The 117743-nt window shown below is 42.4% G+C and overlaps 3 protein-coding genes across 4 annotated transcripts; 2 read left to right on the top strand and 1 right to left on the bottom strand.

Annotated features, from left to right (window-relative positions):
* Positions 1 to 12331: 12331 nt before the first annotated feature.
* On the top strand, positions 12332 to 21494 carry micos10 (mitochondrial contact site and cristae organizing system subunit 10). The gene is made up of 4 exons (XM_060936978.1): positions 12332 to 12479; positions 14740 to 14787; positions 14884 to 14993; positions 21275 to 21494. Exons 1-4 carry the CDS (start codon positions 12416 to 12418, stop codon positions 21281 to 21283), a joined length of 231 nt encoding a protein of 76 aa, XP_060792961.1. The 5' UTR covers positions 12332 to 12415; the 3' UTR covers positions 21284 to 21494.
* A 3707-nt stretch (positions 21495 to 25201) lies between these two features.
* On the top strand, positions 25202 to 30552 carry htr6 (5-hydroxytryptamine (serotonin) receptor 6). Its single transcript, XM_060936683.1, has 3 exons — positions 25202 to 26104; positions 29539 to 29673; positions 30196 to 30552. The coding sequence occupies exons 1-3, from the start codon at positions 25202 to 25204 to the stop codon at positions 30550 to 30552; spliced, it is 1395 nt and encodes a 464-aa protein (XP_060792666.1).
* Positions 30553 to 32678: 2126 nt separating this feature from the next.
* tmco4 (transmembrane and coiled-coil domains 4) lies at positions 32679 to 89707 on the bottom strand. Of its 2 annotated transcripts, none has more exons than XM_060938348.1 (14): positions 89417 to 89707; positions 64457 to 64607; positions 59825 to 59999; positions 59708 to 59735; positions 59491 to 59620; positions 56559 to 56656; positions 55730 to 55873; positions 54977 to 55096; positions 54576 to 54740; positions 50479 to 50615; positions 50255 to 50339; positions 50000 to 50117; positions 49753 to 49870; positions 32679 to 33533 (listed from the first exon to the last, which is right to left on the bottom strand). In XM_060938348.1, exons 1-14 carry the CDS (start codon positions 89454 to 89456, stop codon positions 32889 to 32891), a joined length of 2154 nt encoding a protein of 717 aa, XP_060794331.1. In that variant the 5' UTR covers positions 89457 to 89707; the 3' UTR covers positions 32679 to 32888. The 2 variants fall into 2 exon arrangements, with proteins under 2 accessions (XP_060794331.1, XP_060794330.1); XM_060938347.1 differs by lacking the exon at positions 89417 to 89707 and adding an exon at positions 81147 to 82195.
* Positions 89708 to 117743: the final 28036 nt, after the last annotated feature.

Genomic DNA, 117743 nt, shown 5'->3' with positions numbered 1-117743 from the left:
TGATTGAGGAGTTAATGGATGAGAAAAATTTAGTTTGTCTGAATGATGGTAAAGGTACTAGGTTTGATATTAGAACTGGGAAAGAGTCAGTACTAGATCTGACAATTTTATCTAGCAGACTGGCATCAAAATCTCATCTCATTATCTGTAGCCGCTTTATCCTTCTACAGGGTTGCAGGCAAGCTGGAGCCTATCCCAGCTGACTACGGGCGAAAGGCGGGGTACACCCTGGACAAGTCGCCAGGTCATCACAGGGCTGACACATAGACACAGACAACCATTCACACTCACATTCACACCTACGGTCAATTTAGAGTCACCAGTTAACCTAACCTGCATGTCTTTGGACTGTGGGGGAAACCGGAGCACCCGGAGGAAACCCACGCGGACACGGGGAGAACATGCAAACTCCACACAGAAAGGCCCTCACCAGCCACGGGGCTCGAACCTGGACCTTCTTGCTGTGAGGTGACAGCGCTAACCACTACACCACCATGCCGCCCTGGCATCAAAATGTGAGTGGGAAGTACATGGAGGAAGTACTATGGGAAGTGATCACTACCCAATTATATGTAAGCTAGACGTTGATGTAAGGATGAGTACAGACGACAGTCATGGGAGGTGGATTTTTAAAAAGGCAAACTGGGAGAAATTTATGGAAACTAGTGATTTGCACATTAGTTCAGTCCAGTTAACAGATGATGTAGAAAGGAATGAAATAGAGGTGCGTCAGAGTATTTATATGGCTTCAGTGACTGAAGCTCAGGAAAATTTATAAAAAGAGCAGTTCCATGGTGGAATGCTGAGTGTGAAGAGGTTGTGAGGGATAGGAACAGAGCCTTCAGGAGGTTAAAAAGAACGCATAACTTTCAGCACCTAATTCAGTATAAGAAGTCTCAGGCAGTAGTTAAAAGGAGGATAAGACAGAGGAAAAGAATATATTGGAGAGAGTATTGTAGTTCAATTGGAAGTAATGTTAGTATTAACGATGTATGGGGAATGATTAAAAAAATGGAGGGTAATAGGAGGGAGTGGAATTATCCTGTTCTTACAGATGGAGTTCAGTTGGCTATATCAAACCTGGAAAAAGCAGAAATGATGGTTAATACTCTGAGTAAGATACATAGTTTTATTAATTTATCTGAAGAAGAAAGAAGGGGAAGGGAACAAACAAGGAGTATTTATGCTGGGGTTATACAAAAGAAAGGAAAATTAGAGGATAAATATAATGTTCCATTTACAATAAGAGAGTTAAGAAATGCCCTGGACGGGTGTAAGAACTCAGCTCCTGGGAAAGATGAAGTGTGCTATATTATGTTAAGACATTTAAGTGATAAGGGAATTGAGGTTGTTTTAAAAATGTTTAATAAAGTTTGGGAGCAAGGAAAGATTCCTGCAGGATGGAAGGAGGCTGTTATTGTTTCAATTAGAAAACCAGGAAAAGATGCTAGTAATCCGGCAAATTATAGGCCTATAGCTTTAACTTCGCACTTGGGTAAATTGATGGAAAGAATGGTTAACTGTAGGTTAATGCACTTTATTGAAGAAAGGGGTTTGATGGTGAGCTGTCCGAGTGGTTTTAGGAAGGGGAGAAGTACTGTTGACTCAATCATATGTCTTGAGGATGAAATAAGGAAAGCACAAGTGAAGAAAGAAACTGTTGTGGCAGTGTTTTTAGATGTAGAAAAGGCCTATGATATGCTTTGGGTGGAGGGACTTTTAATTAAAATGCATTTATTAGGGATTGGGGGAAACATGTTTAATTGGGTAATGGACTTTTTAATTAATAGAAGCATCCAGGTGAAAATAGGGAAAGATATGTCAAGAAGATGTTTGGTTGAAAATGGAACTCCACAGGGAAGTGTTATTAGTCCATTGTTATTTAATATAATGATTAATGATATTTTTTTCTAATGTTCAGCCAGGGATAGGGAGATCTCTATTTGCTGATGATGGTAGCTTGTGGAAAAGGGGGGGAAAATGTGAAGTACACCCTGAAGAAGGTTCAGGAAGCTTTAATCTTAGTAGAAGACTGGGGTAAGAGATGGGGTTTTAGATTCTCTATTGAAAAGACTAAAGTAATGTTTTTTACTAGAAAGAAGGTACCTGAAAATATGCAACTACAGCTGTATGGTAGACCATTGGAAAGGGTTAAGAGTTTCAAATTTCTTGGTGTTATTTTTGATGTAAGACTTACCTGGAGAGATCTCATCTCATCTCATTATCTCTAGCCGCTTTATCCTTCTACAGGGTCGCAGGCAAGCTGGAGCCCATCCCAGCTGACTACGGGCGAAAGGCGGGGTACACCCTGGACAAGTCGCCAGGTCATCACAGGGCTGACACATAGACACAGACAACCATTCACACTCACATTCACACCTACGGTCAATTTAGAGTCACCAGTTAACCTAACCTGCATGTCTTTGGACTGTGGGGGAAACCGGAGCACCCGGAGGAAACCCACGCGGACACGGGGAGAACATGCAAACTCCACACAGAAAGGCCCTCGCCGGCCCCGGGGCTCGAACCCAGGACCTTCTTGCTGTGAGGTGACAGCGCTAACCACTACACCACCGTGCTGCCCCCTGGAGAGATCATATTTCAAAAATAATAGACAAAAGTAAAAGAGTCATGAACTTAATGAGATGTCTTGCTGGAACAGAATGGGGAGCAGATGTAGCATCCTTGAAGCAGATTTATGTTTATTTAATTAGGTCAAGAATTGACTATGGGTGTTTAGTGTATGGGTCTGCAGCCAAATCCGTTTTAGCTGGATTAGATGTAGTTCAAGCTAAGGCGTTGAGAATATGCACTGGAGCTGTACGATCTTCTCCAGTGTGTTCGCTACAAGTGGAAACAGGTGAAATGCCACTTGGTTTAAGAAGAAGGCAGCTTCAAGCTAATTATTGGGTCAATTTGATGGGTCAGAGATGTGATCACGTGTAAAATGTGTAATTGAACCATCATGGGAGAGGGAGATACAGAGTCAGATACAGATACAGAGTCAGAAAGTACTGATATGTAGTGACTCTGTGTCAGCTATTAGGTGCATTGGAAAAGGTTCGTCAAAAAGCAGACAGGATCTCATCTCATTATCTCTAGCCGCTTTATCCTGTTCTACAGGGTCGCAGGCAAGCTGGAGCCTATCCCAGCTGACTATGGGCGAAAGGCGGGGTACACCCTGGACAAGTCGCCAGGTCATCACAGGGCTGACACATAGACACAGACAACCATTCACACTCACATTCACACCTACGGTCAATTTAGAGTCACCAGTTAACCTAACCTGCATGTCTTTGGACTGTGGGGGAAACCGGAGCACCCGGAGGAAACCCACACGGACACGGGGAGAACATGCAAACTCCACACAGAAAGGCCCTCGCCGGCCACGGGGCTCGAACCCGGACCTTCTTGCTGTGAGGCGACAGCGCTAACCACTACACCACCGTGCCGCCCAGACAGGATCTCATTTATGAGATTTTACTGATAATTAGTGAGGTGAAAAGAAGAGGGATAGAGGTGTCGTTTATATGGGTCCCAGCTCATGTAGGTGTCACATCTAATGAAAAAGTGGATAAATTAGCCAAGAAAGCTTGTCAAAGAGAGTCCATAGATGTAAATATAAAGTTATCAAAATCAGAGGGCAAAAGTATTGTGTGGCAAGAAGCAATTTTAAAATGGCAACAGAGTTGGCAACAAGAAACAAAGGGAAGGCATCTACTCTCAATTTCTAGTAGAGTAACTGACTCAGTTGGTTATAAAAGAGGGAATAATCGTAAGGAGGAAGTTATTTTTGCAAGGTTGAGAATTGGGCATACATTTTTAAATAGCACTTTGTTTTTATTGGGAAAACATCAGAATGGTCTGTGTTATTGTCAGGAACCTGAGACTGTTCATCATGTCATACTCTTTTGCAAAAATTATGACAGTCAAAGACAGGAACTGCTCGCACAGTTGCGTGGACTTGGTTTAGAAGAGGTGACGTTGAAAAGCATTTTAGAAATAGGATCAAGTGAAAAGGGAAGACGATTTTTCTTAAAGTTTTTATTGGATACTGGTCTATATAGTAGAATATAGTGTAATTGGGCCTTAATTAGGCATCAATCCTGCAGATGGCAGCAATGCAACTATTTGGATGCCGGTTGCCATAAAACTCCAAAGAAGAAGAAGAAGAACATTGCATATGCTGGCTGTCCTGCATTGGTCCTGAAAGACCAAGTAAAATGGGTCGTTCAAGACACTGTTCTGATGAAAAGCGGCTTTTAATCAAGAAATGGATAAAAGAGGGGAAAACCTACAAAGAAGTGCAGAAACTTATAGGCTGTTCAGCTAAAATGATATCAAATGCTTTAAAATGGCAGCCAAAACCAGAAAGACGAGGAAGAAAAAGAAAAACAACTTCTCGAATGGATCGGAGAATAACCAAACTGGCAAAGGCTCAGCCAATGATCAGCTCCAGGAGGATCAAAGAAGATCTAAACTTGCCTGTGAGTACTGGTACAATCAGACGACGTCTATGTGAAGCCAATCTACCAGCAAGAAGCCCCCGCAAAGTCCCATTGTTAAAGAAAAGACGTGCTGAAGCGGCTACAATTTGCCAAAGAACACATTGACTGGCCTGAAAAGAAATGGCGTAATATTTTGTGGACAGATGAAAGTAAGATTGTTCTTTTTGGGTCTAAGGGTCACAGACAGTTTGTCAGACGTCCTGCAAACACAGAATTCAAGCCACAGTACACAGTGAAGACTGTTAAGCATGGTGGTGCAAGCATCATGATATGGGGATGTTTTTCATACTACGGTGTTGGTCCTATTTACCGCATACCAGGGATCATGGATCAGTTTGAGTACATCAGGATACTGGAAGAAGTCATGTTGCCATATGCTGAAGAGGAAATGCCTTTGAAGTGGGTGTTTCAACAAGACAATGACCCCAAACACACCAGCAAGTGAGCAAAATCATGGTTCCAGACAAACAGGATCCAACTAATGGAGTGGCCAGCACAATCCCCGGACCTCAATCCCATAGAAAACTTGTGGGCTGACATAAAAAATGCTGTTCATGAGGCAAAAGCAAGAAATGCAGAGGAATTGTGGAACGTAGTACAATTCACCTGGGCTGCAATACCTGTTGACCGTTGCCAGAAGTTGGTTGACTCCATGCACCACAGATGTGAAGCAGTTATCAGAAACCATGGTTGTGCAACAAAATATTAGTTTAGGATACTCAGCAAAGTTGAATTTTCAAGAATTTCTTAGTTTGTATGGTACATTTTTGAGTTTCCAAAGAAAGATGTCAACACTGCTATTTTTTTGAACATTACATTTCTTGACTTTCTGTGAAATATTATGAAATGTAATTACTTTTTCCAATTTTCTTGCTTGGAAATAGAATGTGCAGTATGCCCAATGCATTTGTGTTCATTAAAGTACAATTTATTTGAAGAATTTTGACATTTACTCGCCTTTTTAAAGACACTGCTATTATTTTGAGCACAACTGTATGTATGCTTGAAAAATGAAGTTTGCAAAATAAGTGTACATACTAAAAAAAAATGTATGTAATTTATAAGTATGTATACTGAATAAATAATTAAAATGGTTCAAAATAGGTAAAGTAAGCAAAATCCTGAATGCTTCTAATCCGGTGGTGGTTTGATATCAGTAAGATTATACATTTAAGTCATCATCATAAAAACAAATCTGTAGGACACTAGATAGGTTGAAGGATTTATTATATATAAATTGTACTACGATTTAAGAAGGGAATAAGAGTACGCAACAGTTAATCTTATATTGAAATGTCTAAACATGGCATGCAATAAATAAACTAAAAACTAATTAAGACATCTTAAATATGCAAGCAGGTACATGCTTTCCTACAACCCCGATTCCAAAAAAGTTGGGACAAAGTACAAACTGTAAATAAAAATGGAATGCAATGATGTGGAAGTTTCAAAATTCCATATTTTATTCAGAATAGAACATAGATGACATATCAAATGTTTAAACTGAGAAAATGTATCATTTAAAGAGAAAAATTAGGTGATTTTAAATTTCATGACAACACCACATCTCAAAAAAGTTGGGACAAGGCCATGTTTCCCACTGTGAGACATCCCCTTTTCTCTTTACAACAGTCTGTAAACGTCTGGGGACTGAGGAGACAAGTTGCTCAAGTTTAGGGATAGGAATGTTAACCCATTCTTGTCTAATGTAGGATTCTAGTTGCTCAACTGTCTTAGGTCTTTTTTGTTGTATCTTCCGTTTTATGATGCGCCAAATGTTTTCTATGGGTGAAAGATCTGGACTGCAGGCTGGCCAGTTCAGTACCTGGACCCTTCTTCTACGCAGCCATGATGCTGTAATTGATGCAGTATGTGGTTTGGCATTGTCATGTTGGAAAATGCAAGGTCTTCCCCGAAAGAGCCGTCGTCTGGATGGGAGCATACTGTATGTTGCTCTAGAACCTGGATATACCTTTCAGCATTGATGGTGTCTTTCCAGATGTGTAAGCTGCCCATGCCACACGCACTAATGCAACCCCATACCATCAGAGATGCAGGCTTCTGAACTGAGCGCTAATAACAACTCGGGTCGTCCTTCTCCTCTTTAGTCCGAATGAGACGGCGTCCCCGATTTCCATAAAGAACTTCAAATTTTGATTCATCTGACCACAGAACAGTTTTCCACTTTGCCACAGTCCATTTTAAATGAGCCTTGCCCCAGAGAAGACGTCTGCACTTCTGGATCATGTTTAGATACGGCTTCTTCTTTGAACTATAGAGTTTTAGCTGGCAACGGCGGATGGCACGGTGAATTGTGTTCACAGATGATGTTCTCTGGAAATATTCCTGAGCTCATTTTGTGATTTCCAATACAGAAGCATGCCTGTATGTGATGCAGTGCCGTCTAAGGGCCCGAAGATCACGGGCACCCAGTATGGTTTTCCAACCTTGACCCTTACGCATAGAGATTCTTCCAGATTCTCTGAATCTTTTGATGATATTATGCACTGTAGATGATGATATGTTCAAACTCTTTGCAATTTTACACTGTCGAACTCCTTTCTGATATTGCTCCACTATTTGTCGGCGCAGAATTAGGGGGATTGGTGATCCTCTTCCCATCTTTACTTCTGAGAGCTGCTGCCACTCCAAGATGCTCTTTTTATACCCAGTCATGTTAATGACCTATTGCCAATTGACCTAATGAGTTGCAATTTGGTCCTCCTGCTGTTCCTTTTTTGTACCTTTAACTTTTCCAGCCTCTTATTGCCCCGTCCCAACTTTTTTGAGATGTGTTGCTGTCATGAAATTTCAAATGAGCCAATATTTGGCATGAAATTTCAAAATGTCTCACTTTCGACATTTGATATGTTGTCTATGTTCTATTGTGAATACAATATCAGTTTTTGAGATTTGTAAATTATTGCATTCCATTTTTATTTACAATTTGTACTTTGTCCCAACTTTTTTGGAATCGGGGTTGTGTATTATTCTGACAATCCTGTAAGTCACAGTCACTGTTGGTGGGAGATTTTTTTATGTACATACTGTACACCAAGTCAAATACGTCGAAAGTCATTATGCCCCAACTTCAGAACAAAAGCATGATGACTACATGGTGACTGGCAGGGATGGTGCTGGAGTGATAGAGTGAAAGAAAAAAGATTTGGGACCGATGGAGTTTTAGCTTTTCTTGCTGAATGGGTCCAGCATAAATTTGTTCCGTAATTCGGTGGGATGTTAGTGAATGATCGGTAATAGTCAGCTAATATATCCTCATAAAGAAGTTTGTGAGAAGTTGCTGAGGTAGAGAGCTCATAATAACCGGCTACTGACAAATGGGAGGGATTAATAAGTTTGTCATATTTTTATATTTCAGACAGTTTATATTGAGTAATTCATGTGATCACTTTGGTTCTTTTAGGTACACTATACGGCTAAAAATTTGTGAACACCTGACCATCACATCCATATGAACATCTCATTCCAGATTTACAAAGTTCCCCATTGCTGTTACTATAACCTTTACTCTTCTGGGACAGCTTTCCATTAGAGTTTGGAGAGTGGCTGTGGAGGTTTTCCCATTCAGGCACTGATATCGGATATATACATTCACCAGCCACTTTATTAGGAACACCCATACACCTGCTGTTTTAGGCAGCTATCTAATCAGCCGATCCCTTGACAACAGCACAATGCATAAAATCATGCAGATACAAATCAAGAGCTTGAGTTAATGTTCACTTCAAACATCAGAATGAGAAAAACTGTGATCTCAAAGTGTGACTTTCACTGTGGCATGGGTGTTGGTGCCAGATGGACTTGAGTTTGAGTATTTCAGAAACTGCTGATCTCCTGGAGTTTTCACACACACACACACACACACACACACACACACACACACACACACACACACACACACACACACACCAGTCTCTAGAGTTTATACAGAATGGTGCAAAAAAAAAATTGAGTGAGCGACAGTTCTGTGGGTGGAAATTCCTTGTTGATAAGAGAGGTCAGAGGAAAATGGTCAGATTGGTTTGAGCTGCCAGAAAGGATATAGCAACTCTTTACAACTGTGGTGAGCAGAAAAGCATCTCAGCATGCAACAACAGAAGACTACTGGCAGCCAAGAACAGGAATCTTAGAATCAAGAGCAAGTTCCTATTAAAGTGGCCGGTGAGTGTATTTTTTGGGGGGAGGTCCCATGATGAGCTACTTATCAAGTCCATCCATCCATCCATCCATCCATCCATCCATCCATCCATCCATTATCTCTAGCCGCTTATCCTGTCCTACAGGGTCGCAGGCAAGCTGGAGCCTATCCCGGCTGACTATGGGCGAGAGGCAGGGTACATCCTGGACAAGTCGGCAGATCATCACAGGGCTGACACATAGAGACACACAACCATTCAGACATCTTCACATTCACACCTACGGTCAATTTAGAGCCACCAATTAGCCTTTGGGCTGTGGGGGAAACCGGAGCACCCGGAGGAAACCCACGCAGACACGGGGAGAACATGCAAACTCCACACAGAAAGGCCCTCGCCGGCTGCTGGGCTTGAACCCAGAACCTTCTTGCTGTGAGGCGACAGTGCTAACCACTACACCACCGTGCCGCCCACTTATCAAGAAAGAAAGAAAGAAAGCACAACTTTATTCATCACACACTTGTGAAATTTCCTCTCTGCATTTAACCCATCTGAAGCAGTGAACACACACACACCCAGAGCAGTGGGCAGCCATGCTAACAGCGCCCGGGGAGCAGTTGGGAGTTAGGTGCCTCGCTCAAGGGCACCTCAGCCCAAAGCCGTCCCATATTAACCTAACCGCATGTCTTTAAACTGTGGGGGAAATCGGAGCACAGGAGGAAACCCATGCGGACACTGGGAGAACATGCAAACTCGGCACAGAAAGGCCCTCGTCGGCTGCTGGGTTCGAACCTGGAACCTCCTTGCTGTGAGGCGACCGTGCCGCCCACTTATCAAGTCAAATGCCAGTAAAGAATTAAGTACAACTGAGATTTCCAATGCAAGAATGACCTTAAAGACAATTCATGACTACAACAGCATTGTCATCTCATCTCATCTCATCTCATCTCATTATCTCTAGCCGCTTTATCCTGTTCTACAGGGTCGCAGGCAAGCTGGAGCCTATCCCAGCTGACTACGGGCGAAAGGCGGGGTACACCCTGGACAAGTCGCCAGTTCATCACAGGGCTGACACATAGACACAGACAACCATTCACACTCACATTCACACCTACGGTCAATTTAGAGTCACCAGTTAACCTAACCTGCATGTCTTTGGACTGTGGGGGAAACCGGAGCACCCGGAGGAAACCCACGCGGACACGGGGAGAACATGCAAACTCCGCACAGAAAAGCCCACTGGGTTTGAACCCGGACCTTCTTGCTGTGAGACGACAGTGCTAACCACTACACCACCAAACAGCATTGTATGGTTTATACAACCCCGATTCCAAAAAAGTCGGGACAAAGTACAAATTGTAAATTAAAATGGAATGCAATAATTTACAAATCTCAAAAACTGATATTGTATTCACAATAGAACATAGACAACATAGCACATGTTGAAAGTGAGACATTTTGAAATTTCATGCCAAATATTGGCTCATTTGAAATTTCATGACAGCAACACATCTCAAAAAAGTTGGGACAGGGGCAATAAGAGGCTGGAAAAGTTAAAGGTACAAAAAAGGAACAGCTGGAGGACCAAATTGCAACTCATTAGGTCAATTGGCAATAGGTCATTAACATGACTGGGTATAAAAAGAGCATCTTGGAGTGGCAGCGACTCTCAGAAGTAAAGATGGGAAGAGGATCACCAATCCCCCTAATTCTGCGCCGACAAATAGTGGAGCAATATCAGAAAGGAGTTCAACAGTGTAAAATTGCAAAGAGTTTGAACATATCATCATCTACAGTGCATAATATCATCAAAAGATTCAGAGAATCTGGAAGAATCTCTGTGCGTAAGGGTCAAGGCAGGAAAACCATACTTGGTGCCCGTGATCTTCGGGCCCTTAGACGGCACTGCATCACATACAGGCATGCTTCTGTATTGGAAATCACAAAATGGGCTCAGGAATATTTCCAGAGAACATCATCTGTGAACACAATTCACCGTGCCATCCGCCGTTGCCAGCTAAAACCCTATAGTTCAAAGAAGAAGCCGTATCTAAACATGATCCAGAAGTGCAGATGTCTTCTCTGGGGCAAGGCTCATTTAAAATGGACTGTGGCAAAGTCAAAAACTGTTCTGTGGTCAGACGAATCAAAATTTGAAGTTCTTTATGGAAATCAGGGACGACATGTCATTCGAACTAAAGAGGAGAAGGACGACCCGAGTTGTTATCAGCGCTCAGTTCAGAAGCCTGCATCTCTGATGGTATGGGGTTGCATTAGTGCGTGTGGCATGGGCAGCTTACACATCTGGAAAGACACCATCAATGCTGAAAGGTATATCCAGGTTCTAGAGCAACATATTCTCCCATCCAGACGACGTCTCTTTCAGGGAAGACCTTGCATTTTCCAACATGACAATGCCAAACCACATACTGCATCAATTACAGCATCATGGCTGCGTAGAAGAAGGGTCCGGGTACTGAACTGGCCAGCCTGCAGTCCAGATCTTTCACCCATAGAAAACATTTGGCGCATCATAAAATGGAAGATACGACAAAAAAGACCTAAGACAGTTAAGCAACTAGAATCCTACATTAGACAAGAATGGGTTAACATTCCTATCCCTAAACTTGAGCAACTTGTCTCCTCAGTCCCCAGACGTTTACAGACTGTTGTAAAGAAAAAAGGGGATGTCTCACAGTGGTAAACATGGCCTTGTCCCAACTTTTTTGAGATGTGTTGTCATGAAATTTAAAAACACCTAATTTTTCTCTTTAAATGATACGTTTTCTCATCTCATCTCATCTCATCTCATCTCATCTCATTATCTCTAGCCGCTTTATCCTTCTACAGGGTCGCAGGCAAGCTGGAGCCTATCCCAGCTGACTACGGGCGAAAGGCGGGGTACACCCTGGACAAGTCGCCAGGTCATCACAGGGCTGACACATAGACACAGACAACCATTCACACTCACATTCACACCTACGGTCAATTTAGAGTCACCAGTTAACCTAACCTGCATGTCTTTGGACTGTGGGGGAAACCGGAGCACCCGGAGGAAACCCACGCGGACACGGGGAGAACATGCAAACTCCAGACAGAAAGGCCCACTGGGTTTGAACCCAGAACCTTCTTGCTGTGAGGCGACAGCGCTAACCGCTACACCACCGAACAGCATTGTATATTATATTATATTATATTATATTATATTATGGGGCGGCACGGTGGTGTAGTGGTTAGCGCTGTCGCCTCACAGCAAGAAGGTCCTGGGTTCGAGCCCCGTGGCCGGCGAGGGCCTTTCTGTGTGGAGTTTGCATGTTCTCCCCGTGTCTGCGTGGGTTTCCTCCGGGTGCTCCGGTTTCCCCCACAGTCCAAAGACATGCAGGTTAGGTTAACTGGTGACTCTAAATTGACCGTAGGTGTGAATGTGAGTGTGAATGGTTGTCTGTGTCTATGTGTCAGCCCTGTGATGACCTGGCGACTTGTCCAGGGTGTACCCCGCCTTTCGCCCGTAGTCAGCTGGGATAGGCTCCAGCTTGCCTGTGACCCTGTAGAACAGGATAAAGCGGCTAGAGATAATGAGATGAGATGAGATGAGATATTATATTATAAGCGCCTTTCCCTTGCCTGCCCAGCAGGTGGCAGTAGTGTTGTACTGTATACGTGACCTCGCACTCAGAAGAAAAAATGACAGCTTAGCCTTCTGATTCAAAAGACTGTTTGACCTCAGTTGCTAATATTATCAAATTCAGTATGTCTGAGAAGGAACTGGGGCAGAAATGGGACCGCTGCCTTGCAGACTGCGCTGTTAAAGTTGGTAAGCGTGTCATATAATCATTATAAACCAGCTTTCATTAGTTAAAGATAGTTAGCTGCAGTCAGGCTGATGCTAGCTGCTTAGCTGAGGTGTGAAGCTTCTCTGCTGTGGGACTCGATTCATGTGTGTGAGGACGGAAAGTGTTTAAAATCAAGGTGACATTTCATGTGTTCACTGTAGTGACTCTGTGGTCTGTTTTGGTTGTGAATATACTGTAATTATTTTCGCTATCTAGTCACTACTAATAAACAGTCCCACTGTGACAAACAAATACCCTTTTCGAGTTATATGAGACTATTTTAAATAAAGTGTCTGTTTTGCATGTAAACCATACTTGGCAACTTTTCAAAATTCTCCTGAGGGAGAAAAAGTGCCTGAATGACATTTTCAATTGGACGATGTGTGGTTGAAATGATTGATTTAAAAACAGTGGATCCCAATTAATTGCAAGCCATTTGAAATTTATACAATTAAAGAGTTTTTGAATAGTTGATATTGTTCTGTCAATTACTCTAGGTTATGGGATTCATGTATCAGGCATGAGAGAGCTCAGAGTGAAAAACCTGAAATAATACTCTTCTAGAATTTTAATAATGAAAGAGAAGTCTTAAATCAGATTTTCTCATCTCATTATCTCTAGCCGCTTTATCCTGTTCTACAGGGTCGCAGGCAAGCCGGAGCCTATCCCAGCTGACTACGGGCGAAAGGCGGGGTACACCCCGGACAAGTCGCCAGGTCATCACAGGGCTGACACATAGACACAGACAACCATTCACACTCACATTCACACCTACGCTCAATTTAGAGTCACCAGTTAACCTAACCTGCATGTCTTTGGACTGTGGGGGAAACCGGAGCACCCGGAGGAAACCCACGCGGACACGGGGAGAACATGCAAACTCCGCACAGAAAGGCCCTCGCTGGCCACGGGGCTCGAACCCGGACCTTCTTGCTGTGAGGCGACAGCGCTAACCACTACACCACCGTGCCACCGCCGCCGCCCATATCATATATCATATATATATATATATATATATATATATATATATATATATATTTTAAATAAATACTACCATGGGCGGTGTAGTGGTTAGCACTGTCGCCTCACAGCAAGAAGGTTCTGGGTTTGAACCCAGTAGCCAACGAGGGCCTTTCTGTGTGGAGTTTGCATGTTCTCCCCGTGTCTGCGTGGGTTTCCTCCGGGTGCTCCGGTTTCCCTCACAGTCCAAAGACATGCGGTTAGGTTAATACCGGACGGCCTTGGGCTGAGGTGCCCTTGAGCGAGGCACCTTACTCCCAACTGCTCCCCGGGCGCTGTTAGCATGGCTGCCCACTGCTCTGGGTATGTGTGTGTGCTCATTGCTCACGTGTGGGTTCACTGCTTCAGATGGGTTAAATGCAGAGAGGAAGTTTCACAAGTGTGTGATGAATAAAGTTGTGCTTTCTTTTCTTTCTTTACCATACTATCAAAATATACTCCACAAAGAAATTCGCTCGAATGCAAAACTTTAGTCCTACCAAAATACACTCACTAGTAATCTTTCACAATCACTTTCCAGATAATTCACTTGTAAACTTTTTCACTTAAAACTTAAATTCAAAATAGCACTAAGACACGACCACACTATTCAAATACACTCACCAAACAAATTCTCTGTCATGCAAAATTTCACTAAACACTTTAGAAGTTGTACAGTTTGTTTCTGAAACGGTATGGAAGACTAGTTTAATTTCACACTCAAATGTCCATTATATTCTGATTTAAGGTATCTCTACCTTAAAATGTGTAACTGGCTGGTCGAACATTTGCTTATCCATGGAAATTCGTTCTCCCATGCAACCTGGTATTGGGTTTAGTGGCCATGATGAATGACTGCTTGTAAAAAATGTCGGACAGCCTGGGCGAATCCTACATTATGGAATTGACTGTCGTTCTGTTTGTTGATTGGTTAAAAATCAGTTGACGTCAGCAGTGTTTCTCATACGATTCTGATTGGACATAATCGGGAGTATTTTTAATTTGGCGGTAGGGATTTCCCAAAACTGGGAGATTATCCAGTTTTTAACAAATACAATCGGGAGGCAGGAGACGGAGGCTAAAATCGGGAGCCTCCCGCCGAAATCGGGAGGGTTGGCAAGTATGGTAAACCTGTGTGTGTGATTTTTATATATATATATATATATATATATATATATATATATATATATATATATATATATATAATATAACACTTTTTTTTTTTTCCCCCCTTCCCTGCAGGTGCTGGTATTGGTTTAGGTATCGTCTTCTCTGTGGTCTTCTTCAAACGTGAGTGTTTGTTTCTGTGTGATAATTATTAATTAACCTGTGTTAGTTATAGTAGTAATGATGATCACTGTGACAGCATGTGAACTGTGATTACAGGTAGGACAATGCCAATCGCATTTGGCACCGGAGTAGGACTGGGCATGGCTTATTCCAACTGCCAGAATGACCTGAGGTCTCAATATCTCCTACACAGCAGTGTTACTAAGGTCAGTATGTCACCAGAGGATAGTGGTGGTGATGATGAGAGAAGTTCCATCTCATCCGTTATCCGTAGCCGCTTTAGCCTGTTCTACAGGGTCACAGGCAAGCTGGAGCCTATCCCAGCTGACTACGGGCGAGAGGCGGGGTCATCACAGGGCTGACGCAGAGACACAAACAACCATTCACACCTACGGTCGATTTAGAGCCACCAATTAGCCTAACCTGCATAACTGTGGGGGGGAACCGGAGCACCTGGAGGAAACCCACACGGAGATCATACAAACTCCACACAGAAAGGCTCTCGTCGGCCACAGGGCTCGAACCCAGGACCTTCTTGCTGTGAGGCGACAGTGCTAACCACTACGCCGCCAATGAGAGAAGTTATTTTAGCTAAATCAGACCCAAAAAGGCTCTAGATGTCACCTCATGACATTGCAGCAAATTTGCATAGTCATTGTGTCATCATTTACAAATGATATCATGTATTACCGTACATGGAGTAGGAAGAATAAAATCACATTTTATGAGAATTAAACAGTATTGTATTGTTTAATATCAGCACCGCTGTGATTCGGTGTAGGGCGAGTCAAGCCATGGAGGTATTTCTACTCGCCTGTCACTTAAAGGAGTGCTGTATTGGTTTGGAGTTTTCTTTATACTCTCCTTGTCTTTAGTTTTTCCTATCAAAGCTCAGCTCTTGTGCTGTACCAACTGTCTGACTCATGATTATGTTCTTCTTTCAGTTTGACCTCAGGTGACTAAAGACTAATGAAGCCTCAGTCAGTTTGCGTTCACACATATAATACCATTTGCCGTGTGAAATCAAGACTTTTTTCTTGATTTCTGTTTGGTCCAAATTTTAAAAGATCCTTAAAATGAATAAATAGTAGTAGTAGTAGTAAGGCAAGGCAAGTTTATTTATATAGCACATTTCATACACAGTGGCAGTTCAATGTGCTTTACAGAAGTAAAAGCAAAACAGTAGAAAATAAAATTACGTAAAATAAATGGGGAAGAAGAGAGAAAAAAATAATTAAACAATAGTAGAAATAAAATGAAGTAAAAGTTCAGTTAAAAAAAAACCCAGCAGAATAAAATAGAATAAAAGTTAAGTAAAGTTTAAAACATGCAGAGACTGTAAAAGTTAAGAAAGTTTAAAACGTAAAAATGACAATATTAATCAGTTAGCAGAAAGCATCTGAGAACAGCTTGGTCTTTAGTCTAGATTTGAAGCTGCCAACAGCAGGAGCATTTTTGATGTCCTCTGGCAGTTGGTTCCATAGCTGTACTGCATAGTAGCTAAAAGCTGCTTCACCACACTTTGTTTTAGCAACAGGTTTTAATAGTAAATTTTTCTGCTGCGATCTGGTAGATCTGATTGGGTTAGGCCGCCGCAACATATCAGAGAGGTAATTGGGCCCTGTACCATTTAGAGATTTGTACACCAGCAGCAATACCGTACTTTAAAGTCAATCCTGTAGCTTACTGGAAGCCAGTGAAGGGACCTTAGAATTGGAGTAATGTGCTCTGTTCTTTTTGTTCGTGTGAGAACCCTAGCCGCTGCATTTTGAATCACCTGAAGTCGTTTGATGGTCTTTTTTTTTGGCAGGCCTGTGAAAAGGCCATTGCAGTAATCAACCCTACTAGAGATGAAGGCATGTATCAGTTTTTCCAGATCATTTTTTGACATAAGTCCTCTTAGTTTGGAAATGTTTTTTAGGTGATAAAATGCCGATTTAGTGATTGCTTTCATGTGACTGTCAAAGTTTAGCTCGCTGTCAATTAAAACACCAAGATTTTTAACCATATATTTTGTTTTAATCCCCTTTGTGTCAAGAATAGTGGTAATCCTGAGTCTTTCATCTTTTTTCTCAAATAGAATTACTTCTGTTTTATCTGTGTTCAGCTGAAGAAAATTTTGTGACATTCGGTTGTTGATTTGGTCGATACACTGGTAGAGACGTTCAAGGGGGGCATAATCATTAGGTGATAGAGCAAAATAAATTTGGGTGTCGTCTGCATAGCAGTGATACAAAATTGAGTTGTTCTTGATAATTTGTCCAAGTGGGAGCATATAAAGGTTGAATACCGTATTTTTCGGACTATAAGTCGCACTTTTTTTCATGGTTCGGCTGGCCATGCGACTTATACTCCGGTGCGACGTATATATGTTTTGTTTTTTTTTTCACCGCGGAATAACTGGAGCTGATGCTGAGTCTGACGACAGCCACGCAGAAGAAGAGGAAACGGCGCTTCATCTGCCGCTGGAGTTGGCAGAGTTGTTCAGAAGCGACACCGAGGATGAGGAATTCAATGGATTTGCTGATTTGGAGTGAAATCATCAGCTTGATAAACTTGATTGACCTGTGTTTTATTATTAATGATAGGCCTATAGTTATTTAAATAAGTTATGTAGTGATTTTAGGCAGTGCTTAATTTGTGAAGTGGGAGGTCCCAGAACGCAGGAGGTGGGTGGGTCCGGCGACTCAAAAAAAAAAAAAAGGCGGGGGATGGTTTACTATAACTTTACGCACATGCGCTTATTGTGTGTGTAAAATAATAATAATAATAATAATAGACATTATGATCTTAGAAAACGCTTTAGTGACAAACAGTTACAGACAGTAATATTTCGTGATTAATATAAAATATTAATTTTTATTAGTCTATATATTAAATTATATATTACATTTATCTTCTAAAATAACAGACTGTACTCATCACAACCGGTTTATTTCACCATTGGAGATCAGATCACACAAGACATGAGTTAAATGACTCATTTTAAGGATTTAAGTAGGGGATTTAAAAGCGGTTGTTGTTTTTTTTTTTTCCACTAGACGGTTGTTTTTACTACCGTACCTGTCTTTGGAGATGATATACCTATAGCCTACTTGACCTCTGATTTGATGAAATAAAATTCGACAAAAATGAAGAATGACACTCCTCGATGATGACTACAGCTTTAATAACACAGATGAAAGAGCCATGGGGCGATAATAAGCCCTACCGGTAAAAATATTCTAAAAGCAAACTGATTAATGCATCAGTAATAGGCTACTAATATTAGTTATAATAATAATATAGGCTGTTAGTAATAACGATAGTGATAGTATTAAAGATAGTAGTAGATATTTAAAATAATCAGACTAGGCTACTTACAGGGTAAAGGGCGCGTTATCACTGCTCAGCTGGTCGTTTTTTAAAGAAACAATGCAGTCGCGCAGTAACCACGTGCTGCTTATCAGATAGAATCACAGATTCTATGGATAGAATAACCCTTCAAAAAAGTGCGACTTATAGTCCAGTGCGACGTATATATGTTTTTTTCGTCTTCATAATGCATTTTTTGGCTGATGCGACTTAAACTCCGGAGCGACGTATAGTCCGGAAAATACGGTAGTAATGGTCCAAGGATCGACCCCTGGGGGACACCACAGGTCAAGGACATTGATGTTGAGGTACAATTTCCCATGGTAACAAAGAAGCTTCTATCTTTTAAGTATGATTTTAACCAATTGATAACTTTACCAGTCAACCCAACCCAGTGTTCAAGTCGATATAGCAGTATGTTGTGATCAACAGTATCAAAAGCTGCACTGAGGTCCAGTAACACCAGAACCGATGTTTTGCCTGCATCAGTATTAAGACGTATGTCATTTATAACTTTAATCAGCGCTGTTTCAGTGCTGTGATTGGCACGAAATCCTGACTGAAAGTTATCAAAACAGCTAGTAGTAGTAATAAGAGCCTTAATTTTGGAGTCTTAAACTGTCCAGTTTGGGTGAGCCTGTTCTTAAGATTTCGCTTCAGATCTCTGTTCTTGGTTGACAGGAGCGTAACCCGTTGTGGGATTCTGCTGTTGTAGTCTATCCACCTCAAGGTTCAGCATCTTTTGCATTCTGAGATGCTTTTCTGTTCACCGTGGTTGCAAAAAGTGATGATTAGCTCAAACAGCCGACAAGCTTATGGCATCATGTGTTGTCTGTCCGACGCTATCTACATTTCACGAAAATCGCTTCTTCTCTCTCAATTCTTCACTGATTTTTATTCTTTTTGGCAGGAAGGTACAGTAGGTCTGCCTGGAGTGCATATGGCTTCTACCCAAATTTGCGTAATTGCAATTAATAACTAGAAAAGCACTCGGAGAGCGCAGACCTCCGCCAAGAATCCTTTAAAAAAATCCGGGATCCAGACGGTGATCCGGATCACTGCCAAAATTTAATGGATTGTTACTTGTGCCCAGTCACACCTCTGGAAAAATTTCAGAGCAATCCGTTCACTACTTTTTCCGTAATGTTGCTAACAGACAAACCAACAAACAAACCAACGCTACCGAAAACATAACCTCCTTGGGAGAGGTAATGACGATATGGAGCAATTAAGCCCTAATGAGCAGTTTCCGCACAAATTGCTGCTTCTCCCTCAATTCTTCACTGATTTTGATTCTTTCTGGCATGAAGGTAGGGGTACCTAGGGTGCATATAAGTTCTACCCAATTATTCTTAATGAAGTTATTGGACTAATTAAGCCTTTATGAGCAGTTCAACAAAAATCACTTCTCGGTCAATTCCTCGCTGTTTTGGATCCTTTCTGGCAAATAGGTCGGTATTCCTAGGGTGGATATAGCTTGTGTGTGTGTGTGTATATATATATATATATATATATATATATATATATATATATATAGCGTGCAACATTTATTGCGCAAGGTGGCCCACTTTAGATCGCTCCTTCTGGACTAGACTGGGCCGGAGTGAGTTATGCCGTCATTGACGGTCTCGTTTGAGTTACCCATCAGCTCAAACCTGCTGGGCCATTCTTCTCTGACCTCTCTCATCAACAAGCTGGTTCCACCCATGGGACTGCTACTCACTGGATGTTTTGTGTTTCTTGCACCATTCTGTAAAAACTGCTGCGTGCGAAAGTCCAGAGATCAGCCATTTCTGAAATACTCAACCAAGCCTATTTGGCACCAACAGCCATCCCATGGTGAAAGACAAAGATCACACTTTTTTTTCCCCATTCCAATGTCTGATGTGAACGCTAACTGAAGCTCCTGACCTGTATCTGCATGATTGTGCTGATGCAACATAATTGTCTGATTGGATAATTGCATGAATGTTCAGGAGCACATTATTAATTAATTACTGAGTGTAGACCCTGGACAGGAATACAGTGAAGCTGTGATTTACTGTTGACTGATTTACAACATTTCTGGACATGGCTCGGAGAGGTGAATTAGAGGTCTGCATGGGACAGAATTTTCAGTCCCGCTCCTGCAAAGAATTATGATTTTCAGTCTCGCTCCCGCCCGCAAATCCCGCATGATGCAGACATTCGCGTTATTTCTCACGAAAGTTCTTGTCATTGGCTTGGGGAATTAAACATGCTGAGCTTAGCTGAGCTCTCCACTGACCGATCCTTCACCTAGCGCACGTAGCGAGGGTGCGCGTTGCCAGGCGGCATGCGCAGCTGAGGCTTTACAGAGATGCTCAGAACCTTTTGGCACTTATCACAACAAGCAAAGGGCAGCTGATTTCCCTCTGCGTCGTACACGAGTGAGAATGACTTCCAAATGTCTGATTTCAGGACTCTTGACTTTTTAACGGTAAATGTACCTCTTTTTAAAGCAGCACTTACTTCTGAAGCACTGTGAGCTTCACTAGAGGAGCTCTGCTCTTCTGCCATGATCGGAGATCTCAAACACGGAAGAGCGGAAAGGAATTGGAAACGTACGTGAGATTAGACCACATCCGCAAATTTAGGCATCTTAAAATGTTTTTATTAATGCCAAATAAAATATCCAGCACAAATTGTATATGATAGACATAAATTAATAATTTATAAATTTTATTTTAAACACGTTTTTAGTTAGCGGGACTGCAGCTTATCACCTCTCGCGCCCGCAATGAGCTTTCAAAATTTGTCCCGTGCCGCACTGCTTTGCGTCGGGTCCCGCGGGACTCCCGCGGGAGTGCAGGGCTCCGAGGTGAATCAAATGAATGAAACCTTTCATGATTCAAATAATTTAAATTGGTAGTCTGGAAGCATAGATTCAATACAGTGAGTCATGTTGTGCAGACCGAGTGACCTGATATTTTTATATTTATTTTTGAATAAACACAACGCTGTAATTTTGCCCCATTTGGGAGCACAACGCTGAAGCAGTCTTGCATAAGACCTGTTATTTCAGTGTGTTCATTATCCATGTGTTTTGACAGGATAACGTAGGCTTATATGATTTTATTATAACGACCGACCATTTTGTTCTGTTTTGTTGCAGGAGCAGTAGCACCAGACCAGTGCAGGATTTCATCTGTTTTGTTGAGACACAACTGACAAATGTCTTTCTGCAGATTTCTCCTCACCATCCAACAACTCTGTGCCTGAACCGCGCAGTCTGTCTTCATTTAATCATGTTATTATGATATCGGTGGAAAATGTAGATTTGGGAATGAATATGCCATGAAGGTCGTGCATTTATAAAACACTGTTTTATGAAATGATCTCTGTGTCCTCTTTAATATATTTGAAAACTTTTAAATCGTCTTGAATAATTTTTTTTTTTGGAATGGTTATAAGTATTCAGCTGTTTCTGGTCTCTATATTAAAGTGTTAACCTGTGAAGCTCCTCTTTATTATAACACACCAATTATGTTGCATGTAATTGCACATTTAATTTGGATTCATTAGACAGAATTTTCTGATTACATCAAACTAAAACTAATTACTAGTTTAAAAAAAATAGTATAATAGAACATGGTGGTTTTTTTTTTGGGGGGGGGGGGGGGGTTGTTAACAGCCAAAAGGATTTTTTTTTCTACAAAATTTGATCTTTGCATGCCTTAGGGTCTAATTACAGTGTCTTGCAGTCTTGCAAAAGTATTCTTCCTCCTTGGTGTTTGTCCTGTTTTTTTGCATTACAAGCTAGAATTAAAATGGATTGGTGGATGGTTAGCACAACTTGATTTACACATCATGCCTACCACTTTTTAAAGGTGCAATTTTTTTTTTTTTTTATTTAATTATTGTTTGTCTCACAGTTAAGATGGAGGGGAAAAAAAACAGAACTCTGGAGTGTGCATACATATTCACCCCCTCAAAGTCAATACTTTGTAGAGCCACCTTTTGCTGCAATTACAGCTGCACGTCTCTTGGGGTCTGTCTCTATTAGCTTAGCACATCTAGCCACTGGGATTTTTGCCCATTCCTCAAGGCAAAACTGCTCCAACTCCTTCAAGTTAGATGGGTTGCGTTGGTGTTCAGCAATCTTCAAATTATACCACAGATTCTCAATTGGATTGCGGTCTGGGCTTTGACTAGGCTGTTCCAAGACATTTGAATGTTTCCCTTTAAACCACTCCAGTATAGCTTTAGCAGTATGTTTAAGGTCATTGTCCTGCTAGACCTTGAACCTTCGTCCCGGTCTCAAACCTCTGGCCGACTCAAACAGGTTTTCCTCCAGAATCACCCTGTATTTAGTGCCATCCATCTTTCCTTCAGTCCTGACCAGCTTTCCTGTCCCTGCAGATGAAAAATATCCCCACAGCATGATGATGCTGCCACCACCACCATGCTTCACTGTAGGAATGGTGTTCTCAGGATGTTGGGTTTGTGCCACACGTGGCATTTCCCATGATGGCCAAAAAGCACAATTTTAGTCTCATTTGACCAGAGAATCTTCTTTCATATGTTTGGGGAGTCTGCTATATGCTGTTGGGCAAACTCCAAATGTGTTTTCTTAAGCAATGGCTTTTTTTCTGGCTACTCTTCCATAAAGCCCCACTCTGTAGAGTGTATGGCTTAAAGTGGTCCTACGTACAGATACTCCCATCTCCGCTGTGGATTTTTGCAGCTCCTTCAGTGTTCTCTTTGTTGCATCTCTGATTAATGCCCTCCTTGCCCGGTCTGTGAGTTTTGGTGGGCGGGGCCTTCTCTTGTCAGGTTTGTAGTGGTGCCATATTCTTCCCATTTTGCTATAATGGATTTAATGGTGCTCCGTGGGATATTCAAAATTTGGGATATTTTTTATAACCCAACCCTGATCTATACTTCTCCACAACTTTGTCTCTGACCTGTTTGGAGGCTCCTTGGTTTTCATGTTGCTTGTTTAGTAGTATTGCAGAGTCAAGGTCCTTCCAGAACAGGTTGATTTATACAGACATCATGTGACACTTTGATTGCACACAGGTGGATCTTAATCAACTAATTATGTGACTTATGAAGTTAATTGTTTGGATCTGCTCTTATTTAGGGGTTTCATATGAAAGGGGGTGAATACCTACGGTATGCACACTCCAGGTTTTTGTTTTTTCGTCTTAATTACTGTTTGTCACAATAAAACAATTTGCACCTTTTAAAGTGGTAGGTATGTTGTGTAAATCAAACGGTGCGAACCCCCCCCCCAAAATCCATTTTAATTTCAACTTGTAACACGACAAAGCAGGACCAACGCCAAGGGGAATTAATACTTTTGCAAGACACTGTATATTGAGGCACTTTAGACTTCTGCTTAGGTCAGTTCAGTTATCTAATTGCTTACTGTTTCCCACGCTGCTAATTCATACATGTCAACCTTTGGTCAATCAAACCTGTATAACCAACCTCCAAAATCCATATTTCCCTTATAAAATCCTTATAAGATGCAAATTAAAATAATTTACCTAAAATTTTAATGATAATTAACAATGATATATCCAAGTTACTTTTTATTCAATATTAATAACAATAAACCTTCAGAATGAATACAAAGCTCCAATGTTTGACAAAAACACAAAGTGTCACTCTAATGTTCTGAATTGTACTCCATGACAGCTTTTTTAGCACTCTGCACCAATACCTCACGAGGCTGCATGTCACAGCAAGTGTCTGTGTTGATCTTGCCGGAGTGCCCATTCAGAATCTTTTCAGTCGCTAGTGAAAGTCGCTCAGGTGGAAATACGCGTTTCAAACAAAATGTTACTTCCCGGTTGGCGGGATTCTTGCAATGCGCTGTGCGCATGATCAGAAGTGGAACGAAGTCTCGCTACCACAAGATAACGCGCAATTTCATAAGACTCTTTACTGGCTGTCTGTGCTTTCTGTGGTGTACAGTACGTTTGTAAATGTTATGCGCTCTTTTATCATCGTGGGAATTGATTATAGCTCTAAATAAATATTGAAGTTTTTTTAAAGAATCCGTATAACTTTATTTGTACGCCCGTATACTACGTTTATTGAATCAAATCCGTATAAAATACGGACATTCCGTATAGGTTGACATGTACAGTATGCTAATTTATTATACCAGAAACATTCAGCTGCTCAATTTAAAGATAACAGAAAGGCTGGAAAAATGCATCATAATGTGACTTGAAAAAATAAAAGAAACAAGGCTCTTGCGATGTACATGAAAACCAACAAAGCTCTGCATAACCCACCGTTTCTAAATTATTCTTTCGTCTTAAAAAAGCCCCTCTTCATTAATTTGGCATTAGCGCTGACTGTGAAAGTGCATAAGGATGCATTAAGTGTGATGCTCAGGCACGTTCTGTCCTTGGTGGCAGCATGCTCAGTTAGGAGAAACACTGGAGTGGAAGACACAGGAATTAAGAGCGTGAAGGAGAAAAAAAAAGTGTATTAAAACACACCAACCTGGAATATACCTGCAGACGATTCCAGACACACACAAACGTACATCAGTAACAAGGCACTTTTACCAATAAATTGCATATCTTTTTTTTAACCATTTTAATGACCAAAAAAGTGCTACTTATATAAAAACACTGGATGCTTGTGCTCTTACAATGCTCCATCTTTCTCTCTTACACATTCTCACAGTGAAGCCCACCTCTTGCTTGCCCTCCTCCAATGTGTGTCATCATGACACGCTGCTTTGAAACACACTCGACAAGCACGGGATTACTCACACTGGTGCTGAGCTTGGAGGAAGCCAGACATAGACATGGCAATGTGCAATTTTACCACGCCGCTTTCCTCCGAACTGAATTCTTCAGCTTCTGAACGCAACATCGGGAAACTGATCTAACCATGCTAGAGAGAGACCAGAGGAGAGTCCTACAAATTCAGGATGCTATTTCTGCTCACCTGAGAGGCATGTGACTGGCAGACTTTCTGACCCAGGTGCTTTGGAAATATTTGTTTTGGCACTTGATCTCCATGTGGCTGAAAGACAACAGATGAGACCAGGTGCCACAGGTGGGTTTGTATGATGAGCGGCTCCGCTTTTCCGTTGGCAGAAGCTGTGGATCATAACAGGAGCAGCATCCATACCAATGATGTTTGGAGCATCAGTGGAAGTGGTCCATGGCTCTTGGCGGTCATTATGTCCCTTATTATTCTGGTGACAGCTTGTGGGAATATCCTGTTGGTAGCACTGGTGTTCGCCCACCGTTCACTACGCTGCACGTCAAACTGTTTCCTCGTGTCCCTCTTTCTATCTGACTTGATGGTAGCTCTGGTGGTGATGCCACCTGCAATGTTGAATGTTCTCTGCGGCACCTGGGTTCTTTCTCCTGGGTTCTGCCCTGTCTGGCTTTGCTTTGATGTCATGTGCTGCAGCGCCTCCATCCTGAACTTGTGTGTGATCAGCCTGGACCGCTATCTCCTAATTATCTCTCCATTACGCTACAAACAGCGCATGACCCCTCCCCGGGCTTTGCTACTTGTGGGTGGTGCTTGGGGATTGGCAGCGCTAACTTCTTTCCTGCCAATAAAGATGGACTGGCACAGTCTAGGCCGTACACAGGATCACTCAGGGCATGGGATAATTAACACCACAGTCCCATGGTTGAGCTCTTACTACCCAGCTTCATACTTCCAGCTCTCCAACTCAGGCATGCTGTCTTTACAATGCCGTCTACGAGTCACTCTGCCTTTTGCCTTGGTTGCCACTTTCCTCACTTTCTTCCTTCCATCGACAGCCATTTGTTTCACTTACTGTCGTATCTTGCTGGCCGCAAGGAGGCAGGCCCGTCAAGTAGAAGCTCTCACGTATCCTCCATACCCACAACATTCACCCGGAGAACCATCCTGTCCTCCGTCACTTGGACACGCTGCTCAAGAAGTAGACGACTACAGCCACCAGGATCCTCCAGTGATGCGCCAGGCTCCGGTGAGACCATAAATCAGGCAATTAAGCAAGTGAGAGCAGGGAAGCTTGGCATGGAAACAGGTGAATGAAGGCAAAATGAAAAAATAAAAAAGGTAAAACTGAACATTTTTTTGTGACTTATGCAACCATATTCATTTGCTGTAGCCTTGCTTATTTGCTCTTTTATTGTACTTTCCAGTACATAAAAGTACTGATGGACGTCCTTCATCGAAAACACAAACTATGCAGCAGGGCCTTGAAAGGGCTTTTAAAAAATAAAGATGAAGTAATGCAAAGAATATTTTCATAACGTGCTTGAAAAACTCAGAATACAGTGGTGCTTGAAAGTTTGTGAACCCTTTAGAATTTTCTATATTTCTGCATAAATATGACCTAAAACAGGCATCACCAAATGGCGGACCTCGGTCCGGATCCGGACCCAGTGATGGTTCTGTCCAGACCCGTGACCCGTAAATTCACGAAATTAAGTAATTTTCATGGAGCATTATTTTGGACGGTCATGGCTATTGACAGCGGGCGCTGCTACTCCAGTTAATACGACAATAGCTTCACTCAGTTGAGCCAATAAAATCGTTAGTTTACCCAGCGCGCCACAGCAGAGCAACAAGCAGAGAGGAAGAGAGTTAAGTTCAGAGACAACCGACCGAGACAACATGGCTTGCTCCAAAAGGCGGCGGAAAGTAGACAAGGAAAATTGTTTTAAAAGATGAATGGACGGAGAAATATATGTTCATTCTTCCGGCGAGCAGTTCAAAATCAGCGTGCCTCATATGCTCCGAAAACGTGGCATTAATTAAAAGCGGCAACGTGAAGCGCCACTACGAAACAAAGCACAGCTCTTTTGAGCAAAGTTATCCCCTGAAGTCCGAGCTGAGGGCACGCAAAATAACCCAACTGCAAGCACAGTATGACAGGTCTACCCGACTCATCGCACATACATTTACAGCCCAGCAACGTGCAAACGAATGTTCCTTAAAAGTAGCGTGGATTTTGGGGCAACATAAAAAAAAAAACATTTAGTGATGGGACAGTTGCGAAGGAGTGCTTAAACGCCGTTGCTGAGACATTATTTGAGGCTCAACAATGAACACCTACATATCTGCATGAGAATGGCACTAACTCCATTCCAACCAAGCTTTAAATTACTGGCAGGTCAGCCACATGCCCATTTTTCTCATTAAGAAAAGTAAAAGAAGAAGAATTAAAAGAGAAAAGTTCAAAGAAAAACGTTCTGTTTGCATTCCCCCCCAAAAAGCCACTTGTTTTCTGAAGATGTGGACTTTTTTTTTCCTTGAAAAGTAGGCCCTCATTTTTTTAGGCTGGGACCTCCTTATTTTAAGAACAAAGAAGAGAAAATGTTAAGTCAACGCTCTGTTTGCACTTTTTAGTTAATGCTTTCTGAGTTGAATTTTTTACTTGAAGTGTAGGCCTTCAATTCTTCAGGTTGGGACCTCTTTAATTTAAGAGAAAAAGGAGTTATTCCACTCTGTTTGTGCTTTTTTATTTATTTTATTCTGAGGTTTCTGTTTTCTTTAATCTGAAATAAAGCCCTTGAATTTATTTTCCTGGGACGACTTTTATTTATGGTAAAAGAGATAGTTGTGCACTCAGTTCATTTCCTGCATTGGAAATTAACAATAAATATTGTTGAAACCATATGAAAATGTGGACATAGGGGAAGGCTATAAGACACAAGCTGGACTTCGGTTCGGACCTTCTACTTGGACAAAATTTAATAACTGGACCTCAGTGACTTTTAATTGAAGACCCCTGACCTAAAACATCATCAGATTTTCACACAAGTCCTAAAAGTAGATAAAGAGAACCCAGTTAAACAAACAAGACAAAATTATTATACTTGGTCATTTATTTATTGAAGAAAATGATCCAATATTACATATCTGTGAGTGGCAAAAGTATGTGAACCTCTAGGATTAGCAGTTAATTTGAAGGTGAAATTAGAGTCAGGTGTTTTCAATCAATGGGATGACAATCAGGTGTGAGTGGCCACCCTGTTTTATTTAAAGAACAGGGATCTATCAAAGTCTGATCTTTACAACACATGTTTGTGGAAGTGTATCATGGCACGAACAAAGGAGATTTCTGAGGACCTCAGAAAAAGCGTTGTTGATGCTCATCAGGCTGGAAAAGGTTACAAAACCATCTCTAAAGAGTTTGGACTCCACCAATCCACAGTCAGACAGATTGTGTACAAATGGAGGAAATTCAAGACCATTGTTACCCTCCCCAGGAGTGGTCGACCAACAAAGATCACTCCAAGAGCAAGGCGTGTAATAGTTGGCAAGGTCACAAAGGACCCCAGGGTAACTTCTAAGCAACTGAAGGCCTCTCTCACATTGGCTAATGTTAATATTCATGAGTCCACCATCAGGAGAACACTGAACAACAATGGTGTGCATGGCAGGGTTGCAAGGAGAAAGCCACTGCTCTCCAAAAAGAACATTGCTGTTCATCTGCAGTTTGCTAAAGATCATGTGGATAAGCCAGAAGGCTATTGGAAAAAAGTTTTGTGGACGGATGAGACCAAAATAGAACTTTTTGGTTTAAATGAGAAGCATTATGTTTGGAGAAAGGAAAACACTGCATTCCAGCATAAGAACCTTATCCCATCTGTGAAACAGGGTGGTAGTATCATGGTTTGGGCCTGTTTTGCTGCATCTAGGCCAGGACGGCTTGCCATCATTGATGGAACAATGAATTCTGAATTATACCAGCGAATTCTAAAGGAAAACGTCAGGACATCTGTCCATGAACTGAATCTCAAGAGAAGGTGGGTCATGCAGCAAGACAACGACCCTAAGCACACAAGTCGTTCTACCAAAGAGTGGTTAAAGAAGAATAAAGTTAATGTTTTGGAATGGCCAAGTCAAAGTCCTGACCTTAATCCAATGGAAATGTTGTGGAAGGACCTGAAGCGAGCAGTTCATGTGAGGAAACCCACCAACATCCCAGAGTTGAAGCTGTTCTGTACGGAGGAACGGGCTAAAATTCCTCCAAGCCGGTGTGCAGGACTGATCAACAGTTACCGGAAACGTTTAATTGCAGTTATTGCTGCACAAGGGGATCACACCAGATACTGAAAGCAAAGGTTCATATACTTTTGCCACTCACAGATATGTAATATTGGATCATTTTCCTCAATAAATAAATGACCAAGTATAATATTTTTGTCTCATTTGTTTAACTGGGTTCTCTTTATCTACTTTTAGGACTGGTGTGAAAATCTGATGTTTTAGGTCATATTTATGCAGAAATATAGAAAATTCTAAAGGGTTCACAAACTTTCAAGCACCACTGTATATAAAATAATTTTCCGAGAAATGGGGACATAATCACTACCGATTTAGAGAACATGCCTCAGTTCAGAAAAAACACATTAAATCAAGTTTGTCTGTATGACTTCCCTCTCCCAGCTGTCAGTGAACAGTGAACGGCGTCTAGCTCACAGGCAGGGGAAGAAGGCGCTGAAGGCTAGTCTGACACTGGGAGTGCTGTTGGGACTCTTCTTCAGTGCATGGCTGCCCTTCTTCATCACCAATATGGCACAGGTAGGCATTCCCAAGTCCTCCTTCATTTAAAAATTGTGTTGACATTTGCTCCATGTCTGATTTTTGACCCTTTTTAGACCTTTGCTTGAAAGGCACACAATTTTTCTAATTATGCTCAATTACACACATCAACGCCAGCTCATAAACAGTGCATGATGGTCTGATGTTTGAAAAACAAATCAACTCCCCGATTTAAATTCCCGAATTAGACCCGTTTTGCATTCACGAATCCACCAGCTCACGCCCCCATCTGCATCGACACTCTTCGCCCACAGAAAACACCCCCAGCATGGAGTGTTTTTGGGTCCCGTCTGTCTCTTTCCCTCGTTCACACTCAATATGGTGTGTGAAGATCTCTTTCTCTCTCTCTCACACACACACTTTTCTACCCTTTTCATTTTCTCTCAAGCCTCCTCTTCACCTTTTCTAGACATCAGTGACCTTTTCCATTCTTCTAAGACTGTTCTATATATTGACCCCCTTCTTGCTCCTCAGAGTGACCTTTGTGTGTTGTTTCTTTAGGCAGTATGTGAGTGCGTACCTCCTTCTCTGTTTGATGCTATTACTTGGCTTGGCTATTGTAACAGCACCATGAATCCTATTATCTACCCGCTGTTCATGCGGGATTTTAAGAGGGCCCTGGGGCGACTGTTGCCATGCTGCTGTTCCTCTAACGTCCCCAGACGTCCATCTCCTCCACTTTCCCTTTCTCTGCGCAATTCAGGAGAGCCTCAGTTACAGATAGAGCCACCCTCGACTGCTTCCGACCCACCACAGCCTCCTGCTACAGCCACAGACGCTGTAAACCTGCTTGATGCTGAACACGCTGGGATTCACCTGCCTTTACTTTTGCCCAACCAGGTAGATACACTGGACTGAGGGTGCCACTGCTGATAGACTGAGCAAGGGGGAAAAAAAAAAAAAAAGACTGATGACATCCTGTGGACATATGAACACATACAGGTACAGCTTACACACTTCATGAATTAAGACATGAAAGAAAACATGGCGGTAAGCTTTACCATCCTATTAAGGCCGCATGTTGAAATCATCTCACTTGCTGAAGCCGTGTGGAGGCGGTGTTAAGAGAACCAAACCAAGACAGCATCACGATGTGCGGATGAGCATGCACATAATCTGGGATGTATTTAAAACAGAATTACACGGTCAGCAATGAATCTATTGCTACCAGAATTGTCGTCATAACCACAACAACAGACAGAAGATAAGATGAGAGTCAAACAAATGATTTAATAGCCACTACAATGTCAAGTGCTTGTTGGTTACGCCACAAGTTTTTTTTTTTTTAAATTAACACATACTGATTTTCAGGAAATGACAGACAATTTAGACTAAATCTGCATGAAGATATGCAAATTAGTGAACACAAAGAAAACATCTTCAACCTCTATGATTGGTTAGAATGTTCACAGGATAAAAGAAAGGAAAAACGATAGGGCTCATTTTAATGTTTCAGGATTCTTACATAGACAAACAATACATGAGCTGTCTCCAAAATCACTCACTCGTTCACTACTCACTATCTAGGGAATTCTATATAGAGGACTATATAGTGAGCTCATTGGCGAAATGAAAAAACAAACACTTTCGGACCCTACTCCACCGCGCCGTTATTTACATCATTACTGTCGCACAATTAAAACGTGCCAGATCAGTCGGCTGGTGGGTTTTCAAAATAATAAATCCATGCATGTACACTACCGTTCAAAAGTTTGGGGTCACCCAGACAATTTTGTGTTTTCCATGAAAAGTCACACTTTTATTTACCACCATAAGTTGTAAAATGAATAGAAAATATAGTCAAGACATTTTTCTGGCCATTTTGAGCATTTAATCGACCCCACAAATGTGATGCTCCAGAAACTCAATCTGCTCAAAGGAAGGTCAGTTTTATAGCTTCTCTAAAGAGCTCAACTGTTTTCAGCTGTGCTAACATGATTGTACAAGGGTTTTCTAATCATCCATTAGCCTTCTGAGGCAATGAGCAAACACATTGTACCATTAGAACACTGGAGTGAGAGTTGCTGGAAATGGGCCTCTATACACCTATGGAGATATTGCACCAAAAACCAGACATTTGCAGCTAGAATAGTCATTTACCACATTAGCAATGTATAGAGTGGATTTCTGATTAGTTTAAAGTGATCTTCATTGAAAAGAACAGTGCTTTTCTTTCAAAAATAAGGACATTTCAAAGTGACCCCAAACTTTTGAACGGTAGCATATTTTTGTGATAAATCCATATTATACTGAGCGTATTTCCCACATTAATAAATCCAAAGTACTTTGTGTCTGCTGCATCTTTCAGTTCTTTTAAAACAAGGCTGAATACTTTCTTCTTTGCCGCTGCCTTTTATTAAATCAAATTTGAGGCTTTTGATTAATTCCTCGCTCTGCGCTGTAACTTTTATTCTTGTATTTTATGTCTTATTCTATTTTAGATTATTTTCTATTCTCTTCTAATTTTAATTGCACTTTAATGTCCGTTTATAATGTGTTTCTTCCTCCGTTCATTCACCCTGACAGACTACAATATTATTGCCATTTTCGCACCACAACTTATGAAATTGTCTCGTTCCCATTTGTCATAAGGAAAAACAAACTACTGCTATACTCGATCTAAAATACTTCACAGCCCTAATGAAACAGCTTTTCTTTCAGCACGACCGCAATGCACGATGGTATATATTGCTTGGTCAGTGACCATCGGTTGTACACTACTTTTCACGATGCATTGTGGGATACTATGAGTGCACTATATAGAGTGTAATCATTCTCACTATACAGTACATTCGGATAGCACTACAAAATGGCGAACTCACTATATAGTCCACTCTATAGTGAGTAGTGAGTGATTTCGGACACAGGGATGGTGTAAGCCTAATTTCCAGAATAGAGTTTGCACAAAATAAACTGTTTTTACTTCACAGTGTCAGCAGAAATTCACATGAGAATTATTTTAAATTAAATGAGACACGGTTAAGAAGATTCCAGCTTGTTTTATTCCAGTATGCACCCCTGCTTCATTTACTTTAAATGGTTTTATTGCTGTAACACACTTGAATCAACTCTTGAAAGCCTTCATGATTAGGAGTCAAGATGTATCAGGTGTTTCACAGCAAAAAAAAAAAAAAAAAAAAGGCACTACACAGCAGCATGTTGGTACTCTAGTACAAGGACCATGAGGCACTGATTTAACCTTTACTCTCCTCGGAATCCATGTGCGCTGTCGTTGTGTGTTCTGTGACAGGACTATGAAGTGATTGTGTGGGCAGCGTTGCAGAAAAAGGCTGTTTGCCTTTTGCTACTTGATCCTGTGTGGAACATTCAGTTCTTTTAGAGTGGTGTGTGGTTGTAGGTTCAATAGTCCAGTGTTTGGTTTCCCATTCCCAGGAAATACACTCACTCGCTGTGTCACTTTGACTCTCTTCCTCCTGTGTGCACTGACCGTGTGAACCCTCAATGTCCTCGGTGCAAGTAAAAAAACTGCTGTCTTTTTGTTCAGACTTGGAGACACTTAATGATTCTAGTAAGTCAGATATGTCTGGAATATCCCAGCCGTTCTCCTGCGCTCTCCCAGGACTATGTTGTTCTCCTTCAGTCTCTGTGAGTTCATTCTTCACATTAGCCTCCTCATTTTTGTTTGAAGCCTCTATAAGGTTTTCCTCATGTTGTCCATTCTCTTTGTTGGGCTGGGCCTCTGGAGTGTCCAGTTTCCCTTCACTTAACATCACTGACTGAGAATGGCCAGGTGTAGTTCCAGCTCCCTCCTTGGTAGGAACGCCAACTGCTACGAGGATAGTGTCCATCTGACGCATGTAGTCCAAGTGACCTTTGACCTTGGAAAGATAAAATTATATGCTTTAAGAAAGGCTTGGACAAAGGTTAGATTTAGTACGAACTTTGTTACAATTACAGTCCCCTCTGAAAGTATTGGAATGACGAGGCCATTTCTTGATATTTACATATAAAGCTGTTACACAACTTGGTAAAACAGTGCCTTTACTGGCAGACCACCAAAATTTTTAGGTAAGCAAAAGTATTAGAACAAAGAGTCACAATATTTGATTGCATCAAGCAAGCGACCTCCTCACATCGCCAAACTGTTGCAGTATTCCCGGAGCACTGGTATCTCAGTGATTAAGACACTGGACTTCCTGACATACTGATCGGAAGGTTGAGAGTTCAGATCCTAGTACCGCCAAACTGCCACTGCTGGACCCTTGAGGAAGGCCCTCAACTGCTCAGTTGTAGTAAGAAAAAGTAAGTCGCTCTGGATAAGGATGTCTATCAAATGCCATAAAATGTAAACAAACAAACAAACAAACAAGCAAAAAAAGATACTTGTATCCAGACTTGTACTGCAGCTTTTTTTCCAGTTGTTTGTTTTAGGGGTTGCTCCCTTCAGTAGGTCAAATGCGTGCTCAATTGGGTTAAGTTTTGGTAATTAACTTAGGAAGTCCAAAAACCTTCCATTTTTCCCCCCGATGAAATCCTTTGTTGTGTTGGCAGTGTGTTTTGGCTCATTGTCTTGCTCTACGATGAAGATCCTCCCAATTAGACTGGATGCAGTTCTCGGTCAGTTGGCAAACTGAAATGTTTCTGTAGATTTCTGAATTCATTCTGCTGCTACCATCATGAATTACATCACTAATAAGATTAGTGAGCCCATTTTAGAAGCAGCCATGCAACACCAAGCCATAACACTACCTCCACCACGCTTGAGCAATAAACGCCTACGTCAGGGGTCATCAAACTACGGCCCACGGGCCGACTCCGGCCCGCCACCCCCCTTTGACCGGCCCCCAGCCCCTCACCACTTGAACCGGCCCCATGAGGCAATCCCCAAAAGTGGTCATGGCCTATTTTTTTAAATTGCTTTTTGGCAAATAATAGCATGTCTGCATCTTGTATTTTGTTGATTTTATCAATTAAAATTGATATTTAGTTATAAAAGGAACTATTCATATTTTCCGAATTTTCGTCATATGCTCGCGATCAAGCAGTGACGGGCAGCGCACGCGCAGAGAACTGTCAGTGTTCAGGACAGCAAAATGGCTAGCGGTCAGCGAAAAGCTGACAGAGAGTGCAGAGTTTTTAAACAACAGTGGACCACCGATTATTTTTTCGTTCAGTGTAAGGACCGTGCAGTTTATCTTGTATGTAAAGAAAGTGTGTTGGTTTTCAAAGAATATAATCTGCGTCGTCACTACGAAACCCGCCACAAAGAGTATGCTAGTTTGCGAGGACAAACAAGAGAAGACAGGGTTCGGAGGATGAAATGCGGACTGGCTGCACAACAGAATGTATTCCTTCGCCAAACCCAGATCAACCAGGCTGCTGTCCGAGCTAGCTATAAGGTAGCTCACCTACTAGCTACCCATGGAAAGCCGTTTACTGATGAGGACTTTGTTAAAGTATGCATGCTTGCTGTGGGCGAGGAGGTGCGTCCCGATAAGAAGTACAAATCAACAAGTACAAATCCAGCTCACCTACATATACTACTGATTTTGATTCCCATTATTCTGTATTATGCTTTAGTTTTGACCTGTAAATGGCCTACTGCTCATTTCATTTTCACCTTGACCTAAAAAATGTTTACTGAACATGCTCAAATGGATAGGCATAAGAGCTGGCTAGTTGATCTATTGCTCATATTATTATAATTTCACTGTTTTTTTTAAAAATGTATTTATTTTCTAGGCCTATTTATTTGACCTTTATTACCGGTAAGTGCTGCACACAATTATTAATATTATTAATAATATCAACAGGCCTACCTACAATTTATAATTTTCCACTCACCTTTGCCAGTGTCAATCACCTCAACTAGGCAGATGTTTCTTACCTTGACAGCTTTGATGTTATTTTTATTAGAAAATAAATAAATGGAATATCTGTGGTATTTCAAATTAAAACAAAGTGTGAAGACTCGATTACTACTTTTGCAAACCACTAGTAAAGATAAATAAATATGTACCAGGAATCAAGTGTTGATATAGTAGTGTGGGTATAGTAGTGGGGATGGCTGTGCCAGGCTAGTAATCTCTACTACACAATGAGGCCTGCTGGTGGTCATATTTGTCTGGGTCATACAATTCTATGTTATATACAGTGGGGCAAAAAAGTATTTAGTCAGCCACCAATTGTGCAAGTTCTCCCACTTAAAAAGATGAGAGAGGCCTGTAATTTTCATCATAGGTACACTTCAACTATGAGAGACAGAATGGGGGGAAAGAATCCAGGAAATCACATTGTAGGATTTTTAATGAATTAATTGGTAAATTCCTCGGTAAAATAAGTATTTGGTCACCTACAAACAAGCAAGATTTCTGGCTCTCACAGACCTGTAACAACTTCTTTAAGAGGCTCCTCTGTCCTCCACTCGTTACCTGTATTAATGGCACCTGTTTGAACTCGTTATCAGTATAAAAGACACCTGTCCACAACCTCAAACAGTCACACTCCAAACTCCACTATGGCCAAGACCAAAGAGCTGTCAAAGGACACCAGAAACAAATTGTAGACCTGCACCAGACTGGGAAGACTGAATCTGCAATAGGTAAGCAGCTTGGTGTGAAGAAATCAACTGTGGGAGCAATTACTAGAAAATGGAAGACATACAAGACCACTGATAATCTCCCTCGATCTGGGGCTCCACGCAAGATCTCACCCCGTGGGGTCAAAATGATCCCAAGAATGGTGAGCAAAAATCCCAGAACCACATGGGGGGACCTAGTGAATGACCTGCAGAGAGCTGGGACCAAAGTAACAAAGGCTACCATCAGTAACACACTACGCCGCCAGGGACTCAAATCCTGCAGTGCCAGACGTGTCCCCCTGCTTAAGCCAGTACATGTCCGGGCCCGTCTGAAGTTTGCTAGAGAGCATTTGGATGATCCAGAAGAGGATTGGGAGAATGTCATATGGTCAGATGAAACCAAAATAGAACTTTTTGGTAAAAACTCAACTTGTCGTGTTTGGAGGAGGAAGAATGCTGAGTTGCATCCAAAGAACACCATGCCTACTGTGAAGCATGGGGGTGGAAACATCATGCTTTGGGGCTGTTTTTCTGCAAAGGACCAGGACGACTGATCCGTGTAAAGGAAAGAATGAATGGGGCCATGTATCGTGAGATTTTGAGTGAAAACCTCCTTCCATCAGCAAGGGCATTGAAGATGAAACGTGGCTGGGTCTTTCAGCATGACAATGATCCCAAACACACCACCCGGGCAACGAAGGAGTGGCTTCTTAAGAAGCATTTCAAGGTCCTGGAGTGGCCTAGCCAGTCTCCAGATCTCAACCCCATAGAAAATCTTTGGAGGGAGTTGAAAGTCCATGTTGCCCAGCGACAGCCCCCAAACATCACTGCTCTAGAGGAGATCTGCATGGAGGAATGGACCAAAATACCAGCAGTGTGTGAAAACCTTGTGAAGACTTACAGAAAACGTTTGACCTCTGTCATTGCCAACAAAGGGTATATAACAAAGTATTGAGATGAACTTTTGTTATTGACCAAATACTTATTTTCCACCATAATTTGCAAATAAATTCTTTAAAAATCAATGTGATTTTCTGGATTTTTTTTTCCTCATTTTGTCTCTCATAGTTGAAGTGTACCTATGATGAAAATTACAGGCCTCTCTCATCTTTTTAAGTGGGAGAACTTGCACAATTGGTGACTGACTAAATACTTTTTTGCCCCACTGTAGCTGACCCGACCCCGGCCCCCCATCACAGTCAGGAACGACAATGTGGCCCCCAGAGAAAAAAGTTTGGTGACCCCTGGCCTACGTTTTGGATCATGCGCAGATCCTTTCTTTTGTGGTATCAGTTAGTCTTGGTTCCAGAACTTCTGTGGCTCATCTCTGTATTTCTTTGCAAGTTCCAATCTGGTCTTTCGATTCTTCCTGCTGACGAGTGGATTACATCTTGTGGTATGGCCTCTATATGTCTGCTCTCGAAGTCTGCTGTGAATGGTGGATTGTGATACCTTCACAACGGCTTTGGGGAGGTTGTTGGTGATGCCACTGACTGTTGTTTTTAGGGTTTTTTGTTCACAGCTCTGACAATGTTTGTCATCAACTGCTGCTGTTTTCCTTGGCTGATCTATTTCATGTTGACTTCTTAGTACACCAACAGTTTTTCTTTCTTTTTCAGCTCATTCCAGATTTTTGTATCGTCTATGCCCAATGCTTGTATGAAAGCTCTTATTGATTTTCCTTCTTTTCTCAGCTTCAAAATTACATTACATTACAGGCATTTAGCGGACACTCTTATCCAGAGCGATGTACAATATACCCAGAGCAGCCTGGGGAGCAGTTGAGGGTTAAGTGCCTTGCTCAAGGGCACTTCAGTCATTCTTGTTGGTCCAGGGAATCGAACTGGTGACATTTTGGGCCCAAAGCTGCTTCTCTAACTATTAGGCCATGGCAATGAGTAAACATTCAGAGAGTAGATATTCAGAGCTTTTAACTCTTTAATCAATTAATCCACAGGGCTCACCTGGGCAACACCTCTCTGAAGAAACACCTGTCAATCACATTCACAATATTTTGGATCACTTGAAAAAGGGGTTGGTTCAAACAAAAGCTGCCATGTTCTAAGTTGCTTAACATGGCTAGGTGTAAACAAGCTTTTCCCCTAAAGCGTCAATGCGTAGTGGCCCCGCTATGCTTAATTTATTGACTGATATGCTTAGTGACATGCCGCTACCCATTAAACCACTGCCGTGCCGCTTACAATTTAGGCCTACAGTATAAAGCTAGAATGAACATGCATGTGTTTTGTAGCCTTTGAGCAGGTAATCAATACAGTCCATGCAAGCACATGGCCCTGAACTTGAGCTCAGGCCATTATTAAAAAATGTTCTGTTTCCGGTCCACCGGCCGGATGAGTGCTGTTTGTGCGGTTGGAATTTTTTTTTTTAACGCCGGTTTTTCGACATTTTTTTCGGGTTCGTAAATCTAAAATCGAACTTGACATTTACACATTCCCAGGGCTTTCCACTAAGGCTCATACTAGCCAGCCATGACAAATAAGTAGCCAGCCGGGGGGAGTAAACACAAACTCCTGTGCACGCAGTTCCCAGGATTAAATGTATTTTCCACAGACTATTTATTTATTCACTTTACTCAAATACAAAGTAAAATGGCAGTAAATCATCTTTCTTTTCTTGCGTATTGCATCATGAGGCGTTCCTGGCTTGTAAATCTCTTATTTTCGGTGCATGACACATTCACGCAACTGAGCATGCTATGAATTAACAACGACAACGGTCTGCAGTGGTGGCTACACAATTACACACTCAGCGAACATTTCTCCATTTGTGTATGAAAATACACTCCAACCACCCAGTTTGGTTTCATTTACAACCAACGGTGTCTTTTGATGCCAGCACGTAATTGAACGAGAGAAGACTCGTTTACCGGAGACAAAATAAGCGTTCTCTCTGCTCCTGTTCCCTCCGACACACTACTGCCTCCGCCGAGTGCGCACGCACTCTGAACTGAATCAGCTCTGCGCATGCGCCGTGCGGCACAAAAAAATGGCAGCCACCATGAAGGAAGGAGATCCGGAGTTTTCAAACATTTGCTTAAGTGTGAAATCGCAAAATGGTATTCTAGCGAACAACAAAATAGTAAAGATTCAGAAAAACAAATCATTCAGTGATCATTTTAATAGTGTAATTTCATCCGAACTAGGCCTAACGGTCGATTTAGAACTACAAAAAGTCAGTGTGTCGGACATTTTAAGTACCTTTGTAAAAGTTTTGCAAATGTTGCAGTCAGCATTTAAAATGCTAACAAAGTTTTTGTACAAGTTTCAGTTGATTAAACTGTCATTTTATTAAATGTGTCTGCTTTTGTAATAAAAAAAGTACTAAAAGAAAAAGCAAACACAGCATTGCGATTTCTTATCCATCCATATATATATATAAAAAAAAATCCCTCCCTCCCGACTGAATTTTTTTGCTCACCCGGTGGACAGGAAACGGATTTTTTTTAAGGATGGCCTCAGTTCACAACTGATGTCATAGAAGGGTATTCCACGTTGATTGGCTGAGTGTGTGCAGTATCCCACGTTGACTGGATGAGCGATGCGCAATTAATATTAATAGGTAACTTATGCAAAAATGGCAGAACCTTCAAGCTGGGTACAAGTGAACAAAACACAGATGGGTTGCAGCTTAATTAGAGTTTTGCACAAAGGCAACTGCGGAAAACAACTCAGCGACAGTGGCAGACCATAGTTGCGAGACCGCAAAGGCCAGCTCGAGTCTGACAGTGAGAGTATTTAGTCATCCGCACTATTGCCAAAATTTAATGCTCGGTATTTTGAACAACTCGTGCCATATTGCATCACTACTCACTTTGTTTGATGTGAAAGTGGGTATTGTATTGACTTTTTTTTCCCCCGTTTTTAGGGTGGGAATTCAGTAAAATTAGAAGTAAAATATAGCCTTCCCCCCAACATGTTGAACTGGTAAAAATCAGCTCTAGATGATGTCACCAGAAGCCACGAAATAAAGCCTTACATTTCAAAATTTTCCTCCAGGGGAGTATGCCCCAGGACCCCCTTAGCTTATACGGTGCCTATGGCAGCGTACTCTTGGCACCTCGTTGCACTCGGGGGGAGATGGACAACGACTCTTCCGTTTGTTCTAGGGTAAACCCTGGTAAATATCAGGAAATGAAAGCTGAAAAATCTGATCTACCATCTCATTCAGCTTTTTGATCTCTTAAACCCAAATGTCTTCAGTGTATAGCAAAAAAACTAAAGAATTGGCCTTGCTGTTCGAGTACTTTCAGAGGGGACTATATGATTATCATTACCACTGTATTTCATGCACATTAATTGAAAACGTATATAATGTCTCTGGATTCATTTCTGTTTAATGACTGTGAGCTGCACAATACGTCAGTCAGCCTAAGAAAACCCACTGAATGTTACTGCAGCTGAACTCTGGCAAACAACAAAATCTGATTTGGGTTTTCTTTCTAGAACATAATTTGACACCTTAACTTTAAGAAAAGCTTTAAACTTGTCTCAGCTTTCTGCAAAGATGATGTTAATTCGCCTGTGTAACGAACACCGCTGCAAAAGCGGCTATAGTGTACGAATAAAGGCGGGCAAAACAGTTTTCATGGTCACATTTATAATTTTTTTTTATTTATTACATGTCAAAATAAATGCAGAGGAAATAAATAAAACGTTAAATCAGTGTGTCGGTGTCTTTCAGAATGCAGAATCTTTAAATTTAATTTTCCGTTTCACTTTTCGGTAAGCCGACTTTAAGATGCTTTATATCAGAGCACTGCTGATCTGACTGAGGTATTGATTCATTTACTACAACAACAGTTCTGCCGGCTGTAATTCAAATCACAGATTAATATTAATGCACTCATTTTAACAATACACTCATTGTTTCTATAGTAAGCACTCATTAACAGGTGTCTTGGGTGTCAGTGTAACAGTCAGTAAGAGTTTGCACTTTCTAGTTAACATAAGCTGCATTTTCCTTGTCTTAACAACTCATCTCATCTCATTATCTCTAGCCGCTTTATCCTGTTCTACAGGGTCGCAGGCAAGCTGGAGCCTATCCCAGCTGACTACGGGCGAAAGGCGGGGTACACCCTGGACAAGTCGCCAGGTCATCACAGGGCTGACACATAGACACAGACAACCATTCACACTCACATTCACACCTACGGTCAATTTAGAGTCACCAGTTAACCTAACCTGCATGTCTTTGGACTGTGGGGGAAACCGGAGCACCCGGAGGAAACCCACGCGGACATGGGGAGAACATGCAAACTCCACACAGAAAGGCCCTCGCCGGCCACGGGGCTCGAACCCAGGACCTTCTTGCTGTGAGGCGACAGTGCTAACCACTACACCACCGTGCCGCCCTGTCTTATTAACTTCAAGAAAGAAAAAATAAAAAAGATGCTGATGAGGGAATGTATGTTTATAGCTGCTATAACAAACGATAACAGGAACCTGTGTTGTGGACGTGCCACGAAATTAAATATAACTAATGACTTATAATTATAAAGGGTTCAGAGTGTGACGTGTAATTATTTAATCACAAATTACTGTGGGATAAGAGGAATAAAACATTTCCAAATGTGTGGTTACTGGAAAATGATCAATTCTGGGTTATCACGCCACCCCATTGTTAATTATTTACCCAGAACAGCCATGCCCTATTATTTTTCTTCCCTATATAACTGTACTTGTGGTTGAGATATGTACAAAACAGAAACGGAATTCAGTTCAGAAGAAAATATTAAAAGATTTCACCATGTGAAGGGTCTTCTTAGGGCATTACACAGGGACAAAAAAAAAAAAAAAAAAAAATTATATATATATATATACATACACACACTGCAATTTTACTTCTATATATTGTATGTGTGATGCTTTAAGAGAGACCTGCAATATTTTGCCCACCTAGTTTATGGAATCAGATTTGTGCCAAAATTATCAAACTAAAACTTCTTAAATTGCAAACAAAAATATGAATGAGGGAGAATAAAAAACTCACTGAAACAAACAAACAAAAAAAGTAGTCATCTTAAAAGTAAAACTTACAAACAAGTTATTGATGTTTTTTTTTTTTTTTTACAGTTCCCTTTGCTTCTTTCTCACTGATCAGACTGTTGCTCTCACTGCTGACTTTGTGGTTATGCTGCCAGGTCTCTCATTTTTACGGCCATGCCAGAAAAAGAAAAACGGAGCGGGAACACATTTTGTTATGCAGACACCGGTATTTTACTGGGAAATACGCCAGGACATTGAGTAACATTTTCCAATATCCTCACTAGTGAGGAAATCGATGAACTGTTTTGATTAACTTGTGTAGTTTATATTTCTCAATGTGTATAATAAAAAGAAAAAAAAAAATCACACGTTGGCTTGAAGATATGACGTTTATCTTCTCGTGTTGAAAAACTCATTTTTCATGCTAAATACATCCCGGACCTGAGTAACATATTTTCCAATATCTTCACTCGTGAGGATATCGATGATATCACTTCCAATGTTTTCTTGCTGACTTGACGCACGTTGTCAAAACGGCGAATCGGTTCAAAATTAAAATTCCTTTGATTAAAGCTAGAAGGCCTTAGCCTGGCAAGCCAGACTAAATGTGAATATTTAGTCTGGCCTCGCTCGTAGACATTTCCGAAGGGTGTGGGAGGAACAACCCGCTGTCTTTCAAACTGTCTCTGTGCGTATAGGCTAACGCTCTGACCAATCAGCGCAACAGTGACTGTGACGTAGTCAGAGCGACAGAAAGCAGTGGGGGAGGCCTTGAAATAAATAATTTTTCAAAATGCGTATTAATTAATAAACAGGTTCTAGATATTAAGAAGTTTGGAGATAATGACCACAAGTTTGGAGTCTGTACCACATACTTAACATACACTCATTTTTTTTTCCCAAGTGTTTTTCAAGGGTTTGCTTAAACTGGTTTTGAGAGTTTTTATTTAGTGGTGTTTGGTGAAATAATTTCCTTTAAATTTAAAATAACGGGAAAATAAGAAACAATCAAAAAGTAAATGTTTCAAAGCTGTTTATTAATACTTCGTACTGCACAAACTAGCCCCATCCTTTTGGCTATGAGCGGAGCTAGCTGGTAGATCAGACTTTTGCCATAGCCGGTCGGCAAAACAGCGAAAACGTCCTTCTTGAAAAGGAATGAGCGGAGAGCCTCTTCCTGCTCATGTTTCAACGAAAACTCCAAGTCTAATTCTTCTAAAACTGATTCCAAAGCGGAGTCAAACGTGCGCTGTTCACTAGCTGTAGCCATCTTTCCTGTTGTGCTTTCTCCAGCGTCGCGCAGCCTTGTTGTCACTCCTGCAAAAGCCCGCCCAAAGAATCCAAACAAAAACCTTGCGTTGTGATTGGCGGGCATGATTTGATGCCCGGGGTGTTTTGTTTATATGGTGCGAGGCTAGACCCACTCGTAGGCAAAAATATTTTTGGCCGCTAGGCGGGTGGGTCTAGTTTACTAGGCTAAGAAGGCCTTTCAATTTCATAAAATCAGTGAAATTTAGTTCCCTCAGAAATTGTCATTGTGATACACGTTTATTTTTGTAATATCTCAAAAAATAAAATCAGGCCATTCTGTAGCTGGGAAGTTATTTAATTTGAGGGGATTAAAGCAAATAGTGTGCATGAAATCGCTCGCTTCGTGCAGTCAAGCAGACAGAGGAAGTCCGCGTGCGCATGTGCAGGTTTACCTTCTTCTTTTGGGTTTTACAGCAGCTGGCATCCACAGTGTTGCATTACTGCCATCTACAGGTTTACCTTTGACCGTGCACTGACAGTTCCATCATTCTGTCGCTAAACGAACAGCTGATCACACCGAGGTGCTTGCTGACCGCCGATATTTATTAGTTTGGTCCTGCGTTTCCTTTCCTTCGCAATGTAACGTCTTTTCTTATCGCTTTCCGTTACTGTAGTTGGTCTTTCACGTTTCATTTGCACTCATGTCCTCTCTCTCCTGTTTCAGATTTGTATCCCACAATGCCTTGCGCAAACGGGGAAAGCCCACCACGTGATGCAAGACATAGTATCTTGTATTGGATCATGGTGAAGCAGGAAAAAAATAGCAGAGAATTTAGGGCCACGTGGCTCTAAATTCATTAATTGTTCTATTTAAGTCTGTGATTCGAATTCGGTAGCTTTCGGTCCACTAAACAAAAATAATTAGGTGTCAGGGAGAATTCTTTGTATGACCTACACTTAAAATATGAAAGGCAGTCTAGCTTTAACTTGCTTTTTTTGTGGATTTGTCTTTTTAATAAAAAGAATATTACACTGTAGTGCGAAGATATGAAGTTTATCTTCTCATGTTGAAAAACATTTAATTCGTTCGCTTCGTTCACTCGTGAAGAAAAAATGTGAGAGGACAGCACTTATCCCTCCCTCCCTCTGTATCATGGCTGAAGTGCCCTTGAGCAAGGCACCTAACCCCCAACTGCTCCCTGGGCACTGTAGCATAGCTGCCCACTGCTCTGGATGTGCGTGTGTTCACTGCTTCAGATGGGTGAAATGCAGAGGAGAAATTTTGCTGTGCTCGAGTGTTCGTGTGGCCAAATAGAGGCTTCTTCTAAATATACATTCACCACTCGAAGATAAACTCCATGTCTTCGTGCCATAGTGTGATGTCCTCTATGTAATTTGAAAAGCAATATATTTTCATGTTATTACGACATACAAACTTATCACGTTATAACCAGAAACTTTATGACAGCGCTGGCAGTACAACCACAAGGTCAGACGGTAAGAACAAAAGGTCTGATCTGGCTTTGAGACTGTGAAAAAGAAGCAAAGAGAACTGCAAATAAAAGGATATAAATAATTTATTTGCAAGTTGTACATTTGACATTGAAGATGACTCTTTTTTTTTTTTTTTTAAATGCCGTGATTTATCAGAGGGCTCGTTTGCAATATGCAGCCTTTTGCAATAGCACAACTGTAATAATCTCATCCAATATTACAATAACAAGAAATGACACACCAGGCAGGTGTGCAACTCCTCCACACAAAAAACATCACCAATAATATTGATACCTGTGGGTTTCAGACTTCTACATAAAGCTCTTTGCTGTGTTCCTGATACTGTGTGCCCTTTATCCTGCAGTGACTGGCATCTTGCTGCTGATTACTACTCTGCTGCTGATTGATTAAGGATCCGCTGCATCTTTTAATCAAAGTCCAAAGAATGGGATTTATCATCACATAATCCTTTATTTACTTGCAGTCACATGGGTCTTTGTTTAACGTTCTAGTCGATAAGGTAGGCAGGGTGACCTCTCACTACACCGCAGCAGAAAAAGGGCGAAACTGTGTAAAACAAGTACGCCATGTTGTTTTATGTAATGTAAAATAAACTATATTTGAATAGTCCATGTTTATTTAAATGCATTTTCCTGTAAATGTATTCACTGCCTCATTAACCATCATTCTCAACATATGAGCGCATGACTGCTCTGTAACATGAATGTAATTATTTGTGCTTGGCTATACTTTGTGCCTGGATTTTCAAAGTTTTACGTCGTGTCCTTATACATGGATTAAAGCAAAAATATATATATATTTGACTGAAAATTTACGGGGGTGGGGGGGGGGTGTGTGTGTGTGTGTGTTATGGGTGTATATGGGTGGATTTTGATGAAATTCTGAGAATGGTTAACTTAGGCTACGTTCACACTGCAGGCTGAAGTGACTCAAATCCGATCTTTTCGCCCATATGTGACCTGTATCCGATCTTTTATTGACAATATGAACGACACAGATCCGATTTTTTCAAATCCGACCCAGGCCGTTTGGATATGTGGTCCTAATTCCGATTCCTATCCGCTCTTTTCATATGCGACTTCAGTCTGAACCGCCAGGTCGCATTCATCCGACTTACACGTCATCAACAAGCCACAAACGTCACTATTCTGCGCTGAAGTAGGCGGCGGGTCTCTCAAAAAAAGTTACAACAACATGGCGCATGACATCAATGCGAGGGACGCTTCGGGCTGTGAAGGTTCTGAATCTTCTCAATGGAAGGACGCAGAGGTTAGGGAGCTGATTTCCATTTGGGGGGATACAGCTATTCAAGCTAGATTGGATGGGTCATACCGCAACCGGACGGTTTTACTTCCGTAAACACCGGCCATGCTCACTGCGTGTGACGTCGTCGTATCCTGCAATGCGCATGCGGAACACTTTTAGGTCGCTTTTCGTTCATACTGAGGATCACATACAAGTCGCATATATTTGTTAATGTGAACGACCTCACAAAAAAATCGGATTTCACAAAAAAATCGGAATTGAGCATTAAGCCTTGCAGTGTGAACGTAGCGTTAGAACTGATAACTTTATTATCAATTAATTAATGGATTAATATATTCAATTTATTGCACTTTCTTTCCATTGCTTCCGTATATTATTTTTTTGTGGCAAACCACACAAATGCAAGCGCCTGGAATGTTTCGTTTTTTGCACCATAAACTAAATGGCTTTCCGTTTTCACCTATTTCGTACAGCCAAGCCCACCTCCACTTGTTTTTTACACCTTTATCGATGGCAGACACATCAGTGCCTTCTTTCATGCAAAGCGCATCCATGCTGCCGAAACCGAAAGCAGAATGACATGCTCCTCTGTGCTCGACGTCAATATAGAAAAAAGTTTGGATCTTCGCTTAAATTAAAATTATAATTTGACCTTACTTTGTGTTGAATACGACTTCAAAAACAATTCAAGATTTTATTAAGAGAAATATTGTGGCCAACACGAGTGTCAAGTTACCTAAAAGATCGCGTGAAGTTGGCTGCTATCTACTTTGCGTTCGTTCTCATTTTCCTCCATCATTTCATAGGCCAGAAACAGATGTTTTTACGTAATTTAACTTAGTAGGCTATGATTATTATTTAACCGTAGTCTTCTAGACATTTTGACTGTTTGGGGCACTGAACGCTGGTGTAGGATTTTCAGGGAATAAAGTTTAGCGCATGTCGGAACATCATTGCGCTCGCAGCCTCCAACTCCTCAAACGTCCTTTAAATTGTGATATAACGTAGGCTATAAGGCACGGTTCTAACATACCTTACGCATTGGCCTAACGAAAATAATAATTGTTGGGGCGTCTGCTGATTTGTTAGCTATAAATTTAGGTCTAATTACTTCTGACAGTCTGCAAGCATTGCACCGTCGGGTCTTCAAGTCTGGCTGAAGCAGAGGAGCGGGCTTTCCGGGGTTTATTTTTTCGTTTTTTTTTTTAACATGCTCTATTTCTATATGCCCAAGTTTGAACTAAGTCATTTTGGCAAGATTTAATTTAATACAAAACAGAAATGGTCAGACACAAGCACATCAAGCACATGGGAATGTACAGTATTTTGCCAATTTTGACAGCGCATGTTTTTTTAATGCCGCACCGTAGACAGCGAACGTTTAAACATGATCAAACATAGGAAATGAACGACACAAAGCATGGCTCAAAAACAAAAAAAAGTTAAATAAACCCTGCTGATAGTTGATGGTGTTGCAACACATCAGTGTTATAACCCAATCTCTACCCAACCACCCGTCATTTTAATTCTCCTCGGATCAGCACCGACCTCACATTTGGCCTTGGGAGAGTTCAGTTGACGGAAATCCGTCACACGACGGAAAACTTTAATCCGTGCCTTATGTCAATTTACTACAGATCCCAAAACACGTTTAAAAGATTTAATACAGCTGTGATTCAACTAGAGATACAATAATCCCATAATCTAAGGACAGTAAGGTATTAGGCAGAGACCCGTCCACCCGTAAATTTGACGGGCGATTGCCAATTTCAACGGGCAAGTATACACACAGACGGATACTGAAACGGACGATAATGCCGAAAATTTTCGCACATGAATACTCCCACATGTCATCCGATAAATCCAGTTATGTTCCGCTATCATTTACAAATCGTAAGAAAAACAGTTTAATACGAAAAATACTGAAAACTTGAAATGAAAAATCAGAATATTTCATCGCTTCCCTCTTCGCTCGCCGCTAGTGAGGGAATCCTGGTTAGTTTCTTTTCCTCCGCTTAGTAATATGCTTAAATTCAGCGGGTCGTCTCGTCTGATCTGAGGTCGCGTTCGGATGGGGCTTTCGAAAAAGGGAGAGGGGGTCCTCCCCTTCAGGCGGCCCTTCGCCTCTCGTCGTTCCGACCCCCGGCCTCAGCCTGAGCCTCTCGCGCCCGTGGCCGCGACCCCGTCTCGTCCCGGGGCGCGCGCGGGCAGCCAGAGTGGAAGGATCCACCGGCAGCCGCGCGCGTCCGCGGGGGGTGGGCCGAGGCGTTCGCACGGCGTGACGCGGGAGGCGCGTGTCAGGAGGTCGGGGGAGAGAGCCTTGAGAGGCGCGAGGCGCATCTGGGTTTAGGAGGACGGAGGCGCCTAGCAGGCGCCTGTGTGCCTCCAGCCGCGGAGGCGCCCCCCCCCCACACGTGGGGGGGGTCGCCGTCCGATCAATTGGGATAGCGACCCTCAGACAGGCAAGAGGAGAATTTCTTGTCTTCAAGCGACTAGTATACCAGAACAGGTTCTCAACAGATGGTGATGATGAATGGCAGGAAGAGGGTCATTTTGCAAGACCAACTCAGCTCATGATGAAGATATTTGGAGGTCCAAACATGCCAAATCAGCGGCTCTATCCAAGCATGTTTCACCTCATGTCAATGGCAATATGTGTGCTTGCTGGCAATGCAGAGGCTGAGCGAGTCTTTTCTGTTCAGAACAGGATCAAAACCAAGTTGAGAACAAAATTAAGTATAGTTAGGCTGGAGCAGCTTATCAGACAAAGCTACGAAAAGTTAGATCGTCAGGAATTTGACTTTGATGCAGCAGCAGACCGATTCTTGCAGGCCCCTAGACGTCTGTAATCTTTGTGCAAACCAAACTCAGTTCCCGTTCTTTCAAAGTTAATTTTAATTTTTGAGTAGTTTGGTCAAAATATTATGGATGACAGTCAGTGACAGACATTCTGCGATTTAATTTGTGCCACGTAAAATAGAATACTGTTGGGGTTTTTTTTATTCAATACTGTAACTAGATCAAAAGATTATATACAATTCATTGTTGTTTATTTTCTTTTCACTTATGTTACCAAATCAAACACCATACATACATCTGATACATTCAGGAGTGAAACTGAAAAAAATACAAAAGTAAAAATATGCAATATTTCTGATCAAAAATTACACGCCATTTCACCCTGAAAATGTCCTAGAATGCAGGAAATGAAGTCTAAATTTCAAAAATTTTCTGGGGGGGCATGCCCCCAGACCCCCCTAGAGGGACTTCGCGCCTGCGGTGCTCGTCTTCGCGCCTGCAGCGCTCATCAGGATTATATAAAATATTATTTTTGACTGGTAATTTTCCTTTTCTGCCTAATACCCTAAAGGACAGATGCTGAAAGTGTTTATATAGCGCCAACCCATGTTTATTAGAATATTCATGAGAACGAAATGTCCTTCTATGAACCTGGTGATTGTATGTAGGCCATTTACTCACCACAGAAGACAGATCCACATTAATTATGTGGCGATTATTTGAGTTGATTGGTTGTAGCCCTGCCACAGACAGCTGAACAGATGAACTTCGATACACAAATCCAAGAAGCCAATCTCCCCTAAAAGAAAAAACAAAACATCAATTCCAATGTATTCTTGAAATATTATAATACTATTTATAATAATATGAACTAATACTATAAATAAATACTCAATGCATTTATAAACGCAACACGTTTTCTCCTAACCTGCAATAACCATTAACAATCTTCCCAGCAACGACCTTCGACAGACGTGCCCATGTTTTTTCTGATCCGTCCACAGGAGCTCCGAGCAGAACAACATCCTCTATGACACCTTCACTACCTGGCCAGCAATGAGACATGACACGTCTTTCAATGTGCACGAGGAGATAAGGCTTACAACTGCAACAGCCACACACTGCAAATTAATATTTTCAACTTTCCATCATATATGCAAGACCAAAAAAAAAAAAAAAGTACCTTTATCGTTGGCAAGTTCTTCCAAACAGAAATAGATCACTCTAGCTCCAAGGCTAAAACCAATTAGACTGACAGGTCGCTTTCCCTTTGTTCAGACAGAAGAAAAGAGGACACCAAGGATACATCCTAATTAGACCTTCTGTACAACCTGTACAAATCTGAAGAGCTGCACAGGGTCAATTAAAGTAAAGTGAAAAAAAATTTCTATCTAACACCTCACGAACCTGTTGCCTGCTCCGAAGTACTTGGGCTAGGTGCTTTCCCACCTCTGCTGAGCGACTCAGACATACTCCCCATGGGTTATCAATCACGCTCGCCACCGCCAGCAGAGACGCGGGCCAGGTGAGAGCAGTAACGATGCCTGCGTAGGAGGAAGACCAGAAATGCTCAGGCAGGATAGCATGAACTACACTACCGTTCAAAAGTTTGGGGTCACTTTGAAATGTCCTTATTTTTGAAAGAAAAGCACTGTTCTTTTCAATGAAGATCACTTTAAACTAATCAGAAATACACTCTATACATTGCTAATGTGGTAAATGACTATTCTAGCTGCAAATGTCTGGTTTTTGGTGCAATATCTCCATAGGTGTATAGAGGCCCATTTCCAGCAACTCTCACTCCAGTGTTCTAATGGTACAATGTGTTTGCTCATTGCCTCAGAAGGCTAATGGATGATTAGAAAACCCTTGTACAATCATGTTAGCACAGCTGAAAACAGTTGAGCTCTTTAGAGAAGCTATAAAACTGACCTTCCTTTGAGCAGATTGAGTTTCTGGAGCATCACGTTTGTGGGGTCGATTAAATGCTCAAAATGGCCAGAAAAATGTCTTGACTATATTTTCTATTCATTTTACAACTTATGGTGGTAAATAAAAAAGTGTGACTTTTCATGGAAAACACAAAATTGTCTGGGTGACCCCAAACTTTTGAACGGTAGTGTATGTACTTCTAACTCAAATTGAAGGTGACTCTTTACATATAGAACTGTACGAGATCGGACATTTTCTACTCTAAATAATTCTGAAAACGACTCGCTTGTTTATTCCCAAAAGTGAAAAGAGAGAAAATTTCATTCAAAGATTCCATTGCGACAGCAGCACAGGAGCATCGTGGACATGTTGACAGCCGATATCAAATTATAAACTGAACTGACTTACAGTACCAGTCAAAACTTTGGACACACCTAGTAATTGGTTTTTCCGTATTTTGACTCTTTTCTACATTGTACCTACCTGTACCTGTCAAATCCTCCTTCAGCAATCTTGTTGCCACGGAGTCGCGTTGCCAAATTGCTTCTGAATCAATGGGGCGAAACCAGATTTCACTTGCGTCTCTGTCTTTGCTTGTTCAGTCGACACTTTCAGCATCTTAGAAATATGGGTCATGATGGTATGGTTTCTTGGATTTGGCAAACAACATTTTCTTTGTCATCGTGGTATTGGAGCCGCGACGTACATGTCCGATATATTCCAGGTATTGTCCTCTCGCAGCATTTTCAAGTTGTTTTGATTTGGTGATGGCAAGGATGTCTTCATTTCTGTATTTTAGACTGAAGTCCTCTTTTTCCACTCCTTCTGATGTTGGATGTCTAGCCCAACCTCCTTTAACAAGGTTTCTCGGCATCTCCATCCGACAACCGTTTAGTTTTTTCATGTGAGCTTCACCGACGTATAGTGTTCGTATACCATGTATGAGGCGAGATCGTACACATGCCTCAAACGTTTTCATTCTTGTTCCCATATTTATCTTGTGATCTTTAAAGACATTTCTCATTTCATTAAATTTACCTAATGCTTTCGATATACACATTAACAATACTGAAGACATCAAAACTATGAATTAAGATATGGAACATGTATGGTAAACAAAAAACAAAACAAAAGAGTGTTAAAAAGCAAAATATATGTTTCATAGTTTAGATTTTTCAAAGTAGCCGCTGTTTCCCTTGATGCCGCTTTGCACACTATTAGCATTATCTTAACCAGCTTCATGAGGTAGTCACCTGGAATGCTTTTCAATTAACAGGTGCCTCGTCAAAAGTTAATTCGTGTAATTTATTTTTTTCACGGTCCGGTTTCCATCAAATCGTACGCTCTGATTGGCTTGCGAGCAGTCTAGGATCCAACGATCCAGACCCCGGTTACGGACCTTTGGCGACTCGCTCGTTCACAACAACAAACAACATGGTAGCAATTTTTTGTCAACATTTTTGTCGCCTAGATCAGGGAAGTGATCTAGATCAAGTTTTCTTTTCAGAAAATTCCGAGCTGACGTAACTTGTCAAACAGGTATTCGACGAGGTCAGTATTTTCAAGGCCGAGGTCACGATACGGACAGACCTTAAGCTGGTAAATAATATATTTATTTTTTTCTTTACCAAATTCTAACAGAAAATGATTCAGACAGTGCTGGATATTTCTCTGGAAAGACGTGAGCGAGGACGGCTAGTACACATCGCCATTTTTCTTTGTTGCGGGCATGAAAAAGTTGCACAGCAACATGTTTAGTTCTTCGCCAGGTACGTCTTCCACCTTTCGACCTTCATTTAGGTTTCGACAGAACTTCCCAAAGACATTGAGGTCGTAGGTCGTCTTTTTTGTTGTATTTTCTGCCCTTTGCTCCTCAATAAACGTCTGGTTTTGCTCGGCGTTAGCAACACTTACAGGTTTTCGGCTTTCTCCTGAAATGTTTTCTTTTATTTCGTCTTCGTCAGGGTAGAAAAACTCGCTTTTGCTGTGAACACTGTCATTATCGCTATCCATGCTGTAAAATTAATGCTATTATACTGAGAAATGCGAAAATAAAATGTTGTTGTGAACAAGCGAGTCGCCAAAGGTCCGTAACCGGGGTCCGGATCGTAGGATTCCGGACCGCTCGCGAGCCAATCAGAGTGCACGATTTGATGGAAACCGGACTGCGAAAAAAAAAATATTTTTTGCCTTCTTAATGTGTTTGAGATCAAACAAACAGAAAATAATACAAATACAGTAAATAGTCCTATTCCACAACCGTAGTAATCCATATTATATGAAAATCGGCTCAACTAAGTAAAGAGAAATGACATCCATCATTACTTTAAGAAATTAAGTGTCTTTTAATTAATAAAAATAACAAAAAACGATTGAATTTGAAGGTGTCCAAACTTTTGACTGGTACTGTAAGCGTATAACAATCCAACAACGTGATTAAAGCACAGCATTCACTGTGCCAGTGTTGATTGAATTCAGGTAGAATGGAGGCACATTAGGAAAGTTAGATTTACTTTGAAAAATGTTAATTTCTGTAAAAGATAATAAAAATCAGGAGATCTTTAACTGCCAAAAAAGGTAATGATCTGAGGGCATGTAAACACACTATGTTTGTCAAACATAAATAAAGTCTATTTGAATTACCCATAGTCAGTATATAATGCAGTTACAGATTTCAATGCGGCGGCACGATGGTGTAGTGGTTAGCACTGTCGCCTCACAGTAAGAAGGTCCGGGTTCGAGCCCCGGGGCCGGCGAGGGCCTTTCTGTGCGGAGTTTGCATGTTCTCCCCGTGTCCGTGTGGGTTTCCTCCGGGTGCTCCGGTTTCCCCCACAGTCCAAAGACATGCAGGTTAGGTTAACTGGTGACTCTAAATTGACCGTAGGTGTGAATGTGAGTGTGAATGGTTGTCTGTGTCTATGTGTCAGCCCTGTGATGACCTGGCGACTTGTCCAGGGTGTACCCCGCCTTTCGCCCGTAGTCAGCTGGGATAGGCTCCAGCTTGCCTGCGACCCTGTAGAACAGGATAAAGCGGCTACAGATAATGAGATGAGATTTCAATGCATTCATATAATGTTAAAACAGCACCATGCTCAATGGCATAAACAAGTGTTGCCAGGCAAAACAAACCTTGCCCGGTAGCACTTATGATGAATATGAAGGAAGATATCGTGAAAAAACGATTTTGACCGTTTTGGTGACCTTGATTTTGACCTTGTGTGTGAACATACTTGGCCAATAAACATGGTTCTGATTCTCATTCGCACACCATACTGCTCTCAGCCAGTCAGAACACACCGTACTGCTCTCAACCAATCAGAACACATCTGAATGAATATGAAGGAAGATATCGCGAAAGGTCAAAACGATTTTGACCTTTTTGGTGACCTTGACTGGATGACCCTCAAAATGTTGGAGGTTCTAGTATTTGAGACCAATGCCCATCTATCCTGAAAGTTTCATGAAGACTGGTCCAGCCGTTTTCCCGTAATATCATTAACAAACAAACAAACCCCACTGAAAACAATACCTCGCCCCCGGTGGACTCTGTCCCAGGCAAGGTAACAACTCACCTGAGAGCACGGTGTATTTGAGAGCCTCCTGTGCCACAATGCTGACCAGCCCATCCCACAGCGTGTCCAGGACAGAGCCCAGATCCATCAGGTAGCGGGACTCCCACTTCAGACAGTACTGCTCTCCACAGGCATCCAGACTGCGCCATGGAGCCTGAAAAGAACCTACAATAACCAAAAATATGGGTCAGTCCATGACGAAATGTCTTTCCAAATCATTTCTGCACATTTCCAAATGTGTACTGAACAGTACTCAGAAGTGGACAGTTAAAAAACAAAAAACTCAAAGGCTGGCCTACAAATTTCTTATGGAAATATGTTCCAAAGTAATGTCTCTCGGTAACTCATAGGAAGTTTGGTACAGTGGTGTAAATGGTTAATAAGTTGGAATGAGTACTGACTGTATTTGCCACTGCACAGCCATCCTGTTACAGCCACAGTCACGTGAAGGTGTTTCCCGGAGTTCAAAGGAAGGAACTCAAATTCCTCAATTGCACCCACTCGTTTGTTCATCTTATAGCCTAGCAATGAAAATTAAACAAACATCAATGGTGACAAAGTCAAACTCACAAAAGTGCAAAATTAAAGAAAAACACAAGGAGAGCAAGAACCATCCATCCATTATCTGTAGCCGCTTATCCTGTCCTACAGGGTCGCAAGCAAGCTGGAGCCTATCCCAGATGACTATGGGCGAGAGGCGGGGTACACCCTGGACAAGTCTGACACATAGACACAACCAACCATTCACACTCACATTCACACCTACGGTCAATTTAGAGCCGCCAATTATGTCTTTGGACTGTGGGGGAAACCGGAGGAAACCCACACAGACACGGGGAGAACATGCAAACTCCACACAGAAAGGTCCCTGTCGGCTGCGAGGTTCAAACCCGGAACCTTCTTGCTGTGAGGCGACAGCGCTAACCACTACACCACCGTGCCGCCCACAAACTTGTGATTAGATGAACTGGAAGCTCGTAGCTTAGGCTTGCCAGCAAGACAGAACCTTGAACAAAGCTTTTAACCTTCAACTGCTCAAATATACAAGTTTACATTCTCTTCTATTTCATCTGTAAACCATTGTAGCTAAAACTCCTGCCATATAATTAAAAGAAAAGAAATGAAACAGAATAAGGCAATTTACATCAGCTCACCAGTTAATCCAGCTCCTGCAGCACCAAACAGGGAGGCCATAATGGCAATACCAGTGACTGAGCCCAGAACAGCAGCTCCTCCTGCACCCAACACTGCGCCTGCTCCTGCAGCCACTAAAGGTGCAGCCAGGCCCCCTGTTACACCTAACACACAACAAAGCACATAATTATTCCTGTTAAATATCACTCAGATAAAAGGCGCTACAGGAACGGATGGTGCATGCAACATTGCTGACTGGCCATTACTGAGATATGGTCAAGAGTTTGTGGACACTTTCCATCCATCCATCCATGATCTATACTGCTTATCTGTCAGGGTCTAAGGGGAAGCTGGAGCCAATCCCAGCTGACTTCGTATGAGAGGAGGGGCACCCCTAGACAGGTCACCATTTGTGGACACCTTCTGCATTAAATGTCTATTTCTAACTCAAATTTAAGACAAATATTTATGTTTAGAACTGTATTAGATTTGCGTTCTAGAAAATTATAGTTGTTTTGTTAGAGAATAACATTAAATAAATCATGATATGCAATGACTGTGATTCCAGTGCCAAAATAATTGTACAAGTGTACATTATAATTTGATAAAATCTGATAAAAAAATTTTCAGCATTCACAATATATGAAGGCCCTTCACAGAGAAATTTTCTACTATGTACAGTTCTAAAAAATGCTATTTTTCCCCCCAATAGTGAGGGTGCCGCTTTTTAATGGGATGTTCAATAAGCACATGTGTATGATGGTCAGGTGTCTGGTGTCACCATATAGTATACATGCATTATGCAGTGTTGCTTGCATTCAAAGAAATAAGCAAGTTTTTAAAACACACCTAATACTGTACCCCCACCAACGGTGGCAAGACCTATCAGCAAGTAACGCCGCAGTGCACGCCCTCTTTCTTTCTTCCGTCTTCTTGATGACTCTTCTCTGTGCACAAATGAAGAGCAGAGAACTTCAGACAAAATACTAAAACTGAAATGAAACTGCTTGAAAATATAACAAGTGTGATGTAACATAGCTAACAAGAGTGCTCTGAGAGCACAATATCCCCCGCTGGCAACTGTGCCATAACTCTGGTAAAATGCAACTGAATTGAACGAAACTGCAATATGCATATTACTGACATAAAACAAAGAATCCTGCCAAGTTTTGTGAAATTCCTCCAAAAATTGCGAGAGGAGTTAATTTCAGAATGTGAGTACCTTCCTGGGACGGACGGACGGACAGACATCGCCACGACATAATCCCCCTTCGGGCCTTTCGGCCAGCGAAGGATAATAAAAATTGTGAGGGAAGCTGATTTCAGAAAGCAAGCACACCTTGATGAAATTGCCAAAGTACAAGTTTGTTAATAATCGAGGGCATAACTCTGGTAAAATTTGCCCAAATTAACCGAAATTTCAATATGCGTATAACTGTCATATAACAAAGCCTTTTGCCAAGTTTGGTGAAATTCCTCCACAAATTGTGAGAGGAGTCGATTTCAGAAGAACGTACACCCTCATGAAATTGTCAAAGTACAAGTTATTTAATCAAAAGTCAAAACTCTGGTAAAATTTTCACCAACGAAATTAAATTGCAATACGCGTATTACCGTCATATAACAAGGCCTTTTGCCAAGCTTCGAGAAATTTGTCCAAAAATTGTGAGGAGTTGATGTCAGAAGGCAAGCACACCTTCATGAAATTGTGAAAGTACAAGGTTGTTAATCAAGAGCCACAACTCCGATAAAATGTGACCAAATTGAACAAAACAATATGCGTACTACCGACATATAACAAAGCCTATTGCCAAGTTTGGTGAAATTCCTCCACAGATTGTGAGACGAGTTGATTTCAGAAGGAAAACACACTCATGAAATTGTCAAATTATAATTTTGTTAATCAAGGGCTGTAACTCTGATAAAACGTGACCCAATTTAATGAAATTACAATATGCGTATTACCAATATATACCAATGCCTCGTCAAGTTTGGTGAAATTCCTTCAAAAAATTGTGAGAGGAGTTGATTTCAGAAGGTGAGCACCCTTCCCGGGACGGACAGACATCGCCATGACATAATCCCCCTTCGGGCCTTTCAGCCAGCGGGGGACAAAGACTGCATTCATTTAAAATATTATGTATGCTTGCTAGATTGCATGAATGGCGTCATTCATCAAAACACCTACAGATATTTTCTGAAATAGAACAGTGCAGAGACAGCAAGTTTTAAAGTGGTCAGGTTGCTAAAATCATATTAACAGTGAATACCTTTGGAAGTTAGTATACCCTAAAACTGAAGAGTTTAAGAAAAAGTGTACAACAACAACAACAACAACAACAATAATAATAATAATAATAATAATAATAATACAGGGTCATGAGCAAAGCAGATAAACACCAAACCTTGTACTTACTCTCATAATAAATCCAGATCGAAAGCAACATGGCACAAAAATAAAACAAACAGTCATTTACTTGTTATTCATTAAAGTTATACTGCCTTTCAGATTTTTCAAGTGTAGGTCATAAAAAGAATTTTCCCTGACACCCAATTATTTTTGTTCAGTGGACCGAAACCTACTGAATTTAAATCACAGGCTTCCAATTTTATTAGGTTTTTTAAAATAGAACAATTAATGAATTTAGGACTACGTGGCCTTAAATTCTCCGCTATTTTTTCTTGCTTCATCATGACCCAATTCAAGATACTACATCATGCATTACGTGGTGGGCTTTCCCCGTTCGCGCAACGCATTGTGGGATACAAATTTGAAACAGGAGAGAACAATGGAGGATGCGAATGAAACGTGAAAGACCGACTACAGTAATGGAAAGCGAGAAGAAAAGACGTTATGTTGCAAAGGAAAGGAAAAACAGGACCAAACTAATAAATATCGGCGGTCAGCGAGCACCTCGGTGTGATCAGCTGTTCGTTTAGCGACAGAATGATGGAACTGTCAGTGCACGGTCAAAGGTAAACCTGTAGATATCAGTAATGCAACACTGTGGATGCCAGCTGCCGTAAAACCCAAAAGAAGAAGAAAAAAGACAAAGGTAAGCGTGCACATGCGCACACGGATTTCCTCTGTCTGCGCGAAGCGAGCGATTTCATGCACATTATTTGCTAGGGAATCCCCTCATATTAAATAACTTCCCAGCCACAGAATGGCCTGTTATATATATATATATATATATATATATATATATATATATATATATATATATATATGACAGAAATGAACATATAATCACAATGACCAAATTTCAGAGGGAACTAAATTTCACCGATTTCATGAAATCGAAAGGCCGTTTAGTTTTAAGACTGCACATAAACTCTAACTGCTCACTGATCTGAGAGATTCATTAGACAGACATAATTACTGCATGACAATCCACTGAATCATTTTGGCTTTGCTTACAGACAGGCGTGAGTTTTCCACGAGCTCATAAATATTTTCAGATGCGTCTAGTGCATCTTAAAGGGGGAAAAAAAATGTAAGCAATTATCCCCTTATATGATTTTAGACTGGAGCTACAAAACTAATGGAGATAAGAAGTAAGGAAAGTCTGCCACCCAAAATCTGTATGAGGCAAATATCTTTGGTGTTCATTTACATTTGAGGAAAACGCTGTAAGCCTGAACCATTCCCACAAGACAATATCCTTCAAATACATTATGCAAGACAAAAACTCTACTTAGCAATAATGTAAAGCAATAGTGATGTTCAATATTTTAACGAATAGCATATAATATAAATGTAAGTAGGTTTCTCTCTTACTCGCTCTCCTCCCCTCCCTGTCTCAACCGTTCTCCGAGTGTCTCCTCAAAACCTTCGAGCTGCTTAGGACAGACACGGAGTAGGCAGCTGACATGTCGGATCAGGATGCGAGCCCTGGCATCATACTCACCTGGAGCAGGAGAGCAGGAGTGTAATCAAAAGACCGTTTTTCACAACCGGAATCATAAGAGGCAAAAAGATGAAAAGGACCCCTCACCATCTTTGACTGAGAAGGAAACAAGATCCTAAGAGAGAGAATGAAACAGAGCAGAGCAGGTGGTTACAATTCCAACATAAGCACTGCTATGGGCTGATAAACTGTGTATTTACACACCTGTGTAACAGGCAAAGCTCCAGTGCTGAGTAGTGGCTCTGCCTGAAGAATGGACAGGAAGGTGTCACTGCCTTCGCCCCCCAGTCCAGTCAGGAAGGCCTGCATCACTGGCATGACAGACTCATCAAGACCCAGCCATTGCACTAAGCCTTCCAGATATCGCTCCCGAAAAGACCTGCCGGGAAGAAATCATTCGTGTTGTACAAAGGTGTTCTTTAAACATCTAACAAATATTTTCGGACTATAAGTCGCACTTTTTTTCATGGTTCGGCTGGCCATGCGACTTATACTCCGGTGCGACGTATATATGTTTTTTTTTTTCACCGCGAGAGGGTGATGTCATCGGGTGGATTGACAAAGCATGGGCTTCAGTGACAACGGAAACCATCCTGTCGGGGTTTCGAAAGGCTGGAATAACTGGAGCTGATGCCGAGTCTGACGACAGCCACGCAGAAGAAGAGGAAACGGCGCTTCGTCTGCCGCTGGAGTTGGCAGAGTTGTTCAGAAGCGACACCGAGGATGAGGAATTCAATGGTTTGGAGTGAAATTGTCAGCTTGATAAACTTGATTGACCTGTGTTTTATTATTAATGATAGGCCTATAGTTATTTAAATAAGTTAGTTATGTAATGATTTTAGGCCTATAGGCTATTGAATAACTTGATGTTACGGTACATATTCAGCCAGTTTTTCTCTGGGCTATTATAAATGATTTTGTTTTGCATTTTTAAAAATAACTCTCCTTCCAAGACACTGGCGGCTCATTAATAGGGGCGATTTGGGCAACGCACTCCCAAACAGGGAGGGAGTTTTTTTTTTTAATCTACTCCTACTACCACGGCAACAGTAATGTCATTGTCCAATCAGGCTAAGGTCGCGCCTGGTGTAGCCACGCCCTTTTGGGCGATTTCTGTCAGGTTCAGATTTGCCCCAAAATCTCCCATTGACACTAATGGTACGTACGTTTTTTTCGAAAATCATGCTCCCAATGCATTTTCTATTAGGTTTTATGTGCTCGCACAAGCAGCGTGCTTATGTCATACACCTGTTGCGCTGCGCAAGTGTTGCCAGATTGGGCAATTTTAAGTGCATTTTTGCAGGTTTTGAACATAATTTTGGGCTAGAAAACGCAACTTGCGCGGGAAATGTGTGAACATTCTATGAAGATGGCGGCGAGTGTTTGAGTGCAACAATACGATAGCGTCTCTGAAAGAAGTTCCCTTTAGTCGTCGTACCAATGAGGAGAAAACGGCAATCAAACAGCTAGGACCTCCTAGACCGAATTTAAACATCAAGCAAGTGTCTACGAAGGGGGAGAAGACCTACTCAAGAGGTTTTAACCAGGGCTTTGAACCGGAATTTTTTTCCTATTGGTTCGTTCCGAACAGAAACGGAATTTTAACGTTTCCGGTTTTGGGTTCCACCATTAAATAGACGTTCCCGAACCGGTTAGAACAAAAAAATTTCGTTCCCGGAACGGTTAATTACGTTCCCTGTCAGCTGTTTAACAAATGGCTATAAAATTATGTCTCTGTCTCATCCAGCTTAAGCCAAATGTAGGCTAATTCTATTACAACCTTCATTAAATAAGACAAGAAATAATTCAAAACAATTATTATTTCAAATGTTGGTGATTTGGATTCTCAGTATGTCTTCCCATCTACACAAACAGAAAAAGTGCCAAAAATGAAAGAGAATTCGTTTAGTGTGTTACCAAAGGCTAGTCAGGTCCTATAGAGGGCTACCGCATGACGTCACCGCGCCGCGAGATTTTGTTAGGCGCCATATTGGAAGACCAAGTACACATCTATGCAAGTACATACATTCATAAAACAAACTACACCTGAAATGTAGCCAGGGCCGGTTCTGCCCTAATCTGGACCCGGGTGCAACATCGCGCAACACCCCCCCAAAAAAAACCCAGTCTAAATCAGGACAACCATCACATAACTATAAACATTTTATATCAACTATTTTAACTAAATGGGCTATAATAAATAAGCCTGCAGGCAGCCACGGCGGGCTGCCTCAGAAAACTAACCATTCAATGACGCAACTGAAAGCCTGCAGCCACGGCGGGCTGCCTTAAAAAGTAACCATTTGTCCTACCTTAAAACTCGTTTTGCATTTTCTGCCTCCTTTTTTGTATTTTCGACCCTCCGTTTATTTTCTTTCCTTTTCTGAAAACCCGATTTGTGTCCAGACATTTTGTTCTGCTACCAACGAACTAACTCGTCAGGTCTCGTCTCTCGAGCCCGCGATGATTCCCGTGGGAAGGGCAACAACTGATACATTTTTACAAACAGCCAATAGGGAGGTTGCATCGTTCAGGCTCTTCTTTGCTCAGACACTCAGTAATGCAATTACTCACTAGTAGTCCACCTTCCCGCTCTCTCCATTCAATCAGCGAACGTCACACAGGAAGTGAACCCCAGCGGGTCATAGAAACTTGCGCAGGAGAAGAATGACTATTTGTAGGCTACAGAAACTTTGAGGAACGAAATAAAAACCGGTATTAACCGGTTACCATTATTTTTAATAAGCGTTTCTGTTCCGGAACATAAAAAATAATAAAGTTTCTGGTTTCGTTTCTGTTCCATGTGAAATAGAAAAAGTTCCCGGTTTTCGTTTTCGTTCCTTGAACCGGTTCAAAGCCCTGGTTTTAACAAGAACTGGTACCACCGGAAAACTTGGCTAACTGGCTGTGATGTAGTCAATGCTCTTTTTTGCTATCCTTGCGTTCTCTTCCACCCTGGAAGTAGCACCGCAGATGGTACAGTGATATCTGATATTTGAATTTACTAGGCAAAAGTTGTTTGTGTGTGTGTGTGTGTGTGTGTGTGTGTGTGTGTGTGTGTGTGTGTGTGTGTGTGTTTTACCAATGGCAGTTTAACATTGCCATGTTTTTGTTTTACCAATGGCAGTTTAACATTGCCATGCTTGGAATATTTCAGTAGCCTCAAGTTCTCTCTGACTTGGTGTAAATTAAGCATATTTTCAGTTTTTATATATTGTACAGTATATGTGTTCATTGGAGCCAGCAGCACCTTACCTTTTTTCCAACTTGTTAAGCCAAGTTGCACTGACTACAAAACCTTGTGTAACCTTGTGTGTATATAGCTAAATAACTAAAGCCTTTTGTGTTCATTGACATGCTTGTAATACTTTAAATTTCCTTTTAAGGCATGGCTTTCTGGAGGAATTCTTGGGAAAAAAAAAACTGCAGAATTTATTTAGAATTATTTGTTGTTAAAATGGTGCAATTCCATATTAAAAAAAACACATAATTAAGCTGCACGTTTGTTTGATGGTTATGCTTTTCTTCATCTTTTTCAAAACTTAAACACTTGTTTTGGATTTATATCCTGCCACTTTAATTGCATTCTTTAGAACTGAAGAAATTAGAATCTGTTTATAATTAAGAATTTGTGTCTACTTATTATAGAATACTGGAATAATATGAGAAAATAAATGAGCAATGTATTATTAATTGATTGTGATGCCAAATGTTTTGCTTTGAAGGCTTCACAATGAATCTTCCTTAGTTTTAGCCTGGCAAGCCAGACTAAATGTGAATATTTGCCACTCGTAGGCAAAAATATTTTTGGCCGCTAGGCGGGTGGGTCTAGTTTACTAGGCTACCTTAGTTTGCCACCTTTAACTTGTTTAGTGTTGCCACCTAGTGGAGAGAAGAGAGAGTCTATATTGATATCTGAATTTACCAGGCAAAAACAAGTTCGGCCAATTGATTTGCTACCTACTGTAGGTCAATTTACTTCAGTCCTGTGGACATTTACGGTCTGTGTAGACATAACGGGGGAAAATTGCCCCCCCCGAAAAAAAATTCAGGAGCCGCCACTGTTCCAAGATGAACTTTATTCTTCGTCTCTGATGTTATGGTGTTAATGGTCTGAATAACGTTTAATGTTTTTATCTGATATGACGTTAACTGGCAGGCGCACTTTCTGCCTGCTTTTTTTCTCTGAGCGGTTGTTGTTTTTTTCACTAGACGGTTGTTTTTACTGCCGTACCTGTCTTTGGAGATGATATACCTATAGCCTACTTGGCCTCTGATTTGATGAAATAAAATTCGACAAAAATGAAGAATGACACTCCTCGATGATGACTACAGCTTTAATAACAAAGATGAAAGAGCCACGGGGCGATAATAAGCCCTACCAGTAAAAATATTCTAAAAGCAAACTGATTAATGCATCAGTAACAGGCTACTAATATTAGTTATTATAATAATAATATAGGCTATTAGTAATAACGATAGTGATAGTATTAAAGATAGTAGTAGATATTTAAAATAATCAGACTAGGCTACTTACAGGGCAAAGGGCGCGTTATCACTGCTCAGCTGTTCGTTTATTAAATAAACAATGCAGTCGCGCAGTAACCACGTGCCGCTTATCAGATAGAATCACAGATTCTATGGATAGAATAACCCTTCAAAAAAGTGCGACTTGTAGTCCAGTGCGACGTATATATATATATATATATGGTTTTTTCGTCTTCATAATGCACTTTTTGGCTGATGCGACTTAAACTCCGGAGCAACGTATAGTCCAGAAAATACGGTAATTTACAATTTCAAAATATCAGATTTAACCCATGTTTGCTCTGCTACCTTTGTTCTGATCCTGGGAAAAGGTGGCCGAGAGACACGCCACACAAAGCGGCATAGGCAAATCGGCCTGGTTCACTGAGCTGCCTTCCGATCGCCACTTCTGCTGCTGACTGAAGTTTGCCATTTAGTTTGGATTCTTCTCCTCCTGGGTCTGTTAAGAGGAAAAAAAAGACGTAGCATACATGTAAAAAAAAAAAAAAAAAACTGAATGTAACATGTGATTCTAGGAATCGTAAACATAATTTTTACTTGTACTTAGGAAAATGTATTTTTCAGTAATCGCACCCTTTTAGTTGATTAAAAGTTTTTATTCATAAGAAAGTCATTTTGTGGTTTTCAGGACAGATTCGTTGCGAACCAGAATCACCAGCCATAACAGCAGCTTCTTTCCCCTGTGCCATCAATGTCATAAATATCTGACCAGAACCATCCTTGCCGTTATACTACTGTACCACTTGTACCTCCTGTATAATCCTGTTTGCGCTACCTCACTGCACTCTGTTCTCTGACTGTCGTGTATATTTTTAGTATAAGCAATTGTGTATCGTCTGTAAATATCCTGCATATTGTTTGTATATGGTGTACTGTTGATAGCATATGCATTTATAATGTATACTGTATATTACAGATATTGTATATTATTGATATAGATTTAATATATGTATATAATATACATAGACATTGTGTATAATATAGGTATTGTATATTAGATATATTGTATATAATAGTCATAATATTGTAGATTGCATATTATTACATTGTGTAATGTCTATATTGCACATTACATATAGTATATACATTTTTCTTATATTACATATATAAAACTTACACGTACATATTTTCACACTTTTTTTTTCCCTTCTGTATCGCTAGAGAAACACCAACCTCAGGAACCAAATTCCTTGTGTGCATCAACAAACTTGGCCAATAAACAGGATTCTGATTCTAATTCTGATATTTTTGCCTTAAAGGAACAGTCCACCGTACTTCCATAATGAAATATGCTCTTATCTGAATTGAGACGAGCTGCTCCGTACCTCTCCGAGCTTTGCGCAACCTCCCAGTCAGTCAGACGCGCTGTCACTCCTGTTAGCAATGTAGCTAGGCTCAGTATGGCCAATGGTATTTTTTGGGGCTGTAGTTAGATGCGACCAAACTCTTCCGCGTTTTTCCTGTTTGCATAGGTTTATATGACCAGTGATATGAAACAAGTTCAGTTACACAAATTGAAACGTAGCGATTTTCTATGCTATGGAAAGTCCGCACTATAACGACAGGCTTACTAACACCTTCTGCGTGCTTCGGCAGCGCATTGATACGGAGCTCAGATATCAATGCGCTGCCGAAGCGCGCAGAAGGTGTTAGTACGCCTGTCATTATAGTGCGGACTTTCCATAGCATAGAAAATCGCTACGTTTCAATTTGTGTAACTGAACTTGTTTCATGTCACTGGTCATATAAACCTATGTAAACAGGAAAAACACGGAAGAGTTTGGTCGCATCTAACTACAGCCCCAAAAAATACCATTGGCCATACTGAGCCTAGCTACATTGCTAACAGGAGTGACAGCGCGTCTGACTGCGTCTGACTGACTGGGAGGTCGCGCAAAGCTCGGAGAGGTACGGAGCAGCTCGTCTCAATTCAGATAAGAGCATATTTAATTATGGAAGTACGGTGGACTGTTCCTTTAACGTTAAGAGAACTTGAAGAAAGGGCTCTTTATAGCTGCAATAATAAAAGTGATAACAGGAACCAACTTGTTTTGTCGATGTTCCATAACAATAAATGGAATAATAAATGAAATAATAATACATCTCAATATTTTACAAGCAATTTGCTGTGATACAAGAGGAGCAAAACATGCCGTTACAGGAAAATTATCAGCTTTACACTGGACATCAAACGACCCTTTTGATTAGTTTCCTAGAACAGCATGCCCTATTGTCTTTTCTTCTTTACATTTTTAATAGAATAAACTATTTACAAAATGTACATTATTCATAAACTGAGCTTTGGTTTTTGATAAACTATCAATTCACCACTCTCTCAATTTCTATACAAAACTTAAAATATTTTTAATAAACGTCCTTTACATTCTTTGCATTTCTTGCTTATGTCTTAACATTTTATTCACAACTTCCTCACTACCTACTCTGCTCAGCTCCTGGTCCGTGCACTGATCCTCTCCTGCATGGACTAATGCGACTTTCTCTTTGCTGGCCTTCCAGCATCTGCCATCAGACCCCTGCAGCTCATCCAGACCCCTGCAGCCCACCTGGTCTACAACCTCCCTCGTTACCCCTCTGCTTACTGCCCTTTACTAGTTGCCTGTCGCAGCTCGCATCAAATTTAAGACACTGGTGCTAGCTTACCAGGCAGTCAAAGGGTTCGGTCCAGCACACCTGATCCACCCCTACACTTCACTGCGACTGGTTGCCTGGCCCCATCTCCTCTCTGCTCCTGTCCAGGCTCCCCGTTGATGGAATGACCTTCCCATCGAGGTCAGAACTGCCGACTCCCTGACCGCCTTCAAGCGCAGACTGAAGACCCGCCTCTTCAGGCTGCACCTCTCCCCTGCTTCCCTGCCCACTGCGTAACTGCATAGCGGTCCTGACTAACCCAGGCTGTGTACTGTCCTAGCTTGGTCATAATAATTAGCCATTGGGGTTTTATTTTTCTTTATTTAGTTGTACTTTGTCAGCTCATTTGTACGGTTGGCTTGCTTTTCTTGGCTGTTTGCTGATTGTTACTTCAACAGAATATTACACTAATGGTATTCTGTCACTTGTACATTTGCCACTAGGACTTCCTTGTCTAAAAGTTCAGCACTTCTTGTACCTGACGTTTGCACTTGTTGTACATCGCTCTGGATAACAGCGTCTGCTAAATGCCTGTAATGTAATGTAATATAATGTAATGTAACAATTTGACAGAGATTTTTTTGTGTTTTGTTTTATTCCAAGTTTAGTCGAAGGTTTAATGATTGTCACAATAAACCTCTTGCTGTGTAAAACCTCACAGGCACAACCTGCATTCAAAACCTACAAGTAGTATCTCAATGTAAATAAAATCATTTCGCAATGTCGTTTATTTTCTGCAGAACACTCTAAGCTTTTATTACATACCGTATTGTATAAAAGTCTTCGGCAGCCTATTTTTTTTTTTTAAGTATAAACTTTGCTGTAGATTTGCATTTTATGACTTTTTGCGGCTACTGACTCATAGATGCCCCTTTTCCACCAAAGCAGTTCCAGGGCTGGTTCGGGGCCAGTGCTTAGTTTGGAACCGGGTTTTCTGTTTCCACTGACAAAGAACTGGCTCTGGGGCCAGAAAAACCAGTTCCAGGCTAGCACCAACTCTCTGCTGGGCCAGAGGAAAGAACCGCTTACGTCAGCAGGGGGGCGGAGTTGTTAAGACCAACAACAATAGACCCCTTCGCAGTAAACGTCATTCATACGTAAGAGGAAATTGCTCGCACAGCCTGGACTCAAAAAAGACTCAGCGACGGTCAGACTGACTTTTGGCGACGGTAGAGACGAGAAGAAATATTTGGAAGAAATGTCTAGTTGTTGTGTTGTCGGGTGTCAGAATCGTAGCAGTGATGGCGTTAAAATGTACAGAATTCCAGCAGGATCTCACCCATTCCAAAAAAATTGCAGATGTCTATGACTACAAGCCATCAAACGTGTAGACTGGGATGAAAGCACCATCAAAAATGCGCGGGTTTGCAGCGCCCACTTCATCACAGGTAAGATCAGGCTATTTATTAAATCTTTCTTTTTTATTCTTTCTAGTCTTCGTTTATTGATGTAGCAAAATACTTTGGTAACGTTTGTCTGATTAGCTGGGTCATAGTTACGCAATGTAATGAATATTGTTAGCATGTTAACTTAGCTTTGCATGCAATTTTGTTTGTAGGAGATTACTTACCCTGCCATACATGTGCAATTGGCTGTCAAAACGTAGCCTTCCAGCTTGTTGCATACCACCCAGGCTTCATACATAGCAACCTTCTGACCATGACGCTGACTTGGTAAGATTTTTGACTTCAGAGCACAGAAGTTTTCATCAATTTCAGTGTAAAACATGTTCTGTACATGCCCGCACATAACAATCATATGCGTCTAAAGACTTGTAGGCACGAAGTTTTTCGTGGGTGTACACTGAAGTCTTGTCAATAAGGTACGAGTATATATCTGGCCATTGTATACCAGGGAACTTACTAACATCGTCCGTCCACTCTTTTTTATTAAATGCGGATCCGGTAGGCGATGTCCACTTGTTAGAGTTAACTTATTTATGTAGCATTCTCGATCTTGTATCGACAATTGTTTTGCATAATCTGACAGCTCATAATGCTGGTCTATGGGCAGCGCCATTGTTTCTGAGTCCAGGCTGCGCGTGCATCCTAGCAACGGTCGGTTTGTTTACAAACATGCGAAGGGGTCTATAACAAGACCGCGAAAGATGGCCATTTTTAAGCGACAAGAAGCAGCAGTTGTACAAACGCGAAGTCATCCATTATTATTATTGTTGTTGTTGCTGCTGCTGCTTCTTCCGTGTTGTTTTTGCTTCGATATTCGCGCCAAGGTTTATGCAAACGTAGCGACATAACTGACATATACAACAACGTAACTGACGTATACAGCGACGTAACTGACGTGGCTTCCCTTAGCACCGCGAGCTATGGAAAAGCAAACTGGTTCTCAGCTGGCTCGCAAGTTGAACGAGTTGTGAACCAGCACCAGCACTGGCCCCGAACCAGCCCTGGAACTGATTTGGTGGAAAAGGGGTAATAGAGACGGTAGCCACTGTGTCATCGTGCTGTAAGAATGCAAGAGTGTAACAATCATGCACTGCGCATGCGGATTACAATCACCAGAACGGTGAATCGTGATCTCGCGATACGAACAGCTGATCTCGCGTTATCATCATGTTGTAAGAATGAGTGTAACAATAGCGTAATGCGTAAACGCATAAGTATTACAATCACCAGAACGGCAGATTGTGAAATCGCGATATGAACAGTTGATCTCACGTTATCATTGTGTTGTAAGAACTAGTGTAACAATAGCGCACTGTGCATAAGTATTACAATCACCAGAACGGCAGATCGTGATCTCTCGATACGAATACCTGATCTTGCGTTATCAAAAGGTACACAAGAACGAGTAGAAGAATGCAAGATTGAGTGTAACAATAACAAAATTTCGTAACCAATTTGCACTTATCCTGATCAAGTTTGATTACCCGTTCTATTTCTTGATAAACCTCGGAACTAATCAGAATTAGAAACGAAATAAGAAAAACCTCGTTTTAACTTTGTCATATTGGAAGACAATCGGCAGATAAAAAGACAAACAAAAAATTCACCTCGCGGTTCGCCAAGGCTACTGACTCGATATCAAAGTAAGTGGTATTTATTTTAAGAAAATTTACCTTTTGATTATCACAGCTTTTGTTTGGGTCTTCTGAAAGGTCAAATAAAAGGCTTTGTAAGGTTTTTTTTTTTTTTTTAGCTTTTTGGCAGATAAAGGCTGAGAATTCCAGCCATTCAACGAGAGTTATAACGAGTACTTATTCTGTTATATTCTTTTTTTTTTTAAAGATTTTTTTTGAGCTTTTTTTCACCTTTATTGGATAGGACAGTGTAGAGACAGGACAGGAAATGAGTGGGAGAGAGAGACGGGGAGGGATCGGGAAATGACCTCGGGTCGGAACCGAACCCGGGTCCCCGGACCCACGGCACGGCGCCCCAGCCACCCGAGCCACGACGCCCCCCTGTTATATTCTTTGACAAATGTGAAAACAGAGTAAAAGTTAAAAGTATAATTGGTCAAATTTTTGCTATCCGCTTTAATTTTTTTAATTTTATTTTAGAGTCTTTACTTTTTTTTTTATTAGTCTTTTTGGCAGACAGCAAAACATACAAATCATTGACATCAAGAAAATTAGTATCCCTTGTCAATCTAGACAGACATATCCTCTATATAATTCAAAAAGAAACCCCAAACCTGATTGAAAATATCTTCTCTCCCTCTAACACTGAAAGTTATCCTCTCATATAAAGCCATTTTGGTCATCGACTCAGTCCATTCCCTAAAACAACAGAAATTAGATGATTTCCAATGCCCCAGTATTAACCTGTTACGGTTGCCAGTCGTACCCAAAGCCTGTCTTCCAGTTAGACTAATGTTCTCTGGTAGCAGACCCAAAATACATAAAGCTGGAGATTTAGAGAGATTAACCTGAAATAGATCATTCAAGAGAGTGACAATCCCATCCCATAGTTGATCATTTTTTTTACAGAAAAATTGCATATGAACTAAAGTCCCAGCTTCTTTCTGACATTTCCAACAGGTGTCTCTATCTACTAATTTCGGTTTGGCTAATTTACTGGGGGTCCAATAACTTCTATGGAGTAATTTGTATTGAATGAGTTGCGACTGCGTTTCCCTTGAACAGAAATACCAAGAGGCGACAAGCTTCTTCCAGCTATCTTCTGAAATCTGAATTCCTAAATCCTTCTCCCAGCACTGTCTCAACCCCTCAAATTGGGGTGACCGAGCCTCTCTGATAATCCCATAGAATTTTGATGCCCTATTGCTTTTATTGCCAAGTACTAGAAATACCTCCTGAATACTGGATGGGGGGGTAGGGTGGTCCCGAAATGTATGGGAAATTTTTTTTTTTACCAAAACATTCCGACCACCCTACCATTTTTTTACATAGGCTAAAAGAAGGCAACGAGCAAAATTTCAGAAAAATTGGTTAATATTTAGAGGTGCCACACGAGGTTGCAAATCAGGTTAAGCCATTAACATTAGTTGGTGCGTAGACTTGCAGAGAAGATCTCAAACTCCCCCAAAAAGTCACAGTTCTAGACGGAATATGCCACTTCTACAAAAAAGAAGAGGCAGGAAGAGTTTATAGACTGATAGAAGGTTAACTTTCATGCACTAAGGGGTTCTTAAACAATGAGCACTGATTGTAATATGCTGATGAAGTTGTGAATGTTTTTCTTTCTATGGTTTTCAGATGGCTAGCAACAGTAATACAAGTAGTACCGGTGGTGCAAAGCACAAAACCAGAAAGGACAATTATGTTTAGGTTAATTGGTCCCACTTCCAAGGAACTGTCTGGGAGAAAGCTTCCTTCTGCTAGGGAAGTCCTTAGTCTCATCTCATCTCATCTCTAGCCGCTTTATCCTTCTACAGGGTCGCAGGCAAGCCGGAGCCTATCCCAGCTGACTACGGGTGAAAGGCGGGGTACACCCTGGACAAGTCGCCAGGTCATCACAGGGCTGACACATATGGCCCTTTTCCACTACCCTTTTTCAGCTCACTTCAGCTCGCTTCAGCCCGACACGGCTCGCGTTTCGACTACCAAAAACCAGCACGACTCAGCTCGTTTCAGCCCTGCTTAGCCCCTAAAACTCGCACGGTTTTGGAGTGGGGCTGAAGCGAGCCAAGCCGTGCCGAGTGAGGTTGGGGGCGTGAGCAGACACTCCCCTGTGCACTGATTGGTGAGGAGGAGTGTCCTCACATGCCCACACACGCCCCGCGAGCGCGCTGGGATCTGTTAACACCGCAAACCCGGAAGAAGGAGAATTACGAATTACGAGAATTTCTGAAGCCTTATGCGCCTTGCCTCATCTATACGCTCTTGCCAGTGACAACAAGCCACAGCACCAAGACCAGCAACACTAACGACTCCATGTCCTCCATGTTTATTGTTTACTATTCGGGTCGTGAGACTACCGCTTAAAAGCTCACTGAATCAGTGACATACAGAGCATCGTGGACGAGTTCGCGGAGCGCAAGGCTCGTCATATGCCCTTCAAATAATGCGCGCAGTAGGCTGTTGATGTTTTATTATGAGCCATGTACAGTATGTCGCCTAATGTTTTTTTGTTTCTGAGTTACATGTTCGTTTGAAGGACTTAATGTACAAAATAACATAGTTGCACCCCGTAGTGTTGAAATTGGTAAACACAGTGCATTCAGTGAGGTTTGCACCGCCCTCCTTTTATTTCTGACTCTTCCTGTCACCGTTGCAACCTCTGAGCGCTCATTCGTATGCCCTTCAAATAATGTGCGCAGTATAGGCTATTGATGTTTTATTATGAGCCATGTACAGTATCCTAATGTTTTTTGTTTCTGAGTTACATGTTCGTTTGAAGGACTTGATGTACTAAATAACATAGTTGCACCCGGTAGTGTTGTAATTGGTAAACACCGCAGTTGCGGACATTTTGTAGCCTAAAATGATGTTATGATAAGCTTTAATAAAGGGCCCGGTCATTTGCCCCGCCCCCGGCCCGGCTCTGACTTGTTCCGCCACTGTCACTGATGTCACTGTTTGCGCTGCTTAACGACATCACCTGACGTCCACCCACTTTCGCTAACTCCACCCAATGTGTCCACCCACTTCCAGCCAGCGCGGTTCAGCGCGGTTGTAGTCGAAATGCAACTCCAACAGCCCCGCTCAGCTCGACTCAGCTCGACTCGGCACGGCACGGCTCAGCCGCGTTTGTAGTGGAAAAGCGGCATTAGACACAGACAACCATTCACACTCACATTCACACCTACGGTCAATTAAGAGTCACCAGTTAACCTAACCTGCATGTCTTTGGACTGTGGGGGAAACCGGAGCACCCGGAGGAAACCCACGCGGACACGGGGAGAACATGCAAACTCCATACAGAAAGGCCCTCTCCAGCCACGGGGCTCGAACCTGGACCTTCTTGCTGTGAGGCGACAGCGCTAACCACTACACCACCGTGCCGCCCGAAGTCCTTAGTGTGTTCTTTTATCTCCACAAGATACCATAATACCGAAGGGTTTAGAAAATCACAGACAAGTAATAGCTATTGTTACTTTGAACACAGGAAGTTATATTACTGTATTGTTTGTATTAATATGAAACAGTTAATAAGCCACATTATTTTATATTGTGTCTTGAGTGAAAACTTTAATGGCTTTGTGGCACCTCTAAACATTGTTCAATCTTAACCAAATTTCGCACAATAACTTCTTTTAGGCAATGTAAAAAAAAAAAGGTAAGGTGGTCATAACAAAATCCTAAAAACAAAATTTTGGGACCACCCTAATGGGGGGTCTGGGTTATCATTCAAATTAGCTTTGATACAGTGCCTAATGTGTAAAAACTTCCAAAACTCTCTCTGATTCAGATTCAATTCTTGTTTGATTTAACTGAATGATTTCATACCAGTTGGACCAAATAAATCCCCAACGTGATTAATTCCAGAGCTGGACCACATATCCCACAAACGGTTTCTTACCAATTAATAATTTTTTGTTATACCAAATAGAGGCTTTAGATGTAAAATAAGGATTGGTATTAATGAGTTGGTGAGATCTCAACCAAGTCTCCTGTACAAAAGCCAAGACTGGATCTTTAAAAGGGTACCGGTCTTCCCATCTGAGTAAAAAAGGCCTCTAAAGAAGTAGGAGCCACTAGCCCCCTTCCATTTTAACCCATGACGGCCTCTGCTCAGGAGAGTTATTTATCTTAGCTAACTGGCAGAGAGAAAATGCATAATGATACCAGTCCACCTTGGACAAAGCTAAACCACCCTTATCTTTAGCAGCATGTACTTTGGACCGATTACTTTGGACCATTGGCTTTTTGCCTGCCCACACAAAACCCTCCACAACTGTATCATACAGCTTTAACAAGCTGTGCGGAAATGTTAAAGGTAGCATATACAAAATATACTGGATCTTTGGGGAGATAATCATCTTAACCAAATTAATTCTGCCTAATAAAGATAGATTCATTTTAGCCCAGTTCTGCAAGAGAGGACGGATATTTTGAATCACTGGTCCGGAGAAATATTCACTTGCATTATTTTATCTAATCCAGGTGTCAGTTTAATCCCTAAATATGTCAACCCCCCTGGCATCCACTTAAATTGCCATGGATTCCTAATGGCTGGGGGACAAATTTTAGAGAGAGGCAGGGCCTCCGACTTAGACCAGTTAATTGTGTAACCAGAAATTTTGGAAAAAGAATCAATAATTGAGGAGATGACCGGTACTGCCATGTCTGGGTTACTGGAAATCAAAAGAATGTCATCAGCATACAAAAAAAGTTTGTGTTCTTCTTGACCCATCTGTACCCCTTTAATGCGGTCACATTCACGCAGTGCAATTGCAAGAGGTTCCAGAAATAATGCAAAAATGAGAGGTGATAAAGGTGAACCCTGCCTAGTGCCACGACTGAGATTGAAGGATGGCGACATTATACCATTGGTAAGAACTGTAGCCATCAGATCTGTGTACACTAAGGGTGTATTCAGACCAGGATAGTTCGATAGTTCACTTGCTTTGGTCCGAACCAAATGTTTTTTTTATTTTTTCATTTTGGTGCAGTTCGCTTTCACACTGTACATTTTAGTAAGCGGACCAAAATCTGTCAACAAAGCCACACGCCCTGAGGTCGTTCAGCTATTGGTCAGAGATGACACGCGCACAAAGCGTTAAGTTCAAAAGTAGTCATGGAGGCTTTCCGTGCTGTTATTCTTTTTAATGCCATCAAAGCTATATGTTTTTTCCAGTTTTTACTGTTTTCACAATTGTGCGATTACTGTGCTGTTGTACAAGTCATTTATCAATGATGACGACAAAGGGCAAGGCGGTTACGGAGGATAGCGCTGATGAGCGCACATCATGTTGTGACAGTTCTGGCTCTTCACGCAATAGATGAATTTCTTTTTTGCGTCGCTAGTACCGCCACTTTTTGAAAGAATGTCCCTGATTTTAATGTAGGTCTGACGGAGTTTCTTCACTTTTAGCCGACATTGTTCTGGGGAGCGCGTGAACCCCTTCTCCTTCATTTTCTCACTGAATACAGCAAACACGTCGGCATTTTTGTGTGTTCTCTCCAAAAGCTCAGATATGTGGCCATCTGCCCAGATATCCACAAGGGTACGCGTTGCTTCCTCGGCCCACATTTGCCCCTACCCATTTTTTGTACTCTGTAGTCTAGCCTACCACTGGTCTGAATGACTGAACGACTGTTGTAAGGTTCCCTTGACAACCGAAACAGTGTTTGCACTTTGCGGTGGAGTGTCAAGACTCTGTTTCCCATAATGCTCGACAAACGACGGAAGCTCCCGAGGTACAAAAAAGCAAAACTGTCAGATTAGGTCCGGTCTGCTTTCGCACCTCCAAAAGATCCACACCAGGGTTCCTTTGGTCCGGACCGAGTCCGACCTTGCAGCTCGGTCTTGGTCCGCTTGTTTGGTCCGGACCAGAGTTCGGTGGTTTGTATTCAGACCAACCCAAAAGGTCCGGACCAAGGGAAATTTGGTTCGTTTGGTCATTTGGTCCGGACCAAACAACGTAGGTGTGAATACGCCATAACTGTATCCACTGCATAAAGGACCGACCGAAACCAAATCTCTTCAATGTATGAAACAGGAAGGCATACTCCACTTTGTCAAAAGCCTTCTCCGCGTCTAAGGAGAAAGCAACAAGTGGATCCAAGTTATTTCTGCTCTTCCAAAACATATGCAATATCCTGCGTAGATTGTCAGCTGAGCATCTATTTTTAACAAATCCAACCTGATCCCTATGTACCAAGCAGGGAAGCACCTTCTCAAGTCTAGCAGCAAGAATCTTAGAAATAATTTTTTCGTCTACATTAATTAAGGAAATTGGACGATAGTTTCCACAATACTGTGGGTCTTTCCCTTTTTTATGTAGTAGTGTAATCACTGCTGATCTCATACTAGGTGGCAATCTACCCTTCTGTAATGCATCTTGATAGACTGCTAATAATCTTGGAGCCAGGTCCTCCATAAAAGCCTTATGGAAACCCATCATTGCCTGGGGATTTACCCAGCCTAAGGCTACCAACTGCCTTAGGTTACCAATTGTGATCTCCCCTTCAAGTAAATTTCTTTGCTCATCAGTTAGACTTGGAGTTTTGATGGATGAAAAGAAATCTGACAGCCTCTGTTCCTCAACCGACCCATTAGAAATATATAGCTCTTGATAGAAATGAGTAAAAACATCATTAATTTCCTTCTTATTGGTAGTCAGCTTATTGTTACAATCAAATATAGAGAAAATTACATTATTGGATCGTATCTGTTTAACCCTATGTGCCAGCATTTTGCCTGTTCTCTCACCTTGTTCAAAGTATTTCTGATTCAGACAGAACATTGCATAGTCAACTTTTTTCTGCAAAATGCTGTTCAGCTCAAACTTAAGCTTAATTAATTTATTCCATAATTCCCTCTCAGGATGCTGAATGTGTTGTTTTTTCAAGTATCTTAATGTCCTGTTCTGTTCCCGCTGAGCTTTTTTAATCGAAGAGCTATACCAGGGGTTTTCAAAGTGTGGGAGAGTCAGCCCCCCGTCGGAGAGCAAATAAACAACAGCGCCCCCCCTTACAATTTTTGTTGTTGCTATACTTAATGTTCCATTCGTATTTTTTTTAAAAAATGGTTGTTGTACACATTTTTTTCTTTTTCAAATTTTAAACATCTGTGCTTTTTAAAACATCTTGTTTTACACATTTTAAACATCCCATAGCATCGTTAGCTAGCATCTCTTGGCAGACAACACACTGTGGCAGTGGAGCATCTTCAGATCCAGTCCATGAAAATCCAAACTTTAAATAATCGTGGTCATACCTCCTTCTTTTTCCAGTCCCCCAGGATTTCGCGGGCCTTTTCTGTGATTGTTGCGGGCTAAAATGTCTGATGTTGCGGGGGTTTTCCAAAAAAATTGCGATGAGAGTTGCGGTGTTTTTTAGGTTTTTGTTACGATTACATTGCGGGAGGAAGTGAAAGTTGCGAGAAACTGTTGCGATTTTCTCTTTTTGTGATTAAAATTGAGTGATATGTTAAATATTAAGTTATTACTGAAAAACTATTGATTAAAAAAACAAAGAGAAATAGTCCTATAAACAACTTTACCAATATAAAAGATTACCAGGACTACAAAAATGCAGAAAAATAGGCTTTACTTATCCAAATGCATCTGTTGGTTCAAAAGTTAAAGTGCATAGAACCTCACAGCACAACATGAAGTTACCTTAAAATATAATATAAATGCCTCAGCTTTCATGTAAGAAAAAAAAAAACTTAATACTAGTACTGTGTGCAGGCAGTCTCTCCTGAAGACTAAATTAAACAATAATTATAAACTAATAAAATAAATGGCTCAGGCTTCATAGAAGAAAAAAACAATTTGAACAGAATCTCACAGTATGATGCTGAAGCTGCCTAAACAATGGAAAATAAAATACCATTTTGGCAAAAATGTTGGCATCCATTAACTTCTTGTATTAAGTAAAAAAAAAAAATAAAGTGCACACAGTCCTTCACTGTAAACATAACACACTTTCAGTGTTGCCAGATACTGCTGACGTTTTCCAGTCCAAAATATGTTCAAAACCCGCCAAAATGCACTTGAAATCGTCCAATCTGGCAACACGACGCGCATGCTGCTTCTCTTGAACACACGGAAGTAAGGCGGAAGGTAGTTTGTCGACGTCACCTCAAGACGACACCAACGATTGGTCAAATTTGCGGGAAAGTTGCGGTGATTGGATATAATTGCAACACCGCCCTGAATTCGCGGGGATTGGTTGAATTTGCGCTGAAGTTGCAAATCGCAACATCCTGGAGGCTCTGTTTTTTTGCTTGGCCCAGACTTTGTCTCCCCACTCACTGTAGCTTTAGATACTAAAAACCGATCCATTTTGTCTCTCACGTTGCGCCCCCCCTGAAGAAGTCTGGCGCCCCCCAGGGGGGGCACACCCCACACTTTGAAAAGCCCTGAGCTATACTGAATAAGACGACCCCTAATGTAAGCCTTAAAAGCATCCCAGATCATTCCAACATCATCAATAGAACCTTCATTGCACTCCCAAAAGTCATTCATTATTATTCTTATATATTCACAATAACCCTTATTCTGTAGTAATGAGTTGTTTAGACACCACCTAAGTGAAGGTTTTACTTTTTCTCCACTATATAAGACAAGCTCAATGGGGGCATGATCAGTTACCACTATATTACCAATAGAGGACCCAACAGTTTGACTCACCAACGAGCGAGAGACAAGGAAATAATCTATTCTAGAATATGTAGAATGTGGATGTGAAAAGAAAGTATAATCTCTTTCTTGGGGATGGAGCATTCTCCATATGTCACCTAGGCCCAATTCTTCTGACATAACATCCACCGCAGCACAAACAGGGTCACTGAGTTGCCTGGGTTGGGAAGATTTATCCAAAAACACATCTCTGACCTGACTGAATTCCCACCCACCCCCCCAATTACAATATTTGTATTTCCAATATTCCATATTGGGTTATAAACTTCATGAAAGAATTCTGGTTGAGGAGAGTTGGGGGCGTAGATATTGACCAAAAAGTCATTTTCTGACCCTCCAGACATGCATCCAAGACCACCCATTGACCTTCTTGATCAGTATAATGTTTAAAGTGCCATTCCACCATTGGATGTATTCTTTGGCATAAAATACAATACATTTTGACAACATATATAAATGGTATCACTAGATAGAGAAATCTTTTAGCTTCAAAATGATATATCAAACATAATTTGACAACGACAAGTATATTAATTTTGCGACCAACGTCAACTACCCTTTTAATTTCCGCACGTGATGTCATTGGCAGGTTCCCCTTCTTGTGTACCACGTGACGTGGCACATATTATCAGCAATGGCGGATAGAACGCGATAAAAATAATACCAATAAATCTAGCTAATAATAAATCTAGCTAACTGAAAGATTAAGTCAAAATTTTTCGCAATTTTTTTGGCCCCCATATACGAGGAGAAATGACTCTCTCACTTTGGGGGTTTCCTGGTCTAAAAATAGACCGACATGTGGTACACAAGAAGGGGAACCTGCCGATGACATCACGTTTCACTACCGTGCAGAAATTAAAAGGGTAGGTGACTTTGGTCGCAAAATTAATATACTTGTCGTTGTCAAAAAATTATGTTTGATATATCATTTTGAAGCTAAAAGATTTCTCTATCTAGTCATGTTGTCATAAAATATATTGTATTTTATGCCAAAGAATACATCCAATGGTGGAATGGCACTTTAAGAACCTGGATATCCAAATTCTTCTTAATCAAAATAACCACACCCCTTTTCCTACTGGAGAATGTACTATAATATACTTGGCCTACCCAATCTCTTTTCAATTTTAAAAGATTCCTCTTCACCCAGATGGGTCTCCTAAATAAGGGCAATGTCTGTCTTTTTATGTTTTAAGTATGTAAGGATTTTTTTCCTTTTGACTACATTATGGCAACCCGCTATATTCCATGACACAGCCATGACGCCATGAAAGCCATATTATTGTAAATGGATAGTTAGTCCAATAGACTTCAGCTTGTCTATTCCACACTATCTTCTGACAAATTTCCTGATTAAACCCAGTGGTCATTATTACCCTGTCCACACTAGGGATTTTGTACCGATACGATACTACTTTCGTACCGCAACACCTGTCCACACTAGCAACTATACCGGTACTGTAGCGGTATAACTGTATCGGTACGAAACCCACAAATGTATGGGTTTCGTACCAGTACAGTATCGGTACTGTAGCGCTTCGCTGTAGTGTGGACAGATGAAGCAGTTCTGTATCGATACAAATATAATGCACATGCGCAATGAACCATTCCTACTTCTTCTGGGTTATTCATACAATACAATACGCATGTGCTTTCCAGCTGTAAATAAAATGTCAAAATGGCTCAAAACGACTGTGGAGCTACATGGAGCAAAGACGAAGTTGTGTGTTTGTTGGAGCTTTGGGGAGACGAGCGATGCCAGGAACAGTTGAAGGGTACACGTACGAGTCTTTCTCAACTGCCTCGCGCGTTTTATACGATTCGACTGAATAAATGACCACCAGAAATACAGACTGTACATTGACCAAAAAAAAAAAAGCACACACACGTTGTTTCATCCGCCATATTCTTGGAAGGAAGTTACTCAGTAACCACGGAAACATTTCGCGCACGCGCATTTCAACTACCGTGAAAGAAAACCGCAAACATTTCTCGCTAGTGTGGACAGATGCACTAAACTGTACCGGTATACTTTGTATCGATACACTATCGTACCGGTATATGTGAACACAGCTTTAGTTATATGCATCAGTACAAAACACTAGGCACAATGACATAAAAACAAAAAACATAACATGAACAGCTGGGCAAAACCGCACCCAACATAAGAATCCTGCAGGTCCATAGCACTCAACGATCCCATTTATGGCCTCTTTCCATACTCGTTCCTCCCTCCACCCCCCCTCGTCTTTGTAACATAGCATAAAACGTCGTATGTAACTTAACATGACCCTGGTCACATAGCACTCTCAACAAAAATCAAACTGCGGGAAATAGTTCAAAGTTCTGAATCTTTCTGCCATAAACATTTGTCCCAAGCCTTATTTGAGGCAATTTTTGTAAGTCTGTTCAACAAATGAGGTAAAGAAAAAAAAAAAAAGATAGCCTACAGGCATAGCTACACACATTGTGAAAAGGCTGGGAAAAGCCTGTAATATTAATGTCCGGGAAGAAAGAGCTTCCCTAAAAGCAGTAACATGGCCTATCCTAATATCGCCAGTTAGAACAATGACTGATGTAGGCTATTCACCTCCATCTATGTTGGAATTCACCTGACCCTCATCGCCATCTGCCGGGAAGTTCGTAGATTCCAAGCCGCTGAGAAATCGCTTAACCTCAGCTGGAGTCAAAAACTGATGTCGCTGACCATGCATCGAGAAGGTCATGATGGCAGGATAGCGAAGAGAATAGTCAATATTGCATTGTTGTAGCAAGCGTCGCGCCTCGTCAAATTTCCTGCATTTTTCTTGTACCTCCTGCGCATAGTCCTGGAAAAAACGGATTCTCATTCCTTTCCACGTGATCGGTTTCTTTTTTCTCGCCGCAGCCAGAACCGTCGCCTTGGCTTTATCCCGTAGAAAGCGGACGATGATGTGTCTAGGTCTTGAATCCTCAGCAAGTGTTAGTGCAGGGCCCACGCGATGAATTCTGTCTACTTCGCACCAAGCATCCGTCTCAATATCCAATGCATCATACAATAGGGATTTCAAACACCCCTCCAGATCAGTGCCCTCTGTACCTTCTTTGACGCCTGAGATTCTGATATTCTGGCATTGGGAGAAACCCTCCAATGCTGTCAGTTTTTCTTGCAGCCGTTGGTTCTGCTTCATTAGGTCCTTTCTAATTGAGCTAGCTTTAGCCTCATTATCTTCCAAGCGGGAGATTCTTGTCTCAGCTTCCTCAACCCTACGGCCAAGGTTGTTCACGGTTTCATTGAGAGACTCAATACCACCTTTCACCGCATTCATGTCATGAGCTAGCTGCTCAAGAATGGATCTTATGGTAGTCAACTCGGTGGCTACGTTATCTTTAGATGAACTCTGAGTCTTAGCTCCAACAGGTGATTCAGCCATTCTGGATAACGAAGTGCCCTGGGAGTTGTAAGCAACTTTCCCTCGCGAAGCAGTAGACTGGTTACACATAAAAAACTGACTTTTCTGACTCATCCCACTGCAATTGCACGACCTACACTAAAATAAAGTGAATATATCGACGTTAACTTATTTTTAAAGAGGGTTTGGGGGAACAACGAACTCCGCTCCGAATTAAGCGGCCATCTTGGGCGGGCGTACCATGTGACTCCCATTTTAGAGTCGTTTCACTTGTGAAACAAAATGTGCTTCGAAGACAATTAATGAACAAGTGCTTTCTATTTTGAAAATAGATATAGTTCACAGCACTGTATTTTAAACAAAGCCCTGATACTGCTCACAGCTTAGTGATGCTTGCAGGAGATGAAGAACGCTTGTGAAATTCCTCTCCGCATTTAACCCATCTGAAGCAGTGAACACACACATGCACACAAACACATGAGCAATGAGCACACACACATACCCAGAGCAGTAGGCAGCCATGCTAACAGCACAACAGCAGATGGGAGTTAGGTGCCTTGCTCAAAGGCACCTTAGCCCAAGGCCGTCCCATATTAACCTAACCACATGTCTTTGAATTGTGGGGGAAACCAGAGCACCGGGAGGAAACCCACGCAGACACAGGGAGAACATGCAAACTCCGCAGAGAAAGGCCCCCGCCAGCCGCTGGGCTTGAACCCAGAACCTTCTTGCTGTGAGGCAACTATGCCGCCACGGTGATGTGAGTGAGTATGAGGCGAATATAATTGATAACACACACACACACAATATATAGTGGGAATGCTCCTTCCCAAGTGCAGGACTAACAGACTAATGGCGTATTCACACCTACGTACGTTGTTTGGTCCGGACCAAATGAACCAAATTTCCCTTGGTCAGGACCTTTCGGGTTGGTCTGAATACAAACCACCGAACTCTGGTCCAGACCAAACAAGCGGACCGAGACCGAGCTGCAAGGTCGGACTCGGTCCGGACCAAAGGAACCCTGGTGTGGATCTTTTGGAGGTGTGAAAGCAGACTGGACCTAATCTGACAGTTTTGCTTTTTTATACCTCGGGAGCTTCCGTCGTTTGTCGAGCATTATGGGAAACAGAGTCTTGACACTCCACCGCAAAGTGCAAACACTGTTTCGGTTGTCAAGGGAACCTTACAACAGTCGTTCAGTCATTCAGACCAGTGGTAGGCTAGACTACAGAGTACAAAAAAATGAGTAGGGGGCAAACGTGGGCCGAGGAAGAAACGCGTACCCTTCTGGATATCTGGGCAGATGTCCACATATCTGAGCTTTTGGAGAGAACGCACAAAAATGCCGACGTGTTTGCTGTATTCAGTGAGAAAATGAAGGAGAAGGGGTTCACGCGCTCCCCAGAACAATGTCGGCTAAAAGTGAAGAAACTCCGTCAGACCTACATTAAAATCAGGGACATTCTTTCAAAAAGTGGCGGCACTAGCGACGCAAAAAAGAAATTCATCTATTGCGTGAAGAGCCAGAACTGTCACAACATGATGTGCGCTCATCAGCGCTATCCTCCGTAACCGCCTTGCCCTTTGTCGTCGTCGTTGATAAATTACTTGTACAACAGCACAGTAATCGCACAATTGTGAAAACAGTAAAAACTGGAAAAAACGTATAGCTTTGATGACATTAAAAAGAATAACAGCACGGAAAGCCTCCATGACTACTTTTGAACTTAACGCTTTGTGCGCGTGTCGTCTCTGACCAATAGCTGAACGACCTCAGGGCGCGTGGCTTTGTTGACAGATTTTGGTCCGCTTACTAAAATGTACAGTGTGAAAGCGAACCGCACCAAAATGAAAAAATAAAAAAACATTTGGTTCAGACCAAAGCAAGTGAACCATCAAACCATCCTGGTCTGAATACACCCTTAAAAACTCCTTTGTCCCTCACGCAATCAGACTGTACAACTCCGCTCTGGAGGGGAGGAGGGGTAACAAGAGGACAGAGGACGGGAAGGAGCAGTAGCCTAGCCTGACAATCAGCAATACTGGACAATGTGCAATATCTCTTCTGTTGGACTTTTTTTTTCTCCCCATATCTTATTCTGTTTTATATTTGTATATGCAAATACCTAATTTAATTTATCTAGAAGTTTTCTCTATTTCTATTCTCTGTTTATCCTGTAATGATGCTACTGGAATTTTAATTTCCCTGAGGGAACCCGCCCAAAGGGATCAATAAAGTTCTATCTAATCTAATCTTTATATATGGACATTGTATCAGAAAACACTTTTATTAATAAGCAGTAGCCACATGTACCCATAGGGTACCTTCCATCCATTATCTGTAGCTGCTTATCCTGTTCGACAGGGTCGCAGGCAAGCTGGAGCCTATCCCAGCTGGCTATGGGCGAGAGGCAGGGTACACCCTGGACAAGTCGCCAGGTCATTGCAGGGCTGACACATAGAGACACACAACCATTCACACTCACATTCACACCTACGGTCAATTTAGAGCCACCGACAGGGCTGGATTAACATGGCCAGGGGCCCCTAGGCTACAAGTTGCTGTAGGCCCCCCCCCGGCCACCACCATCTTATCCCATCTACCTGTAAAGAACTGTCTATTTTCTACATTTTAAAGTTTTTTTTTTCATTAATAAACTTTGTACAGCTGGGCCAGCGTTTGTGAAACTAGTGGCAGTGGCACATTCATCCACAAATGGGACGGGGTCTGAAAGGGATGGTCCTTCACCCTCACCAGAGCTAGTAGTACTACTGGCTGCAGCTGCAGCTAACATAACGTTTGCTACGCTAGTGTCATGATGACTTGCACTTGCCAGTTGGGTTTCATTAGGTTTAAAAAACCCTGTTAGTTTTGGTATATTGCTCAATAGAGCTTTGTCACGTTCGGCTTTTTGCCGTTGCGCCTTGCGCTTTTGAGCACCGCTCTCGTATTTTCTGTCACACATGTTCACTGTTCAACTGTGGAGTGACGTCGTGCGTGACGTCTAACGTTTATATATGGAAGGCGGATTTGCCTCACCCAATCAGCGTCCGTTTATTTAAATATTCATTTTGAGCCAATGAATATGAAGGTTTTTTTTTTTCTTTTGACCAATTGGGGCCCCCCTGCGAGGCGGGGGGCCCTTAGGCTGAAGCCATATGAAGCCTGTGCGGTGATCCGGGCGTGGCCACCGATTAACCTAACCTGCATGTCTTTGGACTGTTGGGGAAACCGAAGCACCCGGAGCAAACCCACGCAGACACGGGGAGAACATGCAAACTTCACACAGAAAGGCCCTCGCCAGCTGCTGGGCTCAAACCCAGAACCTTCCTGCTGTGAGGTGACCGTGCCGCCACGGTGATGTGAGTATGAGGCGAGTATAATTAATAACAATCTATATATGCTATATTTACTGTATGGACATTGTATCAGAAAAAATTTTTATTTATAAGCAGTAGCCACATGTACTCTTATGCCGCTTTTCCACTACCAACGCGGCTGAGTCGGGCTGAGCCGTGCCGTGCTGAGTTGGGCTGAGTCGAGCTGAGCGGGGCTGTTGGAGTTGCATTTCGACTACAACCGTGCTGAACCGTGCTGGCTGGAAGTGGGTGGACACATTGGGTGGAGTTAGCAAAAGTGGGTGGACGTCAGGTGATGTCATTAGGCGGCGCAAACAGTGACATCAGTGAGCTTTTAAGCGGTAGTCTCACGACCCGGAGAGTAAACAATAAACATGGAGGACATGGTGTCGTTAGTGTTGCCGGTCTTGGTGCTGTGGCTTGTTGTCACCAACAACGCCAACAGATACTGGCAAGAGCGTATAGATGAGGCGAGGCGCATAAGGCTTCATAATTCTCGTAATTCTCCTTCTTCCGGGTTACGGTGTTTACAGATCCCAGCGTGCTTGCGGGGCGTGTGTGGGCATGTGAGGACACGCCTCCTCACCAATCAGTGCACAGGGGAGTGTCTGCTCACGCCCCTAGCCTCACTCAGCTCGGTTTGGCTCGCTTCAGCCCTACTCCAAAACCGTGCGAGTTTTGGGGGCTGAGCAGGGCTGAAGCGAGCTGAGTCGTGCTGCTCTTAGATAGTCGAAACGCGAGCCGTGTCGGGCTGAAGTGAGCTGAAAAAGGGTAGTGGAAAAGGGCCAATAGGGTACCTATTTTACATTATTGACTCAGAGACAAAAACAACCAAACATTGGTTTAGTTTTCAAGGACAAAATTAAATGTTACAGAAAAATGAAAACATTTGTATGTCAGTAGAGAAAGCAGCATATTATTACATCATCTTCTTTTGGCTGCTCCGGATTAGGGGTCGCCACAGCGGATCTTTCGTCTCAATTGCTCCGTCTTCCGGATCCTTCTCTACCACACCTGCAACTTTCATGTCCTCTCTCACCACATCCATGTATCTCCTCTTTGGCCTTCCTCATTTTCGTTTGCCTGGCAGCTCCATCCTCAAACAAAAACGAGGAAGGCCAAAGAGGAGATACATAGATGTGGTAAGAGAGGACATGAAAGTGGCAGGTGTAATGCCATTATTGTAATGTCTTACTGTCTGGATGTTCCAATAAGTGCATAAACAAGCTCCAGTTAGTTCAAAATGCAGCAGCAAGAGTCCTTACTAGAACTAGAAAATATGACCACATCACCCGTCTTATCCTCCTAATCAAATTTCGTATTGATTATAAAATACTGCTATTGACCTTTAAAGCACTGAACGGTCTTGCACCACAGTACCTGAGTGAACTTCTGCTCCTCTATGACCCGCCATGCCTACTTGGATCAAAAGGTGCAGGCTATCTGCTGGTACCTCGTATAGTGAAGGCTACATCAGAGGGCAGAGCCTTTTCTTACAAAGCCCCACAGTTATGGAACAGCCTTTCAAGTAGTGTAAAGGGAATCAGACACCGTCTCAGTGTTTAAGTCTAGGCTGAAAACATATCTGTTTTAGTCAAGCCTTTTGTTAATGGTGTTTATGAGGTAAAGGTGTAGATCTGGAGGGTCCTCAGACATACTGTAGAGTGTTTTGGTAAACTGGGATGTATGGATGCTGTCAGTCCCCCATTCGCTTGCTCACTCGAGTTTGTTGACGGTGTAGTGGCTGCTGCTTTATGTCCCGAGGCTCCCTCATGCCCGAGTTACCTTCTGGCTCTCCCCTTTTAGTTATGTTGTCATAGTTAGTTGCCGGAGTCCCTGCTTGCACTCAGTGCAATATGTATACTGTTCCTACTTATTCAGGTGACACTGGGCATACCTAACAACCTGTGTTTTCTCTCCCTCTCCCCCCAAATCTGTCCCTCTGAGTTACATGTAAATCCTGGGATCGAGATGCTGACCTCTTCTGCTCCTCTGACCTGCTTGATCCATCCTGGTGCCCTGTGTCTGGTTGGAGTCTCATCGCATCGCTCCTGTAGAAGACGGCCCCATGAGGACAGCTGAAAATCACACCTGGAGGACGCTCTGGACTCTTACAGTAATGCTTTTATGGCTGAGGACTACAGTTGACTTGCTAACTTTAGGACTGCAGATGTCATGAACAGTTTTACACTCAATGAAGAGTTTATAACATCAACAAAACGGACTTCATGTTAAAACTGTTAGTTATAGTCATGCTGTCTGTTGTTGCCCAAATGAGGATGGGTTCCCTTTTGAGTCTGGTTCCTCTCGAGGTTTCTTCCTCATGCCGTCTGAGGGAGTTTTTCCTTGCCACAGTCGCCACAGGCTTGCTCATTGGGGATAGATTAGGGACAAAATTAGCTCATGTTTTAAGTCGTTCAAATTCTGTAAAGCTACTTTGCGACAATGCTTATTGTTAAAAGCGCTATACAAATAAACTTGACTTGGTCGAGAAGGATGCAGCATATTACATAAGAGACACAATTCAGACTAAACAAACAAAGTTTGACAGTCAAAGTCTCCAGAACAACCAAGGCTTGTTCTGTAAGATGATCTGTACAAATTACCAACTAATGGCCCTTTTCCACTACCCTTTTTCAGCTCACTTCAGCCCGACACGGCTCGCGTTTCGACTACCTTAGAGCAGCACGACTCAGCTCGCTTCAGCCCTACTCAGCACCCAAAACTCGCACGATTTTGGAGTAGGGCTGAAGCGAGCCAAACCGAGCCGAGTGGGGCTAGGGGCATGAGCAGACACTCCCCTGTGCACTGATTGGTGAGGAGTGTCCTCACACGCCCCGCGAGCACGCTGGGATCTGCAAACACCGTAAACCCGGAAGAAGAAGAAGAATTACGAGAATTTCTGAAGCCTTATGCGCCTCGCCTCATCTATACGCTCTTGCCAGTATCTGTTGGCGTTGTCGGTGACAACAAGCCACAGCACCAAGACCTGCAACACTAACGACTCCATGTCCTCCATGTTTATTGTTTACTATCCGGGTCGTGAGACTACCGCTTAAAAGGTCACTGATGTCACTGTTTGCGCCGCCTAACGACATCACGTGACGTCCACCCACTTTCGCTAACTCCACCCAATGTGTCCACCCACTTCCAGCCAGCACGGTTCAGCGCGGTTGTAGTCGAAATGCAACTCCAACAGCCCCGCTCAGCTTGACTCAGCCCAACTCAGCCGCGTTGGTAGTGGAAAAGCGGCATATTTTCCTTATAAAACTGCACTAATTATTCCTGAGACTATTATTTTTCTCAAGCAAATTGTTGTTAGGGGTGGCACGGTGGTGTGGTGGTTAGCGCTGTCGCCTCACAGCAAGAAGGTCCGGGTTCGAGCCCCGTGGCCGGCGAGGGCCTTTCTGTGTGGAGTTTGCATGTTCTCCCCGTGTCCGCGTGGGTTTCCTCCGGGTGTTCCGGTTTCCCCCACAGTCCAAAGACATGCAGGTTAGGTTAACTGGTGACTCTAAATTGAGCGTAGGTGTGAGTGTGAATGGTTGTCTGTGTCTATGTGTCAGCCCTGTGATGACCTGGCGACTTGTCCAGGGTGTACCCCGCCTTTCGCCCGTAGTCAGCTGGGATAGGCTCCAGCTTGCCTGCGACCCTGTAGAACAGGATAAAGCGGCTAGAGATGATATGAGAAACATTTCATTATTTTTGAAGGAATCTTTGCTCTACATTTCTTTACATGCACCTAAGACTGTTGTTTATTAGTATTAGTTATTTTATTTAAGACACAAGACAGCCAGACTGAAGTGTGACCACTCTGAGTCCCTGCTCCTCACTGCCAGGCCTGCTTTCTTTAACATCATGTAGCTCGTTTGACAAATGTAAGCAGCCATAAATGTTCAACATAAAACTCTGCAAAAATAAAAATAAAAAGCAGTTCTTGGTTAGTAAGAACAGTTTTTAAAGTAAATAGAGTCATGGACACTTCCTGCTACATCATTTACTCCCACATTCCTTCACTAGGCTAACGTGAGTTAGCTAAACAAGCTGCTTGGAGGAAGTCTGGTTTTCAGTAAAGCTAATAAAGCTAAAATGTCCCTCGTTAACTTACTCAAAACGAAACCCGAACTTTCTCCACCTGGTGAGTCCATGCTCCCAAAAGCTGGTCTTTTACTCCTTGTGTTTCACTCCATGTCATGTTCTTCAATGTACTTAGGAATCAAATCAAAGTTCAGTTTTCCAACACATGACTTTTCCTCCCTCATGGACGTGTCCAGCTGCAAGCCTACAAACTGATTTAACCCACTTTTACAGAAACACAAACTTTAAATTCCTTTCTAAAAACGAAAATAAGATTGCAATGGTGAGTGTCGCAGATAATCGTTGACACGTATATAATGGACAATGCGGAAATGCACTTTAAAAACAACATAAAAATGACCGTGTAATACCTGTGTTGGGCAGAAGGGGGCAGCATTGACTCAAATATATTACTGTATTTAGTCCATCCATCCATCCATCCTGGTGTAGTGGTTAGCACTGTCGCCTCACACCAGGACAGTGGCGGCTGCTGGTTTTTAAAACAGGGGAAGCCCATTTTACGCATTCATCGTAAAACCTGTAGGCCGGATATCAAAGCATAGAAAGGTGTGCCCCATTAGCATAGTGAACTAGACAACCCTACCTAGTGGCAGAAAGTATTTTTGCTTGTACATTTCATGTTATAGGGGCGGCACGGTGGTGTAGTGGTTAGCGCTGTCGCCTCACAGCAAGAAGGACCTGGGTTCGAGCCCCGGGGCCGGCGAGGGCCTTTCTGTGTGGAGTTTGCATGTTCTCCCCGTGTCCGCGTGGGTTTCCTCCGGGTGCTCCGGTTTCCCCCACAGTCCAAAGACATGCAGGTTAGGTTAACTGGTGACTCTAAATTGACCGTAGGTGTGAATGTGAGTGTGAATGGTTGTCTGTGTCTATGTGTCAGCCCTGTGATTACCTGGCGACTTGTCCAGGGTGTACCCCGCCTTTCGCCCGTAGTCAGCTGGGATAGGCTCCAGCTTGCCTGCGACCCTGTAGAAGGATAAAGCGGCTAGAAATAATGAGATGAGATGAGATTTCATGTTATAGTCTGGCTTGCCAGGCTAGTGCCTCATATCCTTAATCAAAAATATCAAACATCCAAAAATCACTGGCTATTCAACGAAGAGCCTTGAACATCATACCCTGATATGCAACACAGAGTCTTTAACACAACACCCAGCTGTGCAACACATCCTTGAACATCTGCAACACAGTCTGGAAATTCATAACCAGGTAGGCTATGCAACACACAGAACCTTGAATATCATACCCAGGTATAACCTATAACACAGAGCCTACCATTCTCTTAACATTACTGAACAATATACACACTTCAGATTCATGAACATGAACACTATTTATACACAAATTCTGCCCTCCGCTCCTTTTCCAGAAAATGGTCTGTGACCCTGTCATACCAGCTGGTTGTGCTTTCCAGAGACTTCACCAATTTCTGTTAGCAGCTAGCACTGCAGATCCCAATAAGGCTCAAGCTAGCCTACAACCAGATTGAACTACAAATGAAATAAACGAGTGAATTCACGAATGATCAAACTGATAGAATAGATGAAAGTTAACGGAGCACAACGAGTAATATTTACATTTATTTACAGAGTAATGTACAGAGACATCAATGAGAAGAAACGTTTATATGAAAAGAAATTCGGACAGCATTTTGGCACACGACTGCACTTTCTCGACATCCGCTAGGGACTGACTGATCATACTTCCGTGTTCCTCGCCGAAGTACCGCCCTCCTTATGTCTTTCAAACACTACCTCCAATAATCCTTTATCAGCCTGGCTTCTTGTCCCTCCCACTGTTTCGTTTAGTCCCAGAGAAGCCCGGCTTCCCTGGAAGTGACGATTTTGTTGATTTTAACCAATAACAACTAGCCAAAATTGGCTGTTCAGAGCCGTCTCGTAGACTGCAACGGATACCCGGCTGCCAGTCAGTGTTGCCAGATACTGCTGACGTTTTCCATCCCAAAATATGTTCAAAACCCGCCAAAATGCACTTAAAACCGCCCAATCTGGCAACACTGCTGCCAGTCCATAGAGCCCATTGAAATAAGAAAGGTTACAGCCTGGCAGCAAAGGTGATTCTCGTAGCGAACTGCAAGTTCGTCAGACATCACTCAAATAAGTTACAGGATAGTTATGAACATAAATACAATCTTGGGCATATATTATGTTATGCAAGTTATTGTTTTAATGAGAATTCAACGTCCTAGACGCCGCAGTTTGGGGAGAGAATTTTAGGGGAAGCTCGGCTTCCTTTGTTGTCTCTGAGAAATTGCCCCTGCACCAGGAAGGTTATGGGTTCGAACCCAGTGGCTGACGAGGGCCTTTTTGTGTGGAGTTTGCATGTTCTCCAAAGATATCCATCCTGTCCTACAGGGTTGCAGGCAAGATGGAGCCTATCCCAGCTGACTATGGGCAAGAGGTGGGGTACACCCTGGACAAGTCGTCAGGTCATCACAGGGCTGACACATAGACAACTATTCAATTAGTCTAACCTGTATGCCTTTGGACTGTGGGGGAAACAGGAGCAAACCCATGTCGACACGGGGAGAGCATGCAAACTCCACACAGAAAAGCCCTTGCTGGGCTCGAACCCAGGACCTTTTTGCTGTGAGGCAACTATGCTAACCACTACACCACCGTGCCGTCCCCCAAAGATATGCAGGTTAGGTTAATTCCATCCGTCCATTATCTGTAGCCACTTATCCTGTTCTGCAGGCAAGTTGGAGCCTATCCCAGCTGACTGTGGGTGGGAGGTAGGGTACACCCTGGACAAATCACCAGGTTATCACAGGGCTGACACAGAGACAAGTATTCAATTAGACTAACCTGTATGCCTTTGGACTGTGGGGGAAACCGGAGCAAACCCATGTCGACACGGGGAGAGCATGCAAACTCCACACAGAAAAGCCCTTGCTGGGCTCGAACCCAGGACCTTTTTGCTGTGAGGCAACTATGCTAACCACTACACCACCGTGCCGTCCCCCAAAGATATGCAGGTTAGGTTAATTCCATCCGTCCATTATCTGTAGCCACTTATCCTGTTCTGCAGGCAAGTTGGAGCCTATCCCAGCTGACTATGGGTGGGAGGTAGGGTACACCCTGGAGAAATCACCAGGTTATCACAGGGCTGACACAGAGACAAACAACCATTCACACTCAGATTTACACCTGCAGTCAAATTAGAGCCAGCACTTAACCTAACCTGCATGTCTTTGGACTGTGAGGGAAACTCCAGACAGAAAGGCCCTCGCTGGCCATGAACCCAAAACCTTCTTGCTGTGAGGTGACAGTGCTAACCACTACACCACCATGTCACCCGGTTAGATTAATTTGTGGCTCTAAATTGACTGTGAGTGTGAATGGTTGTTTGTGTCTCTATGTGTGTGTCAGCCCTACAATGAGCTGGCAACTTGTCCAGGGTGTACCCTGCCTCTCGCCCATGGTCAGCTGGGATAGGCTCCAGCTTGCCCCCCGTGACCCCGCACGGAATAAGCGGTTACAGATAAAACAAACAAGCAACAACAATCCATCCATTATCTGTAGCCGCTTACAGTGCCTTGCAAAAGTATTCATACCCCTTGAACTTTTTCACATTTTTCCACCTTACAACCACGAACTTAAAAGTTTTTTATTGAGATTTTATGTGATAGACCAACACAGAGTAGCACATAATTGTGAAGTGAAACGAAAATGATAAATGGTCTTCAAAATTTTAAACAAATAAAAATCTGAAAAATGTGGTGTGCATTAGTATTCAGCCCCCTGTCATCTGATACCTCTAAATACAATCCAGTGCAATCAATTGCCTTCAGAAGTCATCTAATTAGTTAATAGAGTCCTACTGTTTGTAATTTACTCTCAGCATAAATCCACTTGTTCTGTGAAGGCCTCAGTGGTTTGTTAGAGAACACTGAAGAACAAACAGCATCATGAAGACCAAAGAACTCACCAGACAGGTCAGGGATAAAGTTCTGGAGAAGTTTAAAGCAGGATTAAGTTATAAAAAAATATCCCAAGCTCTGAACATCTCAAGAAGCTCTGTTCAATCCATCATTCAAAAATGGAAAAAGTATGGCACAACTGCAAACCTACCAAGATATGGCCGTCCACCTAAACTGACACAGCGAGCAAGGAGAGCACTGGTCAGAGAAGCAGCCAAGAGGCCCATGATCACTCTGGAGGAGCTGCAGAAATCCACAGCTCAGGTGGGAGAATCTGTGCACAGGACAACTATAAGTCGTACACTCTACAAATCTGGCCTTTTTGGAAGAGTGGCAAGAAGAAAGCCATTGTTGAAAGACAGGCATACAGTAAGGAATGTAGGGGACACAGCAAACATGTGGAAGAAGGTGCTTTGGTCAGATGAGACCAAAGCTGAACTTTTTGGCCTAAATGCAAAGCGCTATGTGTGGCGGAAAACTATCACTGCTCATCACCCTGCACACACCATCCCCACTGTGAAACATGGTGGTGGCAGCATCATGCTATGGGGATGCTTTTCTTCAGCAGGGACAGGGAAGCTGGTCAGAGTTAATGGGAAGATGGATGGAGCTAAATACAGAGCAATCCTGGAAGAAAACCTGTTGGAGGCTGCAAAAGACTTGAGACTGGGAAGGAGAGTCACCTTCCAGCAAGACAATGACCCTAAACATACAGCCAGAGCTACAATGGAATGGTTTAGATCAAAGAATATTCATGTGTTAGAATGGCCCAGTCAAAGTCCAGACCTAAATCCCATTGAGCATCTGTGGCAAGACTTGAAAATTGCTGTTCACAAATGCTCTCCATCCAATCTGGCTGAGCTTGAGCTATTTTGCAAAGAAGAATGGGCAAAAATTTCAGTGTCTAGATGTGCAAAGCTGGTAGAGACATACCACAAAAGACTTGCAACTGTAATTGCAGCAAAAGGTGGTTCTACAAAGTATTGACGCAGGGGGGCTGAATACTAATGCACATCACATTTTTCAGATTTTTATTTGTTTAAAATTTTGAAGACCATTTATCATTTTCATTTCACTTCACAATTATGTGCTACTCTGTGTTGGTCCATCACATAAAATCTCAATAAAAAACTTTTAAGTTCATGGTTGTAAGGTGGAAAATGTGAAAAAGTTCAAGGGGTATGAATACTTTTGCAAGGCACTGTATCTTGTTCTGCAGGGTCGCAGGCAAGCTGGAGCCTATCCCAGCTGACTATGGGCGAGAGGCAGGGTACGCCCTGGACAAGTCGCCAGGTCATCGCAGGGCTGACACAGAGACAACCAACCATTCACATTCACACCTACGATCAATTTAGAGCCACCAATTAACCTAACTGCATTTGGTTAGTAAGGATGAGGTGAGGGCAGCCATGAAAAGAATGAAGAGTGGAAAAGCAGTCGGACCAGATGGTATCCCGATTGAGGCTTTGAGATGTTTGGGTGAGACAGCTGTGGAGTTCCTAACAAGATTGTTTAATAAGATCTTAGAGAATGAGAAAATGGAGAAAGAGTGTGCTAGTCCCAATATACAAGAATAAGGGAGATGTACAGAGCTGCAGTAATTACAGAGGGATTAAATTGATGAGCTACACCATGAAGTTATGGGAAAGGGTATTGGAGGCGAGATTGAGAAGAGAGGTAGCAATCTGTGAACAGCAGTACGAGTTTATGCCAAGGAAGAGCACGTCGGATGCAATTTTTGCTTTAAGAATATTAAGGGAGAAGTACAGGGAAGGCCAGAGAAAGCTACATTGTGTGTTTGTAGACCTGGAGAAGGCATACGATAGAGTGCTGAGAGATGAGTTATGGTATTGTATGAGAAAGTGTGGAGTGAATGAGAAGTATATTAGAGTGGTGCAAGACATGTATGAGAACAGTGAAACAGCAGTGAGGTGTGCAGTTGGAACGACTGAATGGTTCAAGGTGAAGGTGGGACTTCATCAAGGATCTGCTTTGAGTCCTTTCTTGTTTGCCATAGTGATGGATAGCTTGACGGACGAAGTGAGGCAAGAGTCACCATGGAACATGATGTTTGCGGATGATATTGTGATATGTGGTGAAAATAGAAAGGAGGTTGAGCTGGGTTTGGAGAGATGGAGGTATGCATTGGAATGAAGAGGAGTGAAGGTGAGCAGTAGCAAAACAGAATACATGTGAACTGTGGGTGGTAGAAAAGAGCAACTGGACTTGCTTGAAGATTCTTGAAAACGTTTCACCTCTCATCCGAAAGGCTTCTCCAGTTCTGTCTGACTAATAAGGAGTATCAGACATTTATCCTCTCATGGATCAGAATCAGAATTCTGATGACAAGCTCATCTAAGGTGTCGTTGAGGCATCATGTTGGTGTGGGTCACTGGAGGCTGGGTGTGAACGGCGAGTCATTAGGGTGATCAATGGATTGCCCATTAGGGTAGTCAATGGAAAGCTGATTCTCTCTGTCCTCCTGTGAGTCACCGAAAACAGCTGGGTCTTGGCGTGCACCCAGCCGTCTGGGAAGTGTGCCCAAGACCGCATTGTAGATGGTTGATAAATGATGTCTTAGACCCCCACCTCTGTTCAGTGATGGCCGTTCCAGGTTGAGAAAAATGGCTTCTTTGGTGGGGTTTACATTAGACCGTATCAGCGGATCATCAGATTAACGTTTTTAAAACGATTAGCGTGCACACAGCAACGCCAATACACGATTCGCGTGCACACAGCAACGCCAATACACGGATACGCTCGGCTCCGCAGGCATCCTGCGCTCCAAATCACTCCGCCCTGAACAGCGAGTGCCCTCTGGAGGGTGCGCACTCCGGCCCTGCGCAGCTCACAGAGCGCGCGAGTGGAGCGCACGAGCTGTGATTCGGGACTGAGCTGCTGTGTGTGTGATCCCAGTGCATATCACTTACCACTTGCAAGTGGAAGGATGGCAAGCCTAAAGACAATCATAACTACACAATGGGCAGTATTTGCATCAGTATTTGCAGTATTTTCATACTTTTATACTCTTTAATGAAAGGTGATACAAGGCGGAAGTCCGCGCCGTTTTTCAGCAGTCGCGTCACATGACCAATGCCAGCGAATCAGGAAGGTGGATGTCACAGTGACGTTGTCCAATGACGACGCCAGCTAGAGCTCAGCACAGCGTATCCGCGTATCCGTGTATTCTCAATGTTTACACAGCACCGGACCAGACACGATCTGGATTGAATACGTGGACCCTGGCGGATTCCCGTTTCCTGGCGTTTCCAGGCATTTTAATGTAAACGGACAGTGCATCCGCGAAGAAAACGAGACAGATACGGTCTAATGTAAACTTGGCCTTTAACTCCTCGCTCATACCAACGATCCTCTCTGGCTAAAATGCGTACGTTACAATCCTGAAATGAGTGTCCTTTGTTGTTAAGATGAATGTTGACAGCAGAGTCCTGGCCTGAGGAGCTGGCTCTCCTGTGTTGAGCCATGCGCCTGTAAAGCGGTTGTTTTGTTTCCCCAATATACGAGTCCATGCATTCCTCACTGCACTGAATTGCATACACTACGTTGTCCTGTTTGTGTCTGGGTATTCTGTCCTTAGGGTGGACCAGTTTCTGCTTCAGGGTATTACTGGGTCTGAAATGTACTGGAATGTTGTGTTTGTAGAAGATCCTCCTGAGTTTCTCAGATAGACCAGAAATGTAGGGAATGACAATGTTCTTGCGTTTGTTCCTGTTGTCATCCTTGTCCGTTATGTTCCTTTTTCTGCTCTTTAGGAAAGACCAGTTGGGATACCCGCAATTCTGAAGTACTTTCTTGATATGATTCTGCTCCTTCTCTTTTCCGTCTATCGTTGTAGGAATGTTCTGAGCCCTGTGTTGCAAGGTCCTAATGACCCCCAATTTATGTTCCAGTGGGTGGTGAGAGTCGAAAAGTAGGTACTGTTCTGTGTGTGGGGGTTTCCGGTAGACCTCGATACTAAGGCTTCTGTCTTGTCTAATGTGTACATCACAATCCAAGAAGGCTATATTATTCCCACTGACATCCTCCTGAGTGAAGTTGATGTTGATATCCACTGCACTGATGTGTTTCGAGAAAGCTTCCACCTCATGGATTTTGATTTTAACCCAGGTATCATCCACGTATCTAAACCACTGGCTGGGAGCAACTCCTGCAAAAGTGGTCAAAGCTTTATGTTCCACTTCCTCCATGTAAAGATTGGCCATAATAGGGGACACCGGTGAGCCCATGGCGCATCCATGCTTCTGTCTGTAGAAACTTTCATTAAACTGGAAATAAGTGGTAGTCAGGCAGAGGTCAAGCAGGGTGCAAATCTGATCCGTGGTGAGGTTCGTTCTATCCAGTAAGGAGCTGTCCTGAAGGAGTCGTTTTCTAACAGATTCGACTGCTTCTGTGCTGGGAATGCAGGTGAACAGAGAAGTGACATTGTAGGAAACGTCAACATTCATCTTAACAACAAAGGACACTCATTTCAGGATTGTAACATATGCATTTTAGCCAGAGAGGATCGTTGATATGAGCAAGGAGTTAAAGAAGCCATTTTTGTCAACCTGGAATGGCCATCACTGAACAGAGGTGGGGGTCTAAGGTGGGGTTTACATTAGACCGTATCAGCGGATCATCAGATTAACGTTTTTAAAACGATTAGTGTGCACACAGCAACACCAATACACGATTCGTGTGCACACAGCAACACCAATACACGGATACGCTCGGCTCCGCAGGCATCCTGCGCTCCAAATCACTCCGCCCTGAACAGCAAGTGCCCTCTGGAGGGTGCGCACTCCGGCCCTGCGCAGCTCACAGAGCGCGCGAGTGGAGCGCACGAGCTGTGATTCGGGACTGAGCTGCTGTGTGTGTGATCTCAGTGCATATCACTTACCACTTGCAAGTGGAAGGATGGCAAGCCTAAAGACAATCATAACTACACAATGGGCAGTATTTGCATCAGTATTTGCAGTATTTTCATACTTTTATACTCTTTAATGAAAGGTGATACAAGGCGGAAGTCCGCGCCGTTTTTCAGCAGTCACGTCACATGACCAACGCCAGCGAATCAGGAAGGTGGATGTCACAGTGACGTTGTCCAATGACGACGCCAGCTAGAGCTCAGCACAGCGTATCCGCGTATTCTCAATGTTTACACAGCACCGGACCAGACACGATCTAGATTGAATACGTGGACCCTGGCGGATTCCCGTTTCCCGGCGTTTCCAGGCGGTTTAATGTAAACGGACAGTGCATCCGCGAAGAAAACGAGACAGATACGGTCTAATATAAACTTGGCCTTAGACATCATTTATCAACCATCTACAATGCGGTCTTGGGCACACTTCCCAGACGGCTGGGTGCACGCCAAGACCCAGCTGTTTTCAGTGACTCACAGGAGGACAGAGAGAATCAGCTTTCCATTGATCACCCTAATGGTCAATCCATTGATCACCCTAATGACTCGCCGTTCACACCCAGCCTCCAGTGACCTACACCAACATGATGCCTCAACGACACCTTAGATGAGCTTGTCATCAGGATTCTGATTCTGATCCATGAGAGGATAAATATCTGATACTCCTTATTAGTCAGACAGAACTGAAGAAGCCTTTCGGATGAGAGGTGAAATGTTTTCAAGAATCTTCAAGCAAGTCCAGTTGCTCTTTTCTACCACCCACAGTTTACTATGACCTGGATGACTGAGAATCTTCACAGACAAGAATACATGTGTATCAATGAGAATGGGGATGAGAGTGTAGTGAAGATGCAAGGAGTAGACGTAAAGAAAGTTATTGAATTCAAGTACCTGGGGTCAACTGTGCAGGAAAATGGGGGCTGCGATAGTGAGGTGAGAAAGAGAGTGCAGGCAGGGTGGAGCAGTTGGAGAAGAATTTCAGGAGTCATTTGTGATAGGAAAATCCCAGCAAAAGTGAAAGGTAAGATGTATAAGACAGTAGTGAGACCAGTTGTGATGTATGGACTGGAGACTGTACCCTTAAAGAAGAGACAGGAGGCAAAGTTGGAGGTGGCGGAGTTGAGGATGTTAAAGTTTGCAATGGGAGTGACAAGGTTGGACAGGATAAGGAATGAGCACATCAGAGGGACAGCACATGTGGAGAGCTTGGGAATTAAGCTAAGAGAGATGAGACTGAGGCTACATCCACACGACAACGGCAACGAGATTTAAAAAAAAAAAAAAAATCGCGTCCACATGGGCAACGGATCAGTAAAATATCAGGTACATATGGCAACGCAACGCTTGCTGAAAACAATGCAATACACATGCCACACCTCTAGGTGCACTGTAAGACGGTCCCATCGGAGACACCACAACAATAGAAGAAGTAAGGACGCATGCGCATAAACTATTATGCGCGAGACTTCATATTAGCCACAAAGTCAGAAAAATCTGTTCGTAAAATTATGTTATAATGACCAAATACAATGAAAAGTATTTTTCCAGTCTCACCTGTGAAAGGTAATCCCATGTGATCTCGTTTGGACGGCAAACCTGTTGGTACAGTTAAACGCAGCACATGAATAAGGCATCTTTATTCTCCGCTTTGACCCATCCAATATGGCGGCGAGGATGACGTATGATTCTACGCGGAAGGCGGCGTCTTTACTGGTCCGGAATAAATTGAATGCTACACGTTGATGGATTCATTTGTTCTTCTACGCCCTTTTTGAGGAATGTATTGTAGGACTTAAACCAACATCTGAAGAGGTGAGATTGCTCGTTTTTTTCCCTATTTTTGCTGGCGGGATTGACTCTCACTCTCTCTCTCTCTCTCTCTCTCTCTCTCACTTTGCACCATTACACAATAAATATTCACAGTGAAAATATTTTGTAAGCGCGTTTCATGAACCAAGTTATAGGATTTGTTGACAACTCGCATCGAGTTCGTTACACTTCTACCCGGCGTGAAGCACATGTGGTTGTGACGTCATCGTAAACAAATCCGTTCTACTCATCCAGACGACTTCGCAACGGCTCCGTTGCCAGATTTTTCCACTCTGGAACCCGTTCTCAAAAGATTTCGTTTTGGGGCACCCAAAATGCCGGTGCCATGTGGACGCCAGGCCGAAACAATAAACAATTTTATCAGATTCACCTGAATCCGTTGCCGTGTGGACAGGGCCTGAGATGGTATGGGCACATCCTGAGAAGAGATGCAGAGCATGTTGGAAGGAGAATGTTGAGGATGGAGCTGCCAAGCACATGAAAACAAGGAAGGCCAAAGAGAAGATACATGGATGTGGTGAGAGAGGACATGAAAGTGGCAGGTGTGGTAGAGAAGGATACGGAGGACAAGGAGCAATGGAGATGAAAGATCCACTGTGGTGACCCCTAGTCGGGAGCAACCAAAGGAAGAAGAATTAACCTAACCGCATGTATTTGGGGGAAACCGGAGCACACCCATGCAGACATGGGGAGAACATGCAAACTCCACACAGAAAGGCCCTCGGTGGCCACTGGGCTCGAACCCAGGACCTTCTTGCTGTGAGGCAACAGTGCTAACCACTACACGACCCTGTATTTAGTGCAGTGGTCCTCAAACTGTTAGAAGAACAACTTTATTTATCACACGTACACTTAAGCACAGGGAAATTTCTTTTTGCATTTAACCCATCTGAAGCAGTGAACACACAAATGCACATACATGTGAGCAATGAGCACACATACATACCCAGAGCAGTGGGCAGCTATGCTACAGGGCCCAGGGAGCAGTTGGGGGGTTAGGTGCCTTGCTCAAGGGCACTTCAGCCCAAGGCCGCCCCATGTTAACCTAACCGCATGTCTTTGAACTGTGGAGGAAACTGGAGCATCCAGAGGAAACCCACGCAGACACGGGGAGAACAAACACACTCCACACAGAAAGGCCCTAGTCGGCTGCTGGGCTCAAACCCAGAACCTTCGAACCTTCTTTCTGTGAGGAAACAGTGCTAACCATTAGCCAAGGAGCCTTTAAACTGTGAAATAAATCCCATGGACTCCTACAGTATAATTTTATTTCTTAAAGATTGTGAAATAAATTTAAAATGATTTTTTTTAGCTATAAAACTTTCTCATCTCATCTCATTATCTCTAGCCACTTTATCCTTCTACAGGGTCGCAGGCAAGCTGGAGCCTATCCCAGCTGACTACGGGCAAAAGGCAGGGTACACCCTGGACAAGTCGCCAGGTCATCACAGGGCTGACACATAGACACAGACAACCATTCACACTCACACCTACGGTCAATTTAGAGTCACCAGTTAACCTAACCTGCATGTCTTTGGACTGTGGGGGAAACCGGAGCACCCGGAGGAAACCCACGCGGACAACATGCAAACTCCACACAGAAAGGCCTTTGCCGGCCATGGGGCTCGAACCCAGGACCTTCTTGCTGTGAGGCGACAGCGCTAACCACTACACCACCGTGCCGCCCAGGGCTTGTCATCTTCTGTGAAAATTTAAGGTAAGTAAAAATGAATGTTACCTTAAAACCAGAAAAAAACAAACACCCTTCAGGTTCAGGATTTGAATGCATCGATGTAACAGAGTCTTTAATATCTTGCATTGAGCTTACCTCATAGAGCGTCGAACAACTGTTTCATCTGGCCCACATTCTGTAGTCTCGAGGGATTGATGGTGAATACTTTATCTGAATCTGGCTGCCAGAACACATCCAGCATTCAAAATCCATTTTTGAGGGCATAACATACTGAAACACTGCATACAGTGGTGCTTGAAAGTTTGTGAGCCCTTTAGAATTTTCTATATTTCTGCATAAATATGACCTAAAACATCATCAGATTTTCACACAAGTCCTAAAAGTAGATAAAGAGAACCCAGTTAAACAAATGAGACAAAAATATTATACTTGGTCATTTATTTATTGAAGAAAATGATCCAATATTGCATATCTGTGAGTGGCAAAAGTATGTGAACATCTAGGATTAGCAGTTAATTTGAAGGTGAAATTACAGTCAGGTGTTTTCAATCAATGGGATGACAATCAGGTGTGAGTGGGCACCCTGTTTTATTTAAAGAACAGGGATCTATCAAAGTCTGATCTTCACAACACACGTTTGTGGAAGTGTATCATGCCACGAACAAAGGAGATTTCTGAGGACCTCAGAAAAAGCGTTGCTGATGCTCATCAGGCTGGAAAAGGTTACAAAACCATCTCTAAAGAGTTTGGACTCCACCAATCCACAGTCAGACAGATTGTATACAAATGGCGGAAATTCAAGACCATTGTTACCCTCCCCAGGAGTGGTCGACCAACAAAGATCACTCCAAGAGCAAGGCGTGTAATAGTCAGCGAGGTCACAAAGGACCCTAGGGTAACTTCGAAGCAACTGAAGGCCTCTCTCACATTGGCTAATGTTAATGTTCATGAGTCTACCATCAGAAGAACACTGAACAACAATGGTGTGCATGGCAGGGTTGCAAGGAGAAAGCCATTGCTCTCCAAAAAGAACATTGCTGCTCATCTGCAGTTTGCTAAAGATCACATGGACAAGCCAGAAGGCTATTGGAAAAATGTTTTGTGGACAGATGAGACCAAAATAGAACTTTTTGGTTTAAATGAGAAGCGTTATGTTTGAAGAAAGGAAAACACTGCATTCCAGCATAAGAACCGTATCCCATCTGTGAAACATGATGGTGGTAGTATCATGGTTTGGGCCTGTTTTGCTGCATCTGGGCCAGGACAGCTTGTCATCATTGATGGAACAATGAATTCTGAATTATACCAGCGAATTCTAAAGGAAAATGTCAGGACATCTGTCCATGAACTGAATCTCAAGAGAAGGTGGGTCATGCAGCAAGACAACGACCCTAAGCACACAAGTCGTTCTACCAAAGAATGGTTAAAGAAGAATAAAGTTAATGCTTTGGAATGACCAAGTCAAAGTCCTGACCTTAATCCAGTTGAAATGTTGTGGAAGGACCTGAAGCGAGCAGTTCATGTGAGGAAACACACCAACATCCCAGAATTGAAGCTGTTCTGTACGGAGGAATGGGCTAAAATTCCTCCAAGCCGGTGTGCAGGACTGATCAACAGTTACCGGAAATGTTTAGTTGCAGTCATTGCCACACAAGGGGGTCACACCAGATACTGAAAGCAAAGGTTCACATACTTTTGCCACTCACAGATATGTAATATTGGATCATTTTCCTCAATAAATAAATGACCAAGTATAATATTTTTGTCTCATTTATTTAACTGGGTTCTCTTTATCTACTTTTAGGACTTGTGTGAAAATCTGATGATGTTTTAGGTCATCTTTATGCAGAAATATAGAAAATTCTAAAGGGTTCACAAACTTTCAAGCACCACTGTAAGTATTAAATATGGTTGACTGCATTTAGGACATTGTGGTCCAGAATCCAAAGGTTGTGGCAGCATTAATAAAATGTACCAGCTTACACTTGGGCCACTTTTGGCCCACAATACACTTGTCATTGCCTTTGACTGGATTTGACGACGCATGTTTATTCTCTTAGAGGCAATTTTTGTCTTGTAGACCAGGGCAATTACTTTTACAAACATGAGCATGAATTTTAACACACAGTCAGAGAAGCAAAGAAGGCTATTCAGGCAGATGACTCATCACATACAGTGGTTGGATGAAAGTGTAACCATGTAAGCACATTGCATCGAGTGGGACGATATCACTGCCTCTCCCTCTCCCTCTCTCTCTTCCTCCCTCCCCAAACCTCACCTTCATTTGTCCTGTTCCTGTCTTGAGGTACCATACATTCATAATGATACATCTGCATCTTCGTGAAGGAATGTACAGTACAGCATGTAGGAGAACTTTAGCTGAGGTTAAAATACAAGGCCATCCAAGACAGCTTTATAACTGCTGCTAGAGTCTGAAACCTTTTTCCATGTCTGTCATGTCAAGGTGTCAAGTTCAAAATGAACTGTGTCTATGTGAGTGTAATTACTATTACACTGTCATTCAGAATTTCAAAATTCTTGGACTTTTTTTAAAGAGTTTGTCATATCGTAGCTCTGCCTTACAGTGATTCACAGATTGTGTTCCAAATAAGGTTTTAAGATCATGTGCTGTCCTATTGACATTTTAAGGTCAACCAAGAAGAAGCAGTAACTTTTTATGCTCCTAAAATCAATTAATGTTATGGTTATATTAAGCTTCCCTTAACCAGTGGTGGAATATAACTAAATATATTTACTTAAGTATTGTACTTTAGTACACATTTGAGGTATTTGTACTTTACTTGGGCAGCACGGTGGTGTAGTGGTTAGCACTGTTGCCTCACAGCAAGAAGGTTCTGGGTTCGAGTCCAGCAGCTGATGGGGGCCTTTCTGTGTAGAGTTTGCATGTTCTCCCCGTGTCTGTGAGGGTTTCCTCTGGGTGCTCCGGTTTCCCTCACAGTCCAAAGACATGCAGGTTAGGTTAATTGGTGGCTCTAAATTGACCGTAGGTGTGAATGGTTGTTTGTCTGTGTGTCAGCCCTGCAATAACCTAGCGACTTGTCCAGGGTGTACCCTGCCTCTCGCCCATAATCAGCTGGGATAGGCTCCAGCTTGCCTTCGACCCTGAAGAACAGGATAAGCGGCTACAGATGATGAATGGATGGATATTTACTCAAGTACTGTACTTTAGTACACATTTGAGGTACTTGTACTTTACTTGGGCGGCATGGTGGTGTAGTGGTTAGCACTGTTGCCTCACAGCAAGAAGGTTCTGGGTTCGAGCCCAGCGACCAACGGGGGCCTTTCTATGTGGAGTTTGCATGATCTCCCCATGTCTGCGTGGGTTTCCTCCGGGTGCTCCGGTTTCCCTCACAGTCCAAAGACATACAGGTTAGGTTAAATGGTAGCTCTAAATTGACCATAGGTGTGAATGGTTGTTTCTCCCTATGTGATCGCCCTGCGATGATCTCGTAACTTGTCCAGGGTGTACCCTGCCTCTCAGCCATAGTCAGCTGGGATAGGCTCCAGCTTACCTACGATCCCGCACAGGATAAGCGGTTACGGATAATGGATGGATGGATGTCCTTTCTTGAGTGTTTCCATTTTATGCAACTACAGTGCTCAGTGTAAATGAGTACACCCCCTTTGAAAAGTAACATTTTAAACAACATCTCAATGAACACAAACAATTTCCAAAATGTTGAAAAGACAAAGTTTAATATAACATCTGTTTAACTTATAACATGAAAGTAAGGTTAATAATATAAACTTAGATTACACATTTTTCAGTTTTACTCAAATTAGGGTGGTGCAAAAATTAGTAACCCCCCCCCAACAAAAACTACTACATCTAGTACTTTGTATGGCCTCCATGATTTTTAATGACAGCACCAAGTCTTCTAGGCATGGAATGAACAAGTTGGTGACATTTTGCAACATCAATCTTTTTCCATTCTTCAACAATGACCTCTTTTAGTGACTGGATGCTGGATGGAGAGTGATGCTCAACTTGTCTCTTCAGAATTCCCCAAAGAAAATAATTTCTTTACACCACAAAGGTGAAGGCTACAAGAAGATCAGCAAAGCTTTACTTATCAGTCAGAATACTGTTGCAAAAGTGGTACAAAAATTTAAGAAAGATGGAACTGCAACCATCTCACAGTGACTCCGCAGGTAGTAGCGGAGGGCGAGGACCGCCCACTTGATGGCAAGGCATTCCTTCTCTATGGTGCTGTACCTGCCCTCATGCACCGACAGCTTGCGGCTGATGTACAGCACTGGACGGTCCTCCCCCTCCACCTCCTGGGACAGAACAGCCCCCAGCCCTCTGTCCGATGCGTCTGTCTGCAAAGCAAAGGGGAGAGAAAAGTCAGGGGAGTATAATAGTGGCCCCCCACATAGTGCAGCCTTTACCTTAGAGAAAGCCTGCTGGCATTGCTCCATCCACTGGACCGGATCTGGTGCCCCCTTTTTAGTGAGATCAGTCAGCAGGCTGGTGACGTCCAAATAATTAGGTATAAACCTACGATAGTAGCCAGCCAGCTCCAGGAACTGTCTCACCCCCTTTTTGGTCTTGGGCCTCGGGCAGGCCGCAATCGCTGCTGTCTTATTGATTTGGGGACACACCTGCCCATTGCCCAAGTGGAAGCCCAGATACCGTACTTCCACCCACCCAATCGCACACTTCTTCAGGTTGGCTGTGAGCCCCGCTCGCCTCAGTGACCTAAGGATGACCCTCAGGTGTTCTAGGTGCCGCGGCCAGTCATTACTATAAATAATAATGTCGTCCAGGTATGCAGCTGCATAGGTGGCGTGGGGGCGGAGGACCCTATCCATAAGCTGCTGGAACGTAGCGGGCACCCCAAACAGCCCAAAAGGAAGTGTGACGAACTGGTGTAAGCCAAACGGTGTGGAAAAGGCCATTTTCTCTTGGGATAGCGGAGTCAAGGGGATTTGCCAATATCCCTTTGTCAAATCCAGTGTCGAATAAAAGCAAGCCGTGCCTAGTTGATCGAGCAACACGTCAATACGAGGCATTGGGTACGCGTCAAATTTAGACACCGCGTTGACTTTTCTATAGTCCACACAGAACCGGACCGACCCGTCAGCCTTGGGAACCAAGACCATCGGGCTGCTCCAGTCACTGTGGGACTCCTCGACAATGCCCATTTCAAGCATGGCCTCGAGTTCTTCCCGAACCACCTTTTTCTTGTGTTCGGGTAGTCTGTAAGGGCGGCTGCGCACTACCACCCCCAGGGGCGTCTCAGTGTGGTGTTCTATGAGGTGGGTGCGGCCGGGCAGGGGCGAGAACACGTCAGAAAATTCTGTTTGCAACTGGGCTACCCGTGAGCTGGGTCAGGGAGAGGTGGTCTGCACAGGGGACCGGAGCAGTGGGCGATGTCAAGTTTCCCTTTTGAACCTCCGGCCCCAGCTCCGCCTTCTCTGGAACCACCGACACCAATGCCACAGGGACCTCCTCATTCCAAAGTTTTAACAGATTGAGGTGGTAAATCTGTAACACCCCACCCCTGTCCATTTGCCTCACCTCATAGTTGACGTCCCCGACTCGGCGTGTGACCTCAAAGGGTCCTTGCCACCTGGCGATTAATTTGGAGCTTGACGTGGGCAACAGCACGAGTACTTTATCTCCCGGTGTGAACTCCCTAAGGCGCGTGCCCCTGTTGTACAGACGGACTTGACGTTCTTGGGCCTGCCACAAATTCTCCTGGGTTAAGTGCGTGAGGGTGTGGAGTTTGGTGCGCAGGTCGATAATGTAGGAAACGGTAGGACACCATGGGTGCAGCGGGCTGGCTGGGGTGGAGCCGGCCCCCGCCTCTGCGGTGGGGGAATGGAGCGAGGATGAGGAACAGAAGGGGGGAGAGAGAGAGAGAGAGGAGGGGAGAAGGGGAAACATGCTGTCCTGCTGTCGGAATGGCCACCATATGGTCCTGCACCAGCTCGATGGCCTGCTCCAGCGACGCCAGGCGATGGCACTGGACCCACTCCACGGTTTCTTCCGGAAGTCGAGTGACAAATTGCTCCAGCGCCATGAGATCGATGATTCCCTCGGCGTCGTGGTTGTCAGCCCTCAGCCACTGCCAGCAGGCGTCCCGGAGTTGCTGGCCGAATGCGAACGGCCGGCCGGCCGACCTCCTCCAGGCGCAGTGCGCGGAAGCACTGCTGCTGCTGCTCTGGGGAGCAACCCACGCGCTGGAGGATGGCCCTGCGGAGGTCCGCGTAGACCAGCCTGCTGTCGGCGGGGAGCTGTAGCGCGGCCAGCTGCGCCTCGCCTCTTTTTATTTTAGCTTTTCAGCTTTTATATTCACTCATATATATATATATATATATATATATATATATATATATACACACACACACACGTGTTCTGGTCCGCTCCCTCTCCTCTTATAGGGCGCGGTCACTGGGGAAGACACACAAACACAGGTTAATTCCCGTCAGGTGCAGTGATTCTGCCACTTACCTTCCCTGACTCCGCCCTCCCTTCACAGACCGACGCTTGACCACGCCCCTGCTGCCACACCATTTTTCTTCTTTTTTTCTTATTATTATTATCCATCCATCCATTAGCCGCTTATCTTGTGCAGGGTCATGGGCAGGCTGGAGCTTATCCCAGCTGACTATGGGCGAGAGGCAGGGTACACCCTGGACAAGTCGCCAGGTTATCGCAGGGCTGACACATAGAGATGAACAACATATCTGTGAAGATACTCAGTCGTCCAGGTACATAGTAATCTGTGGTTGGTAGAAGAGAGCAACTGGACTTGCTTGAAAAGTCTTGAAGATGTTTCGCCTCTCGCCCAAAAGGCATCCTCAGTTCTGTCTGTCTAATAGGGAGTATCAAGTATTTATCCTCTCATGGATCATCATAGAATCCGAATCAGAATGCTGATGGCTGCATTGTAGGTGGCTGATAGATGTCATAGACACCCACCTCTGTTCAGTGATGGTCGTTCCAGGTTGACAAAAATGAACGATCCTCTCTGGCTAAGATGTCTGCCAGTTTTCTGGAAGTCCTCTCATACTCCCGCACCAGTATGACATCTATCAGCCACCTACAATGCAGCCATCAGCATTCTGATTCGGATTCTATGATGATCCATGAGAGGATAAATACTTGATACTCCCTATTAGACAGACAGAACTGAGGATGCCTTTCGGACGAGAGGCGAAACGTCTTCAAGACTTTTCAAGCAAGTCCAGTTGCTCTCTTCTACCAACCACAGAGAGATGAACAACCATTCACACTCACATTCACACCTATGGTCAATTTAGAGCCACCAATTAGCCTAACCTGCATGTCTTTGGACTGTGGGGGAAACCGGAGCACCCGGAGGAAACCCATGCAGATACGGGGAGGACATGCAAACTCCAAACAGAAAGGTCCCCATCAGCCACTGGGCTCGAACCCAGAACCTTCTTGCTGTGAGGCGACAATGCTAACCACTACACCACCGTGCTGCCATTATTATTCATCCATCCATTATCTGTAGATGCTTATCCTGTGCAGAGTCGCAGGCAAGCTGGAGCCTATCCCAGCTGACTATGGGCGAGAGGTGGGGTACACCCTGGACAAGTCGCCAGGTCATCACAGAGCTGCTATTATTATTATTATTATTATTATTATTAGTCATAGTAGTGTTATGGATTATCTGTTTTCCCATCAGTTCTTTTGCTATGTAGCTCTCCTTCCTGTATGCTGCTACAGGAATGTTAAGGCAGTTCACCACCATCGCTTGTTCTTGCCCACATACTATACATCTGGAACATGGTAAAGGATTTATTGCATAACATTCCTTATCTTCAGGTCACTTCAAATTACAGTCATTGCAAGTGACTTCAGACTGAATGCACAAGGCAAAATATTAAGAAATGTTCATGTTTAATTTTTTTTTCAATTAAAAATATAGATAGAAAATGCAATCAGCCTTCTCAGCATTTCTGAACAGTAAAATAAATTCCACAAAGGTTACTGTGGAAATACTGTTTCTACTATGCTATGATACTGACAAACATTGCATGCTCAACAACTGAAGTAAGCTTGACAAATTGGAACAAATTTTGTAATAGATGCCAAGGGAATTTAGGCCACATTCCTGAAAAGCAGTCATATTCCTTTTTTTTCTACATTGAATTTCTCATGAGCTGGATTTTCACTACATTAGGGAATTATTATTCTGTGAATCATGATGCAACAGTCTGTCATTACATCATTAATCTATCTGATTTAATGAACTGCTGATATAACAGTCAGATGGCTTTTTTGACACATCAATAATAATATATAACAGATCACATCTGATGTAGTCGAAGAATAACTGCCTTTTTTGAGTCATCAGCAGAAGTGTGTTGACTCAAGATGATGTGTAATGAGGGCAATGTAAGCCATACAGGTACAGACAGCGAGCCTGTGAAAATATTATAGCTAAAACCAGATAACACTATTAATGAGGAACTTGGAAACCAGACAAAACTAAGAAAAGGAAAGATGTAGGGAGATTCATAGCTTAAAATTATATGCAAAAAATAATGTACTATTCTGTTTCGTATATACTCACATTAAACAAATGTGGTGTAGTATACAGGCCCAAAAGATGTAATGTATTTGCATAACTAAACAAATGTGGATGCTGGACACTTTTTTCTCTCAATATTCATATTATCCTAACATTGAGGGATGCCATGGCTTGTAGCAGACAATTTAAAAATTATATAAGGTGTATATAGTATGAAGGACAGCAAAAACTTTTGGTTAAGTTCACTAGCTAACATAATTTAGGATTGAATGCATTATAATTGTGTACATCACATACATTTATTTAACATCATCAAGTACAATGCAATTAGTATTTACAACCCCATTTCGAGAAAAGTTGGGATAGTTTCCAAAATGCAATAAAAACAAAAATCCATCCATCCATTATCCGTAACCGCTTATCCTGTGCAAAATCGCAGGCGAGCCTATCCCATCTGACTATGGGCGAGATGCGGGGTACACCCTGGACAAGTTGCCATGCAGGTCATCGCAGAGCTGACACATACAGTGGTGCTTGAAAGTTTGTGAACCCTTTAGAATTTTCTATATTTCTGCATAAATATGATCTAAAACATCATCAGATTTTCACACAAGTCCTAAAAGTAGATAAAGAGAGCCCAGTTAAACAAATGAGACAAAAATATTATACTTGGTCATTTATTTATGGAAGAAAATGATCCAATAGTAAATATCTGTGAGTGGCAAAAGTATGTGAACCTTTGCTTTCAGTATCTGGTGTGACCCCCTTGTGCAGCAATAACTGCAACTAAATGTTTGCGGTAACTGTTGATCAGTCCTGCACACCGGCTTGGAGGAATTTTAGCCCATTCCTCCGTACAGAACAGCTTCAACTCTGGGATGTTGGTGGGTTTCCTCACATGAATTGCTCGCTTCAGGTCCTTCCACAACATTTCGATTGGATTAAGGTCAGGACTTTGACTTGGCCATTCCAAAACATTAACTTTATTCTTCTTTAACCATTCTTTGGTAGAACGACTTGTGTGCTTAGGGTCGTTGTCTTGCTGCATGACCCACCTTCTCTTGTGATTCAGTTCATGGACAGATGTCCTGACATTTTCCTTTAGAATTCGCTGGTATAATTCAGAATTCATTGTTCCATCAATGATGGCAAGCCGTCCTGGCCCAGATGCAGCAAAACAGGCTCAAACCATGATTCTACCACCACTGTGTTTCACAGATGGGATAAGGTTCTTATGCTGGAATGCAGTGTTTTCCTTTCTCCAAACATAACGCTTCTCATTTAAACCAAAAAGTTCTATTTTGGTCTCATCCATCCACAAAACATTTTTCCAGTAGCCTTCTGGCTTGTCCACGTGATCTTTAGCAAACTGCAGACGAGCAGCAATGTTCTTTTTGGAGAGCAGTGGCTTTCTCCTTGCAACCCTGCCATGCACACCATTTGTTGTTCAGTGTTCTCCTGATGGTGGACTCATGAACATTAACATTAGCCAATGTGAGAGAGGCCTTCAGTTGCTTAGAAGGTACCCTGGGGTCCTTTGTGACCTTGCTGACTATTACACGCCTTGCTCTTGGAGTGATCTTTGTTGGTCAACCACTCCTGGGGAGGGTAATAATGGTCTTGAATTTCCTCCATTTGTACACAATCTGTCTGACTGTGGATTGGTGGAGTCCAAACTCTTTAGAGATGGTTTTGTAACCTTTTCCAGCCTGATGAGCATCAACAACACTTTTTCTGAGGTCCTCAGAAATCTCCTTTGTTCGTGCCATGATACACTTCCACAACCATGTGTTGTGAAGATCAGACTTTGATAGAGCCCTGTTCTTTAAATAAAACAGGGTGCCCACTCACACCTGATTGTAATCCCATTGATTGAAAACGCCTGACTCTAATTTCACCTTCAAATTAACTGCTAATCCTCAAGGTTCACATACTTTTGCCACTCACAGATATGTAATATTGGATAATTTTCCTCAATAAATAAATGACCAAATATAATATTTTTGTCTCATTTGTTTAACTGGGTTCTCTTTATCTACTTTTAGGACTTGTGTGAAAATCTGATGATGTTTTAGGTCATATTTATGCAGAAATATAGAAAATTCTAAAGGGTTCACAAACTTTCAAGCACCACTGTAGAGACACACAACCATTCACACCTATGGCCAATTTAGAGCCACCAATTAACCTAACCTGCATGTCTTTGGACTATGGGGGAAACCGGCGCACCCAGCAGAAACTCATGCAGACACAGGGAGAACATGCAAACTCTACACAGAAAGACCCCTGTTGGCCACTGGGATCGAACCCAGAACCTTCTTGCTGTGAGGCGACAGTGCTAACCACTATACCACCATGCCATCCGAAACAAAAGTCTGTGATTTATTAATTTGTGTGAACCTTTATTTAATTGACAAAAGCGCAAATAAAATACTCAATAGTTTTACTGACCAACTTAATTGTATTTTGTAAATATAAACGAAGTTAGAATTTGATGCTTGCAACACACTAAAAAAAAAGCTGGGACAGGGCAAAATAAGACTGAAAAGTTCATAGGATATTCAAGTAACACCATTTTGGAAGATTCTACAATAAGCAGGTTAATTGGTAACAGGTGAGGGTATCATGATTGGGTATAAAAGGAGCACGCACCAAAGGCTCAGTCTTTGCAAGCAAAGATGGATTGTGGCTCTACCGTACGTAATATTGTAAAAAGTTTCAGGGAATTTGGAGACATCTCAGCGTGTAAAGGGCAAAGTCAGAAACCACTGCTGATCTTCGAGCCCTCAGGCTGTACTGCCTGAGAAACTGTCATACTAATGTGACAAATATAGCCACATGGGCTTGGGAGTATTTCAGAAAACCGTTGTCACTTAACACAGTCCGATGCTGCATCCAGAAATGCAACCTGAATTTGTATTATTCAAGGAGGAAGCCATTCATCAATTCTATGCAGAAACAACAGATTTCTCTGGGCCTGAACTCATCTCAGATGGACTGAAAGACAGTGGAAACGTGTGGTGTAGTTAGATGAGTCCACATTTCAGACTGTTTTCAGGAAAACCAGACACTGATTTCTCAGTGTCAAAGGTGAACACAACCATCTAGTTTGTTATCAGAGAAAGGTGCAAAAGCCAGCATCTGTGATGGTATGGGGGGCATCAGTGCCAACAACATGGGTGGGTTGCATGTGTATGAAAATACCATTTGATATATTGTGCCATAAATTGGGATTTTAGAGAGACATATTCATCAAGGCGACGTCTCTTCTTGGGAAGTCCATGCTTATTTGAGCAGGACAATGCCAGGCTTCATTCTGCATGGGCTACAACAGCATGGTTTTGTAGACACAGAGTGCATGTGCTTGACTGGCCTGCTGCCAGTCCAGATCTATCTCCTCTTGAGAATGTATGTGGCATCATGAAGAGGAGAATCAGACAACAGTGACCACGGACTGTTGAGCAGCTGAAGTCTTGTGTCAAACAAGAATGGACAAAAATTCCAATTGCAAAACTGCAACAATTAGTATCCTCAGTTCCCATATGATTAAAAAGTGTTATTAAAGGAATAGTGATGTAATACAATGGTAATAATGCCTCTGTCCCAACTTTTTTTGAGTGTGTTGCAGGCATCAAATTCTAACTTTGTTTATATTTACAAAATACAATTAAGTTGGTCAGTAAAACTATTGAAAATTTTTTCTTTGTACTTTTGTCAGTTAAATAAAGGTTCACATGAATGAACAAATCACATATTTTTGTTTTTATTACATTTTGGAAAATATCCCAACTTTTCTGGAAATGGGGTTGTACATTTTATGAATCTCTCATGTAAAAACATTTCAAAGTATATTTTGGGTCTTAGTCTTATAGTTTAATTAATGTGTTTAGGTAACAGCTTAGTGGTATTCAATATGAAACATGACTAAAAAGTTTAAGTAGGAAGCAAGGAACACAAGAATTACCAGAAAAGGGAATCTTAACAACAACGAGATACTAAGAAGACATAAAAGGGCCAGTCAAACAAATTAGTCTGATACTATAAATAGACATTTTCACCAGCATTTCAGAATAAGTGCTTACAAGAGCAAAAAATGTAGCCACTAGGTAATTCATTTTTTACTTTATTAAGACACTGACATTCACTAATAACCACTAGTCATTGTTATTGTTCTGATACTTATGCAAAGCAAGACTAAAGTCTGTGTTTTTCCAAGTACATCTGCTCAAGGATCTGTCAAGGCAGGTCCTCCTTACAAGGGGTTATTCTCAGACAGTTTGGCATTCGATCAAAGGCAGAATATAATAAACATGTCCCTCCAACATCCACCTATTCAGTTAAAGTAAACAACTAAAAGAGACAGCACACAAACATACGCTTATACAAATATAGACATAATTTTGATTCTGGCTCCAACTGGGAGTAGGAGGTGGGGGTGGGGGGCCAAACTCCACAAAATTGTTTTCAACACTGAGGGCACGTTCTCGCTCTCTTCCACATGTCCTCATGTGTGGATACTGTAGAGAAGAGTGGAGACAGTATTTGTATTTAAGTTACTATGGGTAAGAGCTAACTGGACACTTGAGGAACTCATGGGGGTGGGAGGAAGTGAGAGGGTCTTGAATCAACTGGGGAAGAAACTCAAGGCAAGTGCAGCTGTATTAAATTCTTGCCAAGTTAACCAAGGAAAATAAATGGAACGTGACAGACATTCACAGATGGATTTGCAAGAAGGAAAGAGTATGAATAGAGTGGACTGAGCTTATTTCCTCCTTTATTTTTGTTTGATTAACACTCACCATGAGAGAGTGGTGTGATCTGAAGACCTGAATAAGGAGGCAAGCAGGAAAAAAGTGATAACTTTATAATGATATGCAAGATGAAATGTACAACCCCAAATAAAATAAAAAGAAAGCAGTGATTTCTAAATTTACTTTGACTTGTAGTTCATTACAGACAATATGAACCCAAGATAGTTATTGTTTTTTTCTGGACAACTCCATTTCATTTGTTAATATACATCCATTCCTGAGTTTCAGGCCTGCAACACATTCCAAAAAAAGTTGGGACAGGGGAAATTTAGGGGCGAGTAATGAGGTAAAACAATTAAATGAGGATGTGATTTGAAACAGGAGATGTGAACAGGTGATTGTAATGATGTTTTGATACAAAATCATTATCTTTGGAAAGGCCTACCCTGTGTCCGAAATCGCTCACTCGTTCACTACTCCCTACAGGGAATTACTATATAGAGGACTATATAGTGAGCTCATTGATAAAATGAAAAAATGCTTTTGGACACCAGTCTGTGGCGCTGGTATTTACGTCATTACTGTTGCACAATTAAAACGTGCCAGATCAGTCGGCTGCTGGGTTTTCAAAATAATAAATACACGCATGTATTTTTGTGATAAATACATATTATACTGAGTGTATTTCCCACATTAATCAATATAAAGTACCTGCATCTTTCAGTTTTTTAAAAAACATCAAGGCTGAAAACTTTCTTCTTTGCTGCTGCCTTTTATTAAACCAAATTTGAGACTTTTAATTTGATTTCTTTCAGCGCGACCACAATGCATGATGGGATATATTGCTTTGGTTAGTGACCATCGTTGTATACTACTTTTCATGATGCATTGTGGGATACTTTGAGTGCACTATATAGGATGTAACTAATCCTCGCTAAGGTTTCGGACAGCACTACAAAATGGGGTCCCCACTATATAGTGCCCTATATAGTGAGTAAGGAGTGATTTCGGACACAGGGCTAGACTTTGAGGAGCAAAGATGGGCAGAGGACCTCCAGTTCATCAACAAATGCATGAGAAAATTATTGAAATGTTTAAAATCAATGTTCCTCAAAGAAAAATAGGAAGAGATTTTGGATTTTTCACCCTCTATGGTGCATGATATCATTAAATGGAATATGGAATATGGTGGAATTTTGGATGCATCTGGGATGGACCATCCCACAGTGGAAATGTGTATTGTTGTCAGACAAATCAGTATTCCAAGTCTTTTTTTTTTTGGAAGAAGTAGACCAAAAACGAAAAAGATCATCCAGACTGTTACCAGCAACAAGTCCAAAACCCAGGGTCTGTCATGATATGGGGTTGTGTCAATGCCCTTGGCAAAGGTAACTTACACTTCTGTGATGGCAGCATTAATGTAGAAAAGTACATTGAGATTTTGGAGCAACATATGCTGCCTTCAAGATGACATCTTTTCCAGGAATATTTCAAAAAGACAAAGCAAAACCACATTCTGCACACATTACAAAGGCATCGCTGTGGAAGAAGAGGGTGCCTGTCTCCTCTGTCCCCAATAGAGGATGTGTGGCAAGTTTTGAAACAAAAAAATATGAGAATGATGACCCTGTACTGTTGCACACCTTAAGACCTGTTTGCAGGAAGGATGGGATAAAATAACACCTTTAACACTTCATCACTTGGTGTCTTCAGTCCCGAAACATCTTTTAAGTGTTGTGAGAAGGAACGGCAGCATTATGAAGTGGTAAATGCTTTACCGTCCCAACTTTTTTTGAGATGTATTGCAAGAATCAAAATTGAAATAAGTGTTTCTTTTGAAAAAACAAACAAAACAAAACAACAACAACAACAACAACAATAAAATCCATGAGGTAGAACATCAAATATGTGCTGTTGCATTGTTTTGAGTGAAATACAGGTCAAAAATTATTTACAAATCATTGTTCTCATCTCGTCTCATCTCGTCTTCATCCGCTTATCCGGGGCCGGGTCGCGGAGGCAGCAGTCTGAGCATGGAAGCCCAAACTTCCCTTTCCCCAGACACCTCGGCCAGCTCCTCGGGAAGAACACCGAGGTGTTCCCAGGCCAGCCGAGAGACATAGTCCCTCCAGCGTGTCCTGGGTCTTCCCCAGGGCCTCCTCCCAGGGGGACATGCCTGGAACACCTCCCCAGGGAGGCATCCAGGAGGCATCCGAAAGAGATGCCCGAGCCACCTCAGCTGATTCCTCTCGATGTGGAGGAGCAGCGGCTCTACTCCGAGATCCTCCCGAGTGACTGTGCTTCTCACCCTATCTCTAAGGGAGCGCCCAGCCACCCTGCGAAGGAAACTTATTTCGGCTGCTTGTATCTGCGATCTTGTTCTTTCGGTCATTACCCAAAGCTCATGACCATTGGTGAGAGTCGGAACGTAGATCGACCGGTAAATCGAGAGCTTCGCCTTTTGGCTCAGCTCCTTCTTCACCACAACGGACCGGTAAAGCGACCACATCACTGCAGAGGCTGCAAATCATTGTTTTTAGTTTTAATTTTAGTTTCAACATACCATCCCAATATTTTCCGATTTGAGATTGTAGCATTCTATTATGCAAAATATATATATATTTTTTAATTAATCTTGTAGTGGAACACAAAAAAGCAGATTATCTGA

The sequence above is a fragment of the Neoarius graeffei genome, chromosome 13, assembly GCF_027579695.1.
Source record: "Neoarius graeffei isolate fNeoGra1 chromosome 13, fNeoGra1.pri, whole genome shotgun sequence".
Taxonomy (NCBI): Eukaryota; Metazoa; Chordata; class Actinopteri; order Siluriformes; family Ariidae; genus Neoarius; species Neoarius graeffei.
This window is presented reverse-complemented; position numbering and strand designations above follow the sequence as displayed.

Coding starts and splice junctions, on each gene's coding strand:
- micos10 (XM_060936978.1), top strand. CDS start 12,416: ATGTCTGAGAAGGAACTGGGGCAGAAATGGGACCGCTGCCTTGCAGAC. Junction 12,480..14,739: donor AGACTGCGCTGTTAAAGTTG/GTAAGCGTGTCA, acceptor CCTTCCCTGCAG/GTGCTGGTATTGGTTTAGGT. Junction 14,788..14,883: donor CTCTGTGGTCTTCTTCAAAC/GTGAGTGTTTGT, acceptor CTGTGATTACAG/GTAGGACAATGCCAATCGCA.
- tmco4 (XM_060938347.1), bottom strand. CDS start 82,062: ATGAGTCAGAAAAGTCAGTTTTTTATGTGTAACCAGTCTACTGCTTCG. Junction 54,741..54,976: donor GCTGTGCAGTGGCAAATACA/GTCAGTACTCAT, acceptor TGGTTATTGTAG/GTTCTTTTCAGGCTCCATGG. Junction 33,534..49,752: donor ATGTGGATCTGTCTTCTGTG/GTGAGTAAATGG, acceptor TATCTTTCCAAG/GTCAAAGGTCACTTGGACTA.
- htr6 (XM_060936683.1), top strand. CDS start 25,202: ATGAGCGGCTCCGCTTTTCCGTTGGCAGAAGCTGTGGATCATAACAGG. Junction 26,105..29,538: donor CAGTGATGCGCCAGGCTCCG/GTGAGACCATAA, acceptor TCCCTCTCCCAG/CTGTCAGTGAACAGTGAACG. Junction 29,674..30,195: donor TCATCACCAATATGGCACAG/GTAGGCATTCCC, acceptor TTGTTTCTTTAG/GCAGTATGTGAGTGCGTACC.